This window comes from Camelus bactrianus, chromosome 4, assembly GCF_048773025.1.
Source record: "Camelus bactrianus isolate YW-2024 breed Bactrian camel chromosome 4, ASM4877302v1, whole genome shotgun sequence".
NCBI classification, from domain to species: domain Eukaryota; kingdom Metazoa; phylum Chordata; class Mammalia; order Artiodactyla; family Camelidae; genus Camelus; species Camelus bactrianus.
In genome coordinates, this window is record NC_133542.1 from 84,067,736 (window position 1) to 84,187,132 (window position 119,397).

A 119,397-nucleotide genomic window follows, 5' to 3' on the forward strand; every position below is an offset into this window, starting at 1 on the left:
TAGGACCCTGTGGGGCCTTCCCAGAACAGACTCCATCTCTCCTTCCCGCCCCAGCCATGTCCTCTGCCTGCCTCTTGTCTGTAGAAAAACTTTAGCCTCCTAGGTCTTCCCTGAGTTCGAAAGAGTAAATTTAATTAGAGAAATGAAAAAATGCAGGAAGAAAAGAAAACAGTCAAGCAAGACAAAAAAATAATAGTTTAGCCATTTGGACAAAGTCAGGGACCTTTAGTTCCTCCTCAGAGGCTATAGGTAATATTCTGAGCCATGTCCTTAGAGCTGTTTTGCAGACACTAATCCCTCACCAGGTGGAAGAAATTAATTACATGCTGCCCACAAAACCGTAAACCGCAGACTGGCTGGAACCAGAAGGTTGATGATACTGACTCCCGATGACCTCACCACCAACCAATCAGAAGAGAACGTCCACGAGCTGATCACACACCCCACAACCCCCTGCCCTCACTCTGTCTTTAAAAACCTTTCCCTGAAAGCCTTTGGGGAATCCAGGCCTTTTAAGCTCTAGCTGCCTGGATCCCTCACTTGGTGCCCTGCAATAAACACCGCACTTCTCTTCACCACAACCTGGTGTCAGTAAATTGACTTTACTGCACACAGGCAGGCAGACCCAAAGTTGATTCGGTAACACTTCCTCAACCTGATGGGAGGATCTCTGAACAGCCCACCAGGAAGATCATACTTACTGGTGACAGAGAGATGTTTTCCCCATCATCACAACACAGCAAGGAAGTCCATTCACTCCTCTTCTATTCAACATCTCAGTGGCCAGTCTAAGGCAATTAGGCAAGAAACAGATATGAAATATTTAAATGGGACAGAAAGAAATAAAATGATCTCGATTTGCAGGTCATATGGTCTTGTATATAGAAAATCCTGAGAAGTTTACAAAAAACCTTTTAGAACTAGTAAACACCATGGGTTTTGTAACCTCCTTCTCAGAAAACAAGCTTGCTAAGATCTGTTCTTCAGACTTTCCAATGTCCTTCCTCTTCCAGACTTTCCAGATGTTTCTACAACTTGGAATTTATAGGTATTCCAAAGGGAAGTTGACTGGGGCAGGGGCTGTGTGGGGTCCTTGGGTCTTAAAGCTTGGGGTTAGGACCTATGGTGCTAAGGGCTCGGTTCTGTGATCCCACAGAGGATTCTGAGAGCACAATCCATTTGGGGTCAATGGTCCTAACCAGTGGGTAGCTGAATGCTAGATCTGGGCACTTCAGTAAAACCTGTGTTCAGAGAATTTTCTCTTTCTATAAAGGTTAAGTCATGAGTCACACAGATATGAAATGAGTACGTGCCAAAGATGTGAGCTGAGAATCACAAAAACACTGCTGCCCTCTAGCCCAGGTACCATGCCACCCTCCACTCCCCAGAAATTTCCCAGCGGAAATGGTTCAACAGCTCCCTTTTGGGCAGTAAGGGAAGCCCAAGGGGAGGTACGGGTAGGGGCAGCGCCCTCAGGTCTGAGGGGGTTAAACCAGCTGCTTTCCACCCACATGCTTCGTTTGCATTTCTATGGAGAAGGATTATTTGCATTTTTTATTAGCTCTCTCCCCCTTTCGTGGTTCTTCAGTTTTCTTCAGTCTTTCCGCAAGTTTTCCTCACACTTGGTGAAAAAGATGATACAGCAGAGATTCTGAAGAAAAACTGTGTTGAACCGTCGTTTTAAATTATATTCCTAAATCTGAAAACTTTATACAGACTTTGCCGTGATTTCCATAATTTACAAAGTTGCATCACCCTTACCGTAGGCCCTGATCACTGGGTGCTGAGACATTTTATTCAATTGTTTTTTTTCTTTTTTTTTTCCTTTCTAAGGGTGCTACAAGGGTGGAGCTTGGCTGTTGTTTATTTCCACTGAGGAAGTCTCAGGGGTGCTGGGTTGCGGACGCCCAGGTCGGAGGGCAGGGCTGTCCTGTCCTTGGCCCATGTCGGTAGGCTGGACAGGTATGAAATGGGGACTGGATGTGAATTAGACGATTCTGGAAATCTCTTAAGAGTTCTGAGATCATTCCACAAATTCTTGAGTAGCTGCTCCGGGCTCAGCTCTTCGGGACCCTCCCTCCCCCAGGGTGCCTGCGGAGGACTTGTAAGCAGGCTCTGGGATCACTCAAAAAAGCAGCCCAGCCTCCACGGAAGGTGGGTTTTGTGCAGTTTTTGGCAACTGAAATTAGGCTGTTTTCACTTTGGGTTTATTCCTAAATGTGTCTGAATGTGAGCCTAGCAATGTTAAGAGTTACGTGGGGACATATATTTGCTCCAGGGTGCCTAGGATGTGCTGTGGTCTATTTAATTTCAGTCCCAGTTTCAAAGGAGCTGATGGTGGCCTGGGAAGATGCTGTGTTAGGAGCTGCCCACGCAGTCCTAGGGACACCAGCACCGAGGGGAGATGATGTCACAGTGGGACCGATGAGAGGCGCTGTGCTAAACCTTTGCCCGTGTTGCCTCTTTTAATCCTTTCAATAACCAGAAGAGGTTGGTACTCATTATTCTCATGAGGTTCAGAGAGGGTAAGTAACTTGCTCAAGGGCACACAGTCCCTCAGCTCTCCATCCTGCTGCCTCTGGAGATGAGATGCGGGGCCGAAGAACAGTTGAGGAGAGATGGTGACTGCCGTGGGTGTCCACCCGGTGCCCCAGGGCTCCGAAGACAAGGAGTCTTGCCCAGTGTGTGTGTGTGGTGGGGGTGAGAGGGGTGACACTGAGGACAGGCCTCTGAGCTGGGTGTGAAGTATCGGAGAGACAAGGTGCGGCCCTCAACCTTACTTTAATGGGTACAGCTTTCTTATTAAAGGCTGAACTAAATGCTCTGTTGCTAGAAAAAAGAAAATATATTTCTGGCCCCGGAGAAGGCTGGAGCCATGCTGAGGAGCCTTGAACACCAGGGTTTACAGAAAAGTTGCAAAACTAGTGCAGGGTTCCCAAGGACTCCTCACCCCGCTCCCCGGAATGTAAACTCTTGGTAACCACAGAACAATGATCAAAACAAGTAAATTTACCTTAGTATGATATTATTAGCTAAACGCCAGATCTTCTCCAAATTTTGCCAAACCCTACTCACGCACAGTTTTTCTATTCTAGAATCCCACCCTGCATTCTTTATTTCTCTGGAATCTCCCCCAGATTGTCACGATGCCTGGGTCTCTCTTTGTCATTCCTGATCTGGATGAAAGAGTACTGGCCGCTGTTTCTAGAGAATGTCCATCAGTTTGAGCTTTTCCTTCATTTCCTCATGGTTGGAGTGAGGTGATGCGTTTCGGTAAGAATATTACAGAAGCGATGCTGTGTCCTTCTCAGTGTGTCCCGTCAGCACACCTGTGACGTCAGCACATCCCTCCCTGGCGACGTTAAGCTTGATCGCTTGGTTGAGCTGGTAAATTTCTCCACTGTGATGTTCCTCCCTTTCCCTCCATAGTTGGTAAGTGTCTTGGGGGAGACGATGCAAATCCTGTTTCTCCTCACATTTTCACCCTTGCCTTTTGCCTCCGTCGGGACGTCTTGTCTACAGCGTTTACTCCTAGTGTTTGCCTGATGGGGATTCTCACATCCCTCTTCCCATCTTCATTTGTTGATTGAAATTTTGCAAGGAAGCACCATCTCTTCTCTTGCGTTTGTTTATTGACTTCAGTTGCTAACATCAGCACAGATTCATGGATATTTATTTTATTTGAGGGGTTAAAATCTGACGCCATCATTTATTTTGTTGCTAAAATTATTTCAGCTTTGGCAAACAGGAGCTCCTTCAGGTTGAGTCCTGAGCTCTATTGACAAGCCCCCATCTTGGTTTCTTTTGTGTGTGAGAGCATTTCCTTACTTTCTGGTGCCAACAGATGCTTCCTGCTCACCTTGTATTTTCAGGGGGTCCCTGTGGACAAGGAAGGTGTGGTCTGGGGGGTCCTCACTGGGCTGAGCTGCATTGGGCGGCAAGGGTGAAACGCTGGCAGCTGGAGGTCAGGTGAGATCGGCTGCCCTCAGGTTCAAGCCCCCAGACCCCTGCAGGTGCAAGATAGAATCTGAAGCTTGGGGACACCAGGACGAGGTCTAAATGACTTCTTTGTCCACCAATGTTACCTTCTTGGCTAAGTGAAGAAAGTCCAAAATTGAGATTTGGAATATGCTGTTTTTTCCAAGGGAGAGTTGGCCTGAGTTTTAAACACCATATTCTCCGAGTTTTGAAGTTCAGTGGCTGAAGTTGCACTTGCCATCATATAAGGCTGTGGTGAAAACATGTCAGCGGTGGTGGGAGAGGACCCCCAGCCTGGGGAAGCCTCTGTGCGTTCAGACAGTAATGGGAGGATGGGAGATCTGGGGTGCATCGTCCAAGGGCGCTGGAGCTGAGGCCGGAGCTGGGAAGGGAGCAGGTGGTGCCACTCAGATCTGAGCTTCACGAGCTCCTGTGAAGCTGTGCATGGCGTGCGTGGTGTTCCCACTGAGGAACCTTCTGGAGCAATACAGAGTATCAGTGCCTTCCCAAGTTATGGATCAGGCCCTGGCAAACATAACAGGCTTCCGTCATCTGGGCTGTGGCTGCCACTTCCATCCATCGTGCCGCATCCTCAAATCTCAGCACCATGCTCCATGGACCGCTGTCCCCAGATGGAGTGGGAGCGCATCTAGGGGAGTCCAGGCCACTAGGTGTGGGGGCGCTCCTGGGGCCACCTAGGGAAGGGCTTCTTACTGAGAGACCCTGGTGTCCCCAGGCTGATGGGGTGAGCGCTGGGACAGGGGTCTCACCAGGTCCTGCCCACTGGGGACTGTTCAGCCTTGAGTCATGTGGCCCAGGGCAGGCAGGGAGCGGAGCACTGGCCTCCACCAGCTGTACTGGGAGACTGGCTTCACGTAAGGGCTGCTCGGCTCAGATGGCACAGCACGTATCTGTCTTGCTGCTTTTAGAGAGGCTGTAACCGCCCCCCCCCCCGGGTGAAGTTTTCTGTATCAGTTTGGCTCGCAGCCACCTTCTGTGCCTAAATCAGGCCTGGCACAGTTGGTCCCCTATTTGTTTTTAGTTACCATCCTTTAGAGGATTCTAGATTTGTGATGGAGCCAAGACACTGAGGCATGTGCTATGGCGTGTGGGGTGGGAGCACGCGTGTGCATGGGTGCACATGTGTGGGCGTGTGTGTAGCTCCTGCCCACCTGCGGTCAGGGTAGGGCGCCCAGCTGGGCCAGTCTCAGCGCCCACCAGTGCCTGCGCCGAGGCTGGTGAGACGGGGAACTCAGGTTGGAGAGCCTGGGCTGCCCAGCTGGGAGGCACTCACTGCTCTCTTCTCACCCAGAACCGCTCTTCCTCATCTTAACAGCCTGTGTGTTGTCTTCAACTGTCAATAGAATTAATGATGCTCACCTTCCCCGGGGCAAGTGATAATACCCCTGTGTGAGGCCCTGGCACGCACCAAGTGTTTAGTATGTAAATATTTAGTAAAAGGTTCTTATTTAATTTATATGTAATGTATAATAGTTTATTCCGAGTTTGTGTGAGTCTGGTTGTTATCTGCAGGAGGAGATTTCTGGACTCTTGGCCCCAGCAGGTCTGACACACACTGATGCTAAAGGTGTGTGCTGTTCCAGCTCATCGCACCAGCGCAGGAGATGGGAACGCGTTGATTGCCACCACCGGATTTTTCTCCTCCAGGATCAGACCCGTGGGGTGGGGACTGGCGGGAGTGGGTACCGGACTGAGTCTGCTGAGTGATGGGAAGCTCTAACTGATGCTTCTACAAAATGTCAAAAGCTCACAAATGCTGCAAAGAAAAGAAAGCCTGTCCAGCTTTCTGAGGACAAAGCACGCCTGCCCTTTATGCTCCTGGAAGGCAAAGGAGAAACATCCCATCAATGGGACAACGGCTTGGATATTTTTAAACCCAGCAGATAAATGCTTGGAATTAAAGTATTTCTGTCATTTTTCTACAGGTCACAGGAAAATCACACTGCTTACACCTCACATAAGGACACCTTTTCTTTGCTGAGTTTTTAAGAAAAAAAAAAAAATAAGAAAATGTCAACCACGGGCCCAGGCCCATGGGGACTGAGCTATCTGGTGACACCTACAGGGTTTGCATGAGACCTGTCCCTCTTGGTGGTGTGGGGGGGCTCCTCTCAGGGAAAGACTTAGGGTTGAACCCCAGAAATGTTGCACTGCTGGCCCCTCAATATTTCAGACTGCGAGAGAGCCTTTTTCTGTGAAGCAATAGGGTTTTTGTCTTGGATGGAAGGACCTGGATTTGGACGATCAAATGAAGCCGCCTATGGAAAGTACATGAAACATACCTCACACTCAGAAAACAGAGGAAGCACCCTTCTGCCCTGTTTCTTGCTTATTACACAGTTCTCATCACAGCAACATAAGAAAAAAAAAAAAAGAACATTTTTGTACAGTCCCACCGTAGCTTGATCTCCTCCTCACTTGCAGAAGTTGTTCTTACAGAGTGGTAATCCAGCTGCCGTGACTCTGTCTTTATCCCATGTTGCTACACAACCCTCCTAACTGTTTAAGCAACCACACATTCGTGCATCAGCGCTCATGAGCAAATGAGCATTCAGTGAGACAGTGGCAGTTTCCTGAGCCCACAAGCCTGTGTTTTTATTTGTGGGTATTCCGGGCATAGGAAAGGCCACATCGGGACATTTGGAGCTGTCTCCAGGGGATGGGATGAGAGGAGCGATGTCACTTCCCATCCCTGACACTGCATGTATGTTGCTTACCATGTGGGCACGCGTGTATGTGCATGTCCCTCACTGACAGTGACAGTGGCTCCAGGAGGCTGGCACTCTGGGACCTAGGCACCATGGAATTGGAGCAAAGGATGCCTGCCATGAGGCCTGTTCTTTCCTTTCCAAACAGGAGACCTGAGAACACACCAGAAATGTGAGGGAGGACCAACCTGACAGGCCTAGACTGTGGGTGTGGGACAAACCTTGAGATCCAGAGGGGTTTAGGGCCATGAAGTCTGGGCAGCAAGCGGTATTCTGGGTCAGAGTAATTTCTCCATTCATGTGACGATGTAAAATGGGTCATTGTTCATGATGTTATGACAGCAATTAAGGCTGGGTGGGTTCTGTGGTTCAGTGATGGAGGAGACAGAGATGCCCATCAAAGAAGGGGAAATTACTTGATTGCTGGTTTCCACCCATTTTCACCCTGTGTTGGGATGAGGGGGCCGAGGATAGAGAAGCAGCAGGAGGGATGCCCTCCATCCCCCTCCACCAGCTCAGCCCAGGGGAAGCAGCACTGGCTGGGAGACAAAGAGTCCCATGGCTGTAAGGGACTGTTTACTAATAGCGGTAAGTTTGCAATATGTTGTAGGGGTGAGGGAACCACTTTCTAAAGCAACGTATGGAAGATTCAGGTTGGAAAATAAAAAGCACATGTAAACAGTGGCGTGCTGGCATTAATGGGGTCATTGCACTGAAGTGTGGGTGCAGCGTCACCCTACGGAACCCTCCGGCAACTCGAGAGTGGGCCCCAGTAGCCAGATCTCAACTTTACAGACAAGGAGATGGCCCAGCGGGTTCCATCTGCACTCAGGCATCTTTTCCCTTTAAAAGATTTCTCTTCATTGCATTCATTTTTAATTTTGTAAGTAACATACTAGCACAGTCTGTCTGCGAGGTGTTTTACTGGGGCCACAAGTGTACATGTATCTGTGAGTTCTGAAAGGGACAAGCGAGGACTTCGGGGTGTCCTCCCAGGCCCCTCACGGAGGGAACGGCAGCAGGCATTTCTAGGCCTGCGGACATTGAATTACAAAGACATTTAGTGACACCATGGCTGGGGGATGAAGGACACTGAGAGTCTGCAATGCAGACCTAGTGGGAAGCTGGGGCACTGCTGTTCAGGGTCTCGGGCTACCAGGCTGGGAAGGACGGCTGGCCTGGGCTGGTCTGGCAGAGCTGCCTGCTTCACACCCATGCCCTGTGTCTGCCAGGGCTCACGGGTCGTGGTTTGGGCACTTAAAATAGTGTGTGATATGGCCATTCGATCCAAGCTTGTCACTTATCGAGGGAATGGCCTCAGGGGGGCACTAATCTCCTTGGCCCCCTTGGGGGAAAACTTCCAGGATAACAGTACTCACCTTACAGGTGTGCGACAGGAAATAAACAAGTCTGTGTCAAGTTCACAGACAGGGGTTGGGAGAGCTGACATGTCCCAAGGATGCAAGTTTCCGTTAGCATCCCCCAAATTAAGGGGTACAAGCAAGTGTGAGGGTAAAACGTGGGTGTGGGAGTAAACCTGAGTGTGAGGGACATGCACCATCACACACACACACACACACATCCCCCAATAATCTCAAAACAAAAACCTCTAAGCAGTTGTGTATTCCCCGTATGCCCCCCTAAGCATGTAGTAACTGTTCACACACTACAAAACGGGGTTCGTTATGGAGATGGAGCATTTTAAATGCCTCGTTGCCTCAGAAACTTCTAAAAAGTGAGTGGCAGAAGTGTTCAGAGCAAGAAGTAACAGCCCTCCCAGCCTGCCCGGGTCCTCTCCTTAGCCTGTGGCTGGAGGGACTCCCTGGGCTCCAGGTCCCACCAGCCTGTCACCCACCCTCCCCGCTCCTCCTCGTTGCCGTGGTAACAGCCGGCATCCCGGGCTGCGAGCTGCACTCCCCTCGCCCCTCCTGCTGGCTCTGGAGGAGCAGGCGGGCTTTGTCAGGGCTCAGTGTCTCCCTGCAGCTGCGAGACAGAGAAGAAAAGGGGCTGCCTGTGGGTGCCACCGGGGCCCCTTGAGGGCCAGAAGGAGGCAGGGCCACGCCAGACCAGCAGCCCCGAGCTCGTGGGGTCCCTGCGGGCCTCACCCCGGGCCTGGTGGGAGGGGGCCTGCCCGGCCCCAGCTCTGGAGCCGGGGGCGGGGTCCTGCTCCTTGGGGACCTGCTTGGGGTCTCCTCCAGCAAGCTGTCCCAGGCAGGAGTGGCCGATGGGGAACCCCCGGCTCTGCTCGTTTGCCTGTTTCATGGTTTTCCTCCCCAAGGGAAGGCGGTGAGTAACTGGTGTCTGAAAAGGGGAGCTCTTTCCTCTTTTCAGGTGGTTGAAATCCTGGGTTCCTTGGGGGCTGCTTATTCTCCAGGGCGGTGGGCCCGGGGGATGGTGTGTGAGCATCACACTGTGCGACTTGAGGCGGGGTCCCCCTGCGTCACAGCACACCCGGGTCTAGGCTAACAACCTGCCATGGCTTTGCTGAGGGGCCCCGGCTCCTGAACAGAATTGCCCAGAATATTTTTTGAACAAATCTAGGATGCTGAACGCTGTGACAGGACCTGCCTTATTTCTAGACTTCCTTCACCCTCACCCGACTCTTCTCAGTTCTTTTTAAATGGATGGGAGGGGAATAGAGTGCATACTTCAGAAAGACATTGCCTGAGGTTGCCATGATAACGGGGACCCCATTTCAGACGTCAGGACTGTCTTTTGGAAAAAATAGACTATTTTTTAAGAGCAATTTTGGGGTCACAGCAAAATTGAGGGGAAGGTACAGAGATATTTCATACACCCCTCCCCCGCCCTGGCCCTCTGCTTCCCTTTCTGGATTAGCAACATCCCCCAGCAGAGTGGCGTATCTGTCACAACGCATGGACCTGCATGGACACGTCGTAATCACCCAGGGTCCGCAGTTTACATTAGGGCTCACTCTCAGTACTGTAGGTTCTGTGGGTTTGGACAAATGTACCCCAGCACGCATCCCCCTTTATAGCATGGTGCAGAGTGGTTTCACTGTCCTAAAACCCTCTGTGGTCCACTTACTCATCTCTCCTCCCTTAACCCCTGGCAAGTCCGGAACACCAGCAGTTTTTCCAGAATGTCATACGTTTGGAATTCTACAGAATGTAGCCTTTTCAGATTGGCTTCTGTCCCTTAGTAACATGCACTTAAGGTTCCAGGATTATCTTTTAAAAAATTCCTTTCTCTCTCTTTCTTACTTACTTTCTTTTTCATTAGGAAAACCAGCCCTTCAGATGAATGTGGGCGAGGGGTCTTTTTCTGTAAAGAGGCTGTAAAGGCTCATTCCCGGGTCCTTGGTGACGCCAGGCTGTCCCTGGCTTTTTGGCGGCGAGTTTCCCCACTGTTCGTCTGGGAACCAAGATAGTGAGAGCATCTTAGCTGTCACTGTGGACTCCTTGGGTGGCTGCGGAAGGTAGCGTCGCGGTCTAAGACGGCTTGAAGTGAGAGGAATGAGTATGTGTGTGGTGTCTGTGCACGTTACACTGTTGAAACGGCAGCCCAGCCCCAGACAGGTTGTTCGCAGGAGGTTCTGTTGTGCAGAAAAGTTAAACATGTCTCGGCAGGTGTGGTTTTTCCTTCCAGGTCCCTGTGTTGGGCCAGTTGGTCAACGCAGCTTTGGATGCAGGGCCTGCTCTGTGTAGGTGAGGGTCCCAGCCTTGCTCACCTGTTAGGGGCTAGGCTGGATCCTGCTGGCAGAGAGACCGCCTTCTGGGCTGGGGCCTCAGTTTCCTCATCTGTACTTCTCAGGGTTTTGACAGCTTGTCCTCAGGCCCTTAGTGGCTCACTTGGTGGGTGACCTCAGCCTGGCGCTGCTCTAGGCACCGGGAACTGACCAGTTCACACAGGCCGGGGGGTTCAGAGCAGGACACGTCTGCCTGTCACGCTGGTGGGAGGGCACACTCGGCTGGGGGATGATGGTGCTACTCCCACCGCATGACCTTGGGCCAGGGCATCAGCCTTCTCAGCCATCCAGTGGGGCTCACTATGTGTGAAAGGAGCCGAGGGGTGCAGTCTGTGGTGGGTGCAGGCTGTCTGCCTGAAGCACCTGCCTGGGCTGAGGGCACACCCAGCCCAAGCTCTCGGGTGTCAGTTTTGCCTCAGACCTGCAGCCTCAGGCCAGCATTAGGGCATCCACCTTCCCCAGGACACCCGGAGGAGGGGGTCCCCAGAGCCTTCAGGCTGCGTGGGGAGCCCTTGGGAACTGGCAGTTTTGGAGTGTGGCCACAGCCTCGCATTCCCAGCCCACCAGGGGCCACCAGGCATTGGATTTTGACCCGCAGGTGTCTGCATGGGCCAGCCGTGTCCAACAAGGGGCGAGGTGCCAGTGTTTGCAGCAGTCTGCCCGGGAAGAGCCAAGAAGCCATCCCTTCTGAGCCAGCACCTGCCCCGTGTGTGCACTGCTGCCCCCAGCCCTGCGTGTGCTGCCCAGGGATGTCGTTGACTTGTCCTCCCACCACGCTCCCTGAGAGGCTCCCAGCATCCGCTGCCCCAGGGCCACAGGCAGAGTCCTTGTTAGGGTTCGACTAACTGACCAGCCAGCCACCCCCCAACTGATAACCAGCTAGCCGACCTCCCTCCTTGTCTGTCCTCTCCCTCCCTCCCTTTCTCCCTTCTTTCCTTCCTATCTTGTTCCAGAAAAGATTTGGTTGAGCCTAAAGTATGCAGGATCAAGAGAAGCAGGTGCATACGACCTAAGAGCTGGTCGTATTTGCCAGAAAGAACTTGGGCGGGGGTGGGGGTTGGTGAAACCCTATGACGGGCCCCCCCTTCTGAGAGGAGAGAGCCCGGCAGGACAGGGGAGGGCTCTATACCCGTGTGTTCAGTGTTGGTTAGTTTAGCCTGAGTCCCCTCCCCACTTCCACATCAGACCCTTATGAACTACCAGAGCTTCTGATCACCTCGTGACCCTCAGTCTAAAGAAGGACCCCAGAAACAGACCTAGGGAGCCCACTCAGAGGGGGTCTGAGAAATGGGCGTCCCTAAATGACCACCCTCCCGGCTCTCCATCCCAGCTCTTTGTCCCCTGTCCCTTCCAGAAGCAAGGGAGAGGGGACAGCATGGGGGTGGACGAAGCCCCGCCCACCCTGCCTGGCTGGGAGGTGAGGGCTATGCCCTAAGGCCATGTCTAGTGCATTTAGGGGGAATGCCAACTGACTTTCTAGAGGTCCACCTGGGGCTTTTAAAATAAAAAGTTACTAGTGACAGATGCTTGAACGGATAAATGAGGAAGGCCTGTCTTTTCCTGGTACACAGTTTTGCATCTCAGAATATTCCACATGGACCAAGCTGGATGAGGCTGGAAGTTTTTGCTGAATGGCTCTTATGCCGAACTTAAAACATCCTAAACTGCCATCCCTTGCAGATGTGGGATTATATCTGTCTACTCCCGTGCTCTTAGTCCTTAAAACATTGTGCCTAAATGGTCCCTCATCGTGGCTGCAAATTGGATAAAACCGCTGGCCTCCGAGATATACGCTTGGGGCCCCCCTGGTCGGTAGGCTGTGACTTTCTGGCAGCCTGTGCTGCTTTCTCCAAAGACTGGGTCCAAGAGAGTGTGGCTGTTTCCTTGTCTCAGGGGATTGGTCAGGGAACCTGGTGTGGGCGGGGCCTGGCCTGAGTCCACCTGTGCGTGTGCAACGTGTGCAGGGAGTGTCTGCAGGAAACTGTTGGGACGGTGGCCTTGCTAATGCCAGGAGCGGCTGCAGAGAAGGTCTTCCCTCCCCATCCCCCACATGTATGGGATCTGGGGCAGGTGTGGTCGGAGTCTAAGATCTTCTGTGGCAAAGGGGGTATCTGTCATCTGATCTCATGATCCTTGGTCTTAAACCAAGTTCCAAAAAATTTTGTCTGCAAAATAAACTATCCTGCTTAAGAAATAATTAGTTGCAGGGGTGGGTGGACACTCCCATCCTGTTATTGCTTCCTGAGACGGTCCTTGGCTTTAGACCCCTGCTAAGGGACACTCAGGCCCCTCTCCCCTTCCCCTCCCCTTTCCCTCACCCCTCTCTTCCCTCCCGCCCCTCCCCTCCCTCCTTTCTCATGGGGACAGTGCTGCTGTGAGAGATTCCAGTTCCCTCCAGCCATCTTCTCCCAGAGCGCCCAGTGCAGCAGCGCCCTGAAAGGCAGCGCTCTCAATCAGCAGACTGGTTGAGTTCTGAATTGCCTTTGGTTAATCAGGAGTTGAGCCTGAGGATCCCAGTAGGAAAGGAAGGGTCTAGGTGACTGGGCAAATGCCATGTGGGTGGATCGAGCATGTGCAGGGGCAACCCCGAATCTCTCTGGGCTCAGCCGGGCTCCTGGCATTGCCCTGAATCCAGGCACCTGGACCTGAAGGGTGGGGCGAGGCCACCCTTACTGCCTTACTCCTTCGTACATCCCTCTATTTCCACAGTGATTTTTTTTTCTTACAGGGTTAAAAACAGCTCCAGACACAGCACTTTCCTTTCAGTGTAGCTCATCAGAGCTCTTTGTTAGAGATAAGAGGTTGCTTCCATTTCAGGCTTGAATGTCACTGCAGCCCACGCCAGGGCCTCTCTGTAATTATCCTGCTGTCTGGAAAGCTCTTAAATGCCACTTCATCTGAGGGTTTGAGGCCGCAATTGCTTCTCCAGTGCAATGCCAATGTCAAATGTTTTTATAGAGTGATTCTTTTTTTTTTTTAAATAAGAAAATAAAGCAAATGACGATTAATCAGCCCCTCACTGCTCACACCTTGGCATTTGATGTGCGTTTTCCTAGGGAGTCCCCATGGCCTGGTTTTGGGGTGAAGGGGCTCTCCCACTGTCACCTGGCCAGGATGTGGCCTCGTGAGCCCCAGGGTTCGCCCTCCTAGCTGCCCGACAATGGTGATGCGGGGTGAATTTCAAGGCAGTGGCCAAGTTTAGGAAATATTTTTCTGTCTTTGAAGAAAACGCAGTCTCAGTTTCGAGCAATCTAGAAACTTTTTCGCAAAAGCACGTTTTCAGAAGGCAAAATTCCACTCAGAGTCCCTTCTTTTTGGGTTTCTTAACCACAGTTTTCCTCAGCGAGTTTTAGGACAGCTAAGTAGAAATTAAAATTTCCATACGTAAACAGATGTGGAGACAGCTGGCTCTGACTGTGCAATTGCTGGAGCTTTGGCATCTCAAATGAGCAATGAAGAAGCTTTTATTTTCTTATTTTTAAATAAGTTGGCTTTTCTTCCGATTGCAAATATAATAAATGTTCTTTGTAGAAATTTAGATATTACCGAGAAGCATTGAGAGGAAAGTGAAACTTCCCAGAAGCTCACCACCCAGAGATGGCAGGGTTTGTGTGAGTCTAAAAAGATTTCCCCTTTCCTTTTCTGGGTCTTGTCTACTGATCTGTGGAATAATCATTAAGGTTTGTCTTGGGACCTGAAATCTAACAAGCTTGCCCCCATTCCAAAGTCCCTTAGATTCTCACCCCAGCCTCCCGCCCTGGCTAGTTTGGCATTTCCGTGGCTCTTGCCAGCCTCGTGGAAAGGAGAATGACAGCACTGGATACTCCGTCCCATCCTTGGGTCTGATGGGTGTCCCCAGTGCCCGGTGCATGTGTGGCCCATGTGACCAGTGAATGGCAGAGGCTCGAGCACAGGGCCCACTTGTGCCAGCGTTTTTCTCTGTTCAACTTATTTCACTTCGCATAATGCCCTCAAAGTCCAACCATGTTCAAAAGTGTCAAGATGTCATCTTTTTTATGGCTGAGTAGTATTCCACTGTACATGCATACCACATCTTTATCCAGTCGTCTGTCAATAGACACTTAGGTTGCTTCCATGTCTTGGCTATTGTAAGTAATGTTACAATGAACATAGGAGTGTTCAATGTAATGTTTTTGTGTTCTTCGGAAACATATCCAGAAATGGAATTGCTGGACTGTGTGGTGGTTCTATTTTTCATTTTTTGAGGAACCTCCATACTGTTTTCTATAGTAGCCAACTAACAGCCACGGTCCCACCCCAAAGCCCCAGAGATTACCACTGCTTCAACTTCACAGACTAGTTCTGCTTTTCCTTGAACTTCATCTAAAGTAGCCTTTTGTGCCTGGCTTCTTTGCAGATGCATTTTTTATCGTTGGTATCTCAGTAATTCATTCCTTTTTAGTCCATAGTATGGCTATACCACACTTTGCTTGTTCATTCTCCAGCTGGTGGACAATTAGGTTATTTCCAGTTTTGAATTGTGAATAGGACTGCTACAGACATTTGTGACCAGGTCTTTGTGTGGACAGGTGTTTTCTTTTCTCTTGGGTAGACCCTCCCTCCCCAGGAGTGGAATTGTTGGCTCACAGGACAAGTGCATGTTTACCTTCATGAGAAAAATGCCAAGCAGTTTTCCAAAGCAGTTTTCCAATTTTGTGCTTCCACCGGCACTGTGTGAGAGTTTTGTTTGCTTGGCATCCTCGTCAACACTTAGCATTATCAGCTTTTTTTACTGTACCCATTCTAGTGGGGCACGGTGATATCTCACTGTGAATTTAATTTCCATTTCCCTGATGGCAGGTGATGCTGAGCGCCTTCCCGTGTGCTCACTGTCTATTTCGATAAACTTTTCTTAGTCAAGTGCTTAGTCTAACCTTTTCCTCAGATTGTTTATTAGATCATTGATCTGTTTTCTTATTGATTTGTAGGCATTCTTTATGTATTCTAGACACAAGTCCTTTGTCAGAGAGATGTATTACAAATATTTTCTTTCAGTCTGTGTCTTGCCTTTTTATTTTCTTATTTGAGCCTTTAATGAGGTTTTTCATGTTGGTAAAAGTCAGTTTATCAAGTTTGTCTTTTATGGCTAGTGTCTTGTATAGTCTAAGAAATCTTTGCCTACCTTGAGTTCATGAATGTTTTCACCTATGTGTTTTCAGAAGCTTTATAATTTTAGAGCTCACAGTTAAGACGGTGATTCATTTCCAGTTGTTTGTGTGTGTGGTATGAGTGGTGGGTCAACGTTCATTTTCCATATAGGTATCCACTCATTCCAGCTTGTTGAGAAGGATTTCCTTCCCCATTGATGAGTATTGGCACCTTTACTGAAAGTCAACTATGTGAATGTGAGTCCATTTCTGGACTCTGTTCTGTTCCATCGATCTGTTGCCCTATCCCTATGCTAATACCATACTATATTGATTTTTTTAACTTAATTTAATCTTATTATTATAGCGTTATTGTGCTTAATAAATTAAATTATTTTACCTTTTGTAGTTAAGTCCTGTGCTGTGGTAATCTGTTGAACTGTCTCTCTGTTGTCAGACACCCGGAACGTCTCCAGTTTTCCCCCATTGCAAATATGTGTTGACTGTGTTGAATGTCCTTGCTCACCTGTGTGAGCGTGAAGAATTGACACCTGGAGGGGGCATGGCTGGGTGGGAGGGGGTGTGAGCTGTGTATTGTCATCATTGCTTAGGTCAAGGCTCCAGACTGCCTTCCACAATGGGGCAGGGGAACGGAGGGAGGGGTGCACCCCATCCACCACTCTGTCCCATTCCAGGCCTTCCTGTCTCTCTAGCATTGCTCCCTAGGGCTCCACCTACTTCCCCATGTTCCCTCCTGTCCTCATCCTCCCCTGTGTCCACTGTGCCTGTGCAGTGCTGTCTCACAGATGTGGCTCTGTGCTTTGTCATGAAGACAAGCCGTGAGAGGAAGCAGAATTTTTTTGTTTGTTTTCACTATTATCTTAGTCTTATAAAATGACTCAATTAAAAAAAATAGATAATATGGTTTTATGGCTAAAAAATCAAAAAGATACAAGAGAATTCTCACTCCCACCCCTGTCTCCATTCACCCCTTTCCTTCCTCTTCTTCTCTATAGATAATCATTTTAAACTGTTTTTAAGCATTTTCAGATGCACAGAAAATTTGTAAGAATTGATTCACCAAGAAAAAAAAAAGAATTGATTCGTTAAGGAACAATATTTTCCCATATTTGCACATTCTCTTTACATTTAGGCAGATGTTTTTTTTCTCAGAACCATTAAAAAAAAATAAACCTTTCAGAGCTCGCTCATGGCTGGAACATTTTGTGGGCAGGTACTTCCTATTGTGTCACCCAGGCTGTCATCATCCCATTTTAGTGACCGGCTGCATCATCCTTTGAGGAGGCTTTGCCAGATCCCTCCAGTGTGTAAATTGCGTTCGGCAGTTAGCAGGTGGCCATGTGGTTTGTCCACAAGTGCCCCCTAGGTGGATCTTGGTTGTTTTCAGTCTTGCTCTTAACAACCCTGATGCAGGGAACCACCTGGCACGCTGTTGCTGTGTATCTGTACAGAGCTGATTTCCAGAGAGGTGAATGCTGGGCCAAAGGGCAAACGTGCCCTTTCCCCCTCCCACTCACTACGTGGCAGGGGCCTCACCTCCCCACTGCCCCCATTCTTTGCCAGTCTGCCAGGAGAGAAGTTATCTCAGTGTGGTTGTAATCTGTGGTCCTCTCATTACAGGTAAGGGGGGGCCCTTCTGATTAAGAGCCACTGACATTTCCTTTTCTGTGAATTACCCATTCCTGACCTTTGCCCAGAGTTATTGGTTTCTGGATCATTCCACAGCTCCACTCACCCACCTGACACCCTCACCAGACTAAATGGTGGAGGGTGACTCATCTGATGGCAGATCAGCCATCTGAGTCTTAAAAAAAATTTTTTTTTAAAACAAAGCCATTTTGCAATAAAACCAAATTTTTGCAATAAAGTCAAATTAACTCATCTAAATCCACATATATAAATCAGACAAACATCAACCAAGCTGCTTTACATCTGGTAGTTGTTTTCATCACCCTTTTGTTCCTCATGCTGCCTCACTGACTGACGCATGAGCCAGGAAGTTGTTTAGAATGTGAAATGCCGTAAGACGCAAGATCTTGAGAGAAAGCTAACTCGCTCATGGCCCCACAACAGGATGGTTCCATCTCATTAAAATATTCAGTACTGAACTGACAATCCTTTCATTATGGAATAATTTTAGGTGTACCGACAAGCTGCAAAGATAATACAAGTTCCTGTAAACCCTTCAACCAGCTTGCCGCAGTGTGGGCGTCTACACAACCAGGCTCCATTGGTCAAGAAATTGTCATTGGCAGAATACCATAAACTACAGTCACCAGCATCCAGTCTGGGCTACCGTATTATATGTAGTATATTGGACTTTAATGTTATGTGTGCCCAGAATTCTACTAAAAGATAGAAGAGAGAATTAGATTCTTTTTGTATAAGTTTTTACACAAAGAAATAAAGCACCTTAATTCTTTTTTTTTTTATTAACATATAGTCAATTTACACTGTTGTGTCCATTTCTGGTGTACAGCATAATAGGTCAGTCATACACAGACATTTTTTCATATTCTTTTTTCATTATGGGTTCCTACAAGATACTGAATATAGTTCCCTGTGCTATGCAGTAGAAACTTGTTTATCTATTTTATATATAATAGTTAGTATCTGCAAGTCTCGAACTCCCAATGTATCCCTTTCCACCCCCTCCCCCCGCCATAACACCTTAATTCTTAATGTTTCTAATGTCTTAAGTCACAGTGTTGAATAAGCATTTGTTTTACTATTTTTCATCTCTCTCTATTAATGCAACAGGGAGAGACTTTTCAATGTCCTGACCAACATTTCTAAAGGCCCTGGAACAATGGTAGCTTGTCCCTTTGGTCAGGACCACTTTGCAGGTCACTCTCTTGGCTCAGTGCTGCTGTGCAGTGGGGCTGCCCGCTGCCTGGCCCCACTAGGAGGCTTGGCTGATGCCTGTGCTGGGTCATTGTGTTGGTGCAGGGGTGCCCCATCAGGGGTGCTCGGGTGGTGTTGGCCGTGCGGTTCTTCCCTGATCCCCAAGGCCACAGAGGGGGCCGTGAGAGGGGTGCGTGGGGGCAGGGGCTCTGCTGTGCTGAGGGACCCTGATGGGAGAGCAGTGGGGCTGACAGCACTCGGAGGATCCAGGAAAGCGGCGGCTCTGTGTGTCTCCCAAGCTGCCCTGCACTGAAGCAGCGATTGCCTGTGCCTGTGGTCCAGAACGTCCACCTGATGGCTCACAGAGTGCCCTGGGAGAGGATGCTGGCACCTGCTGCAGGAGAGCCAGAGATGGGGTAGCTCAGGCAAGAAGATGGGGCTACCCCAAGCCCTGCCACTTCCTGCTCACAGGGAAACTGAAGCCTCCGTTTTCCTACCCTGCCAGGGCCAGAGGATCCGATGACCTCTCTGAGCACCACTTAAAACTTATGGGGGTGGGTTCGACACCCCCTTTTCCAGCAGGGACTTTTACATCGCTGGCGCCTATAAGTAAAATCTGAGTTTGTCCCCGTGGGAAAGTGTCTTAAACATCTTCAGAATCTCGAGGGTGTCACCAGTAACAATCTCAGAGTTCAGTGCTGCACACAGTACAGGTGAGAGGTGACTTCCGCCCAGAGCTAAGTACTTTTGCTGTCCCCTGGCCTCCATGTCTGCAGAAGAACCTTGTTGTGGCCTGGCCGCACTCCTGATTCTGCACGTTCTGGGGCCATCAGACGGCCACTGCTAGGGACACCGCTCCATGACCAGAGGATGTACCCTGATTCTGTGCAGCATTTGTGGTGGGCCAGTGGGTGTCAAGTTACCCCGCAGATCCAGGCCAGGCAGGGCCTGGCTCAGGCATGTGCTTAGTAAATACCAGCGGGGAAGGCAGGGTCCCCTGGCACGCCTACCAGGAGACTGGGACCATGACAGAGGACTGCTGGAGATGCTCACAGAAGGCTGTGGCTCTGCTTCTGAGGCTGGGCCTGGGATGATGGTGGTGGTTTTGGGAGAGATGTGGATTGGACAGCAAGCCCAGAGGAATGGTGATGAGCTGGAACCTGCCAGCACTCCTGTTTGGGTCTTTCCCATCTAATCACAACGACCTTCAGAAAGGAAGGTGCCGCTTCAGTTTCAGTGCAAATTTCCCCTGTGACCAGCCCTAACTCGGGTTCCCAGGGAAGGGGTTCTGGGAGACACAGATCCAGCTTGGCTCATCAACAGTGTGGGGCCCAGTCCCCTCCACCTGGTGGCTCCTGGCCTGACTTCCATGCGTTTTCCTGGCAGATGTTGAGGAGGGAGCTGGAAGATTGCACAGGCATTTTTTGAGGGGCCAAGCCTGGAGGGAACATGTCACTCCCATTGCCCAGGGGTGGCAACATGGCCCACCAGGCAGCAGGGGAGGTCGGGAGTGATAAGATGTGGTCCCTTCACAGTCCAGAAGAAAGTGGAGGTGGTACAGTCCCATACTCCTCCAGCTCAAAGAAATGCAGAGAAAAAAACAACCCTGTGTGGCCATCTTATATTTAATATTTTGTACTATAAAAATACTCATTTTGGCCGATCTCTGTGTCTCTTGAGCTGGGACACAGCAGGTGCTGGACACACTCGGAGTGAACCAGGGAGTTCAGGCAGGAAGCAAATGTAAAGATGTACAGAGAGACAAACTAACGTGTAGAGAGACTCCATCAAGCCCGGACTTCACCACTTGGGGCATCTTTCTTCTCTCTTTCCATTGCTTTCCGTGCAGACCTGTTTTGTCAAAGGGCGCAGTGGTGAGGCAGGTGAAAAATCACAGGATCGGAGATAACACGAAACACAGCCAACATTCAATTCACAAATCACTGTTTACTGCATACAGTGTTACATAGCACAGGTCAGTCCAAATAGGGGGAAAATAAGAAAGGGGAGGAGTCTGGGAGGACGTGTCTCAACCAGCAGTAGACTCTGGTCGCCTCTCCTTTGACAGAGCCTCCGCAGGCTGGCCTGGAACATCTCTCAGCAGCATGGGTTCAGGTCCTCCAGCAAAGAGCCTTCAAGTTGCTGGGCTCAGTGGTCTCTTCATAAGCAGTCAGCTGGTAAAGTGCACGGGTGACACTCCAGGGGGTCTTGTCTCTATCAGTCACCCCTTCTGTTCCCGCAGTCTTTCTGAGGGTGTCACCAAACAAGTGCCTGATCTGTATTGACAGTCCTAGTATGTTACACTCAAACACTCGCAGTCCTATGTCGAACATCTCACAGCAACTAGTAGCGAAGTTCACATTGGCCACTGAGACTCCGTCTTATTTAACGTAGCTTAAATCCAATGATTTTCGCACAAGATGAGTGGGAATCATAACGCGAAAGGAATCAGATGACACCAAGACTTCCCTGGGTTCCTCGCTGGCCTGTCTCTTAGTCCAAGAGACTGCCCCGTACCCTCCTCTGTGAGGGCCGAGCCCCAGGCAGCAGCCTCTCCTGGGGATGTGGGGTTCTGCGCCATTTAACATCCTTGCACCAGCTTCTCTTGGCCGACCTGGGGCTCTCTCCTTTTGGATCACTTCCTGAGTAAAAGGAGTGGACATTCCTGCTGGCAGAAAAAGCTCTGTTCACGTGTTCTCTCCAGCATTTGGTCCCACACAGGTCCCTTTTGATGATGGCTGTCGGGGTTCTTTCCTTAGGTGTGCCTCCCCTATGTCATTGTCAGATGTCCTGGTAGGTGGTGCTGGGGGGGTCTCATGGGCAGAGCAGGGACTCTGGGGGGAGCCCTCCCAATCAGTGCTGCCCTCTGGGCATCGAGCCACTTGCGGGAGGACTGAGCAGCCCTCTTGGAGGACGGGTGGGCAGGGGGATGACGGCTGGAAGGCACTTGGCCTTCCTCTGAATAGCCTTTGACTCATGAAGTTATTCAGGGCCATCAAGAGTGAATAGTACCTTCAGGGCTGAGGTCACTGATGAAATAGTTGGATAGAGAAATAGGAATGTGTGCCGCTAATTCCCTGTTGACACCTCTCCACTGAGGGCTGGTGCCCCCCGCCCCCGACCTTAGGTTACCCTTTGTGCATTTCCTGATGACCATATTTTATCACTGCATAATGAATTGCCCAAAACTTAGTGGCTTAAAATGACAGTAAACACTTACCAACTCGGTTAGTTTTGGTGGGTCAGGAACTTGGGCTGTTTATCTCTGGCTTGGGATCTCAGATGTTAGCCAGGGCTGCAGTCTCACCCAAAGACCTGACTAAGGCAAAGGGTTCATGTCCAAGTGATTCGCTCCCTCCCGGCAGGTTGGTGCTGGCTGTGGGCTGGGGGCCCAGCTCCTCCCCACACGGGGCTCTCCTCAGAGCTGCTCGAGCATCCTCAGGACATGGCGGCTGGCTCCCTGCAAGCAAGTGACCCAGAATATGAAGGCAGAACCTGCCATGTGGTGGGTAACCTGGCCCCAGAAGTCACCCTCAATATTTTTGCAGTGTCCTGTTGGCTGCGTTACTGGGTCAGCCCTATTCAAAGGGGGCAGGGCTGCAGAAGAGTGGGATCACCAGGAGCCAACTTGGTGGCTGGCTGCCACAGGCATGTTTCTTGTTGGATGGTGTCACCTCCCACTGGAGACCTCTCCTCTCAGGATGAGAGGGCACTTGACCCCAATTCTGCTTTCCAACCATGAATCCCCCACCCCATGACCTCTCACTGTGCTATCAGTGTTCATCTCTGCCTTCTTAGGCCATTTTTGTATAGCGGGGGTCTGGGCTAGGGTTCCAGGTCCTGATGGGGTCCCCCTGCTGGTCTCCTGGCTTTGGGATGTCAGCAAGGGGAGGGGCTGTTCTGGGAGATGGTGGCAGGCACTGTCCTTCCCAGCTTGGGCTGGAAGCTTTCAGATGGTCAGTCTGCCACAGGCCAAGCTCTCGTTCCTCACAAAAAATCCAACCACGCATCCTATATCATCTCCATTTTATGGGAAGATTTGGGGCTCCTAAAGGTTTGGTGACATCTGGAGGTCTCACAGCCTGTGAGCCAAGATGTGAGACAGAGACCACTCTGTCCCTGTCACTTGCTGGCTGGGCTGCTCTGAGTCCTCAGTGATGGCTGGAGGCCAGATGGAACTCATCCTCAGCTTGGTCTTCAAATTCCCGGAGGGAGAAACACCTGTGTGTCCCAGAGCTGGGCCTGGGTCCAGGGTGGCCGCACCCCTAGGGTTTGACACGTGGTGGCTGTCAGTGCAATTAATCACGGAGGTGAGCAAGAACTCATCACCGTCTTAGCTGTAGAATTCTTCAAATCTTGGGTTGAAAGGAAGATTATCTAGAGGCGAAAGTAGATGGCAAATCTCCCAAACAACTGGTAAATATTTGGAAGAACCGAGGGCGAGAACAAGTCACTTCTCCAGGTGGTGTGGGCGTCACTTGGGAACTTGTGGAGAAACATGGCTGTGTGCTCTGCCAAGGGAGGTCAGTGGGGGCTGGAGAAATTATCTCATTAACCGGCCCCTTTGATGATTTCATTCATTTCATCCACAAGGTCCCTGTGTGTGACGTGCTGCCCCCGAGGGGGGCTTATAGTGAGCCCCATGCAACACCAAGGAAACCAAGGCCCAGAGAAATCACTTTGTTGTTTAAAAACCATGTAAGGCTGGATGAAGAATCCATTATTTAAACTGGGTCCGAATTCGTGATCTAAACCTTGTAGGAACACTGTTATCTTTATGGATTTACTTTCTCTCTAAAAGTCACAGAGCCCTCCCCGTGGGTGCTGGCGTTGGGGGTGGGGGCTGGACCTGGCTGGGGAAGCCCTTGAGGGACAGATCTCCTCAGGGAGTAGGGGGACCGGGTTCATCCCTGGGAGCACTTTGAAATAATCCATTTTCAGCGGACGTCTCAATTTCCCAATGGTCTGTGACCATTTTCATCATTCTCATCCAAGAAGACCTGGAAGCCTCTGCTGGCCCCTGGGCCCTTTCTCTGAGCCAGGGGCCACTGCCTGTATGGTCTGTGGCCAGTTCCACTGCCCAGGCACTGAACCCACCGGACGCCCCCCTCTCTGAGGGTCTGAGTGACAGGCACCCGGAGATCTGCTTAGAAAAACCCACGGAGGCATAGACAGGGTGGCTGCAGCCTCCACGCCCAGAACAGCTCACCCAGAGCAACCTGTTAAACTTTAACCGCTACAGGCCACGGTGGGGCAAGCGTGGTCTGGGCTTCAGATGGCATTCCAGCCGGTTAGGGCTGTATTTTCACAAATAAAGCAGAGGGAGGGCCAGTGAACTTGACTGTGTGATAGTGCGGAAATGCAAATGCACTGTTGTTGGGTGACCCGTATTGCAAAAACTAGCAAAAGGAAGTTGTGTTTTGCTGCTGCCTGAAGTCAGTCCTGGAGAGAAGCGTGTGTGCCCACAGGAGGCAGGTGAGTGGCACTGGCTCCCGGTCTTCTTCGCCAGCCCTTAGAGCCTGTGTCGGGTCCTATAAGGGACACTTTTGGGGTCGGGGGAAGTTCAGAGCAGGGGCCATTTGGGGTCAGATGTCTTTAAGGCAGGAAGCTGCTTTGGCGGTTGGTGGTGCCGAACGGTGTCTTGTTTGTGTCCCTTTGTCTTCCTGTGATGCCTCTGGCATGATTTGTAACAAGTCAGGTTCCTGTGGGCATCACTGAGCGGCAAGTGAGGAAGTCTGCCAGGGCAGTGTGGAGTGTCATCAGTGGAGGCTTAGGCTCTGGCAAAGATGGACCCAAGTCAGAGGGACCGGGGGCCGTGGCTGAGTCGGTTCAGGGTGACCCGCAAGCAGGCTGGGCTTACAGAGGAGGGATGAGTGGTCCCAAACTCTGTCCTCAGGGGCTAGACCTTTACACACAGTGGAAGATTCCTCTGCCGCCTGCATTTTAGATCCTGATTGACGGGGCCTGTCTATGGCGCTGCTACCTGGGGAGGAAGGCTGAGCCTACTAGGGCCTGCTCAGAACCCCACACTGTGCCGGGACGGTGTAGGGTGGTGGCCAGGTCACCTGTGAGAGACTTGCTGAGTGGGGGAGGGTCATGGACAGCCGTGGGTACCAGATGACACCGTGTTTGTGCCCATTGCACAGAAGGGGCATTGCCGTACCTGGAGCGCTTGGCTCCTGGGACCCTCTGGGGTTTGCGGTGTGGGGGTCCTCGTGATTGCAGACAGTCAACCTGTTTATAGCTTCCTGGGGTCTGGGAGGTGCTGTGGAGTCCCCTTGGAAAGATAGAAAGATGGGCCTGGGGTTTCCTGGAACTCCTATAAGGGGACAGCAGGTGGCTGATGCCCGGGTGATGTTCATGGCCCACTGGGATGTTTGGCTTGCGGCCCCTCCCCCAGCTCTGTGACTTGGGGCAGCTGCGGTGACCATCTAGCTTTCCTGTCTGTGAAGTAGGATCTAGGCAGTGCCAGGATCCCAGGGTGAGCAGTGCCTGGGGGGGGGGGGCTGGGTGTGCGCAGGGCAGCTCTGCTGTTACTTGGATCTGTCCTCAGATGAAGCCCAGGGGGACCTCACCCTTGCAGGAGAGGAAACTGACAACCACAGAGAAACTGAGGCCCAAGACTTGCCCCAGACCATGGCCTGCAAGCTACCAAGCTGGGCCCAAACCCAAACCTTTGGAGCCTGACAGCTTGATCGGCGAGGAGCCCTGGGGCCGGATGGGGCCGGGTGCAAAGAGAAGGAAGTGGTTTGTCCCTGGCTGGGTGGTTACGGGAGGCCAGAGGCCCTGGTTCCGCTCCTCCGGCTGTCTGTCTCTGCACAAAAACCAGCTCCTCCAAATGTGCAGTCCTCCCCCACCCCCAAACTGGACAGGACTTTGTGCTCAGCATTCACAGAGGCCTGGATCCACAGTTGGTCTGTCGAGGTTAGAGCTGAGCTGAGGTGCTGAGTGAGGCGGCAGAGGACGGCTGAGGCTTGCTGCCCTGAGCCCCTTGAGAGCCTGGGGTTGGGGGTGTCCCTGTACTCAGTGATCATGGAAGAGTCACTGGTCCTGTGCTGGGGGACCTGCCTCGCCACATCCTGTCCACCTTCCCGAGGTGGTCTCTGACAACTTCCCCTGACAGATGAGGAAACTGAGGCTCCATGGGAAAAGGGGTGAGCATAGGAGTAAACTGACCGTAGGACAGACATGAAACCAAAACCTCAATGGGATGTCACTCACCTGCATGACTCCCTGGCTGCCCAAGGCTGTGAGATCCATCCTGCCTCCCACCCTCAGGTCCCATCCCCTCCCTCTGGGCTCACCTGCCTGGGCACACTGCCAGCTCTTCAGATGGACTGGCTCACTCTTGTTTGCCTTTGTGCCCGTCCCTCTATCTGATGCTGTTCCCTTTGTCTGGGGTGCTGGTGTCTCTGCTTCAGACTCTGTTCTCTCTGTCTGAGATGATGTTCTCTCTGTCTAGGACACGGTTCCATCTGTCTGAGACTCTGTTTCCTCTGCCTGGGGTGCTGTTCCCTCTGTCTGAGCCCAAGTGTAGTGGTGATGACTGGTCACGTAGGTCCCAAGTGAGGTGGATGGTTACTGACCTTACAAGTCAGCTCTGCGGAGCCCCTCATTTCCCAGGACACAGAGCTCTTGCTGGTGCTCTGTAATAACCTGATAAGGTCACTGCACAGTTAGATGAGACAATGTGGGGCTATCAAACTTGATGACGAACTGTAGGAAGTAGGGTTTGACCTTCCATAACCTTTTTTTTTTTTAACATTTCCTTTTGTTCTCTTTTTATTTATTTATTTATTTATTTATTTATTTATTTATTTATTTATTTATTTGATTGAAGTATACTCAGTTACAATGTGTCAATTTCTGATGTACAACATAATGTTCCAAGTCATACATATACATACATACATATATTCGTTTTCAAATTCTTTTTCATTATAGGTTACTAGAAGATATCAAATATAGTTCTCTGTGCTATACAGAAGAAACTGGTTGTTTATATATTTTGTATATAGTAGTTAGTATTTGCAGATCTCAAACTCCCAATTTATCCCTTCCCAATCCCATAAGCTTGTGTTTACTATGTCTGTGAATGTCTGTGAATCTGTTTCTGTTTTGTAGATGAGTTCATTCGTGTCTTTTTTTTTCCCTTTAGATTCCACATATGAATGATATCACGTGGTATTTTTCTTTCTCTTTCTGGGTTACTTCAGTTAGAGTGACGATCTCCAGGCCAATCCGTGTTGCTGCAAATGGCATTATTTTATTTTATTTTTTATGGCTGAGTAGTATTCCATTGTATAAATATACCACAGCTGCTTTATCTTCTGTTGATGGACAATTGAGTTGTTTCCATGTGTTGGCTGTTGTATATAGTGCTGCTGTGAACATTGGGGTGCATATACCTTTTCGAATTAGAGTTCCCTCTGGATATATGCCCAGGAGTGGGATTGCCGGATCATACTGTAGGTCCATTTTCAGTTTTTTGAGAGGAATCTCCGTACTGTTTTCCATAATGGCTGCACCAAACTGCATTCCTACTAGCAGTGTAGGAGGATTCCCTTTTCTCCACACCCTCTCCAGCATTTATCATTTGTGGACTTTTGAATGATGGCCATTCTGACTGGTGTGAGGTGATACCTCGTTGAAGTTTTGATTTGCATTTCTCTTATAATTAGCAATATTGAGCATTTTTCCATTTTGCTATTCCTGAATTTCTGTCAATCCAGCATTGGGCACACAGCATCATTACTGGACTCACTGTGTAATTTCACAGACTCCTACTGTAGCTGAGTAGGCCATGTGACAGGGGACCTGGGAGCTTCAGGTGATGCTAACGGCCTGTCAGCCTGGTGAGGCGCCCTGGCCATGTCTGTCTGTTAGGGGCACTAAAAACATGACACGGCCAGTTGCGGGTAGAGTCATTGCCTCAGGCCTTAAGGAACTTTGCAGGACTCTTGTGTCAATTTTACAGACAAGGAAATTGAAGTTCCAGGGAACTGACCTTATCTCTGGTTGCCCAGCCAATTGGTGGTAGAAACCGATCACTTTAGATGCAAGGCCTCAGACCCACTGTGCTGCTGCCTCCCCAGATGCACGCAGGAGGGCCCAAGGCCTGGGGCCAAAGGAGGGGGGGGGGTCCAAGTAGGGCCTGTACAGAGCTGGAGCTGGCTGACCCTCCTGGGTGGGCAGGGAGCTCCAGCCCTCTCCTCTCCCAGCGAGGCATCCGTGGTCTCAGGAATGTAATTAACCAGGAAATCATCCTGCATTTTTCTCCCCCATCATTATTTGAGCCTCTGACAATAATACCCATGCTCTCTGCTGAGCCATGAATTGTCTCGGAACCTCACCTCATCAGGCAGGGACCCTAAGATGAGCTGGAGGCAGGAGACAGAGCCACACAGAGTGTGGGCCATAGTCCACCCACTCCTGGGTCTGTGCAAAGCCCTGCTTGGGCACTAAGTCTCCCGAGGGGCAGGGTGAGCAGTCCAGAGAGGTGATGCAGCAGCCTTGGGGTGAGAGGTGGACGGGCAGCTCTGGCTCCAGGCCAGGCCTGGCCACAACCTCACATCTCTTCAATGCTTCCCTGTAGGTGTGTGGAGAAAAAGCCCGGGTCAAGCCCTGGGCGACAGGAGTGCTCAGCAGGGAGTTTTAGGTGCTTTGAATCACTGTCATCTTGGCCCTAATTCATGGAACTTCTGATGAGAACCTTTCTGAAATGCATTCCCCCCCATTTTTTAAGCTTTTTTTTTGCTGGTAAAATATATATAACATAAAATTTACCAGTTCAACCACTTTTCAGTGTACAGTTGAGTGGCATTGAGTACATTCACATTGTTATGTGCTATCACCACCACGCCATCTCCAGAACTTTTTGATCATTTGAAACTGAAAATCCGTTCCATTAAACATTCCCCATCCCCTTCCTCCCCATTCCCGTCCCTCAGCCCTGACGCCCACCATTCTTTGTGTCACTATGATTTGACTCTAGGTACCTCCTGTAAGTGGAATCATACTTGTCCTTTGGTGTCCAGGGTGTTTCAATCCGCATGTCCTCAGGGTTCATCCATGTTGAAGTACGTGTCAGAATTTCCTTCCTCTTTAAGCCTGAATAATATTCCATTGTACATATTTGCCACATTTTGTGTATGTGTTCATCTGCCGATGGCCGCTTGCATGGTTCCACCTTTTGGCCATTGTGAGTAATGCTGCTGTGAACACGGGGGTGCAAACATCTGAGTCTCTGCTTTCAGTTCTTCGGGGAGGAATGTGTTCTTGAGGACATAGGGAATTCGTGTTGGAATTTGGTGTTGAAACAGATGTGGCGTCTCTAAGAAAGGCTGCAGCACACCTAGGAGCATTAGGACCCCCCCCACCTCACACCCTGCCACCCAGCCTGCAGACCCCTGCCCACTCACCAGCATCCCAGTGCTAGGGCTGATGGGTAACTCTTGCCTTTTTTGGTTTTTTTTGCATAATTTCTAAGTTTTCTTAAAAAAGGATCCATCACTCATATGGTTTAAAAAAGCAACAGTGATTTTTAAAAGTGATGGTGTGCTCTGTTTGGGGAAACATCTGTTCGGGGCATGCCAACAAGCAGGGACGGTGCTGTGTTGACCTGTCTCCTTTTCTCCCCACTCAGCTGGCCCTGGCGTCCCAGCCCACCCTGAGGTCCCATTGACTCCCACCGAATTCTGAAGCATGTGGCCCTCCATGGTGTCTGTGTCCATCTCCATGTTCTCAGCACACACGATGGAGACCTCAGACCACACCAGCTGCAGCCAGAGCGCTTCGCAGGCTGAGGCCCCAAGGCAAGTATTGTGCTTCTGGATCCTGGCGCTGGAGTGAAGGCAGCTCCGGGGCACAGGGCAGCTTCGCTGACATGCCATCCATTGCTGCATCCGCATGGCCAGGGCAGCCAGAGCTCTGTCACTGCTGATGCAGCCTTGTGGCTTCCTGCCGCCTCGTCTCCCAGCCTGCGACCTGCGTGCGGGTGTGTGCAATACAGCGGTTTCTGGTATCACCCCGCGGTGCGTCCCGTATTGTTCGGATGACCTCCTGTTTGTACCCAACCACCCAGACATGGCGGGGCAAAGAGCAACCCCACCGAGCAGTGTCATCTCTCCTGATTCTGGGGCTGGTGGGGTGCAGTCGGGTGGCTCTCACTCAGGGTTTCTTGGGGACTGTCGCCAGTTAGGGCTGGGACTGTTTCCAAGGCTTCTTCTGTGCTGGGGCACACGGCAGGGGCCATCGGGCCATGTCAGTGACAAGACAGTGGAGGTCCCTGACTACCTGGGGCCTCCAAGGTACCAGGTGACAGGCAGCAAGCGAAATGATGGCATAGTGGTGGCTTGTGGAGGCTCCTGTACTGCTTCCAAGGTGGGGACGTCTGGCAGCAGGTGGACTGGGCGGTGGGCAGACTTGTGGCTTGTCTACAGGGCTTTCCCTGCCTGTCTCAGGCAGGGACCACAGCCTTCGTGCTACTCTATCCACTGCCTGCTGAGGATGGAGCTGCTGAAGTGGCCCACCGCGCCCTGGAGAGTGGGGCACGTTTAATCCCTCTGTGCTTCTCCAGCCCCCACACCTCCCCCAGGCCCAGCTTTGGGGCCTTGGATGCTGAGTGGTGGCAGTGTCGGGTGTCAGGGGCCCTGGCTGCGTTCTGCGTTCCACCTGGGGTGGGCTCACTCAGCTCAGGGGGCTCAGGGCTTCTGAAAGGAGAGCTGAGTGGCTGGGAAGACAGAATTGACAAATGCTCCTTGACTCATGCGTGGTGACACATCCCTGGCCTTGGCAAGTCAGAATGAGCCCAGAGCTCAGTCCAAGGGGTTCAGAGCAATATGTTCGGTGGACCCAGCTCCAGGGTCCTGGGTATTGGTTCCCCCCAGGCTAGGATGGCAGCGTCAGCCTTGGAAACCTTGTCTGAAACAAAAAATGTCACCCATCTTGGTGACTGAGCAACCGTACAAAAGTACTCTGCACAGCTCCTGACATATGGCAGGTGTGTGTGTGTGTGTGTGTGTGTGTGTGTGTATAACTGTGTGCATGTTTATTTGTGTATGTGTGCTTGTGATCTGTGTGCACACGGGTCTACTATGGAGGTGTGTGTGTGTGTATATTGTGGGCACACTTGCACATGCGTCTTCCCCCACACCCCATCCCTCCCGCCCTCCCCCCGCTCCTCTGAGCAGTGTGGAAGGGAGGCTGGAATCGGACTGGCCTACCCTGCACTCACTTTGGTCTTGGAAAGGCAGCAGGGAGACCAGGGTAAGTGAGGCCGTGGGCTGGATCCCGCAGCTTCTTGGATCAGATCAGAGGGTGGTCTCAGCTGTTCCGCAACCAGGACCTCCCTCGGCCACATACTCCACTCCCTGGAGAACGTCTTTATGTTGAGCCCTGGGCTTTCCAGTCTGGCCGAGCGTGGTTCAGCTGCCCTCACACAAAAGCCCTTGGAAGATAAGACGATCATGTCTAATGGGCCTCCAGAGGAAGGGCCCACTCCCTCCTCTTGACGGGACACCCAGGCAGGCACCAGGCTGCTGCAGTCTCCCCAGGCTCTGGGTCTGCCACACCCCTCACCACCGTCCTCTGTGTGAGTCATTGTCCCTTCTGTAACAAGGCAAATGACCCTCGGTGAATATCAGCAACTCACAAGTTTGCTCAACTCAGAGGTGTCACCTTCTCTGGGGTACAGTCGACATCCAATTCACTGCATGTGTTTCAAATGTACAATCTGATGGTACAACATATGTATACATACCTGTGACAGTGTCACCGACTGTCAAGATGAAGGGCATGTCTGTCACCCCTTGAAGGTTTCCTTGTGTTCCATTGTAACCCCCACAGCACACCCACCCCTCCTTCCAGCAACACCCCGTCTGCTTTCTGGCACCAGAGAGTGAACATTTCATAGAATTCTATGTAAATGGGAAACAAACAGATACCTTTTCTTTTGCCTGCCTTCTTTCCCTCAGCATAATATTTCCAGATTCATCCATGTTGTGGAAAGGGTTCTTGTTTCCCTCCGTGGCCAAAAGGTTTGTGTAGAATTGTATCATTTCTCTCTCAAATGTTTGATAGAATTCACCATCTAAGCCTGGAGTTTTCTATGTGGAAAGTGTTTAAACATAAACATTTCTTGTGCTCGGTCTTTACTGAGCTTCGTAGATCTGTGGATTTATAGTTTCCATCAAATCTGGAAAACCTTTGGTCATTATTTTTCCCAAATATTTTTCAAGCTCACTCCCTTTTTGGGAACTCCAATTACATGCACACACACACACACTGGTTACACATATATTATGTGTAACCATTTATTATGTTGCTTAAAGTTTTCAGGCATCTCACAATTCATTCTCTCTTTCTCTCCTTCACTTTAGATAGCTTCTTTTGCCTCCCCAGATTTGCTCGTTTTTCTTCTACAAAGTCTAATCTGCCATCAGTCCCTTCCAGTGGGCCTTGATCTCACACTCTGTGGTTTTCATCTCTAGAAGTTGGTCCAGCACACCTTTTTACATTTTCCATGTATCTGCTGACTTTTTTTTAACATAACACGGGTACCGCTGCTGCCTTAGTGAACTTGTCTGCTAATTCTAACATCCGTGTCAGATGTGAGTGAGTTTCAACTCACTGACTCTTCCTCCTCACTGTGGGTTGTGTACGCCTGCCTTCTGTGTCTGATTATTTTTGGGTGGATGACAGCGCCTGTAAATCTCACCTCGCAGGATGCTGGATATGTTTGTGCTCCGATAATTGATCATGAGTACTGTTTAGGGAATGCACTTACGTTGCTTGTTCACAAATGGGCTTTCTTGTTAAAATTCATCAGCATTTGTTAGCTGGGACCTGAGCAGGGCTCACTGTGGGGCAAGACCTTCCAAGCTCTCTAACTGCCCGTGGATCTTGGGGTTTCCAGTCTGGCTGATAGAAACACGTGTATTCCCTGCCCTCTGAGCACCAGGTGATGGTTCCTCTGACCTCAGATACTTCTTTCTCCAGGCTTGGAGTTTGCTCACACGTGCATCAAGCCACGCTCAAGGGCCCTCTTCAGCAATCCACGCTCCCTGTGTGCAGCTCTGTCCTGTGGTCCATCCTGTGACCTCCAGCTGCCTTGGTCTCCCCGGACTGTCAGCTCCGTCTCCTCACTCAGGGATCTACCTGGGGTCCCCTCTCCGGGCAGGAAGCTGGGGCAACAGAAGGCTCACTTCCCTGGGTCCCACCTCTCAGAAGCACTGTGCTTTGCTGCCTGGTGTAGGGTGTCCTCAAGGTGCTGTTTCGTATGTTTTATCCATGACTTGGTTGTTTTCAGGAGAGAGTAACTCCAGTTTCTGTTATTCCATCTTGACCCGAAGCAGGAATCCCCGAGGTGGGGCTGCAGCAGGCTCCACCTGGCACCAGACGTAGGAAGCTGAGTGTGTGGCCTACATTCCATTTGGCATATTTTTACCACTGTGTCATGTCTCATTTCTGGAAACGAGTTTATCGCCTGTGCTATGAGAAGAATGCAGCAAAGCGTGTGTTTTCTGTTTAGAAATCTTGCTACTTCTCCGCATTAAGCTCTTTAAGAATGTGGCAGTGGCCAGTGATAAATGCGCACCCTGCACTGGTTTGGGTGTCACTTCGAGAAAGGTCCACTCAGAAGAAATTGGATTGCACTAGAAGGCGAGAGTGCGGGAGACCGTTGCAGAATTGCTGCTTGACTCGTGGGGCCTCCCGGGCCCGCGATGCCACACGCCTGTAAAGGTGCCTCCTGCTTCACTTCTGAGCACACTCTGCCCGGGGGCCCTTCTGCTGCGTGGGCAGCCAAGGGTCAGGCTCCAGGACACCTTTCTTGTTTTGTGTGTGTGTGTGTGTGTGTGTGTGTGTGTGTGTGTGTGTGTGTGTGTGTGATCTGTGTCTCCACTGATGAGTATTTTGTTTAGCAAGTGAGGAAAGGAGTGTGGCGAAGCCACTGGCAGCAGAGCTGAGTGTGAGTGTGAGCACAGGGAGGGTGCGTGGTGGCGCCTATCTCACACTCGAGGGGTCCCTGCCTCCTGGTGTCACTGCGTGGCTGGGGACAAGCTCAATTCTGGCCCTGGTTTTCAACCGGGCCCTAGTAGTTGCTTATGCCCCGGACATTGCCACAGGTGTCCCCTTGCACTGGGGGCCAGGGACTCAGCTGTGCTCCATCCACCCATGCCCCTGTGACCTGCCAGGGGTCCACTGCCCTGGGTGGTGGCATGGAGCTGCCCTTCCCATCCTCCCCCTTGAGAACTGGCCCTGTCACCCAGGCTGCTCCATGTGCCAGCGGAGAAGGTGATTTTCATTCTCCTTTCTTTTTTTTTTTTTTTTTTAGAACCTTCTGAACTGCTCCACTTCAAAACTGTGGGCAAGAAAAAGATTTGCAGCAAATCCCCCCAGCCCCATGCAAAGCCTGGACTGGCCAACCCCAGCGTCCCAGAACACAGCCAGCAGGGAGCCTCAGGAACCCACCCTTCCACCTCGGTGCCCCCTCGGAGTCCGACAGCCTCAGGTAACCCATCTGTCGCCCAGGGCTAAGTGACTGCCGCTCCTGGTCCCCGTCCTCCCCCAAAGCTCCACTGCAGATTCAAGCAGAAGAGTTCGGGGAACATCAGTCTCCCCTAGTCCTGTCTCACCTTTGACCCTCTCGGTGCACCTGGACCGACACTTTCCTCCGCAAGGGTTTCCAGGAGAGGCGCGATGTGAGAGCACGAAGTAGCCCCAGCACGTAGGAGGAGGAAGAATTTGGGACCAAGATCTGGCCTCCACAGCCCCCCGGGGTCCCTGGAAAGTGTCTGGTCACCTGTCAGACAGAACAGCAGCAGTGATGGGGAGGAGGGGTCTTGATGGGCGTCCTGCCTCACCTCAGAGCTGCACCGGAGGATAAAGGGTGCCGTGGATGCCAAGGCGCGGCGTAGACCACATCCACTGCGCTCACAACGGTTATTATTAACGTCACTGTTATTTCCTGCTTATGTTTCGAGTTCGTCGAGGAACAAGTAGCTTCATGCAACAGGATTCATTCCTGCCTCCTTTCCTTCCTTCCTTCCTCCCTCCCTCCCTCTCTTCTTTCTTCCTCCCTCCCTCCCTCTCTTTCTCTTTCTTTCTTTCTTTCTTTTCCTTTCTTTCTTTTCCTTTCTTTCTTTCTTTCTTTCTTTCTTTCTTTCTTTCTTTCTTTCTTTCTTTCTTTCTTTCTTTCTTTCTTTCTTTCTTTCTTTCTTTCTTTCTTTCTTTCTTTCTTTCTTTCTTTCTTTCTTTCTTTCTTTCTTTCTTTCTTTCTTTCTTCTCTCCCTCCTTCCCTATCTCTCTCTTCCTGCCATCTTTTTTTTTAGTATAAAAATTTATTTTAAAAGTAAAATGCCTTTCTTTTGCCATTGCCCGAATGCCTGCCTAGCCAGGATGCAGCTGAGGCTGACCGGGGTGCTCACTTCACATGCAGCCCCAGCCCACCGCCCCCCATGCTGACTTTCCCCAGGGGCCCCACTTGGGGGCCGGCCCACAGCTCAGCTGACACTGACTGTGTTCATTTCTCCCTGACAGGAAGCCCCCGGCCAGCCCCTCAAGGAGCTCAGAGAGATCAACTTGGAGGATGGAGTCAGAAGGGGGTTCCTCAACTTCCCCAGCCACCGTTGTCACCCTGAAGGAGCTAGATGCTGGGCTTAGCAGCTCCTCTCTAGACCTCCCAAGTGCAGACCCAGGGAAGCTCCAAGCACTGCCTGTTGGGCCTGAAGCCCACTGTGGGGACCCTGCCTCTGGGAGCCCTGGCAGCCAGGCCTCTGCGGGACACAACACCCAGGACACAGGCTCCGTGGGGGACCCCAGCAGCATCTCTAAGATCCCTAACCGGGACAGCGGGATCGACAGCCCCTCCTGCAGCGTGGTCGGCGAGCACTTCCCCTGCGAGGAGAGCGGCGAGGCGGGCCCAGGCCCCACCACCAAAGCGCTGCACCCAGACACAACCCCGGATGGCAAGGCGGATGGGAAGACGGATGGCAAGGCCCCACGGGAGGAGGTCGATAGCGATGTGGGTGAGGGCAGCAGCGAGGAACCAGACCCTGAGAACAACGCCCTGAGGGCCGATGTGGATCCAGCCAAGGTAGGCCACCCTGCCATCCCAGGGGTCAGGGGCTGCAGGGCTCCCCTCCGAGGGTACATGAGGTTTACAGTGGCACCACCCAGGCCTGGTGCCAGCGGCGGGGTGCACATTCAGACACCACACTCAGAGAGGCCCCTGTGATGGGTTGGTGGGCAGGCCCTGGGAAAGGACCACGCAGGCAGTGATTTCATCCCCAAGCCTCAGTTCCATGGCCACACAGCGGCGCAGGGACGCCACCCCAGGGTGGCTGTGCCGGTTGGTCTTAGTGGAAACAGTGTGGCCACCAGCACTCTCCGCCAGTGCTTGGGGCCCGCCTTGCAGAACCCCCTTGAGGAAGACAGCATGAGTGTCACGCTGTTTTATGAATGGGGAAACCCAGGGTTGCTCACGAGGTGTGACAGAGGCAGGAAGGAAGCCCAGGCATCTGAGTGGAGCCCTGAGCTTTAAGCAGATGGCTCCGGGTGCAGGTGTGCCCACGTGTTGTGGGTCGGCCTTGAGAGAAAGTTCGTCTGCGCCCCTTTGCATCTTGGGCTCTGGGCTCTACACTGTGACTCATGTGGGCATGGAAGTAAAGCTGACAGCCCCTGGCTTAGAGACCGCCTGTGCTGGGGGAGATCGGTGTGGATAAGCTGCAAGTGACGGGGTCAGACCTGCTGGCTCCCTGGAGGAGGTGGTATCGACTAACGTGGCTGCGTCAAGAGATAGACTTGGTGGGCAGAGGGCTGCCACTGGCCTGCACTGCTGTCAGCCAAGTTCTCAGGGGGTGGGCTGGGGCCGTGTTTTAATCCAGGTTTTATTATTGTTCAGGAATGGCGAAGCCAACAGATCAGGAGATGACTGCCACTGAAAGTCAGTTTATTACTCACAGTTCCCAAGAGGAGGGGCAACCCCACACCACGGAGGGTCAGGAGGGGAAGCACCAGGGTGGGTGGGAGGCAGAAGGAGTGGAAACTGTGAGCAAGACTCTTTTTTTAAAAATCATTTAATGATTTTTTTTTTTTATTGAAGTATAGTTGAGGTACAATATTATGTAAGTTACAGATGTAGCGAGAGTCTTTATTGTGGTTTCGAAGGAGAGGGATGGGCGAGATAGAATATGCAGGTTTAGGACTGGCCAGTTTGAATAATTTTAGTGGGTTTTGGGCACAGGGGCTGTCCCTGGATATCTGGCATCCGGCCCTGTGTGATTAGGGCAGGAAAGTAGGGGAACAGCAAATATAAAGGAGGTGGTTGCGTTATGGGCTCTGGATGGGCTGGTTTGCGTGTGAAAGACATTCTTGCAGGTGAGTCCTTTATACTTGTAGGAACCAGCGAACCCTGGGAGGGACAGCCCCTCCAGGATAAACAAGGCCCAGAGTTTTAGTAGCAGGATAATGCTGGCCTCATAGAATGAATTAGGAAGTGTCCCTTAGCCTTTAGTTTTTTGGAAAAATTTGAGAGTAAATGGTATTCGCTGTCCAGTGTAGCCACCTGGTCCTGAGGTTTTCGTTGTTGGGAAGTTTTTAATTGCTTATTCAACTTCCCTCCTTGTTATTGGTTTGTGCAGATTTTCCATTTCTCCATGATTCAGTCTTGGTCGGCTGTGTGTTTCTTGGAATTTGTCCATTTCTTCCAGGTTATCTGATTGTTGGCACATGATTGTTCAGAGCCATCTCTTAGGATCTCTCGTTTCTATAGTATCAGTTGTAGTGTCTCTTCTTTCATGTACCATTTTATTTATTTGAGTCCTCTCTCTCGCTCTCTCTCTCTCTCTCTTTTTTTTTTGGTAAATCTAGCTGAAGATTTGTCAATTTTGTTTATCTTTTCAAAAATCAACTCTTAGTTTTGTCAGATTTTTTCCATTGTTTTTCTTCTGTCTGTTTCTTTTATCTTCGTTATAATCTCTGTTACTTCCTTCCTCCTGACTGCTTTGGATCTAATGTGTTCTTTTTCTCATCTTGAGCTGTAAAGTTGGGTTGTTGATCTGAGCTGTTTCTTCCTTTTTCACGTAGGCATTTGCAGCTATAAACAGCTCTCTGAGCACCACTTTGGCTGCATTCCAGAAGGCTGATGTGTTGTTTTCATTTTCATTTGTTTTGAGCTACTTTCTAATTTCTTTTGTGACCTCTTTGACTCTTGTTTAAGAGTGTATTGTCTAATTTCCACACATCTGTGGATTTTCCAGTTTTCCCTGTGCTGCTGGTTTCTAGTTTCACTCTGTTTTGATTGGAAAAGATACTTTTACAATTTCAATCTTTTGGGATTTGGTAATACTTGTTTTGCGGCCTAACATGTAGTCTGTCCTGGAGAATGTTCCACGTGCTCTTGAGAAGAACGTATATTCTGCTGTTGATGGATGGAGAGTGATGCATTTGTCTGTTAGGTTCATTTGGTCTCTGGTGTAATTCAAACCCCTGTTTCCTTATTGATATTTTGCATGTCCTTTTCAATATTGAACGTGGAGTATTGAAGTCTCCTATGACCTTATTGCTATCTGTTTCTTTAATTTTGTCAAAGTTTGCTTCATATGCTTGGGAGCTCTGAGGTTTGGTGCATAAATATTTATAATTGTTATATCTTTTTAGTGAATCGGTCCTTTTACCATTATATAACGTCCTTCTTTTTATTGTGTAACTTGAAAAAAAGATTTAAAGTCTAATTTGCCTGATGTAAATATGGCCACTCCTGATCTCTTTTGTTTACCATTTGCAAGAAACATCTTTTTCCATCTTTCACTTTCAGCCTGTGTATATCCTTACATTTTTTAAATCTACTCAGTCAATCCATGTCTTTTGATTGAGGGTTTAATACATTTACATTGAAAGTAATTACTGATAGGGAAGGACTTATTATTGCCTTGTTCATTGCTTTCTGTATGTCTTTTGGCTTTTTTTGTCCATCTTTTACTGCTTTCCTTCTGTTTAATTGACTTTTTTGCAATAATATGCTTTGACTCCCTTCTCATTTCCTTTTGTATATATTCAAAATATATTTTCTATTGCAATTATATAAAACAACTTAAAGTTATAGTATTTTACTTTAAGCTGATAACAACTTAGCTTCAATGATACACCAAAACTACTCCTTTACAGCTCCCCTCCCCCACACTCGATGTTGTTGATACCACCAATATTGTATTTTATATACAGTATGCTCTTTAACATAGATTTCTAGTTTTCAAATGTTTTTGTCCTTTTTGTGTTATTTTGTGCCAAAATTACAATAGTACAGGTTACTATATTTGTTTGTGCATTTACCTTTACTGAAGGACTTTATATTTTTATACAGGTTCACGTTGCTGTCTACCATCTTTTCACAACTTGAAAGACTTCCAGTCGCATTTCTGGTAGAACAGGTCTAGTGGTAATGAACTCTTCATCTTTTATTTACTTGGCAAAGTCTTCATTTCCTCTTCATTTTTGAAGGCTGGCTTTGCTGGATACAGTATTCTTGTTGACAGTTTTGTTCTTTTAGCACATTAAATACATCATCCCACTTCCTTTTTTTATTATTCTAATGAGCCCCAGTGTTGTTCTTTGGATTTATCCTAGTTGGAGTTCCGCGAGCTTCTTGAACTTGTATGTCCAGTTCTTTCACCATATTTGGGAAGTTTTCAGCTGTTAATTATTTTTTTTAACCTGTGAATATTTTAATTTTATTTAACTCTAAGAATAACCTTGTTCTACAATCTCTATTTTACAAATGGCAAAACTGAAGCACAAAGAGGATAAGTAACATTTCCGAAGTTACATAGTTAGTAATCTGGGATTCAAACCCATGCCGTGTGATGCGAAAGTCCTTACTTCAAAGTCAGTGCTTGGCAAATAAGATCTCTTTAAACGTATGGTGATGGTGATAAGATTGCCTGGCGCCCAGCAGGTGCTCCATGTGTTACTCCTTTTGCCCTTGCCTTATGGTTAGGCTTCATGGGAGCCTACCCAGCTTCTTTCTTTCTTTCTTTTTTTTTTTTCCAGATACCAATTCTTTGAGTAAGCTCTCTGCTTCTTTCGCTCTCATCCTCTTCTTCTGGGACTCCTGTAATGCTTTTATCGGTCTATCTGACAGTGTCCCATGAATTCTTTAGGCTCTCTTTGCTTTTCTTCATTGTTTTTTCTTTTTGCTCCTCTGACTCGATAATTGCAAATGAGTTTTTCAGTCTAGTTATTGTATGTTTCAGCTCTAGAATTTCTGCTTGGCTCTTCTTTTATCATTTCTATTTCTCTATTGATATTCTCATTTAGTTCATCATAATTGTCTTGATTTCATTTAGCTGTCTGCGTTCATTTTTAGCTCATTGAGCATCTGTATGACCGGTATTTAAATTTTTTTGTAGGCAGCTCATAGATCTGTGTTTCTTTAGGGTTGGTTTCTGGGATTTTATTTTGTTTCTTTAATCGAGTCATGCCCCACCCCATTTTTTGGGGTAATTTTTTGCTGGAATTTGGGCATCTGAAAAACAACCACCTCTCAGTCTTAGTATGCTTGCTTTGTGCAGGGAAAGCCTTTGCTAGTCAGGCCGGATGTTCAAAGACCTGTTAAACTTTGTCTGATCTCTTGCTCCCCTCGCATCTGCCTGCAGAGCATCAGCTGTAACATCCTGCTTCTCTCTATTTCCAGCAGCTTTCAAACTTTGGCACTGGTCATGACAGCACTCCAAGTCAGGCAAGACAGAAACCAGAAACTAGTCCCTCAGGCAGCTTCCAGATAAGCCAGAGCATTGTGTGCACTGTTCACTCCTCTATTTCCATCCTGAGGGAGGAGCCCCAGAAGGGGAGGCTCCTCCCAATTGTGCTGCACAATGCTGCATGAGGGAGGAACACAAAGGGGTGTGCCAAACACTGCCAGTTTTTCTTCTCCATTTGCTAGCCTCTCTTTGTAGTTTTACAATGGCTTGGAAGCTGTAGCTTCTCAGCTGGTCTCCGGACTTTTCACAAAGCTATTCTGGTTTGTATATTGTGTTAACTCCATGTCTTCATGGGGGGAAGAGGGCCTTTAGATTTTTGATCTGTCTTCTTGTTGACATTACAATACATTTTAACGTGGCTACTGCGGCTGCTCTGTAGTCAAAGCCCCAAGAAGATAGACTTTTCTCTGGGCTTCAGAAGCTTTGTGGGGATTGGCAGAAACTGTTACACCTTTCCCAGAAACCTCCCTGGAAATTCCATCTGTGAGAACTGAGCCTTACATCCCAGTCCCAGCAGCCTCCTCTGGCTTTTCGGGGCCCCTGGTCATCCCCGGTGTGCAGCAGGTAGCCCTCATCAGATGCTGCCTCCCCAAAGATCATCTTCCCCAGGTGAGCTCTTCTCTTTGCAGCGCTCTGAGCCGCAGAAGCTGCTCCACATTGCCCAGGAGCTCCTGCACACCGAGGAGACCTACGTGAAGCGACTGCACCTGCTGGACCAGGTAGCCCTCCTGGCTAGGGGCTTGCCTTTGTCTACTTCCAGAGTTTCAATGGCGAGTTTGGGAGACAAACTTTCTATCCTAGCATTGGCTAGGCTTTGCAGTTGGAGTCCAACTGACATGAATACTAAAACTCGGGCAAATTTAAGTCTTCTGCAGAAATTCTTAGTTTTTACCTTCACAGCTTGTGGCTCTCAGGCAAAGCTCTTACCCAGTCATTTTGGGGTTTTTTCTTCCTGGTAGTTAAAATATCTGAGCATATAAATGACCTTTGGACATCCTTTTGCATAAATAGTTAAGATAGTGGGTGGCACTCTCCCTGTCCAGGTGACAACATGGGGTTTATGAGCACAGGAAGTAAAACTCCAGTAGAAAACTGGATTTTGACAGGTCCTGCTTCTGTCTGTAGCTTACAAAGCAGAGAAAGGAAATCAGTACCAATCATTTCTTATGAGAAATGGATGAAAGATGTCCTGTCCCTGTCTAGAGGGGACTGTCCCTGCCACACCCCAAATTCTTAGCCCTAAGTAAACTTGCTTTAAGACTATTAAAGTTCTCTTGATGAACTGGAAAGCTCATTAAGAAAACACAAGGCAGGGGAGGTGGGTGGGATGGGATAAACTGGGAGTTCGAGATTTGCAGATACTGACTGGTATATATAAAATAGATAAACAAGCTTATACTGTATAGCACAGGGAACTATATTCAATATCTTGTAGTAGCTTACGGTAAAAAAGAATATGAAAAGGAATATATGTACGTTCGTGTATGACGGAAGAATTGTGCTGTGCACCAGAAATTGACACAGCATCGTAAACTGACGATACGTCAATACAAAGGATTTTTTTAATTAAAAAAACTAAGAAAACGTAAGGCAGTGGCAGCTTCTGCTGAGCTCGCATACCTGCAGCGGAAGCACCGTCCCAACCATATGCAGTGACCCACACTCAGTGACCACCGCGTGGGCTTCTCTGTGCCCAGGTTTTCTGCACCCAGCTGACGGAAGCAGGGATCCCTTCGGAAGTCATCACGGGCATCTTCTCTAACATCTCCTCCATCTATCGCTTCCACGGACAGTTCCTCCTGCCTGAGCTGCAGACACGGATCACAAACGAGTGGCAAGTGCAGCTCATGGTGCCGGGAAGTGGTGGTGGTTGGGGGCGGGGGTGGGGGGTTGGCTCTAATGCCCTTGGCGGTTGAAAGTCATGGTGATCCTGTTGCAGCAGGTTTGTTGATTTCTCCCTGCCAAGCAGCCTCTAAATCTGGGGTTTGCATGCCCCAAAGCCAAGAGACACCTGGAGGGGAGTCCTGTCTCATAGGGCCCTGGACTCTCTTTCTGCAGGGTCCTGGGCCAACCCTGACCCCATGGCCTCTCAGAGTCCCCAAGCCTTAGCTTCTTCATCAGCAAATTAAAGGGACTTTAATACCTTCTCGGGGCTTTGTGGGATTTAAATGAGGTTTGACATCTGCAAACACCAAACAGTAGATAGACAGTGCCTGTCGGTTTATTTGCCCTCCTAGGATATATTGCACCTTTGCTTTAGAAAAATGAGATTTCTTTCCCTCTCAACAGTGTTCCCATGGGGCTATCCCTCTGTCCCTCTGCCATTTCTGTCACTCGTAGCAGAGGGACAGCTCAGCTGCGAGTCGTGATAATTAACCATCACAGGCTCGGCTCCCAACTTGCCATTGTCCACATTATGTGCTTCCCCCTCCATTCTGGGCGCTGCTGCAGCTTTGCTTTGTGGTCTCTGGTGACTCCTCTCTTCGCTGGCCTGCACTGAGCCGGTGTGCGGTTCTCCTGTGATGTCCCCAAGAGCCCGTTCGCCAAGCTGCAGCCAGGCCAGGGAGAGCACAGAGGCCAGGGGCTTGACTGCGGGGCGTCCCTGCACCTGCAAGGCTCAGCCAGAGTCCAGGTCCATTTGCAAATCTTTAGAAGGACACGCTCCTCCTTGCAGGGCAGGTTACACTGTGTCCCCAAGGCCGCTGGGTTAAAGTCAGGCCTGGACTGGCCTTCGGACCCACGCAGTCCACACCTGCTAGAAATGGGCTTTCTCCTCAAGGCCCTGGAGAGACTGACAGTGCGTGGCCTGCTAGGGGGCCTGTGAGCTAAATCCCCAAGTGCATGTTCCTAGTGATGCTGCAGAAGATGACTTTGTGCACGTGCTTTTTTTCTTTAGGATAAATCCCTCACAGTTCTAAGGTCAAAGATCGGCAATATATTTTATGCTTCTTGGGACTTATTTCCAAATCCCAATTTATATCCAAACTATCCATTATTACCCAGTACTGCTTCCTCATAACGTTGCCAATGTTGGATCGTCCCATTGTTCCTAATCTTTGCTCACATAAAAGGAGCATAATGCGGTTTTCTCCATTCTCTTTGACAACAGTGGCCCATCATTAGAGTGGTTCCATTGCTGCTAACATCTCCTGGTTTTCAGCAATGGTCCTGTGACTGCACTGTTGAAATGCTTTACACGAGCCTCTCATTTACGTCTAGGTAACACACTATTTTCCATCCCCCGTGAAACAGGGGAGGAAAGTAAGGCTCAGAGAGGGGGACCGGTTTGCCCACCATCACAGAGCCGGGAGTCAGGCCATTGCCCCGTGGCCCTCTGGTGAAGTCCCGTCCCACCCAGGCCCTTCACTGGAGTTGTTTGTCTGATGACCTCACTCCCCCATGAAGGGACACGAACCCCCGCCTTGGAGACATTCTGCAGAAGTTGGCCCCATTCCTCAAGATGTATGGCGAGTACGTGAAGAACTTCGACCGGGCCATGGAGCTGGTGAGCACCTGGACCCAGCGCTCACCGCTGTTTAAAGACATTGTCCAAGGCATCCAGGTAGGGCGGCCCCACCTCGGCTTTGCGGGCACAGGGCTGGGCTTGTGTTTCAACATGGAGAAATTGTGGGATGCATCCAGATGCTCTACTGATGCTTTGATCCTTAAAATAACTCCCAGAGACAAATCGTCATTCTCATTTCATGGATGAGGAAATCACGGCTCCAGGAGACTGTGCGATTTGTGTCGTCACCAGCTATTATCTGATGGAATCTGGGTCCAAGTGCTGGTCCCCCTCCACAGGGTCCCCAGTGGCTGTTGCACCAGTCTTTTCTTTCTCTTTTTCTGCAGCCTGTTCACATCTCTGCCTGTTGTTGTCTGCTGCGCGTTGATCTTTTCTCATTGATTCATGAGGTTTTTATATGTTAGGAACGTCAGCTGTTAACCGTCATCTGTATTGCAAATTATTTTTCCCCACTGATGTTTTATTTTTTAACTTTATCTATGATGTTGTTTCCCATGCAAAATTTTTGGTTTTTAATTAGCCACATTCACCAATTTTTTTTTTTACATTTTTTTGTTGAGTAATAGTCATTTTACAGTGTTGGGTCAAATTCCAGTGTAGAGCACAATGTTTCAGTTATACATGAACATACGTATATTCATTGTCACTTTTTTTTCGCTGTGAGCTACCACAAGATCTTGTATATATTTCTCTGTGCTACACAGTATAATCTTGTTTATCTATTCTACATTTTGAAATCCCAGTCTGTCCCTTCCCACCCCACATTCACCAATTTTTAAATAAAGTAATTCTTTAAAAAAAATCTTTTAAGTAATGCTTATAAATGCATTTCCCAGGGGGTAGAGGGAGTGCTTAGCGTGCATGAGGTCCGGGGTTCAGTCCCCAGTACCTCTGTTAAAAAAATAATTAAAAAAATGCATTTCCCACTCTACAGTTATATCAATGAGGTTTTCTTCTGATGTATGGCTTCATTTTAAAAATTAAAAACGCTATCTCAGAATAGCTTCTAGACGGATTGTGGGTAACGTACAAATCCAATAGGGTGTTGGGACAAGTGACCCCGATTGCTAAACACACACACTTACGCAGTGCATACACATGCACACACATGTGCATAGGCACTCGTGTGCCACATGCACGCCATGCACGCATGTAATACATACACGTGTGTTCACAATGCACACATGCATCGTGCACATGTATTCCTCACTGACCCTGGAGGGTTAATGGGCACTGAGCCCCTCTGTGCTGAGGGTTCGGAGGCCAGGGCCAGATTTGGGGTAGCTCTTTGATAACTTTCCGTGTTTCCCCAGATCCTGCTATAATCAGGTCACCCATGATTTATTCCTGTAAATCCTAGATCAACCCCCTGCATCTCTCAGCATCCCTGTCCCTCCCCAGAGAGTATAGCTCTAAGGCTGAATGTTTCCTTCTCCCCTTTTGCCTGAGCCCCTGCACCCTCACACCTTCATTTATGTCTGGGTCCCCCCAGCTGTCACCACAGAACAATCTCCAATGAGGATGTGTATAAAAGGGCCAGCACTGGATCTAGAGCCAGCCTTCCTGGGGGCCAGCTCCAATCGTTCCACCTCTCCAAGCCTCAGTTTCCTCTGCCGTTGAGATGCAGTCTGGTCAGCCAGGTGCAATACTCCAGGCAGCCTCCTGGGGGCTGCAGAGGCTGGAAGCAGAGGTGGGTCTGGGATCCAAGCGGGTGTCCATGGGTGCCCTACGCCACCTGTCTCCCCCGCAGAAGCAGGAGATGTGCGGAAACCTGACTCTGCAGCACCACATGCTGGAGCCCGTGCAGAGGGTGCCCCGCTACGAGCTGCTGCTCAAGGACTACCTGAAGAGGCTCCCGGAGGACGCCCCAGACTGGAAGGATGCAGAGAGTGAGCGGGGCCGGCCACAGGCTGAGGGGCTCCTGGGCAGTGGGGGCTGGGGCCCTTGCTGAAAACCCTCATTCAGAGAGAGAGAGACAGGCAGACAGAAAAAGAGAGACAGAGATGGGGAGACAGAGAGGGAGAGACTTCCAAGTGCCCCCTAAAACAAGGCACAGGAAGTGACTGACTCTGAGTGTCAGGGGAAACCACCCCTGTCCCCACTGAGGTGGTGATGGGTGGGTGGGGGTGCTGTGGAGGGGGCTGCTATGTGTTGGCAGAGCTTAGGCCTCGGGAAGGACCTCATGGGGCTGGCACAGCTGCTCCTGGTTTGTGGGCAGCAGCTGGCCGGCAGCATGGGGCAGGGTCTGTGCAGAGGAGTGGAATGCCAGCCTGGCAGACTCCCAGCAAATCGGATGTGTCTGCAGGGTGGCACTGCCACCCCACGTCCCAGGCCAGACCTCGTGAACAGCCCAGCACACCCGTGGGAAGCAGCAGGAGCAGGGCAGAGCCTGGCACTCAGCCTCGTGGGGCCAGGACCTGTGCAGAGCCACCAGGCGCCCTGCGGCTTGACCCTGTCTTCCTCTTGCAGGGTCCTTGGAGCTCATCTCCACAGCTGCCAACCACTCCAACGCTGCCATTCGGAAAATGGTGAGTGTGGGGCTCCTGGAAGCCACCTGAAGGACCAGCAGTTTGGGGCAGGGAGAGCACAGGGTGGTCCAGGCACCGTCGGCCTGCACACTCACCCACCTGACCCCCAGGGAGGACAGAGGATCCCCTGAGAGCTAGGCAGGCCTGCTCCTTACTGGCTTGGTGACTGATTGCTGGTAAGTCATTTAGCACTCTTATTTATATATATAATATATAATGTATATATGTAATAAGGTCTCTTATTTTGTCAGTCTCTGTTCACAACGCTCCTGGCCCGCCACTGCCTCCCAGGTACACACAAGCTCTTCGTCATACCAGCTGCACACCCAGCCCCCAAGTACACACCAGGTGCACGCCCAGCCCCCCCAGGACACGCAAGGCCCTTCGGCTCTGCCTTCCCCGCGCCTCCTCACTCTCCACACGGGCTCCCATGCCCACATCTGCCACTTGTGTGCATACCAGAGGCAGAAGGGCCAAATTAGCTTGCTTCTGGGTGTGCAGGCTAAGATTGGCCAGGTCTAAGGGCAGTGGCTGCTTTGGCATGGTGGATCCTGGCTGCCTGTTGCCGGGTTGAGGTTCCTGCAGGCTCAGCTCTACCTTCAGCTACATTCACTCTTTGCTCTTGTCTCAGGCCCCTGGTCATGGCAGTGACAGGTCAGGGCCAGTGGCCTCTTGGCTCAGAGCTAGAGCCATGAGCTGCCTACCCTCTCCCCTCACCCCCTAGGGGTGCTGGTTCACCATCCAACCAGTTTCGAGGCAGAGAGGGTGACCTGAGGCTAGGAGAGGTCTGATCTCATGATGGCCCTGGACCATCCGAGGGTAGAGCAGGAAGCCAGCTGCCACAAAGGGGAGGAATGTCCAGGGCAAAAGTTATAGCCGCCCAGCGTGTTTCCTCTGACCCGATGCCCCTTACTGCCTCCCATGGAAGGAGCTGGCGTACAGGGTGGAGGCTGAGAGGGCCAGTCCCAGTTCTCTGGAGGGAACATCTCCAGCAACTCATTTGATTTCTCTGTGCCTCAGTTTCTTTGTCTGTAAATTGAGGATAAAAGCGGCACCGGCATTACAGGATCGGTGCTAGAATTAAAGGAGTTAACACTCGTGTGCACAACAGGGCCATGTACTTAGCCATGGTGTTAGCTGTGGTTATTATTTATTTCTATCTGCAAGTGAACCTCTGTTATTCAATGCCCAACTTGGGTGTCACCCCGTGTTTTCCCTGCCACTTCATTGTTAGCAGGCTCGTGGTCTCATCTTGGTTCTGGACCACACCTATGGGTCAGGGTCTTCATCTCTGGGTCCCCAGCATCCCCAGCAGGTCTCCAGTCCCTGTGGGTGTGCAGCTGCCCGAGCCCCATGTGTCTCGCAGGAGAAAATGCACAAGCTCTTGGAGGTGTACGAGAGACTGGGTGGGGAGGAGGACATCGTCAACCCTGCCAACGAGCTGATCAAGGAGGGCCAGATCCTGAAGCTGTCGGCCAAGAATGGCACAGCCCAGGACCGTCACCTCTTCCTGGTGAGCGCCCATCCTCCCACACCCAGCCCTGCCCACCCCTGCCTCGCCACGCCCAGCCGCCCACTCCTGCCTCGCCCCGCCCCGCCCAGGTGCAGAGTCTGGCCCCGCCCAGCCACAGAGCCCCACCCTCACCCAGCCACAGCCCAACCGGCTGCAGAGCCGTGCCCAGCTGCTAAGCCACGCCCCTAGTCCAACCCTAGTCCCTCCCACACTCAGCCCAGCCCCACCCAGCTCTGTCCACTCCAGCCAGAGCCACGCCTTATGTCCTCCCTGGGATGCTCCTCTGTGGCGTCAACTACCCCTCACCCCGTGCCTGACCGTCCCTATCTCAGTTCAACAGCATGATCCTTTACTGTGTGCCCAAACTGCGGCTCATGGGCCAGAAGTTCAGTGTCCGGGAGAAGATGGACATTTCCGGCCTCCAGGTGGGTGAGCCCTTCCCACCCAATCTGCTGCCCTGGGGGAGCACAGAGCAGGTGGCAAAGCGCTCACTGCTGTGCACCTGGTCACCTGGCCTTCTCTAAGCCTTGGTTCTGTCTGTGACCCAGGTGTTGGCGGGACATCTCTTAGGGCCTTGCATCCTGGGCTGAGTGGACAGGATCCCCTGTCCCTCTGCTTGGCCTACCCACCAGGGCACTGCTGGCCTCATGTTCGCAGGGCAAAGGACAGTGCCAGGACCTGGGCCAACTCCTGTCCCCTGTGAAGTCAGTACTCAGGGCCCCACTTATAGACCCTCAGGGAAGCTTGGGGGAAATGCAGGCAGGGTGCCCCTCCTGCTGGAGCCCTGGTCCTCGGTCCCATGCTCTCTCCTCTCCTGCACCCATTTAGAGCCCAGATGAGGCTCCGCAGGCACCTATGTGCAAAGTCCAGACAACCCGCTGTCCTCGCTGTCTCTGTTCTCTGAGCCCATCAGTGTCTCATGCTGTGGGGCTGCTGGAGCCAGTATCAATCCCTCTTTCCCGTGGGGGAGGGATTTGAATTAATGGCGCTCCAAAAATTCTGGCTAAATAAAGTATTTAATCATTCTAAAAAGTGAAGATTTGCATTAGTGATAACCAAAAAAAAAAAAAAAAAAAGAAATCCCTTCTGACACTGGTCAGCCTGTGAGCCACATCCAGCCAAGGGCTGTGGGAGTAGGGTGTCGAGAGAATGAGGAATGGCTCCCTGTTGCTGAGGCCTGCAGATCCAAGGTACCTGCCCTGGGGCCTCAGAAACCCCTGCAGAGTGGTGGAGATCCCCCTGGCTCTTCTCCAAAGGTCCCCATCCCTCTGTCAGGAGTCTTGAGCGCCTGTGGGTACATTTGTGGGGAAAGGCATTAGCGGCTGACCTCCAGGCAGATTTGGCTGCACAGTTCCAAGAAAAGTGGATGAGTGGTCCTGGCCCTGCCTGGGCAGATCGGTGGTCCCTCCTTCCCAGTGGACTGACTCACACAGTTGCCCACAGCAACCTTGACCTTAAGATGAGCACCTTCCCTGCTGACCCACTCAGTCACCTCTGTTCCCTTCTCAGGCAAAGACTTCCAAGCCTGAGAACGTGACTCCACAGTTCAGGGCCTGCAAAGTGATCCACTGTTTTTGTTTTGTCCTTGATCATGTGCCTTTAGGTGCAGGACACCGTCAAGCCAAATGCAGCGCACACATTCCTCATAACTGGGAAGAAGAGGTCCCTGGAGCTACAAACTCGGTAGGCTCGGCTGTCCTGGTGTCTGTTACTCTGTGAGTGTGTTTTTCCTGAAATTTTAGCAGATGACTTCCTTTTCTTAACTGCATAATCTTTCCATGTGTTTTTATTTATTCATTTTAACTCATTTATACGTAGTTTAAAATGTAGCAGTCCTAAGCCAATGAAAATTAAGCCTCTGCGCACCTCCTGTTCCCCACCCCAGCAGATAGTCTTAACCATCTTGGCAGTATCCCTCCAGGATTTCTGTGCTCATATATATGTCTCTCTTTGTGAAATCACAGATGACCATTTTCTGTATAGCCTGTTCTGCATCTTGCTTATTTCACTTAAGTTACCAGAAATCATCCCATTTATGAGCACCGTTTTCTAAAGCAGTGTAATTTTCCATTATGATCATTGACTGGTTCCCATTGACGGACTCCTAGGCTGCGCAGGGTCTTGCTGTTACAAATGGTGCAGGAAGCAGTGTCCACAAACCAGGCTTTGTTCCTGTGTGTCGTTATGTCCATCCAATAGATTCCTGAGTAGAATTGCTGGCCAAAGGGCAGCATGTCTGCTTTAAATTTTGGTGGCTGTTGTCACAGTACCCTGTAAGGTGGTGCCAGGCTCTCACTCTGACTGGTGGCAGTGCGTGGGAGATCCCACCTCTCACTTCCACCAACGACGTGAGGTCTTTGCAATGACCCACTGTGGCCCAGGGAGGTGTTGGTTTACACCCACTGCAGAGGGCTCTGCACACCAAACTTGACCGCTCCTGGCCACGCCTCACTTCATCGGGCCACACTTGACCCCACTTGAAGCCATGGGGCCACACCTAACTCCTCGTGGCCACACCTGACCTCACCTGGCTGTATCTGGTGACCCTGGCCGCAGTGTTCCAAAGCCTTTGGGGCCAGTCTTCCAAGCCTTGAGTGGCACCTCCAGGTGGTGAGCAGCTCAGGCATGTGCTGCAGGGCAGAGAGGAGTCTGGCAGTTTATAGTCAGTACCCAAGACTAAATTAATAAAATACTGTTTTTGCTTTTACAGGACCGAAGAGGAGAAGAAAGAATGGATTCAGGTGAAGCTCCTAAAGTTTTAAAGTAACCAAATGACCAAATTCTTGAGCAGTGTGGCCATTTCGTGTTGGAACAAGGGATGGGATGGCCCTGTGTCCCCCTGTATTGCCCACCCATCTATCCACATTGAAGGGGTGATGTGACCGAGTTTATAAGCACCTTCAAGCACTATGAACCGCTCAATCGATTCTCTTATTTGGGGCTCCTCAGTAGATAAATAAACAGAAAGGCCTGGAGGTGGGCATGCAGGGAGGCGCCCTTACCTTGGGGGAAGATCGCCAATGTCTGGCAGCTTAAAAGGGGTCCATGTCACCCTCCTCCCCATGGCTGGCAGGAGCGGTGGTTCATGCGGGATGAGCAGTCTGACTTCCAGGAGCCTGTGCTTCCAGAGATGGACCAGGCAGCGTCCTGGGGCGGCCAGAGCAGCCTCCGCTCAGAACTAGCCATGGTAGGGACATGGGACAGAGACAAGCCTGAGTGGGTGAAGGTCAGGAGGGCCAAAGCAGAGCAGGAGCCAAGGCAATGAACAGGGTTGGCAGACCACCACCAGGCAAAATGCTAACCCTCAGTGGTTTGTGTCTCCCAAAAGTCTTTAAACAGAAATCTGCATGAGATGAGAAAAAGGAAATTCAAACAGATTAGATGTGAATGCTGATGCAAGAAATGGAAGCATGGCTTTGAATCTGTATAGAATGTCCCCAGAGAGCGGCTGCCTTTGGCTTGGAGCACTGCGTGTGGGGTGGCACTGGGACGCATGGGGGCTGGAGTGTGGAGACCTGGTCGGTGTTCACGTCCCTGAGCCTCATTTCCTCATCTCAGAATGCAGCTTTTGTCGACATGTGATGCTGTTGGTCAGGGGAAAACTCGGTGACCACAGGACCCTGTTCTCACCCTCCTGGAATGCTCTCTGAGGGCCTTTGTTCTTTGTGGTTTTTGTTTCAGGTCATTGAGGCCACGATTGAGAAGCACAAACAGAACAGCCAGACTTTTAAGACCTTCAGTGGCTCCTTCGGGCAGGATGAGGACTCCTCCCTCACTCCAGACTCGTCTGTGAGTGCCAGTGCCCCTGGGGCAGCCCAGACCCCTTGCACAAGGGCTGGTGTCTGGGAGGGAAGCTGGTCCCCATGCTCTCCTGGTGCCCACCTTTACTGAGCACCCATGTGGGGACCCCTGTACCTCACAGCCAGGCAGTCAGCACTCGGGAGGGAGGGCAGACAGGCCTGGATAAAGCTGCTGCATGACGCATTGTCCTGGCTTGTACACCTGTGATCTTGTCAGTGGGGGTAGCTTGCTCGTCCCCACGCAGAGCTATCCCAGGCCTGGGGGAGTCAGGTAGCAGGGTCCCCACCCAGGGCCAGGTGGGGAAAGTCAGGGCTGCAGCCATCCCTTGGGGATCACCCTGGGACTTGGCCATCTCTTCTGCCTGGGCACAACCAAACGTGACTTCAGAGTGAGGGTCACTCACTCCATGCCCCCCATCAGGGACATCCTTGGAGCTGCAGGATGCCCAGCCTGGCCTGGCCCAGCAGCCCTGAGTCCTAGACGCCAGGCCTGGTTGGCCTTTCTTGTGGCCTCACCAGTCTGTGGCCCACAGGTCACTTCGTTAACCATGAAATGTTTGCATCAAATCTCCATTTTGTTTATTTTCTGGCCTGTCTTGGGAGAAAACTTTGTGTCACCCCCAGGCAGAGAAAGTACTGTCCCCTACCTTGAACAGGGCTGAGCTGAAAACAGAACACCCTTCTTCCCATCCCTGCCGTTAAAGTCAGTGCAGAGCAGACCCGGACCGTAGAAGGCAGGGCATAGAGCTCTCCGCAGGATGCCTGAGGAAGGAGCTAGATTCCAGGGCCACCTCGCTGTGGTGTGATGTAGCCGGCCAGGTCCGGTGGGCCTCATGGAGCTTCACGCCTGCCCACCTCCCTACCCCCAGCTGGGAAATGTTAACTCTCCTGAGACACCTGCAGTTCCCAGCCAGGCCGGGCAGGAGCAGGTTCCCACAGCCACAGCAAACACTAGCCTTTCTCCTGACTCTGCTCAGACAGAAGGAATGGGGGTGTTCCCAACACTGCATGCGATGCCAGCATGTGGCCATGGAACCTCTGCTCATGCCAGCTGTCTCCGTTCCTTCCAGATGGTGAGCACCAACTCCGAAGCGCCCACAGCGGTACCCAACAGTGGAGGGGGGACTGCAGGGGTGAGTGACCCCCCAGTTGTTGGCAGGGGTGGGAGGTAGAAGGTGAGGTCAGACCAGGGTGATCCGGAGGGTGAGGTCTGACCAGGGTGATCCGGAGGGTGAGGTCAGAACAGGGTGACCCGGAGGGTGAGGTCTGACCAGGGTGACCCGGAGGGTGAGGGTTTGGGGGTCAGCTTCCTTGCTCTCCATGCGACATGGAGCATGACACCTGGAACCCAAATGTCCATTTCCTTGGGTGGGTGGAGGCCACACATCTGAGTTCTTCTGAAGGCTTGTGCGCTTTCCCACGGGTAGAATATGCCTGGATGAACCACGAATCAGAGCGGTGCCTGGCCCTCAGGAGGCTCAAAGAGGAAAGATTAGCCCCTTGGATTGGGGGGTCAGGTGGCCCTGCCAGGAGGGCCCTGCTACCAAGGAAGGCTTCTCAGAGGTGGCATCTGACCAGTCTGTCGGGCCCAGAAGGCTGGAGGGAGGGTCTTGCTACAAGCCCAGGTGGATGGGCCCAGGGATGGGGTGGCACCCAAGACCCTTTACCCTAAGCCTGCTCACCTTCCCTCTGCCTAGGGGCGGTGTGGGCGGGGAAGGCATGGCCCAGAGTCAGACAGACTGTGTCCACGTCCCCACCCTGCCAGGGCCAGGCCTTCGGACCATGCCTGAGTCCCTCCTGCTCTGTCCGTTGTTGGGGAGATTAATAGGAGGGCAAATGTGTGCGCCTCGCAAGCAGTGCGTATCCGGTACAACATCTTCACTAACCCCTGGGCCTTATCGCTGTGAAGTCTGAAGACAGTTCTAACCCTGGACTGCCAGGGAGCCGCTGTCCCCTGCATTCTGAGAGGGGATTCTCCGGGCACCCTTGCTTCACCCTAGCCCTCAGCTTTCCAGGCTCACAGACCCCTAGACAGGGGGTTTGCTCCTGAAGGGAAACTTCTCCCATGGGTAGATGCTGCTCCCATATTCTCTCCACTGTGCCCACCTCTCCCTCCCTCCGTCCCCCGCATTTCTCTCTCTCACATCCCACATCAGAGCCGGCACTCCCCAGCTGGACAGCAAAGTCTGCCTGAATTTAACATCAATTCTTAAAGCTCCCTTTTCCACCTACAGGGGCCACCCTGCTGGTTATCACAGCCATTCTGGGCTGGTGGTTGGTAAGGACAGCCCATCTTAGAAGAAGAAATGGGCTTGCTTGGTGAAGGAACCTGGCCTCTGACTCCAAACCTTGTGGTGGGACTTGGCATTCCTGGGGCAGCAGCAGAGGAAGGGGTGGCTGTCTTGCTGGTCATGGGGAGCAAGTGTTCTTGTCCTGACTTAGATTTTCAGTAAGAAAGCATTGGTCCCCTCCTCCCACACCATCCATGCTGGTGGACAGCATTGAGCCCCAGCTGAGGTCCCAGCACAGACGCGCTCAGATGCTCTGTTACAAGAGCCAGAATTTTACCAGGTCACCACACGATCCCTGACCCCACGTGTCTTGGACTGCCGAGTGCTGGGACAAGCTTGAGAAGCTCTTGGGGAAGGATGGAGTGTTTCTAGGGCGTGATGGGGTGCAAGGAACAAGTGAGAGGTGGGAAGCCCCTTATCCGAGTGTTCCTGCTACCACGCAGTGGTGCTGCGGGAGCAGAAGGTGGCCTGTGCTAATTGGTTTGAACTAAGAGTCAGGAAATCTGAAAGCGGTTTGGGCAGCAGGGAAGAGCCTGTCTTGTCACAGCTCCACAAACTCCCCGAGGGGCTTCCTGCATCAAGGCTCTGTCTGGCCTTATCTTCCTTCCAGCCCACCCTCCCTCTGCATGCCCTGGCCTCCCCTCACTTGGCCATGCCCCAGGGCCTTTGCACCTACTGTCCCCTCCGTGCAGATTGCCTCAATTAGGGCTACTCTGCCCCAAGACCTCATCTGTGAGGCCCTCACAGATTCCCTTGGGGTCGCTGACAAATATTTCCCACACGAAGCAGCCCATCAGCAGCTTTCTGAGTTGCCCAATCCTGCGTGTGAGGCTGGCAATGTACAATTGGGCTCCTTTCTGGAATGTCTAGGAGTGTCACGGAAAGCGGCTTGCACACTCAAGCTTCCTGCACACAATGACAAGTGGGGCCTCTGCAGCTCCCCAGTCAGCCCCACGGTCCCTTGGCCAGGGCTCTCTGACAACCTCTACGATGGCCTTCTGCACGAAGCACTGCCTCGCCTGTCTCTGCAGGGGAGCCAAGCTGTACCCCATGCAGGGCCATCTGCTGTCTGGCTCTCTTTCTGGGATGGGCCTGAAGGCATCAAGGGCCATGAGCAACCCCCATTCCTTGCTGGGTGCCACTCTCCCCAGGGCGACTCCACAGGCGGGTCTCAACCCCTGGGTGCAGGGAAAGTGGAAGTGGCTGTGGCGCATGGTCAGGGAGACAGGGCTGGGGAGGACCCACTGCCAAGGCAGGGAGACAGGAGCAGAGCAGTCAGTGCCCTATCAGGGACTGTTCCAGCTGGAAGGGACCTGAAGGTCACATTTCTAATGTTTTAACCTGCTGGGTGGGACCAGACTTGAGGCCTTGGGCAACTCTTCCCCGTGTACCCCCCACCTTCCCTTGTGTGGGGAGGAGCTGGAGAAGCTGTGTCGGATGCCTGCTGGCCGCTCGGGTGCCCCTCTGCTCGGTCACCCAACTCCTTTGACAGGTGAGAAGGTAACTGAGAGCCCCTTAGGCTCCGGGCCTAAGCCCAGTCCAGGGGTCTGCCCAGGCCAGACTGCAGTCAGCAGACCTGCTGGGCAGTGATGGTGACGCCTGGGCAGTGATGATGACGCCCGGCCAGTGGATGTGCAGGCCACCTCCCCTTCTCCCAGCTGGGGAATCAGCCTTCCGAGGGCTCTGTGGCGTCTTTGACTCGCCAGATGTTTGGGATCACAATTCAAGCTCAGGCCTCCTTGTCCCGGTCCTTTTACCCACCCTAAGCCAGGCCCAGGTCTTGCAACAGACAAACACAGCCACCGACTCGCAGCTCTGGCCCTGGCACACATGGCCCAGCCATGGTTTTTGTCATTTGTGTGTCCAGTGAGCACAGATTTTGGTGGACCCGGGGCAGCTCAGTGTGTGTCGAGCCCCGGCCACAGAGGGCAAGTCCGACACGTGCTTAGCGGACATTCGTGGAAAGTACCCCGAAGTGGGGCTTAATGCTGACACCAGAAAGAGTGATCTTTGCTACAAGATGCCAGATGTAAGCTTTCGGAGAGGAAAAGTAAACCCAGCCCTGGTGTGCTGGTTTGATTTCCTGTTGTCCTCAGCTGCACACTTCCCATAGGGCCCTCTTTCCTAAGAAAAGCTAAACCCAAACCAGGAAGTTTTGCAAGGGGGTCTTGCAGAATCCAAAGACTTCCCTGTTTTGCAAGTTTCCTCTCTCTTCACAGAAGCACAGAAATGTCAGAGTTCAAAGGCCTCGCAGGGCCCCAGGCCCACCATGGTGACACATGGACCCCTCTACAGTGCGGAGCGAGGCCCCGCTCCCACCCCCCTTCACTCAGTGCGCACAGACCTGGCGTGGCCCTTCCACCCCGAGCCCACCCGTGCAGGGCTCTGGGGCAGAGGCACTGGGCTGCACCCTCCGCAGGGCAGGGCCTGAGACCCAGGCCAGCGTCCACACCCCATAGGACTGATGGTAACTGTGTGGCTCCATCTTCAGGGCTGGGTGTCAGGGCCACTGTTTGGGACCCAATTCCTACCTGAATGTTCCTCCTACTCCCCTGCTTTGTAAGTGAATTTGCTGAAGAGAAAACACTGAGTGAAACAGGCCCCTGGCACAGACCTCTTCCCAGGTCCATCCTTGAGAGTCTGTGGCCCTCTGGGTGGGGTCACTTGGCCATTACTGGAGAAGTCACAGTTCTACACCTCCCTGCAAAGACTTGGCCCCGGCCTTTCCAGTGTTTTCACATCTGACAGAAAATCTGAGCCCCTCCCTTTGGTTGACTTATTCTATATCTTCATCCAAAAAGGAAATATGTCCCCAGGGACCTGGTCACCAGTCCTCAGTGTTGGGAACTGCCTAGGGAGCCATATCAAGGGTGGGCCATGGTGGATCACAGTCCTCAGCACCGAGGAAGCTGGTACCCAGCCGGGTCCCTGACTGAGCACTCAGCTCAGCTTGCCTAACAAAGGAAGCCAGGGTGGGTCGCTCTGCCAAGCCCCAGCCCTGAAATGCCCTGCTCTGGGAACTGCCTTCTGTCCCTCTGGCCAGGACAGGGTCCCTGCTGGCCTTCAGGGGCTGAGCTCTTGGCCACATGCCCCTGGCCCATCACAGCCTCTCCTCCATCTCATGGGTCAGCCCCACCCCTCCAGCCATGTGTCTGCCCCTGGCCCCTCAGAGATGCCCTGGTAGCCCCTGTGGCCTCCCTGTGCTCTCAGCAGCTGTGCAGTGCTGTTGAAAAGGCCCCAAGAGCCGGGGTTCTGCCCCTGGGCTCAAGTGCATGTCAGGGCTAGAAGGCAGGACGTGGTCCAGCCGCCTTACCACTGACCGCTCCCACCTCAAGCGCCCTTGGGGTCCTCACCTGGAAAACAGGACGGGTGGGGTCACCATGAAGGCAGGTGGAGGGCTGGGTCTGCTGGGCCATGGCAGACCCCGTGGATGGCCGAGTTCCGCTTGTCTCCCTGCTCCTCCCCTTCCCCACGCCCCTCCCCCCTCCCCCCTCCCCTCTCTCCTTGTGTCTGGTCCCCAGCAGTCCTGAGACGTGGAGCAGGAGCCCTGAGTGGGGGCGGAAAGCTGTGACTCAGGGCTGCAGTGTGGCTGGAGGCCAAGGCCAGGTAGCAGGGGTGGCCTTGGGTAGGACATGGGGCTGTGGAGAGCGTTGGTACTGCTTGTCCGGTCTGTGCCACCCATTCACCCACAGCGCTCTGTGGTCCTAAGCTGCGTGGAGCAAACTGAGAGGGGCCCAAGGCCATCTTACACCCAGTGTCCATGGGGCCAGGGGTCATGAGGTGGAGGAGGAGCGGGATGGCGGGGTGGGGTCTCGGGCAGAGCAAGTGTTCCCATCACCCTTGGGGGAGTCAGCTGGCCCCAGGGCCCCAGTGCCTCGCAGCGGTGGGGCCCAGAGCGGAGACGACGGGCAGAGGCAGCGCAGCTGGGAAGCACAGGCCAGGATCTGCGCTGAAACGTCGACATTAGTGCACGCGGGCTGCTGTGACAAGGTACCACAGACATTTACTCTCCCACAGTTCTGAAGGCTGGAAGTCCAGGATCAAGGTGTTGGCAGGGCTGGTTTCTCATGAGGCCTGTTGGATTAAAGAAAAGCACACAACGTAAGAGTTGTGAGTTAAAGTTTTATTCAAGGTCTTACTGAGAACTGCAGCCCGGGAGACAGCTCTGCTCCCCAGAGGTAGGGGAGGAGCCAGTATATATGTGAATTTTGGGGCTGGGAAATACATAGAGTTGAGCATACATCTTGGTAAAGATTATTGCTAATCACAAAGAACAGATGCCTCAAGTTAATGATTTTAGTGCTTTTCTATGTATGGGAAAATGCAAGAAGCTGCGGTCACTGAAATTCTCTCTGACAAACATCTAACTGTCTAGGCGCCTGTGTGTCCAACGCACAGAGTACCTCGTCTTAGGTTTTCATCCTGAATTCCCGTCAGGGTGCACTGTCGTGGGTCACTGCAGTGGTTGCGACCTAACCCTTTTGGGGGTAGTGTCTCCCCAACATTATTTATTCATTTATTTATGTATATATATATTTATTGAAGTCTAGTCAGTTCCAGTGTGTCAGTTTCTGGTGTACAGCATAATGTTCCAGTCACACATATACATACATATATTCCTTTTCATATTCTTTTTCACTATAAATTACTACAAGACATTGAATATAGTTCCCCATGCTATACAGTATGAACTTATCGTTTATTGGATTTTGTGAGAATCCCCCTGTATTTCAAAGCGAGAGACATTCTGCCAGAATTCAGTAGGTGTTCTGTGCGATTCAGTGGGTTTGTAGATGTAATTTTTTTTTCAAATTTTTAATTTATTTATTATTGTATTATTTAATTATTTTATTTTGCTTGGGGGTGGGTAATTAGGGTTTATTTTTAGCGGAGGTCCTGGGGACTCCGTGCATGCCAAGCACGTGCTGTACCACTGAGCTCTCCCCTCCCACTGCAGGTGTAATTCTTGGTGTATTTGTGGGAGAGGGCGGATCTGTGAGTTTCTCTGCTCCAACATCTTGGCACCTCCTCCACGACTTAACCCTTTCACAACTGGATGATGAGTGACACTCTTTGCTTTTTTGTTCACAGGCATCTCTCCTTGGCATGTAGATAGCCATCTCCCCGCTGTGTTCTCACAGTGTCTTCCCTCTGTGCGTCTGTGTCCTAATCTCCTCTTCTTATATGGACACCAGTTACACTGGATTAGGGCCCACCCTAGTGACCTCATTTTACCTTCATCACCTACTTAAAGGCCCTCTCTCCAAATACAGTCACATTCTGAGGTGCCGTTCTAGAACCACAACCTACAAATTTGGGGGACACAATTCAACCCATAACAACGTCCATTGCACAGGCCCCTCGTTTCTGCCCTCTTCACCCCCAACCAGTGCATATCTTTCTCCTTAAACTTGCAGAGTTTATGTTCAACATACTTTTAGCTGATTTTGTTCAAATTTTTATTATGGAAGTTTTGGACACAGGCAAAGAGCTATAACAGACAGCAAGCCCCCCACACCAGCCTGGAGCAACTTCAACTTTGTGCTGTTCGTGTTTTATCTGTCTTCTCTCCCCCAACGGACACACACTCTTGTTTCCTCTGAAATATTTTAAAACAAATCTCAGACCTCATTTTATTCTGCTCAGAAAACTTATTTTAAGTGTTTCTCTTTTAAACACAAAGTGTTTCTGGGCCTCAGTTTTCTCGTCTGTGCAGGGGGGAGGCTGGGACAAGCACTGCCATCGGGGGGAATCCCATACTCCGCTGTGGCATTTCTTAAAATCTTAAGTTTGTGGTGAATTGACTGCTTTCTGCTGGGACTCCAGCCCCTTACCCATCCAGAGAGGAAATGCTGGGGTTGGGGGGATGCTGGGTGGTTCAAGGCCAGGAAGCTATCTCATCAAACAATGGGGCATTTCCGGAGGGCATGGAAACATGCAAGAGCAATCATCAAAAAAATGGTCAGGACTTGTGCTGTGATGGGGCTTGGGGCCAGGAAGAGGTTCCTCACCCCGCTTTATAAATGAGGAAACTAGGCTTAGAGACAAGTGACGGGTGTAGGGTCTCACGCCTGATAAGGGGCGAGCAGGGGCCTGGGAGCTGTCCCTCACCGGTCACTGCTCCTAATCAGATGGAGAAACATAATCAGCCCCGCTGAGCCCCCACCCCAGCCTCACACCGCATGCTCCGTGCCCACTCCCACACTCGCTCCCCCCTCCTGCTTACTCCCCAAGCCCTTGCATTAGGTGGAGCTGGGGTCCTGGACACGACTGATGGCACTGTGGCCCGAGGTTACCTCACCCAGCTCTCAAACCTCTGTCCACAGGGCAGGGGGGACCCAGTCCCTGATGGGGGTATGAGGCGGGGTTGGGGTGGGGCTGGTCATCAAGTGGCTGGTTTGCTTTCTTTTATTGTTTGCTTGTTTTTGTTTTTTTAATTAATAGACTTTATTTTTTTAGAGCAGTTTCGGGTTCACAGCAGAATTGAGCAGAAAATACAGAGAGTTCGCACATAGCCCTCCCCACCCACACATATGTACTCCCCTACCCTCAGCATCCCTCATCAGTGTGGCATGTTTGGTACAATCGATGAACCAACATGGACACATGATTATCAACCAAAATCCATGGTTTACATGAGGGTTCATTCTTGATGTTGTACATTCTATGGGTTTTGACAAATGCATGACATGTAGCCACCACTATAGTATCATGCAGAATAATTTAATAGCTGTAAAAATCCCTTGCGCTCCATCTCTTCATTCCTCCCTCCCTCCCTCTCCCCAAACCCCTGGAAACCACGATCTTTTATTGTTTCTGTAGCTCTGCCTTTTCCAGAATGTCACTTGGTTGGAATCGTACAGTTTGTAGCCTTTTAAGACTGGCTTCTTTCATTTAGTAATGTGTCTTTGAAGTTTCTTTATGTCTTTCATGGCTTGATAGATCATTCTTTTTACTGCACATATATTTTTAAGCTTATGTATATGTACTGTTCATTGTTTCTAAGAACGTTTAGAGCTTTAGCTTTTTAAACCTACATAGTTATCAAAGGAATAAAGCCAACCACAAAATAAGAATTAATTCAAAAAGATACATACTTGTTCATTGGTTTTCTTCTTCTTTCATAAAATGTTCTTGTTGAACAATTGAGAAAATCCAGATAGGACAGTCAGATAAGAGTAACTCTACTCCAAACAGCCGATAGGACCATCTGGGTGGTCTCCAGTCTTTTTCCATGCACACACTCCTCTTTTTGGTGTAAATATTATATGCTACTACGCGTTACTTTGCAACTTGCTTGCTTTTCTTAGCAGTGTAACGCGACATTTTTAAATAGTCTTTTAACATGTTGCCTTGAAGTCTACCTCTCATGCATGATTTGCATACCTGTTCCTTAGCTTTGCATCAGATTTTTAAAAATTTTTGCTAACGTGTTTAACTATGAAAGGAATAAACACTTTTTTAAAAAAATGTAAAGTGTTAGAATAAAATGAAAAGCCCTCTTGCCCCGCTACCTGCCTTTCCCCAATTCCTCTTTGCTCTGAGCAGTTTAATGTAGTTCTTATAAATCTTTTCCAAACCTTACACCAAACAGCTTGTTTAAACTTAAAAATATTTAATAGTGTGTTCTTGTGACTTGTCTCAAAGATCTTTTAACTTCTGTAAACACAAACCATATTATGTTTTATGACTTTGTGCTATTTCTCTTGCCTTGCTGAAAGGTGTCAGCACTGCCTTGCTTTGTGGGAGGCAGAGGGGACTACAGCCCCTGACTCTGCTCCGCCACCCCCGGCGAGCGCTCTCACGTGTGTTTGGGTGGGTGAGTGCACACGCCTGAGTGCCTAACATGGAGCAGGCACCATGCTCTGGGGCCCAGTGAAGGACAGAGCATGGAAGGAAGGGCCACCTGGCCGGACACTGGCTGCAGACACCCAGTCCGTGGCATCTGGGCTTCTCTGCAGATCAGGGGCCGTTTCCTCCAGTGCCTTTTCCATTTCCGGTGTTTATCTTTGCAGACACGCCAGGTTAAGTCACTGACCTCTGTGTAGGGCCAAGTCATTCCAGGCATAAGGATTCTATTCCTGAGATAATTGGGATCCCCAAAGAATCTCACTCCGTGTGACAGCAGGGCAGCTTCTGGGGAGCGAGGCCGGGCAGGCGGCCATGGCCAACGGGGCTCCTGGTTAATTTCCTTCTGCACGTGAGGCTTTCTTGCCCTGCGTGTGTGTTGCCTGTGGATCATGCAGCTGCCGCTCTGCACATGCTGGGAAGCTGACTGCACCCGTTTGCCTCCCCACAGCTGGAGCCCAGGAGAGGGTCCTCTAAGACCAGGCGTGACAAGGAGAAGCAGGGCTGCAGGAGCTGCGGTGAGACCTTCAACTCCATCACCAAAAGGAAACACCACTGCAAGTTGTGCGGGGCGGTGAGTCCAGATGGGAGGAGGCCGGCTGCTGGGGTCTCCATGTGCGTAGTTCCTCCTCCCAGCCTCCTTGCCAGGAACACAGACCCCTGGCCCTGGCCCCTCCAGGCAAGAAGGCAGGTCCTGGAAGCCCAGCGGGGGCCAGCCTCGAGGTGTCTGCCCTTCCCCTCCATGTTCAGTTATGTCTCTTCTGGTCCTGCGGCCCTTCCAGCCTCCTTCTGGAGAGTCTTCTGTCCCTGGGGTGGGGGGGTCACAGATGTCCTCTGTCTTGCAGGTCATCTGCGGGAAGTGCTCCGAGTTCAAAGCCGAGCACGGCAGGCAGAGCCGTGTCTGCCGAGAGTGTTTCCTGATGCAGCCAGTGGCCTCCTCCCGCTCCGAGGAGCACGGGGAGCCCAAGCAGAGCACAGAGGTGGGTGGGCTGGGTCCTGTGAGCCTTCCGGACACAAGCCCCCAGTCCCAGCAGCCTGCGGAGACTGGGCTGCCAGAGCTGTCGGCTTCCCTGGAACCCGGAATGGTGGGGCTCAGTGGGGTCCATAGGGCGCTGAGAGCAGCCAGCAGCTGAATGCCAGATATCACGTGTGTGCACATTGGGCTTCTCAGCCCACCACAGCCGAGGGCTTGGGAACCATTTGCACCTAGGAGTTAGAGGTGTATCAGTCAGCTCCTGCTATGTAACAAATACCACATACTGGGCAATTCAAACATCAGAAACTTGTTTCCTCACAGGCCTGGAGATTGGAAGCTGGAGATCAAGGTGTCAGCAAGCTGGTTTCTCCTGGGGCCTCTCTCCTTGGCTTGTAGATGGTCGTATTCTCCCTGTGGCCTCACATGGTCTTCCCTCGGTGGGGGTCTGTGTCCTAATCTCCACCTCTTATAAGGACACCAGTCACATTGGATTGGGGCCCATACATATGACTTCATTTTAACTTAATTACCTCCTCAAAGGCCCCATCTCCAAACATGGTGCGGGGGAGGGTTAGGGCTTCAGCACATGGATTTGAGGGCAAACAGTTCAGCCCATAGCAGATGGGGACAAGTGTCATCTTCATTCATGGTCACTTTGATTGGAGGCCTGGAAGCCGCATGGAGGGGAGTGCTCCCGTGCTTTGGCCAAGCCATTCAGGGCCAAAGGGGAGTGAGGACCAGCCTCCTTCTCTCCTACGATCCTCCTGAGGGTGGCTGCTACCTTCCAGATCCTCTTTCAAGGGCACTGTCCCTTTTTGATGAGGTGACAGGGAAGCTGGAAAAGAGAGAATGTGCCTTTCCAAAAAAGCACATTTTTCCATTCTCTCCATGGCCAGCTACACATCGGGGTCTTCTAGGAGGCTATTAATAATGTCAGTTTCCCTCCTCAAAGGTCTCTGGGAGGGTCATCTAGGTGGGCCAGGGCTCTGGTGGAGCCTCAGTTAGGGTTTCTGTACACCTTAGAGGTCAAATGCATCAGTATGTTAGAACCGAGTGTAGGATTATCTCAATAGAGGAGAGAGGAGCCCGTTGCACGTGCCCTTGGCCCCCTCATCCCTGCACTTTAAACACTGTGTCTGGGAGACCAGGTCCTAGGTCCAAGCAGAGACCAGCTTCACCAGATGTGTCTGAGGGGCTTCCTGATGATGCAGGGGTTGTGTTCATGACTGCTCTAAACACATCCGCAGTGAGGGAGAGGTGTGTGAGTGTGTGTGTGTGTGTGCGTGTGTGTGTACAGCTGAATCATGAACCACATTCTGGTTCCTTGCTGTTCTATTTTTTCATATTTTATCTTTATTTCTGTCCTGACACTGCTGGTGGTCTCACTTCCTCAAGGGTCCAGCCCAACCCCAGGTGGCCTTGCGGTGACCCTGGAGAGGTCAGGCCGGCCCAGGCCCTTGTCCACTCTGTCTCCCCCTCCTGCTGTCTCCCCCCCAGAGCCTCGGCCCTGGTGCTCCCCCAGAAGAGTGCCGCTTGCAGGTGAGACTCCACCTGACTTGTCCTCTGTGTCCCCAGAAGCCAGTCTCTGAGGACGCCCCGCCCAGCCTGCTCTGCGGCCCCCTGCAGGTGTCGGATGGTAGCACAGCCTGGAGCAAGGTGTGGGCTGCAATCCCTGAGTCGGACCCCCTGGAGCTGGTGCTGCACCTGCAGGGAGGCAGCCAGGTGTGTCCTCTGTCCCGGGGGCCATGCTTGGGGTGGGGTTGCGGGGTGGTGGTGGGGGGTCCACTCTGCTCTGACAGCTCAGAGCCTCAAGCCCAGGGTGCCTAGGTAGGCCTGGGCCATGCTGCCTGGGACCAACCCCACTTGGAGGGTGGCTTATGTGACCGTAGTACCTCAGTTTCCCCGACTGCCCAGAATCACCCCTCTGCCGCCCACTCATGGGAGCTGTGTTTTTGCGATGCCAGAACTCCTCCCCTGGGATGCTGACCCTTCTCTCCTCTGCTGCAGGATGGCCAGCTGCTGCGTGCCATCCCCCTCTCCGGCTGCAGAGTGAGTGTGCCGGACCCCGCGGAGAGGCCGGGTGCTGGGCACGTGTGGCAGCTGCAGCAGGCCCGGGAGTCCTTGTACCTGAGCGCCTCGTCCGCCGAGCTGCAGCAGCAGTGGCTGGAGGCCCTGAGCACAGCAGCCCGTGGGCCCTCGGCCCAGGCCCCAGAGGGCCCGTGAGCTGAGTCTCTGCTGCATCTCTGGCTGTACACCCACCACGACAGGGTCGGTACTCACCTGAGAGGTGGCGTCGAGGCCACATGCAGGCATGAAGGGAGCCTGGACTGCTAAGGGGCCAAAAGGTCACATGGCACTTGGCCCTGGAGGGTCCCTCCAAGTCAGAGAGGAGAAAACTGAGGCCCAGAGAGGGGCAGCCACCTGCCTAGGGTCACCCAGCACATTCCTCGAAGAGCCAGGCCTCTGTCCGCAGGCCCAGCACTGCGACTCAGAGTGGGGTGTGGGGTGACTGTCAAGTAACCCTGTCTGAATGGGCCAGGCAGGGTCACCTGGCACCGGAAGACTGAAGGAGCCTCCTGGGTGGTGTCCAGGGACACTTGGTGGATGTCAGCAGTCACGCCACCCCTCCTGACGGTTGCTCATCCATCTATACCGTCTACATCCATGTGAGCTGAACTGTAACTGGCCCGCCAGACTCAGGCCCCCTCCTCTTTCGTCTCCAGGCCACTAGGCACAGCCCTGTGCTGCCCCGTAGCTCACCACCCCATTTGCAGATGCCCACGGGGGCAAGTGGTGGGTTCCTGAAAACTACAGGGCGACCACACCGGTGTCGTGTGGGGGCCTGAGATTTGTGCCTGCGTTCCCTGGAGGGCAGTGGACAGTGCTTATCTGCATAAGTAAATGCTGGCAGCCAACAGGTGGACACAGCTTTGGCGCAGTCTCCGCATGGTGGGCCTGCTGGTGGTTGGATGGGGAACAAGGGTGACAGGGGCACAGCCAGTAGTGGGGGCCTAGACCCCCACCCAGGCCTGCAAGTTGCAAGTCACTCCTCCTGTGGGGACCCCAGGGCTCAGTGGCATTAGACAGCGGGGCCTCAGACAAGGTGCCATGCCTGGAGACCGGCTCTGCATCCCTGGTCCTGCTAATGAGGTGGACAGGGCCATTTGCTCCTGTAGCAGGGGGAGCCAGGCTTAGATATGGGACCACGGAGTGCTGGGCCATCAGAAAGGGCTATTTGCACCAGAGCCCTGAGGGCCTTGGGATACAGCACAGGGATTTAGGCACTAACAACTGAGGGATGTCCAGTCTCTTGAGACCTTTATCCCTCTAACATCCACAAGGCACTCTGCAGGGGTGCCTGTCACTGCCCACCTATGGGCAGACTTTCAAGGCCCTACCTGGGGGCTGAGAGGCCCATCGTGGGAGCCAGAAATGGGTGACTAGTCACAGATGAGGCAGGGGTGGGGCCCAGGTGAGGAGTGACAGGGCATAGGTGAGGTGGGGCACAGGTGAGGTGGGTGGGGTCCAAGTGAGGTACTCAGGGCACAGGTGAATTGAAGGTGAGACCCAGTTGAAGTGGGCAGGGCTCAGGTGAGGTGGGCGGGGCCCAGGTGAGGTGGGCAGGGCCCAGGCGAGGTGGGCGGGGCCCAGGTGAGCTTATGCGTGAGCCAGCACCGTCCTCCACGTGCCTGGGTGCTGCTGCAGCTGCATGCCTGCTGTGTACCTGGGCCCGAGTCCTGCACTTGAGAGAGCTCTCCACCCTGCAGTGGGTGTTCTGACCCTGCTTGACACAAGCAACCTGTCCACTGGGAAGGGGAGGCCAGGCCCTTCCAACTGTGCTTTTGCTCAAGGAAATGCAGCAAAGTCCCTGCCTTTGTCCCTGCCCAAGGGCAGGGACAGTGTGTGTCAGAGGCAGTGAAGGGACTTGGGGCCCAGCTGGCTGCTTTCCGCTGGTCCTGCCCCTTACCCCTGCTCCACCCTCTCTGTCTCATGCATTGACTGAGCACCTACTACATATGGTCGGGCCTAGTGGGGCTCCTTCTTAGGGTCAACTCTGCAATACTTCAGTCTCACCACAACCCCAGGGTGTTCCCACTCACAGCTGAGGGAACTGAATCACAGAAAGGATGCCCGCGAGAGTCCCACAGTTCCAGACCAAGTGGGCAGCTGAAATGGACCCGCTGGGCATGGTGGCACCCTGCTGGGGTCTCAGGGGGCAAGACTGGCATCCACACCCAGGGTCCCCACTGTGGGTTCCTGCCCAGGGTCCCATGGCTGGTTCCCCAGGGAGCTCCCTGTGCACCAGGGCAGAGCTGAGCCCTCTCCTCTCCTACCCAACAGCTGGGGGGGCCAGGCACACAGGTTCCCACAGTCATCTCAGGAGGATCCTGCCCTCACTCGGCACAAGGGAAGGTGGGTGAGGCGGGCATCCTGCCCCTAGCAGCTCGGGGTCCACCAGGACGTCATATTCCATCTCATGGTCCATCAGAGAGTGTCCTGGGCCAGCTGCAAGGGTGAAAGCAGGAGGTGTCCCACAGGCTGTGGCTGCAGCAGGATCGTGAAAAATGTCCTTGCCGCCCGTTTTGGACAGTGCTAGCCCCTGAGGACACAGAGGAAAGGAAATCCCTCCATTTGGAGCCTCCGTTCCCATTGAGAAGAAAACGTGCGGCCACAGGGGAGGAAGGGGAGGGGCATGATGGCCGGGAGGGAGGTCCCTGGGCACCCCACCTCTGACCGACGCCCTGGAGGAGGGGTTGCAGGAAGTGCGTGGGCCAAGGGCAGGACCACTGAGGCCTGGAGGAGCCAGGGGTGCACGGTGAAGGGCAGAGAGAGCCTCGGGGAGACAAGGCCTGGCTGTGGGGTCTCCTTTTGAGATGCTCTGGGAGGCGGGAGCCGGGGGGCAGGCTTGGGGACCTAGATCCAGCTGGCTGCGATGAAAACGACCAGGGCAGAGATGGAGACGGGGCCCAGTGTCCCCAGCAGGTCTCAGAACAGACCCCTGTGATGGGCACACCGAAGGCCAGCAGTAAGATGGGGGAGCCTCTGCCCAGTCTCCACACAAGGCATGGACCTGCGTGGCCAGAGCATCCAGCTTTTCAGGAGATGAAAGACACTTGGATGTTCTTGTGACATATCCTGAAAAATGTTAACAATTACTGTGCAGTCTTAAGTCATAGGGTGGGTGGCCAGTGCCTGGCTCCAGAAGGCAGGTCTGTCCCCAGGGACCCTTCCGACTGAGGGCATCTGGCCTGCCTACCCCCTCTGGATGCCCCAGTAAGGACTGTGAGACATGGGCCGCCTGCCCAGTCTCCACACCATGTGTCTGGGTGATCCTTGGGCCTGGCTTCTTCCCACCCCGCCTCTGGCTGCCCTCATCTTGCCCCCATAGCCCGGGGCCTGGGCACACTATACTGCCCATCCTCAGAGGGTGGAGGCTGGATGCACCCTGGCTTTCAGCCTCTCCACCACCCTTCCTTTTAGATCTGCTCCTCCTCCTCAAGTCCAGCCCCCAACCCTGCAGGACAGGAGGGCCATCCCCTGGATGGAGGGAGAAGGGAGTGCAGTGGGCTGAGCAGGAGGTAGCTCCTGGGCTCTCTAGGGTCCTAGAGAATGCCAGATGGGGCAGGAAAGGGTCTGAAGTACCCAATCATCACAGGAGCCAGAGGCCTGAGCTGAGGGTCTCCTGTGCCCCCAGGGGCTGCTGCCTGCTCAGCCTGGGGAACACCCATCCCCACTAGGTCCAGAGGGGGATGCTGGCCGTGTCCCTCACAGTCCTGGGAAGAGGAAGGAGCCAGCGTACACAAGCACCTGCTGCAGGCAGGCACCCAGCCCAGCCACTTCCTGAAAAGAATTAAAACTCAGGGGGCATCTTAGAGGTAGTGAAACCAAGGCCCAGAGAGGGAAATACACTTGCCCAAGGTCACACTGTGAGTTAGGGACCCAGCTGGGAGGCACTCATTCACTCTTCATCAATTTCTTCATGCAGCAGCCACAGCTGGCATACCTCCTGTGTGCTGGGCACTGGGGTGCTGGCTACTCGGATTTCTAGGACTGGGGGATCAGACAACACCCTGTAGCCTCTGGCCCTACCACACTTCCAGCCTCATTTTCTCCTGCCCACCTCTCCCCTCTACTGCTTCTTCCCCACCCCAGATCACCAGGCTCCAGCCACTGGGCCTTCAGAACACACCAGTCTCCTTCCTACCTCGGGGCCTTTGCACATGCTCTTCCCTCTGCCTGGGGGCTTCCTGCAGGACTTTGCAAGACTCTGCTCAATGTACCTCTGCAGAGAGCCCTCATCGCAGTCTCTCTACTTTTTTGTTTGGGTATTTTCTCTCTGTTTAACCTCTGTCTCCTCATCTAGAACTGAAGCTCCGAGGGCAGGATGAAGCACCTACAATAGTGCCTGGCACATAGTAGGTACTCAGTTAATATCTGCCAACAGCTTTCGTGGAAGCTCAGGGACTTTGTTCTTGTCATGCACTTTGGGTCTGGAATCCTCCTTTAACAGACACAAAAATTGAGGCTGATAGAGTGGCAGTGGCTACCTAAGGCTATAAAGGCCCAGTGCTCTCCTGCCTCCTCTGAGGTCCCCAGGTCTCCGGACATAGAGCCAATTCCTCTTCAGACATCTGGTCCCATTGCAGAGACCTGCACACTCAGACCCAGAGGGGCTGCCACACCCCAGGAAATCAGCAGAGGGGCATTTGGACCCAGGTGGGTCCGACTCACACCGGTGCCCATCCTTCACCACCCTCCCAGGGGACAGCAGGACACCGTGCACGTGGAAGTGGCAGGATCGGCCCCCGAAGCCCCAGCTTACCCTAAACGTCAGAGCCCAAGCCTTGGGGGGCTCCAGCCCTCATCCCCCAGATGCTCAAAGGGCCATCCCACCTCCTGGGGTCTGACAGGGCTCTGGAACCCAAGTCCCTCTGAGCAGCCAGTCCAGGTGCTGAGCATCTAGGGAGGAAGGTGGGCTCACCTCCCCAAAAGCCACTTACAGTGTGTCTGCAGATGAACTCTGTCTGAACAATCCTTCCGGGAGGCCCAGCTGATAACTGAGGGTGGCTGTGTTGTGGACCTCAACCACCCATTCCTTTCAGTCACCCCATCTCCTTGTGGGGTCTCCCACAAGGTGGTCCTGGGAGGTTCCAGGTGGTCACAGGGGGTTCTAGGTGGTCCTGAGGGCCCCAGGTGGTCCCTGAGGGGCTCCAGGTGGTCCTGAGGGGTTCCGGATGGTCCTGAGGGGCTTCGGGTGTATCTGAGGGGCTTAAGCTATCCCCAATGGGTTCCAGTTTGTCTCAAGTGGTCCCAGGGGATCCCAGGTGCTCCCAAGGGGCTCCAGGTGTTCCTAGGTATGCCAGACCAGAGGGACTCCAGGTGGTCCCAAGGCAGCCAGCTGTGACAAGAGGCCAGGCTGCTTCCTGGTCACAAACCCTCCCACACCCACCACTGCTCCCCCGTTTATGAGAGAGGAAACCGAGGGCCAGAGAAGTGGGTGGGACCAAGGCAGCCATGGGGAGCAGCCAAGTGCCCACCCCACATTCTGCACATTCCATCCTAGAAAGCTGGCCTTGCCTGCCCTCCTGGCCACAAGGCCCACCAGGCCCAGCCCTGCTGACCCAACGGATTTCTGGGCTTGGTGCCCTGCTCACAGGTGCAAAGGTCCGATGGAGGCCCTTGCAGCCCCAGGAAGGCTTTGTCCCCGGCTCACTCACACTATCTCCCAGCCTGCAGTTTCCTTTCCCTCAAAACCTGGCTGTGCTCAAGCCCCTGCCTGCTGGGCTTCAGTGACCCCTGATGGGAGCATCCTGAGGGTCCCTGAGCATGGTGGCACACCCACATTGCTCTCTCACCCCTGTCCCACCCTCCTGATGGCCCCTCTGTGCTGTCCCCAAGCCGGACTCATTCCCCTCTGACCAGCAGGGTGACAAATACCAGATCGTGCCTAGGGAATTTTCTGCAGAGGAGAAGAGCTGCCAGCTTGGGTGGACCACCTGGCCCCCAGATCCTGGAAATGAAAGGTATATAGAGAAAGGACTCCATCTCGGCCTCCTGCAGCAGGGGCTCCCTGACCAGCTCTCCTGCTCCCTCAGCCAGGGTTGGTCCAGGATGGCCATGTGACCCAAGACAGCCCCCGACCTCAGGGGTGGAGGTGAGTCATCTTGGAATGGGACGTAAGGGCTTCCCGGGGAGCCCAAACCAGGATGGGAGACCAGGCAGGAAGGACCCCATCTCTGATATCACCTGACACAGCCATGAGAGAGGAAAGTTCATCTGGTGTCCAATTCCTACCACCCCGCAGCCCCCGTCTGCAGGGACCAGCCTGCATCCCTCTCCAGAATGTCCTGCCTTGACCCTATCTTCCCACCGGAGTCTAGGCTGGCAGTGTCCCTGGGAGGGACAGAACCCTCCCCTTTCCTGCAGGGCCGGGCGTCTGGCCTTCAGCTCTCCAGTTCTGCCCCCTGGAAATGCACAAGCCCCTGTCCTGTCAACGTTCATCCCGGAGACGGAGCTCTACTTCCCTGCGCCCTGTCAGAACTCAGGGAGCAGATCATAGCCTCTCGCAAACGGCATCTGAACCCCATAGGAGCACCGGAAACCTAGCAACGGAGCAGCCCACCCACCTCAAGGAAAATTATTGGGGTCATTCGCAAGGCATCCCACTTCCCAGAGGCAGGGAGTGGCCATTCCCCGAGTGCGGATCTAAGCCTAGAGCCCCACAGCATTCTTTCCTCTGTCCTCCCAAAACCTCTGAAGAAAGGGGCCATTATCATCCCCATTCACAGAGGGGTCACTGCAGCTCAGCACGGAGAGCCATGTCCTAAGTGGATTCCCGGTAGCTCAGAGAAGGGGGGCCGTGTCTTAGGTGGGGCCCCAGTAGCTCACAGCAGGGGGCCTGTGTCTTAGGTAGCTTTTTCCCCCGTAGCAGACCCTGCTATGCAGATTGAATGCAAGGAATTTACTTGGGAGGGAACTAGGAAAAATAGGGGGGGGGGGTGGAGAACGAGGCAGAGAAGGGAAGAAAGCAACACAAGTTGGCTTCCTGGGTTAAATGGTGCCCCCTCCCCCAAGTTCATGTCCACCTGGATCCTCAGAACATGATGTTATTTGGAAATAATTTCTTTGCAGATGTAGTTAATTAAAGTGAGGACAGAGCGGGCCCTAAATCCAATCAATGACTGGTGTCCTTAAAAGGCAGAGAGGACACACAGGGAGGGCCTCGTGATGGAGGCAGAGACTTGGCACTATGCAGCTGTGAGCCAAGGGACACCAGAGGCCACCAAGAGTGACCAGCAGCTGGAAGAGGCATGGGCGGATCCACTCCCAGAGCTTCTGGTGGGGAGCGCAGCCCTGCTGACACCTTGATTTCAGACTCCTGGCCCCCAGAACTTTGAGCGGATAAATTTTTGTTGTTTTAAGCCACCAAGTTTGTGGCCATTTGTACAACAGCTCTAGCAAACTAAAACAGGGTTTGCATCTGGAGGGGGTTCTCCTGTAACAGATACCTAAAAGTGTGGGTGTGGCTGTGGAACGGGGTCACATGTAGATGCTGGCAGAGTTTTGAGGCACATGATGAAAAAGGTCTAGATGTCCTTGAAGAGATTATTGGTAGAAAATGGACAATAAAGGAGATTCTGGTAAGAACTCAGAAAGAATTGAGAAAGAATGTAGAAAAAGGTTCTATTGTCTCAGAGAACGCATAGATGGTCATGAACATAATGCTAGTGTAAGTTTGAACATGTAAGGTGCTTCTGGTGAGGTTTCAGATGAAAATGGAGAACAGGTTACTGGAAACTGGAGGAAAGGCCATCCTTGCTGTGAAGCGGCATAAGCTTGGCTGAATTGTGTTCCAGGGTTGAGTGGAGAGTAGAAATTGTAACACTCAGACCTTACGGAATGAACTTGGATATTTAGCTGAGGAAATTTCTGAGCAAAATGTGGATGACATGGCCTGGTTTCTCCATGCTGTTTGTAGTAAACTCTGAGAGGAAAGAAAGAAATTGGGGAAGGAACTGTTAAGCAAAAAGGAACCAGCATTGATGATTTGGAAAGTCCTCAGCTTGTTAAAATTAGGAAATTCACTGTTTGGAAAGTTGTGGGCTAAAGAGAACACCAATGGTGCTGTGGGAGAACCTACCGTGGAAGAAGTTAGGTACATGACTTGTGGGTCCACTCGGCCATCTCAGTGGAATGCAGAAACAGAGATGGGGTTATTCAGGAAAGATCTGTGGCGCCTCTTATCTGACAGTGTGGCTCCCTGTGAATTACACAGAAGACCAACAAGGTTTTTGAGATTGTCACACCAGCAGAAACTCTGCCAGCCTGGAGTGAGAGGCCCAGAGGTGGAATGAAAGTAAAGGAAGGATGGCTTGGAGGGCAAAGCCACGAATGCAGAGGCAGAGACCAGAGAAGGCGGGGCCCAGAGAGCAGGGCCACCGTCATGCAGCCAAAGGACGGCGCTTCAAGCCACAAAGGAGTATTCTCAGGCCTTGAAATCTACTGGAACTTGCACCACTGGGCTTCAGACTTGCTTTGGACCAGTGACTCCTTCATTCCTTCCTTTTTCTCCCTTCAGCAATGGGTTAAGACTGTGAGAGATGTTGGGATGGAGTATTTTGAAAGTGGGACCAAAATAACTTTTGAGGGGGTCAGAGGGGGTCAGACTGTGATGGGTTGAAGAGTGCCCCCCCAAATTCATGTCCACCTGGAATGTCAGAATGTGACATTATTTGCAAGTAAGGTCTTTGCAGATGTAATTAGTAAAGAGGAGGTCATCCTGAACTAGGGTGGTCCCTAAATCCAGTGACTGGTCCTTGTAAGAAGAGGGAAAGGACACACAGAGATGTGATGGTGGAGGCAGGGATTGTAGTGGTGCAGCCACGAGCCAAGGAACACCAAGGAACACCAACATCTGTCTGTTGTCTTTAGCTTCCTGATTTGTGGTACTTTGTTGTGGTGGCCCCAGGACACGGATACACAGGGTGTGTTATCAAGCAACTTAGGTCTGGAGGAAACTGAAGCTTGGCTTCAGGGGAAGCCTGTGTGTCACTCACTCATCCCTCCCAGCAGAGACCCCAGGACAACACTGGCTTTTTAGACCTGCCACAGTGAGGGGAGGCGAAGCACTCACCACGGGAAACGGTGGGTCTTCTCAGTGCAAAGGTGTTAGGGAGGACTTGAGTAGGGTTTGGGCTCATGTAAGGCGATTTTGAAGAGGGCTCAGGGAAGCAGGGCTGGATTGGATGCTGTTAGGAAATGGGGCTTGGTCTATGCTTGAGTAGCAATGAATTTTATTAGAAAGTGGAAAGAATGAAGGGAAGCAAGAGATGTTGGTAACAGAGCAGTGGCCACTTATATGACCACGGTAGGGACAACTGACATTCTTATCATTTGCCCTGTGACTTTGTGTTTTTCATGCCTAGAGAAGGTTATGAAGTTGTACTGTTTCTTTGTCTCACAGAGTGACCTTGTCTGATGCTAATGTTCTGTGATTGTTTATATTCAACAGGAGAGCCCCCTGGCCCAGCTTCCTCACAATGCAGAACCATCACCTCAGAGCTGTCCTGCCTGCCGAGGGGCCAGGGGGCTGGGAGCACAGTGCACCACGCAGGGCCACACGGGGAAGCACCAGGGTTGCTCATGGGGCAGGGGGAGAGGGGGAGATGTGGCAAGGGCCTTTATTGTGGTTTCCACAGGAAGGAACAAGTGAGCAGGGTGAGCAGGCTTAGGATTGGCCAGTTTGAATAATTTCAGTGGGCTCCTGGCCCTGGGGTGACTAGGGTGGGTGGACAGTGGCCCAGGGTGCGAGGTGGTTGAGGTGTGGGCTCCGTGTGGGTTGGCTTGCATACGAAAGATGTGCTGAAGGTAAGTCCTTTACTGTCTCTAGGAACTGGAGGCCATTCCTCCAGGGTCAGCATGGCCTGTGTCAAAGCATCAGAACACAGGAAATAAAAGACATGACTAACACAAGACCCCAGAGGGAGCCTCAGGAAGCTGGGAGCTGGGCTTAGCTGAGGAGACACAGTGGGAACAGGCAGCATCTGCCACAGAGGACCTGCCCAAAGTCACCACGGCAGCATCAGGGTTTGAGCTCAAGGTCATTGATGCCAAATTCCACAATCTGAGCCATAGCTTGATTTGGTAAGTGGAGAGAAAAGAAGAGCAGGAGATTGCCCAAGGCGGCACCAACATTTCCTACCTGGACCACCTCTCATTCTCAGATTCCTCAAACCATTAGCAGGTCTGGCTCCTGCACTCCAGGTGCAGTCTGTCTACTGCAGGGGGAAGGGGTGGACACAAGCCCATGGCCTGCCCCAAGCCAGCCTGGGTAAGCAGGGCGTCCTTCCTGGAAGCAGTGGCACTTGAGTGACGTGTGGAAGCAACAGCAGAGCCACAGGGCTGAGTAGAATGGGAGGAAATTCAGTTTTACTGAGAGCTTTACCCCTGGGCCCTGAGAACCGAGAGATCACAGAGGCTGGCAGCACGGGGCACAGAGCCAGGCAGGAGCAGGTATTCAACGACTGCGTGGAATGAAATAGGGAATCAAGAAAGAGCTGGGCAGGGACCTTTTAACCCAACCACCCTTTGAGTCTGGCTTTGATAGATGGTGACCGTCAGCAAAGGACCCGTGATAAAGGGGCACATTCCCCACCGAGGACAGCAGTGTTCAGTTGACAGGTTGTCCACTGCACAGGGGCCCCAGTGAGCACAGAGATGCACAGAGATCCAGCCCAGGCACTATCCAACCTCAGGGTCTTGGCCTTCACTGAATGGGCCCTCCTTGAGCCTCTCAGAGGAGCGAGAACCAAGTGGTCTCCAGGAGGGCTTGGGACCATGGGGGTACTGGGGGCAGAGGATTAAAGAGTGCAGCCATATCCGAGAGCCACGTGAGGCTGGACGTACCTGGGCTGAGCCGGGCCTCAGTGAGCGGGAAAACCCATGTATACTGTCATTGGGACTCCACACATGGGCTCCTTGAGAGATGACCTCATCTCTGGTTATGGGCTCAGCCTACCTGCCCCTAGAGAGCATCGTTATGGCCCCGGGCCAGACAAATCAAGTGTACACTCCTCTGAACAGTTCAGAAAATGCAGACAAGCATCAAAAACACAGACATCACCCGTATCCCTCATCAGCACTTAGCATGATGCACCTGTGTTTGGGTCGGCTTGTCCATGTCTGTGTTTTATCAGAACTCAGCAAGTTCACACATATATTTGAGGTCTGGATCTGATCTTAGTTCTTCCATTTGGAATGGCTTTCTAGTGTGCAGGTACCCGTCAGACACCCAAGAAGAGTCTGGGACAATCTGGCCTAGTGCTTGTGCCCCCGTGGTGGCCCTCAAGTTTGTCGAGGAGAGTCTGTCTCAACCTTGAACCTGAGCCCCACAGCTGCTTGATGAGTAATGTACAATGGCAGAGACATTCCGGACCAAGGCCCGAATGAACAGGCAGTTTCCACTCACTGTCTTCAGGAACGCTTGCCCCTGGAAGACAGTACCAAGCTGCCCTGTGGAGAGGGGTCGACACCCAGGGGTGAGCCCTCTCCAGTGGAATCTCACTGTGGAGCAGAGCCAAGGTGCTGAGCCCTGCCTGGACTGCAGATTCATGAGCAGAAATGACTGTTGCTGTTGTAAACAGTATCTGTGGTTATGCAGACACAGGTTCCCGGAACCCAGACCCATAGAACGCCTCTGCCTGGCACAGTGATTGGCCCAGGGATGAGCACATGGTCCCATCCATCTCTGGCATGACGTGATGGGATGCTGGGAGAGTTGCTCCCCTGCTCTGGGATCCTGGGCCTCAAGGGCTTCCCTCAGTATGCTGAAGCTGCCAGCAGCCATCTCCTCTGGGTTGACATTGGGTTTCTATCCCTTGCAGCTGACTAAAGCAGCTACTAAGCAAATGTGTGACTCACAGGCCTGAGACTCAGTTTATAATCTGTAAAATGGGGACAGCAAAGCGCTGATGATGATTACTGGAAAAGCACAGATGTCAGCATAGGGAGTGAGGGGGCAAGGGCAGGTATGCAGCCTATGGAGCTCAGAGCAGCACCTTCCTTCCTGCTCTCTGCTGTCCCACCCCTCCTGCCAGCCCTGACTATGGTCACACATGGACTCGCACTGTACATCACATCCTTCCTTTGGCCTCAGTGGGAGGAGTGCTAACATGCCCATCTTGCAGGTGGGAAAACTGAGAGGCACAGAGAGCGAGAATGTCAGGCCCCAGAGGCTGGGCCTTGGGGAGAAGGTTTGAAACAAGCTGTGTTGCTCGGGGCAGACCCTTCCCCCAGGCCTCAGTTTTCCCATCTGTGAAACAGGAGCCCTCCAAGCAGCTGGCCCAGGTCAGGTCTCTCCAATCTGTCCATTTGGATGGCCTTGGCCAGCCTTCCAGGCCTTGTGAGAGGCCACCCCTAGGAGGCCCAGGGAATGCCTCCGCACAAGGCGTGTGCCGGGCCCCAAGCCTGGGCCTCTGAGGTGCCCCTGAGCCATAGTCTTGGCAGGTATGGCTTGGGGAAGCTGGGGAGGAGACTGGAGCCCACAGAGAGGGAGCGGCGTACCCAAAGTCAACCAGCAGGGTGCAGAGGTAGCTAAGATAACCTGAGAGGCCACAGGGTCCGTGTTAGGCAGGGGGAGGTGGGTAGGGGAAGCTGGCAGGGAGCAGTGGGGACAAGGAGAGGGCGGAGTGGAGACGCTCATTCTTCTGTGACTGGGGATTCCCTCCGTGCTGGCTGGGCAGGTGCGTGGTATCAAAGAAGCTTAACTGGCTCATAATCACTAAGCCTCCGGATTGCCCCAAACCTGCCTACGCACATCTTACTCCAGGCTCACCTAGGAACAGCTTCTGGCTGTGAAAACACACCCCTGTCTCCAGGGCAGGGGTGGGGAGGCTGCCCAAACCCTGTCATTATGACTGGGGCCTCAGGCCACAGTAACGAGGCACCATCCAATCAGGCAAACGGCCTTCTATGGGAAAGTTCTGCTCTTCTGAGCCTCAGTTTCCCCATCTGTAAATGAGGGGTCAGTCTATGTCATTTCTGCCAGGTAGAATTCAGAACTGTCCTGCAAATGTGTATAACCATTTCCATGTACCCCACCCTTAAACTCTTTTATTCATTTCCTGTTTTTTGATGAAAGAATGGATTCATGCTCATTGTAGAAAATTCAGGCAACACAGAGAAGAGTCAAGAGGCAGGAAAAAAATGATCCACAGTTTAGCTAACCAGAGGTGGAGGAGGAACTCTGGAAGCAGTGCATCAGGGTTTGTCCCTCCTGTGCCCACTGTCCTGACATCTGAGCAGGCCTGGCATGCAGGAGGGACTGATCCTATGTGTTCTGTGAATCCATCACCTGCTTTCATCCACCCTGGGAAGGTGCACAGCCTGTGGGCCTGCCCCCTCCCAGGTGCCTTGCTGCCCGTCTCCCAGCCATCACTGTGAACATGTGGGTGGCGGCTTGATGTCACCTGGGGTGACTCACCTGTCTCCCTCCGGAAAGCCAAGGAAAGACTCGCCTGTGCAGGCCTAAGGCCAGGGGGGACAGCCCAGCAGTCAGAGCCTGGGCCCTGACGGGGAGTGGGCTCCAGGCAAGGGCTCCCCTATAGAAGGGGACCGGCTCTTGCCTTCCTGTGGAGCAGACAGAGGACCGGTGTGCGCGAAGGATGCCAAACAGCCTGGCAGAAAACATTTTTGGGAAAATTCTTCTCTCCCGAAATACCCAGCTCATTGGAGCTACAAGTTTAGATTACTTTTAAAAATAATAGCTCTTAATTAAAAAGGGTAATTTTAAAAAAAAGAGGCAAAGTCCATGAGACTATCTTACTTCCTTGACTCTCATTTTGCGATGGAACTTTCTGGATTTGGTTGGTTATGAGAGATTTTAAGGATAAAAATCTCATTTTTCTATTGAGTGGGAGCAAAAGTGCAGAACATTTAAAGAAAAACAAGCATTTTACATTTCTACAGTTATTATCCGATTTGAGGAAAACACATCAATAAACACCCCTACCTCCAAACAGGCTTATGCACCGTACCCCTCAGGCTACCACGCCCTGTGGTCCCTGTGTCCAGCAAGTCAGGCTGAGGAAGGCTCTCTGGGACAGCCAATACTCCACCTAAGCCCTGAGGGAAGAGGAGACCCTCAGGCCAGATCATCATCATCCCCTCAAAATCTCTGGCAGCTTGCATGTAAGCCAATTTTACAGAGTGGAACACTGAGACCCAGAGCTTTCAGACCCCTCTCCCTTCACCAGCCTCTCTGGTTCCTTCCTGCCAGTTCATTCGTTCAACAAATGTTTGCTTGAGTATACTATGTGCTCCTAGCTGCAAAGTGAGATGGGGAGCAGGTAATGGGGTGAGGCCTGGACCACCAAATGCAGAGAGGCCAAGGCTTGGATCAGTTCCTCAGGTGTCTGCTGGGTTCTCCTTGCCTCTTCTCCAGCTGCCCACGCATTTCCTCCACCAGAGGAGCCATATGTCCTCTCTGCTTCATAGGCCTTGAAGTCACATGGCACAGAACAGCTCTGTCTGGGCAGGGCATCAGGGAGGGCTCCCTGGAGGAGGTGGCTGAGGCCTGAGGGCAAGGAGATAACAGCCAGACAGGCCAGGACTTGGAGAGCTGGGGGGAATGTGGGTGTGGCAGCAAGTCCAAATACTGGTGGGGTGGAGAATGTGTGGCCCAGTCGATGCTCTATCCTCAGTCACATCACTGTCTCCCTCACCTTGGGAGGGTGGGAGGATTTTTTTCATTCCTCAGATGAGACTATTAAGGCTCAGGCACAGGATGCCTGTCAGAACTGCCATCCCTAACATGGATGGGGGGCGAGGTGGCGGTCCAGTCAGTCTGCATCTGTGGTGGGCTGAGGGCCTTCTTCCCTCCCTGGCCTCAGTTTCCCTCCCTGCACGTGGTCGTGTTGCTGGTGCTCTCCAGGAGCATGCCATTCCCCAGAAGCCCCAGAAAAGGTGGATGGGGAGGCCTAGATCAAGGTTCACACTGGCTGAGTTTCCTCCAGAACCAAGCCCAGTGCCTCCCACTGCTTCTGAAGATGACTCTGATACAAGTGGGTGTTCTGAGGCATGACAGGCTGTATGGTTTCCTACAGGCCACCCCCAGTTCCCTAATAGCACAAATGGAGGCCAGCACCACATGCTTGAACACCCAGAACATGAAACCATGCCCCAGATGGCCAAGAAAACATGCTGTCTCCCTCTTGATATGTTATGGGCTGTTACAGGCTGGACTGTGTCCTCCTCAAAATTCAAGTGATTAAGTTCTAACCCCTAGTATCTCAGAACATGATCTTATCTTGAGACAGGGTCTTTATAGAGACAATCAAATTAAAGAGAGGTCTTTAGGGTGGTCCAATGGGACTGACATCCCTACAAAAAGGGGAAATTAAACAATCTTATGGTTACTGGGGAAAGGTGGTGGGAAGGGATAAATTTGGGAGTTTGAGATTTACACATGTTAGCCACTATATATAAAAATAAATTTTTAAAAAGTTTCTTCTGTATAGCACAGGGAACCATGTTCAATATCTTATAATAACCTTTAATGAAAAAGATATGAAAACGAATACATGAATGTATATGCGTGACTGGGACATGTGCTGTACACCAGAAATTGACACACTGTAATTGACTATAATTAAAAATAAAAGCAAATATTGAACCCTTCCAAGATAAAGAAGTAAGGGGGGATCAGACAAAGGGACAAAAGAGCTGTGTGAAAACTGGAATGATGCTACCACAAGCCAAGGAACATTCAGAAGCTGGGGAGAGGCCTGGAACAGACCCTTTCCAGCGCCTTCAGAGGGGGCACAGCCCTGCCAGCACCTTGATCTCAGACTTCTGGCCTCCAGAACCCTGAGACTACACATTTGTGTAGTCCTAAGGTACCCAGATACGAACATGCTTGGCTCATATAAAGGGAAATAAAGTCATCATGTGTGACAAGCCTAAAATGGGAATTAGATACTATGGGGTGAAACAACTCTGACCCAGGAAAGGGGAGGGCTCTTATGTATCATCAGCTTCTACCAACATTTAGCTTGGTCAGCATTCCTACTCTGATGATGGAACCACATGTCTATCTTGGTCACCACTACCCAGTCTAATGGGGAATAAACTCAGTGATCCATCATTAAATGAGTGCAGACCAAGATGGACCCAGGGATTCTCCGTTTTACTAGGTAGTGGAGATCAAGTTAGATCCAGGAATCCACCATTAGACTAGGTAGTGTAGACCAAGATGGACATGAAGGATCCATTATTAGACCAAGATACACCCAGGAACGCTCCACTCACTTTCCCCCGGCTCTGCCAGGCTGGTCACCTGATCAGAGCCGCCCACAGATACCACGGCTGGGTCGTCGGTGTCTCACAGCTCCCTGGGCGGTTGCCTGGGCTGGGCGGGGTCCTAGGAAGAGGAAGGGGCGGGCCGAAGCGCTGAGCCTAGATGGGGGCTGCTGCAGTGGGAACTGAGTAGGAGGCTGAGGGCAAGGAGAGGGCCGGTCTCCCTCACCGGGTGTGCTCGTGTGAGCCCCGGGCTGGATCCTGGGGGTCTGAATCCTGCCCCTACGACCCGGGGGTCCCTCACTGAGGACTTACAACATGACACTCACCACAGAGGGGCTGACTCACAGTGACACAGATGGGGTCCATACGTGCTGCTCACTGAGAACACCTGGTCTGGAGGATCCGGGCCGTCGGAGGGGCTGAGGCAGAGGGCAACGCCTGCGCAAGGCCTTGGAGCGAGACTTAGCGCTCCGCGGGCTTTGCCCCTTGGGGATTTGGGCTCCCCTGGGGCCGGCCCCGCCCCCAGTCCTGGGAGGGCGTGTCCGGGCCGCCCCGCCCCCGCTGGCCCCTGCCCGGCAGTCCGGCGAGCGCCTCGGAGCGCGCAGGGATGCGCGGGGTGGCGGTGACCCTCCGCCGCAAGGCTAGGCCCCGGGGGCGCATGGGGGACGCCACGGCCGCCCCCGGGAACGGCACAGGTGAGGGCCAAGGCCACAGGCCTTGAGCGGGGCTCTGCGCCCATTTCACGGACGGGGAAGCTGAGGGGCAGGGCGCACAGCCCTGGGGGTGGGGGTGGCGCACGGCCGCCGGGAGGCGTACAGCCCGAGGACGAAACTCCTCGACCCTCTCTCTCCGCCCAACGGGCGCCCCAGCGGAGCCGAAGCGCGGCGGCGAGTTGCCAGAAACCAGGCGGCGGCGTCCAGCCTCCCACCAAGCCAGGTGCGCGCCCTTTCCTGATCGGGGCCGCCTCGGTGCGGGGAAGTCTGTGCGGCAGACGTGGGGAAATCGAAACTGGTCTCACATTGCGGGGAGGTGCCCCGGTTCCTTGGTTAGCTCCCCAGCCCCACTTCGCAGGTGGGGAAACTGCTCCTGGGAGCGGGGAGCGACTGCTTGAGGTCCCAGGGCAGCCGGGCCTGGGGCTGAGGCTCCAGGGTCTCTGGAAGGAGGGGAGGGTTGGTTGGTATCTTGAGTGTTTGATTTCGAGCTTATTCTGTAGGGGGTTCACCTTCCTGCCCAGCTCGGGTCTACGGAACGCGCCTGAAGCCCTGGGTTCGAATGTCAGTTCTGCTCTGCTCTGCTCTATGAATGCGTCTAAAATCTAACCCTTTTAGAAACACAACCAAACCCAGACCTTGTGCCCCAGTTGTTCTTGGAGGCTCATTTCATTGCACGCTGCTCCCTGCCCCTTAAGCCTGAGGGTCTCTGCACACCTGTGCCCCAGGCCAGGCGCCGGATTGCACAGGTGCAAGCTGGGCCTGGAAGCAGGCTGGCCACGTCACATCCCACCTGGGGTGCAACCAGTCATGCTTAAAACAGTGACACTTGCCATACTGGGAGAGTGCCGGCTCCCTCTCCATTGGAGAAACTAGGCCCAGGGAAGTAAGTCGCAGAGCAGAGGCCTGTGGCTTGGTGGTGTGGGAGCTGAGACCTGAGACCTGCCCCTGACCTGGTGGGGTGGATTTATTTTCTTTGACTCCCTTGGCCAGCCTGATGCCCAGTCCTGAATTCGTGTTTTGCCCCTGTGTGTGAAGAGGACTGTTTGTGCTGGTTGTGCAGTAATGCCTGGGGAGGTGAGTGTCCACTGAGAGGTGGAGGGATTTGCCCAAGGTCAGCCAAGAATGGGGAGGGGCTGCATACAAAAGGCGGTTTGCAGAAGACTCTCCTGGGGAAAGAGGGTCTTAGAGTCCAGTTTGCATACAAAAGGCTGTTTGCAGAGGGCTCTACTGGGGGAAAGAAGGTCCAAGAGTCCAGTTCCTACCACCTGGCCTGCCCAGCTTGGCCTCAGCCCTGCATCTGACTGGCTGCGGCTCGGCCTCCTCCCAGACATGAGCCCTGGGGGTCCCAGCCCTTCAGCCCTTCCCAGGAATTTGGGGTTGGAGCCCCCCCCCCCGACCTGGGATACTTCTCTCTATCTCTGTGCCTCAGTTTCCCCATGTGCTAAGTGGTGGGCACTGAATACCTGCCCCAGGCTTGTGGACAGGCTAGGGGGAGCCAGGGAGGGCTCAGTGCACGCACGCTGGCCGTGGTTCTGCTCCAGGGTAAAGCTGTTGTTCGGACTCCTCCACTCCTCTGCCCCATGGCCCCAGTCTCTTGGACTGTGAAATGGGCACCCACATCTCCCTTTGGGGCTGTGAAGTGAAGGGATGGATGTGGGGGTCTTTGGAGACAGTTTGGCACTGTCTAAAACACAGCAATGGGATGGATGTTTCACCTACAATCTATAAAATGGGTACTTTAGTCTGCTGTTCCTAGAGGAGGTATGAAAGTCCAGCCAAACAGACACAGGGTCCTAGGATTCTCCCCTCATCTCCCGTGCACAGCCAGGGAAGGGCTGGTTGGGGGAGGCTGGCTCAGAGCAAGATCTTAAATCTTTATTGAATGGCTGACTGGGAGGCCACCCTCCCACTGCCCTCAGGCCCCTTTCCCAGGCAGCTCCAGCACTCCCTGATCGGGGAGAGTGTCCAGCAGCATGGTACTGCAGGAGGAGGAACTCAGGGTTCCAGTGGCCAGAGGCGACCCCCCTCCATACCCCTGAAAGGACTGTGAAGGAGGGGTCTGAAAAGGGGGCAGCAGAACTGCCGGGTGGGTGAGGACGTGCTCTGTGGGCATCCCCTTAGCTTCACCCCTGCAGCCCAGCCACACAGCCAGCCTGGGCCCATTTCATGGAGGAGCAAGCAAAGCCCAGAGGGTGTGGGTGGGAATCTAAACATGGCCTCTGTGCCCCTAAGGCCCAGCTCTGGTCTCCTCCCAGGGATACAGGCAGAGCTGCTGGATGAAGGAGGCTCCCTGGAGCCTCAGTGTCCTCCCCTGAGAGATTTGGGGGGTCGGGGGGTGCCCTCTTCTTGGAGCCATGGCCAGCATAAAAGGTAACTTATTTACCCCCGTGAGCGAGGTCAGGGTTTGGGGGCCATGTGGGCTCCAGGAAGGAGGACGGGAGGAATGGGCCTATGGTCCAAGGTTCCAGATAAAAGATTAACAAACAAGGATTTTTCTCACCCCCACTGGCCTGGCAGGCTGGGGGCGGGATGGGCTGGGAGGACAAGCTGTCCAGGTCAGGCCGAGCGCCCCTCTGTGTGATAGGGGGTGGGAGGGAGCATTGCCCAGGGTGAGGGGGTGATGGGGCTGTTGGGCGCACACCTGATGGGCAGGTCTGCCTCTCCACTGTCCAGTGAGCCTGTTTTTGGTTTGTATCCTGTTTGTATCATATCCATTTCCTTTGTTTTTTTCTGTTGTTTTTCCTCTCCTTTGAGATTTATTTGTACATAGTTAAAAAGGTGGGGTCATCATCAAGGGTACAGAGAAAAAAATGCATCAAAGGTCGAGGGGTGCAGGGGTCCAGCCAAAGGAGGGCTGGGGGACACGCAGCATCCAGTGTCTGACCGGGGCTACAAGTGGGCGGGGTCAGGCACCAGGGCTGGACGGGGCTGGAAGCAAAGGACAGCTGGGGGTGTGGGGTGGTCCGCCGCAGGCACCAGGCCTAGGAAGGGGTATAGAGGCAGCTGGGTGTCTGTGCGGGTTTTCAGCAGGGAAGGGGGGATTTGCTTCTTAGACACCAAGTGTGGGGAGGGGCTACTGGGGGGCTGGCTAAGGAGTCCGGGGGTCCCCAGGCTGCGGAGGGGTCAGTGAGGAGTGTGAGCAGAGGCTCAATTTGCAGTGGTAGGGGAATGTGGTGTCTGGAGCCAGCTGGCCCACCTGCCAGACCTTGGTGCCTTCTCAGACTATCCTTGGAAGGTGGGTAGACTGAAGCCCTCGTAGCCCCCTGGCACCGGTCCACCTTCCTGCCCCATGTGGGGCACGTGTCACCAGTCCCGTAGAAAGGTCTGGTGGGGGCCCTGTTAATATATATGGAGCCTTCATGTGGAAAATGGGCCCAGCCCAGAGAAGTGTTCGCTGGTCTTCCAGGCCCAGAGAAGGGGTGCAGGAGATATTGGAGTTGGGGGGGTGGGTGGGGCAGGGGAATGGGTGGCAGGTAGAGGTGTCCTGGGTGTTGTGGACTTGGGGTGGGGGGCTCCTCTTAGGGGGTGTTCCTGAGTTCCCATCATGGCTTTAAGGTCTCCACCAGGTGATCCCACTCCTCCTGTGAGCCTGGGGGGCAGCTCGTCCTGATCTGCATGTTGGGGAATTGAGTCTGAGCAAGATGAGGACCAGGTCCAGGACCTGAGGCTGGGAGGTGATGCAGCAGGGTCAGACCCCTGGATGGGGGCTGTGGGGGGGGGTGTTCCTAGCAGAGCAGGCCCACCTGGCTTCTCTCCCTTCGCCTTTGAGCCCAGCCGGGCTCTGGGATCACTGGAGGTTGAGCTCCCCGCCTCCCGGGTAGGGGAAGGTTCTGTGAGGTACTCACTGCAGGGGGGCCATGGGCAAGGCTCCTCCTCCCCTTACCCTCCCTTACCAGAGTTATTTCCTCAGACCTTTCATTTTCATTTTTGAAAGAAGACCCATTCAAAAAAAAAAAGAAAAAGAAAACAAAAAAGACACATTCAAACAACACACTTAGGCTGGGAGAAGGGGCTCCCTACCTCTGATGGGCACGAGACCCCTGTATCGGCTGGCGGGCAATGCAGAATGTAAGGCCACAGGTCTGGGGAGGGATGCCACAATTGCATTTAAGGCCCCCCATTCTGAGTCTCTTGGGGGCCCCTCCCACCCACAGCCCGCAGCCTGCATGGTTATGGGGCAACGGCGTTCTCACTGGGCCTGCGCTCCAAGTTCTCTTGTACCTTTCTCTTAAGTCTTCAGTTTGACGCCCACCGTGGGGGCATCTGTAGGTCAGGCCCGGTCCCTTTCTGTGGGACACCCCTCCCCCTCCCACCGTGATGAGGCTCCGGGAGGCAGGACAGGCTCTGGGCATCTTAGGGGGAGAGGTTACTTCTGCCCTTTAAGATGTGTGACATTCTTGGATGGTGAAACGGCCTTCAGTGCTGTCTCAGGACGGGCACCCTCGCTGCAGCGGAACCCAGCAACAGCACAGGATGTGGCTGTTGACAGCCAGGCCCTCTCCCCACGACAGTAGTGGTTTCCTCGCTGGGGCCGCGGCTAGGGCGGGGGCTGCACGTCATCTGTCAGCCCCCGCCCTGTCCTGCTCACTGCAGAGTTTACAGGTGGGTCACAGGGCTGGATGGGTGACCTGGTCACCCAGCTGGTAAGTGTGGCTTATACCCAGACACGTATGGCTGCAGGGCTGGCCTGCTGCCTCGGTTCCTGGAGCCTCTGCTCCCGTCTGTGACTCCCCACGCCAGGGCCATCGGAGCTAGTAATGCAGGGTCTGGGCTGGGCCCTGGGTACGGAGCTGGGCAGCCACCCATGGGGCCTGGCAGGCCAGCCGGGGCCCATCAGGCAGTCAGTTAAATTCAGCAGGGGTGCTTGAGCCTTTCTCCCCACATTTAAAATCTTTCCAAACATACCACAGAGTTGAAAGAATGTATAACCCCCTCTCTCCCAGCTCTAGCCTACCCTTAACATTTCACTAGGCCTGCTTCATCGCATCTCTTTGTCCATCCTTCAAGGCATCTGACTTTTTTTGATGAAGTTCTACTTGTATCTTTAAAGGATGAATACAAGTTTCTCCCTTCCGCCTTTCATTCCCCAGGCGCTGGTGCGGGTGCTGGGCCGGCAGCCACAAACCCCCAAAGCTCTTATCCTTTGCCAATCTCCCACCACAGGGGCCTCCCTTCCCTGAGGGTCACATGGGGCTGGGCAGAAAGAAGGTGCTTGGCCACAGAAGAATAGAGAAGTCACAGCTCTAAATTGGGGACTGGGAAGTGCTGGCTGCCCGGTGGCCCTGGGGAGGGGGCCACATGGCCAGCCCGTGGCTGCCCTGTTGCAGCTACCCGGTTCAAAAGCCCCAGTCCACTTCCCGGGCTGGAGGATAGCACGTGTCCAAGTCCACGGATCCCGAAAAAGAAAAGAGGTTCTTCCTGGGGGAGTGCTGGTCATAGCCCTCAGCTGTTAGGTCGTTCATTTATTCATTCTTGTATTCATGCATGCATGTGTTCATTCATTCATTCATTCCTGGTTTGGTGCCTGTGGAGACAGAGCTTGGTGATTAATGAAGGGCCGTACTCTGGAGTCAGAGTGACATCCCACTGTACCACCCGCTAAGTACTGGGTGACCCATGGCCAGTGAGGGTAGTCAGGAAATGTCCAGACTGAGGGCACAGGGTAGGTGCTGTGTCCTCCTCACCCTGCCTCCCTGGGGCTCCCCACTCCTTCCTGCCTGCAAGCACCTGCCTGTCCCCTGCTGCAGGGTGGGACAGCCTCCCAGGTCCTCCCTGCTGCGCCCTCTGTCGCAGGGGTTATGGATCCCTTCCCGCACACCCTCACCAACCTGGTGGGCTGGTCTTTTTCATCTTGACCAAGCTAAGAAACCAAAAGTATATCTTAGGCTGCAAATTTGCATTTCTTTGATTGACATAAATATTTCCGCTGAATTTTTCTAACAGCTTTATTGAGATACAACTCATGTGCCACATAATTCACACAGTCAAATTGTACATTTATGGTGTACAGCTTGATGGCTTTCAGTACATTCACAGATATGTGCAGCCATCGCCACAGTCAATTTTAGGACATTTTCATCACCCCAAAAGGAAGGCCCCCAGCCCTTAGAAGTTACCTCCCAACCCCCTCTCCCCCCAGCCTCAGATAGCCGCTGACCTATTTCTGTCTCTATGGATTTGCCTGTCCTAGACATTTCATACAATATCTGGGTTCTTGTGACTGGCTTCATGCACTGAGCATAATTTTTTGAAAGTTCATCCACCTTGTAGAATGTGTCAGTGCTTCATTCCTTTTTACTTCCGGATGATATTCCACTGCATTGATGGACCACATTTTCTTTATCCATTCGACAGTTGATGGACACCTAGGTAGGTTCTGCTTTTTGGCTATTATGAATAATGCTGCTGTGAACATTTGTGTACAAGTTTTCACATGGATGTGTTTTCCTTTTCCTTCGGTATGCTGCTTGGAGGGGCATCGCGGCATCTTATGTATGCATATACATACTCTGTGTAACTGTCGAAGAAACTGCAAAGCACCTGCCCCGTTTACACTTCTCAGCTGCGGTGTGTGAGGGCACCAGTTTCTCCTCGTTCTTGGTACACCCGTTATCACCCGTCTATTTCATGTGTGATTTTCACGGTAGATGCGGCGTGCCTCCCTAAGGATTTGATTTGTATTCCCCTGAAGCTAATGATGTTGAGCATCTTTTCATGTGCTTGTTGGTGGCCATTGGTGTATCTCTTTAGAAAAATGTCTGTTCATATCTTTTACCTGTTTATAAGTTGAGTTGTCTTTTTATAATTCATTATAATAATTTATACATTACTGAATACAGTCTCTTATCAGATAGATGATGCAAATATTTACTCCCACTCCACAGGCTGTCTTTTCACTGTCTTGATAGTATCTGTTGAAGCATAAATTTTTTTCATTTTAATGAAGCCCAGGTTCTCTGTTTCTTTTGTTGTTCTTCTTGGTATCATTGAGGAATCATTGCCTAATCCAAGGTCAGAAAGATTTACCCCTATGTTTTCTTCTAAGAGTTTTATGTCTTATATTGAGGTCTTTGATTCATTTTAGGTTAATTATTGTATATGATGTGAGGAGAGATCCAACTTTCTTCTTTTGCATGTAGATATTGTCCCAGCGCCAATTGTTGAAAAACCATTCCCACTGAATTATATTGGCACCCTTGTCGAAAATCAATTGACTGTAAATATACGTTTATTCCTGGACTCTCAGCTCTTGCATTGGCCTATATGTCTGCCTTTTATGCCAGTACTGTTCTGTTTTGATCACTGTAGATTTGTGGTAAATTTTGAAATAGGGAAGTATGAGTCCTCCAACTTTGTTCTTCTTTTTCAAGGTTGTTTTCTATTCTGTTGGGCTATTCTGGGTCTTTGGCGTTTCCTTATGAATTTTAGGACCAGCTTGTGAATTTCTGCAAAGGTGGCAGCTGGGACCCTGATAGGGGTCACGTTGAACCTGTACATGAGCAAAATTGGACTATTGCCGTCTTAACTGTGTTAAGTCTTCTTCCCCATGAGCGAGTGAAGGATTTCCATTTATTTAGGTCTTCTTTAATTCCTCTCAACAATGCTTTGTAGTTTTCAGAGCTGAAGTTTTGCACTTCTTTTGTTAGATGTATTCCTAAATAATGTATTCTTTTTGATGCTTTTGTGAATGGAATTGTTTTCTTAATTGCATTTTCAGTCTTCTCATTGCCACTGTACTGAAATACAGTGGGGTTTTTTGTGTGTTTATCTTGTATCCTGCAACCTTGCTGGACTCCTTTATTAGTTCCCATCGATTTTTAGCAGATGCTTAGGGATTTTCTAGATGCAAGATCGTGTCATATAATAGAGAAGTTTTGCGTCTTCCTTTCTGATGCAGATACCGTTTAATTTTCTTAATTAATTGCTCGGCCCCCTGATTTGAGGCCATTTTTTTTTCCTTTCCTAACTTACCATTTTTTTCTCCTATGATTTTTATCATGTCTTATTAATATGTAAGTGCTGTTTATGTAGGAAAGATGCTCTGTTACATGTATGTTGCAAATACCCACATTCCCTCATTCTGCTGTTAAGTGAGGTATCTTAAGCCCTGCCTCAGTCCTGTCTCTGGGTGCCCACTCTAGCTGTGGGTGCTGGGCAGGTCAGCCACCTCTCTAGGCTTGGTTCTTCGTGTTAAAATGAGGATAATAATGATTTCTTCCCTGCCGTCCTCTGCAGATGGCTGAGTGCTGCACAAGGTCAGGAATCGGGCCCCTTCTTGACCAGAAGATTCTATCAGACCTTCATTGCTGTTGTTAATGTGACACTAATGATGGACGTCTGGGGACTGGGAGGCCCGAACCCTCCCAGACGTGCAGTTCACATGGCGGCCACGGCCCAGCACAGCTCCACCCCTGCCACCCCAGCATGTCATCCAGCTTGCTGTGCTTGAGTTTCCCCGTCTGTGAGGTGGAGATGGACGGCCTTCCTCATGGCTGTAACTCTGTGGAGCAGCCGTTAGGTGCTCACTGTTGTTTGTGCTGATCCAGAAGTCAGTGCCCCCCTCCCTGCTAAGTGCACAAACCACAAGGGCCCCAGGCTCACGCTTCCCTTACCCAGCATTTCAGCCTGGTGAGGCCCCCCTAGGTTCTCCCTGGGGGCAGAGCTAGGGGGTGGACTAAATGCAGCTTGGCCACCCACAGCCAAACACTGTCCCTCGCTGTCCCTGCCCACAGAGAGGGTCTTAGGCAACCTTGGCCTCCCTGAGGACAGAGTGCAGGACTGAGGCTGAAGCCTGGCTCTGCCACCTTAACACCCTAACCCTAAGCGGGGCAGAGCCAGTGCGGCCGTGTGGTTGTGCCTTGCCCTCTGTGAGCCTCGGTTTCCACTCTGGATGGGGCTGGTTATGCACAAACGTGTGAGGTGCTATCTCGGGGCACGTGAGTGCACTTGTGGCCCTCCGAGTGACAGCCACTGTCCTTGGGCAGTCCTAGGCGTGCTCTGTGCCCACAGCCTATGTGAGTGGGGTACTGTGCATTCCATGTGGCTGCTTCCAGGCGGATGAAGATTTTGGAGGGCTCTCCAGCCCTCTGCAGGTGTTCTGGGTATGTATTTTGAAAACAGAACCTACAGGGTTTGTTGGGGAATTGGTTGTGGATTGAGAAAAAGAGTCCAGGCAGGTTCCAAGTTTTGGGGCTGGAGCAAGTAAAGGGTAGAGGGCCTGGTGGCTAACATCAAAGTTAGAATGGAGGTGGTCAAGTGATGAGCAGGTTGGCCAGTGCAGGAGCTAAGCTGGGTGCGGCAGGCCGAGTGGCCGCAGGACATGTGTGTGTGGTGCCCGGGGCAAGGTCCTGGCTGGAGGCATTGCGTGGCGGGCAGGGGGAAGGCTGTCTTGGGTGGTGTGGAATAAAGGGGTCCTCAGCCTGGGCAGTGCTGGCCTCTGTCCCAGCCCCCACCATTGCTCCCAGCTAGGCCCCTGTCTCTGTGGAGGGAGTTGGGCACGGATGCTGCCTCTGGTCAGTACTGCCCCAGGCACAGGCCAGACAAGCACCACAACCAGTCTCCCTGTTGTCTGCTACTGGCCATTCTATGTTGTACACAGTGCACAAAACCAGAAATTTCCAGAAAAGCAGAAGGAAGAGCCTCTTGCACTCAGGCACCGGGAGGCATGCTCCAGAGCATTGGAAGTAGCTTCATTCTGTATTCTGAACACCGGAGACAACTCACATGCCCATCAGCAGGGAACAGGGAAGCCAGCAGGGCCATTCATACAGCAGGACTCAGCTCCACCGGAAGCACGGACAGCTGCCGACACACGCAGCAGGGCACCTCTCCTGTCACTGTGCTGAGCACGGGGAGCCAGACACGACGGGCACGTTGTGTATCACACGTGTGTGTTGAGAAAGTAGGCCCAGAGCCTCCTGGCCTGGTTCTGAATCTCTGCCCTACAACATAGCTGCTGGGTGACTTCAGGAAGTGACTTAACCACCCTGTGCCTCAGTTTGCTCTCCTGTCAAAAGGGGGAAATCATGGTTCTCCCTCAGAAAGTGCTTTGTGGATTGATGAGCTGTTGTGTTTGGAACAGTGTCCAGCGCACAGTAAATTCTATATATGTGCCAGCTGTTGTCACAGTTACTACTGTATAAAACCACCTGTGATCGCCACTTTATCTGAGTGCCCCTCTGTGTCTTTGTATAAGGACATCATTGTCACACTTGGGGACAGCATTGCTGGCCTTTGCGTCAGATGTGCTTTGATTAACGGCACTGATCCCCACAGCTGGAGATGGAGGTGGTTTCCAGCTTCTAACTATTCGGCACAGCTCGGAAACAAACATCCTGGTGTAGAAATCCTGCCGGCAGATACCTATTTCCGTTGGCTAAATTCTCAGATGTATGCACAACAGAAATCTCTTAATGCACTTTACCAAACTGCACAGAAAGGTTTGGATCTGCGCCACCATCAGGGGAGTCGCTCCTGGCCCCTTAGTAACTTCACACGTGGTCTTTTTGCTTTTCCTTTCTGCCAAGTGGAGGAATGAAAGATGAGCTCCCACTTGAATTAGCATGTCTTAAGTTACCGTGAGGGCGAGCATTTTTTCATGTCTGCTGGCTACTTGTATCTCGTGATTTGCTTGTTCACACAGTCATCCATACTCTGCTTTACTTGGATGTTCAGCTTTTATTGATATGTAAAACCCCTTTATAAATTAAGGGTGTTGGACCTTTGTCCTATGTTTTCCAAATATCTTTTCCTAATTTTTTTCACCTGAATTTGTTTGTTTTTCAATTATTAGGGAGGGAGTAACAAAAGTTTTTGTTTTTTTACTTCCCATGAAATCACATCTGTAGATCTCTCTGCCTCCTCCCCCCCCACCCCCGATTCTGCCTTTGGAGCTACACTTGGGTAATAATTGTCTTTTTGCTTTTGTTGTGCTCAGATGTGTATTTTATCAATCGCATGGTCTTCAGAACATCCAGAGTTCACTTAAAGTAGGGATCAGCTCCACTTTTGGGTCCAGGCCACTGGCCATATGGACACCACTCCCAGTTGCCTGGGTAGCTGTGTGACATTCTCCAGAGCATCGCGTGGTCACAGGGGCAGTGTTGCCCGTCCCAGGTGAGGGCTCCTGCCCAGCCCCTGCCCTGAAGGGTGGGGTCTTCATGCTGTCTCTCCTCTTTTCTCTCCTAGGCCTGTGTGTACAAGTGCAGCCACCCCCGCAGGGCACCTTCCAAGTGCTTCGTGGAGACGGCACTTCAGTGGGGACTGTCATTGTGTTCCACTGCCCCTCAGGCCACCAGATGGTGGGGTCAGGCCTCCTCACCTGTGCCTGGAAGGGGAGCGTCGCTCAGTGGTCTTCGGGAACCCCCATGTGCAAGAGTGAGGCCCACTCCCCGAGCTGCCCCCGGCTCAGCAGTGGCCCCTGGTTGGGGTGGGGGTTGCTGATCTTGTCACATGGATGACATGAGTGTCCATGGAGAAGGTGTCATGGGTGCCAAGTCTCAGTCGGGTTTCTGTGTAGGGTCCTGCTTCCGGTGCTGGTGGTCCCTCAGGGCTCCACGTTAGCAGTATAGACTCACGTCCTAGCAGCTGCTCCAGGTTCTAGCTTTGCCAACGACTTGGTCTGTCATCTGCAAGAGGTTCCTTGTGCTGTCTGAACTAGCACTTTATCTGTTAAGCAGAAAACTATGTTCATTCATTCATTTATTCATTCTTTCTTTTGTACATGGCACGAGGCAAACCTTAATGGGAAATTCTATGCACTAAGAATTCTAGAACTGGGGATACCAAAGGCTAGGATGTGCCTGGCCATAGCGCCCCACTCTCAGGGAGGAGATGGTTTTCTAGTTGGATTTGTTATACAAGGTGTTGAAGGCGAACACCCAGCACATCCTTTAGAACCTGGTAGAATTAGTTCTCAGCACTTGGCACACAGCTGATATGTGCCAAAGGCCCTTTGTTTTGACCCCAAAACTGGCATTTTCATGGCTTTTGTTCCTTCCTGGGAACTGACCTGTGACAGTACATAGGCCCCAGAAGGGTTTTGCCAGCTCAGAGCATTGTAAAAACAGACCATGGTGGATTGTCTGCTGTCCTCTGGTCTCGGGCCCAGGCTGCAGTGGGTGAGACCCAGGGGGACCACCACTGAACTCCCTGTCAGAGCTTCCCCCAGTGTGCCACCAAAAATTCCTGAACACCCTCCAAAACCCTGCTCAAACACCCCTTTTTGGGGGGTGGCAGGCTTACCTGATAGTCCCTCCCTTACACCAGTTTGCACAGACCTTCACCTCAGCTGCCAGCACCTCCCAGCCTCCCCCACGGAACAGGGCTTGCCAAGGGCGGGCTGGCCCACGGGTCTGGGTGAGCTAGCCGTGTCTCCCTCACAGCTGTGCCGCCCTACGAGACCTTCGGCTTCAAGGTGGCCGTGATCTCCTCCATCGTCAGCTGCGCCATCATCCTGCTCATGTCCGTGGGCTTCCTCACCTGCTGCCTCATGAAATGCGTGAAGAGGAGTAAGCAGCGGCAATCCGACAGGTACAGGGGCCCCGGCACGGCTGTGGGGCACCTGCTGCGGCCACTCCTGGCCTCCTGGGCGGCGGGGGGAGGGGGGGCGGTCAGGGAGCGGGGCTGCTGGGGGCTTCGCATCTTGCTGTCCACAGAGCACTGAGGCCGTGGAGGGCACATGGCGCACTCTCATGGTCTTTCCTAAGACGTGCTGCAGGTGTGGGTGTGGGTGTGGGTGTGGTGGGGGTGGTTTCAGGCTGTTGTCCGTGCGCATGCGCGGCTGGCTACTTGATGGTTAACTATGGCCTGCAGTGGGAGTCCCGCCTGCCTCTACTTTTCCTCCCTGAAACGTGTCCTTTTATTTTATTTTATTTTATTTTATTTTATTTTATTTTATTTTATTTTATTTTATTTTATTTTATTTTATTTTATATGTTTTAAATTGTGGTAAAATATTTACAACGTAAAAGTTACCATTTTTAAAAATTTACTTATTTTTTGGAGGGAGGGGACAGGAGGTAATTAGGTTTATTTATTTATTGAGGAGGTACCGGGGATTGAACCCAGGACCTTGTGCCCATCTTTAAATGCACAGTTCAGGGGCATTAGTTACATCCACAATGTCATGCCCCCCTCAGCTCGATTCATCTCTGGAACTGTCCACACAGCCTATCTTTGTGAGGGGAGTTTTCCTGGCACTTACTCCTCGTCCACGACTGCTTTCCCCCAACAGCAGCAGAGCTGAGAAGCTGCGACGGGAACCGTGTGGCCCTTAAATACTGACTGTTGGCCTTACAGAGACTTGCATGCAGTGTCCCGGACACGCGGACACCTGAATATCTTTCTCCCCGTCTCCCCTTAGGGCAGCCCAGCTGTGGCTCCAGCTGAGAGGCGAGGACTTGGAGACTGTGCAGGCCGCCTACCTCGGCCTCAAGGGCCTCAACAGCAGCGGCGTCGGCGGGGAGCCCAGGATCCAGCCCATCCAGGCGCATGACAACCACAGCTTCACCACGTGGGCATGGGCAGGGCGAGGGGGCAAGGGAGCAGCCTCGAGGGCGGGGGCCCTGGCTTGGTCAGAACACTGGGCCAGAGAACCTAGACCCTCACTGTCCCCACATACTGGGAGCCCAGGCTCTCCAGGGCCTCAACTCCCATCCCTAAGACAGGGGCTGGGGGTTCTTGTTGCATCCATGCCTGACCCTGCACCCTAGTGCGTAGGGCTGCCCCTCCACCCCATGTCTTGTCTCCCCATGACCAGAGAAGGAAGCTTCCAGGCACGAGTATTTCCCTTCTCCAGGACCCAGCAGGGTTCCACTGCTCTGTCAACTTGCTGTCCCCTGGTATTTCCCTCCCAGTTCCTCTGTCTCTCAGTCTCTTCTCTCCTTGTCTCTCTCTTTCAACACACACGCACGTGCGCACGCGCACGCGCGCGCGCACACACACACACACACACACACACAAGCACTTTTTTCTGAACCAATACAAGGACGTTCCCTTATGTACCTTTTTTTGACTCAAGGAGTCTAATCTTGGCTGAAGATGGACTACAGATAGAACATTTCCCAGTGTTGTTTCTAGCTTTGAGTGAGCACCCCTGACCCAAGATCACGCGGCTGCCTGGTCTCTGGGCTCCTTAAATGGGGTGACTATTTGTCTTTGGTGGCATTGCCTTTTGCAGGTTCCAGACCAGTCATCTCCTACAGACACTGTGTTCTGGACTCTGGTGTTCCCGCATGACTGCATTTGGGCAGCATTTCTGGTGCAGGTGCCCCGTGGGTGGTGCTGGTGTGAATTATAGAGGCGGGTCACGCTGTCACCTTGCAGACGCGAGGACTGGGCCCTCTTGGCTGAGAGGAGCCCACGTCAGGTGATGAAGAAGGGCCTCTGCTAAGGGTTGCTCTGCTCCCCCTGTGACCTCTGACTTTAGCATCCTGGGATGATCCAGCCAGAACCAGTTTGCGCCCTGGGGGTTACAGAATAATGATTTTAATTCTGTTGTGATTCTGTTAGTTTTTCTGTGAGGAATGAGGATGAGCTCTGTTTTTTTCTTCCTTTCCTTTTCATTTTGTTGTTGTCTTTGTATCAACTATGAACTCATGAGTATTCTTTTATAAAACTTTATTATGGGGAAATTCCACAAATATGCAGAAGCAGAATAGTGTAATGGGTCTCCTGTCCCCACCTGCCACCCTCAGTGGTCACCATCCCCCTGTATCACGTGGACGCGTGTTTCCCGTGGGCTCCAGTCCATCCTTGGTGGGAGCCCTGCTCTGCTGCCTCCTGCTCGTGCCCTCTGTTCTCCGAGTGCGTCCTTTCTCACACAAGATGTTTCAGCCCATTTAGTGCTTTCTCTGCCCTACCCTGGGATCGACTGCCCCTCCAGGGAGCGGAGTGGACAGCCAGCATCGCAGATGCAGTCTGCCCATTTCCTCAGCCCCTCCCCACAGGAAGCTCCCCGGGAGCCAAGCATTTGCCCCAAGCCTGATGGCCTCACTGTGTGATGACTGTTCATGCCTCAGTTTCCTTGTTTGTGCGGTGATGATCATGGCAGTGCTCACCTCCTGGCCCTGTTGAGTTGTGAGTCAGTAACCTTGGCTGGGCTGGGAGCGCAGGCTCAGTGAGCACCTGTTGTAGTTAATTTCACTCTTGACCCTGTTGCACACTGGAGGAAACAGGCGAAGGAGGTGGCGGCCTGTGCAGTCTTGGCCAGGGTCTGTCTGGTCCCACGTCCACACTCATCACGCTGGGTCTGGCTGCCTCCTGGAATGGCCAGGCCTGCAAGAAGGAGTTGAGTCTCGGCCTCCTTCCCTTGAGCTTTGAACACAAGTAGGCTTACGTCATGGCAATTGTGGCCAATGGACATGCCCCCTTGCACCCTTCCCACCTAACCTGACATGTTGTCATGTTGCCATGGTAGTCCGAGGTCCCCAGAGCTTTGCTCCAAATAGTTCAACTACTATGCTCAGGTTTGAGTATGTCTAGAGCTGTTTTTCTTTCTCGAGATGACATTTTGGGGCGATCCTAGGAACAGACTGTCTAGGCCAAATAGACCAAGTATTTTTATTACCAAGTTCTTTCTCCAGGAACCCGGCACTAGCTGAGCCGTTTTTACAGCTGTACCATCACGTACCTTCGCTGAGTGTTTAGCGATTCGTTTTCCACCTGCTTACTCAGCTGGTGTGAGTTACATAGGTGGTTTTCATCGGCATTTCTTAAGAGTAACGTTGAGAAAGGATGTTTTCTCCGTATCTTTGCTTACCAGTTGCATTGCTGGTTTTAGCCATTTTCCATTTGCTCTGCTGAATCGCTTGCTGGTGTGTTTTCTCATAAACACTGGGAGCTCTGTGTACACTGGGGAAGAGATCCCTACCTGTCGGCTGGCCGCAAGTGCCTTCCTTTTTGTTTCAGTTATGTTGGAGTTGTCTTGCTAGTGCATCTCCTATTCATACGGTCATATTTCCTTGGCAGGTTTCAGGGCTTCTCCATCGCTCCCTGCCCTGTGGCACCCCCTCCCCAGTATAGACCTGTGTCAGTCACATTGTCTTGTGTCTCAGTTGGGAAAAGCCCCAGTGGGATAGGGGAAGGAGTTTCTGCCTCTTAGGATGTGCCATCCGAGGCAAGTCCCAGATGCCCTGGTTCTCCCACTGATGGGTGGTGAAATCATCTTCAGTAGGGTGAGGTTTGCCCCCTGACCTTACTTTTATTTCATAAGCGCTTCCCAGCACACACATTGTGCCAGGCACTGTTCTAAGCTCTTCCAAGTATTGCCTGTTCTAATCTTAGGAGTGGGCACTATTTTATCCCATTTTAAGAAACTTGTCTGGAATCAGACGTAACTACTAAGCATGAAGTTAGGTTTAAACTCAGGCTGTCTGGCTTCAAAATCCACACACATGCTCACTAAGCTGACTTTCCATTCCAGTAATTAATTAATCAATTCATTCACTTATTCACCAAACCAACAGATAACTTCTTAGTTTCTACTGCTTCCTAGAGCTTTTCTGAGAATTAAATGCAGGTGGGAACAGAGATCCGGGAAGGCTTCCCGGAAGAGGTGATGTCTGAAGTGAATAGACTGGGAAAGCCTGTGTTGCAGGGGAAGGATAGAGATGGCATCTCAGGGAGAGGGAAAAGCCAGGCAGCCTCAGGGAGCAGAGGCCAGTGTGAGTGGGAGGTGGGAGTGGGGCCAAGTGGACAAGGGTGGGGCCAGGGTCTGCTCAACCTGGAGAAGGGGTTGGTTTGTCGTTTGGAGGTTAGGGAAGGCCACAAGGGAACTGAAGAGATAGAAGTTGGGGGATCTGGTCCCAGACTGCCAGAGAAGAGCCTGGCAAGAGTGAAGGTGTCTTCCAGAATGTTCCTGGGGCCCCTGTGTCCCTTCTTTACGTAGGACATCCTGGTCCCCAAAGTTTTATGCACATTCTTAAAAAACTTCCTTTCTCTACAAAGCCCCAGGAAGCCCCTTCCCACCCTTGGAAGGTGGGTGTGCTGTTCCTCGGGTCACCCTTCTCATACAAGTGAGGGGCCTGAGGCCCAGGGAGGGACACTGATGGAGGGGACTCCTTGGGTGCATGGCAGCTCGAGCAGGAGGAAATGGGGTCCCCAACCTCAGGGCAGCAGTCTATCCCAGGCCCACTGAAGGCTGGGGCCTGGGTACTTAGCATAGGGGCAGAGTTGGGATTAAACAGGGTCCCCAGTCTTCCCCGAGCTCACACCTCCTCTCCTTGCAGAGACCTTGGCGAGGGCACCAGAGAGCTGGCCAGCATGGCCCGAGGCATGGACAAGGACCCCTGGGCACCCAGTGGCCCCACCAGCTCATCCCACACCCAGGTGATGGTGCATACAGCGATGCCAGGGCAGAGCCTGCCTGCCTCCAGGCCGACTGTGAGAATGCTCAGACAGCCTGCAGCCTATGTCCCAGGGTGACTAAGGCGGAGGCCAGGGCCCACCTTCCACACTGGGAAGGCCGGGCCAACCCCACCAGCCGGCCGCCTGCATCGCGACCTGTGTCCAGCTCAAGACTGGTCAGTGAAATCAACTTCCAGGTTTAGGGATCCCTCAGGGCATTGATCTGGGGACCCTCGCTGGGGTGTCCTGTCCCAGGGGAGCCCAGCTGTAGCAGTTTTTGTAGGTAGGCTTCCTTGAAACCACTGCTGAGGTTCACAGAACCAGCTGCAGCCTCCCTCAAGCCAGGCTCCCTTAAAAAGACTGGGGGACTTTTTAAGCATATCTAGTTTTGCATAACAGAGTCGAAAGATGGCAGCAGACTTCTCCACAACTGCAGCTGGCTGCCTTGTATCTTCCCCCATCGGACGTGCTGCCTGCCAGCAGGGAGCCAGCTGGGTGCTGCATCCATTAACTGTAAAGTTGCGGTAAGGGGTGTGAAATAAACATTCTTTGAAAAATAGCAAAGGTAAAAATCACTGCCTCACTTTTCAATCGCTGCGTAACAAAACCTCAAGCATAGTGACGTAAAACTACAGTCCCCTTAACATTCCAGCTCAGGGTTCCAGGCTCGCCAGGGCTCTGCTGGGCAGCGCTCACTGGGGCCCCTCCTGTGTGCTTGTGGTCGGATGGTGGCACACACTGGGTCATATTGAAGGCTGGCTGGGTTGTTGCCAGCTGTCAGCAGAGACCTCGTGAAGTGGTGGCCACCTCTAGTGCCTGGGCCTCCTCACATCATGGCAGCTGCATTCCATCCAATGAAGGGAGGCAGTCTGACCCCTTGTCTCTCCTGGGCCAGTGGAAATCCACCTTCCAGCCTTTTGAAATTTGACGTGTGACCTGTTGGCCATTGAGGAACCTCACTGAGGTTTGCCCTTTGACCCTTCCTGCTTCCTGGAGGCCCTGCAGCCTCTTGCAGCTGGGGTCATTGGGAGGACACCCTGACGAAGAAGAGCCGGTGGTCCTGAAGGAGCCTGTGCTGCCCCCTGAAGCCACGTCTGTCATGTTTTCCACCACTAACAAATACATCTTGGTACAGGCTACACAGGGCAGTCCATCTGTCCTCTGATTCACGTGGGAAGCCCCCAGCGAGGGACGCCTGGGTAGCCCCACGTTTTCAGCTGCCACACTGCTGCTGACGTCCTTTCTGTTCTGGGGTGCTGTTCCATCAGGTGAGTTCCAGAATGGAGTTGTGAGGCCCGAAGGTGTGTGCATTGCTCACTTTGGTATGTAGTGGTTTTTACATTGTGCCCCTCCTTGGGTTCAGTTAATTTGCTAGAGTAGCTCACAGAACTCATAGGAACACTGTACTTACTAGTTTACTGATTCATTATAAAAGGACGTAATTCAGGAACAGCCAGGTGGAAGAGATACACAGGGCAGGGTAATGAGAAAGGGGTGTGGAGTTTCCTCCAGGTGCACCAACCTGGAAGCTTTCTGAACCCTGTCCTTTTTGTGTTTTTATGAGGCTTTGTTATGTAGACAAGATGGATTAAATCATCGGCTATTGGTGATTGATTTCTACCTCCAGCCCCTCTGCCAGCACAGGTCAGAGGGTGGGACTAAAAATTCCAACCCTCTAATCACAGGGTTGGTTCCCATGGCAACCAGCCTCCATCCTTAGGTGACCTAGGGGCTTTCCCAAATTTACCTAATTAACATAACAAAGATACCTTTTTCTCTCTTACCACTTCGGAAATTCCTAGGGTTTTAGAAGCACTGTCCTAGAAACCAAGATGAAGAACAATATACACGTTTCTCCTTATAAATCATAATATCACACTTAGCTTAAGGTCTTTGAGGTTCATCCATGTTGTATCATGTGTCAGAATTTCTGCTCTTTCTAAAGGTGAATAATATTCCACTTTATGTATGTACGCCAAATTTGCTTATCTATTCATCCCTCGATGAACAGTCAGGTTGCTTCTACCTCTTGGCTACAGTGAATAAGGCTGTAGTAAATATGGGTGTGTGAACATCTCTTTGAGACCCTGCTTCCAATTCTGTGTGTTCAGTAGTTATTTTAAAAACATATAAATCAAAGCAGATCTCCATGCCCTCCCCTCAGCTCAAAACCCTCAGATCGTCAGCCTTCAGCTGCCTGTCCTGCAGGACCCTACGTGACCTGCCTGTCATCACCTGACCTCACCCGTCTGTTCGAAACAATCATCATCGTTTATTATCTCTCAGAGTTTCAGGTGAGGCTTGCCAGGTGGCTCTGGCTCTGGGTCTCTCTCAAGGCTGCAATCAGATGTTGGTCAGGGCTGCAGTCTCACCTGAAGGCTTGACTGGGGCAGGAGATCCACTTCCAAGGTGATTCACTCCCTCCTGGCAAGCTGGTGCCGGCTGTTGTCTGGGAGCCCAGCTCCTGCCCACACAGGGCTCTCCTCAGCACTGTTTGGGCATCCTCACGACATGGCAGCTGGCTCCCCCTGAGAGAGTGGTCTGGGAAAGGCAGAAACCAAAGGGCACTTTATGACCCAGCCACAGAAGTTAAACTCATCACCTCTGCCCATTTCACCAGTCGCAAAGAGTAGCCTGATTTGCCGGAGAGGAGACAGGAGAGGGGTGTGACCCAGGATGTGAGGGACCATCTTGGAGGCTGGCAACCTCCCAGGTAGCCTCTAGCCACCAGCTCTTCTCCACGCTGAGCATCTGCACTCAGATGTGTGTTTTGTTGCCCTTAGTGGATGCTCTGTGGAAGCTGGGCCCTTCTGCCTTCCCATTAATAATCTACCTTTGTCTTGGGCTCCTGGCAGGTGTTTAGGAGACATTTATTGTATAAATTAATGAGTGAATGAATGAATCGTGGCCCTTGGCCATGTGAGAACGTGAGAGGAGAGGGTCCTTTCGCCTCAGTGTTCAGGCCCCTTATCACCCACCCCATCCCTTCACATGGTCACCTCTGACCAGGCAGGCTGCCTGTTAGCCCACAGGCATGCCTTGTTCCTTCTGCCTCTGGCCTGTACCCTCTTCTTTTTTTTTTTTTTTCATCTAGTTAGGCTCTAAGTGCATTTACAGAAGCACCTGCTGTATGTCTGGCACTGTGACCAAAGTAGACATGGCCTTGTCCTCAGGAACTGACATTCTAGTAGGGAGATGGGTAGCAGGAAGTGCCTGAGAGGCAGGACTGCGAGCCTGTGGTGGTGTTACCAAAGCGCAGGTCTGGTGAAAGCCAATACAAAGATAGGCACATGTTGGTAGAAAGGAAAATTTGCTTTATTCCCAGAGGCCAGCAAACGTGTGGGGCAGACTCCTGTCCAGAGGCCAACCCCCACACCAGCCCCCTTCCCCCACTGACAATCAATGGACAAGTTTTTACAGGGCAGTTTCAGGGGTGTATAGACAGAGGGAGGGGCTACATGCAGAACAGCACAGTCAGTTGAGTATGTGGTGGTCTGATCAGTATCATCTTGATTGGTTTCTTCTTTTTTTGTGTGCCTATATATAGTCAGTTTACAATATTGTGTCAATTTTTGATTGTTCCAAGTACAGGTAATCTTCGGTTCCAGGGTTGGTGTGTTCCCAATTCTTTGAGGCCACTTCTGGGAATTGTGGCAGCTTCTGTAATGGCTACAGTCTGGTCATCATGTAGTTAACTTCTTGCACCTGGTGGGGGTTTCAGGATCTACAAAACAGCTCAAAGGATGTGGCTCAGAATATTATCTATAGCTCTTAAGGAGGAACTAAAGGTCCTTGGCTTTGTTTAATGACTGAATTATTGTTATTTTGTTTTGCTTGATTATTTTCCTTTGTTTCTGCAGTTTCTTATTTCTCTGATTAAACTTATTCTTTGACTAAAGTTTGTAGACAAGAGGCAGGTGGAGGACACGATGGGGGAGGAGTCTGTCCTGGGGAGGCCTCATTGGGTCCTGCTCTGTTTCAGTGGTGCCCTGTTGTGGGGTATTCCCACGGCCAGGCCCACAGAAAGCCTGACCAGGATCTTAAATTTGTGCTAGTTGGACCCATAAAACATGACATTCTGACTGTGAATGAAATTGAGCAGCTCCTTAGGCGTGTCTCCTATTTCTCTGAATATAGGAGTGGTGAACTCTTTTTTTCCAATTTCTCTGAGCTCTTTATTAATTAGGGAGATGAGCCCTTAGTGAAGTGAGCTGCCAGCATTTCCCAGTTTCTTGTTTGCTTTTTGATTTTGCCGACCTGTTGGAGGGGCGGGCCTCCCAGAGAGGATCAGGGGAGTGGCAAGTACAGACCCTGTGGAATGAGCTCTCCCTGCCTAATTTAAACTTGTATTTACTTTCTGATCAGATAAAGCATTGCCAGGATTACAAAAGTCAAAGGAAGCAAAAGTCAGAAGTGGAAGTGGTGGGGGTGAGGGTCAGGGCCAGTGCATCCTGGATGTTTAGGGACAGGTGGGGAGCGATGTCATTTTGCCACAAGGAGTCCACACAGCGCAATCTGTTTCCCTCTATGTGTGAGACCCACCGTGTTTGGCAGATCAGGTGACGGTCCCCAGGAGGCCTGCTCTCCCGTTACTGATGGCCCGGCCTCCTGCCCAAGTGCTCACCTTCAGTCCACATCGTGCAGTGGCAGTGGGGGCAGTGGGCAAGGAGGGAGACACTGCACCCCTAATCTGGGGAGAGGAGCGCTGAGGGCCTACCCTTTGATCATCCACCTGCCACTTGTAGGGTAGGGATCAGGCTGGTAGCCCCCAGCCCAGGCCACGGGCTTCCTCCCTTGCTGGCCTAGAGTACACAGCCTGAGGGAGACAGGGTCTATTCTGCCAGGGGGTGAGACCTTGTAGCAAATCCGGCACCTGGGAGGCCCTGTCCTGGCTGCTGGACTTTGGGTGAAGTCCAGAAGTCTGCTACTCTTGAGCCTGTTTCCCCATCTGTCCCTGGGTAGGAGTGGCCTGGAATGCTGGAAGGATTTGGGCCTCAGAGCACCCCCTTCCCCACTGTGTCCCTCGTCCATCCAGACCCCACCCTATGGTACTTCTAGAGAGTGAAAGGAACTGGGGGAAGCAAATGCTAGGAGCTGTTGTCTTTAAAAAAAAAAAAAAACACAGCCTGAAAGTTGCCAGTTATGTTTTATTCAAGGACCTTGCTAAGAACTATAGCTGGGGAGACAGTCTCTTAGGTAGCTCTAAGGAACTGTTCCAAAGAGGTAAAGGAGGAGCCAGGATATATAGGAGCTTTTGCTGGGAAAAAAAAGTATTCAAATACCAAAAGGTTATGCTAATCACAAAAGCAGTTATCTAAAATTAATGATCTTAGTGCTTTTCCACATTCGGTAAGATGCAAAAATCTGGGCTCACTGAAATTACTCTTTAGATACGCATCTTAACTAAGGCCAAAATCCTGTTTCTCCATCCTGAATTCCCCTCAAGGAAGGTGCTGCAGTGGCTGATGGCTTGATGGTGGGCAACATTTTTTTAACTGCAGAGACGTGACACAGCATGAAGGATGCTGAGTAATGGGCGTCAGACCATGATCCACTGGTGGGCTGGAGGAGACTCCCCCACCCCTCCAGAAAGGTCCTGTGTGGCCTGTGCACAGCTCCCAGAGGAGAGAGCCTCGGGGATCTACAGCTGACTTGGACTTGCCCTAGTGCACCCCCAGGTCAGGCTACACAGCCCTACTGTCCTAGGGAGGGAGGCCCTGCCTGTTGTTATCCTAAGACTTGGTGAAGGCCCGTGCTGGGCCTCCCAGGCAAGCCAGTGCAGGCTCACTCTCAGTATCTGGGGAGGGGATGGCTTCCGTGTAGTGACCACTATGACTCGGCCCGAAAATTTTAGGATTTCCAGCCAACAACTGCACCCATTCTCCAGTTCCCTCATTCCGAGAAGTGGGCTCAATGGCAAGATGGACTGTGCCCGGAAGCGCTCAGCAGGATGAGGCCAAGACAGGGAGGGGTCGGCGAGGAGCCGGTAGACTACAGCGGAGGGTGCACCGGGAGCTGGGCGTGAGGCTCGAGTGAGGGGCGGGGCTCAGGGCGGCGGCGGCGACGTAGCGGGAGCTGAAAGGGGAGGGCCTAGGATGGGAGCGGTGTTTAGAGCCGTCTCGGAGACGCAGGAAACGCCGGCGGGGGCGGGGCCGCGTGGGAGAGGGCGGGACTCAGAGCCTTGGTGGTGACGGCAGGGGCGGGACTCAGTGAGGGGCGGAGCTCCGGGCTCCCCAAGCCTGCGGGAGCGAGGCTCAAGGCTACTGGAGGCCGGGTAGCTGAGGAGGGCGGGGCTCAGCGAGGGGCGGGTCCAGGGCTGCGGCCGTGACTTAGCGGAGGTCAGCGGGGGGCGGGGCTAAGGGCTCTCGGCGCCGTCCGTAGCCCACGCATTAGGAAGTGGGCCTCGAGTGAGGGATGAAACCCTCGCGGCTACGCCGCCTACGCCTCGGGCGGGGCCTAACGGGAAGGGGTGGGCCCCGTGAGGGCGGGGTTAGAGCTTAGTAGCGCCGATGCCGGGGGCGGGGCCCGCCGGGAGAAAGCTCGTCGTAGCGGGTGGCGGTCGCTGGGGCCGACCGGCAGCGGACGGACAACCGGACAGAGGGACGGCTGCAGGGGGACGGGCCGGGCCGGCTCGGTGCACGCCGTGCCGCCGCCATGACAGGTGAGCGCGGTCCAGCGTCGTGCCTGCCCTACGGGACGGGCGCGCGGCCACGGTGGCCCATGGTGTACGGGTGCCCCAGTGCCACCCCGGGGGCCCCTCCTCGATGCAGTGCGAGTGACCTTGCCCGTGACTGCGTGTCCTGTCGGCGGCACGATGGCAGAGCGGCGCGCGGCCGGGGCCGGGTTCTTGAGGGGCGAGGCCAGGCCAGGTCCTGGAAAGTTCTGGGGGGCGGGGGTCATGGGCAGGCCCTGGAGGGTGCTGGGGGTTGAGGCCAGGTCAGACCATGGGAGGTTCTAGTGGCTGGGGGGCAGATCTTGGAGGGTTCTTGGAGGGCAGGGGCCAATGCACGTCTGTAGGTGGGGAGATGCTGGAGTGGGGATGCAGCCTGACAGCGGGAGGTGAAAGTAAAGATGGCCCCAGGAATACTCTCTGAGGTTCTACTATGCTTCTATCAGGAGATACAGACACTCCATTCTCACAGCCACCCTAATAGAATGTCCAACAGGTGGTGCATTCCTGGGCAGTCTGTGGTACCCATGGGACTCTGCGGCACCTCTCACGGTGCACCGCCTGCCCAGGGACAGACTCGGGGGAATCATGGACACAGAGTCAGTTCTCAAGGCATTGTGTCCCATACTGGACTACTCCAGCCCCTCCATCCTCTTTTCCCGGGATGGGATCTCCAGCTAAGCCATCCCACCCAGGGCCTCTCTGGAATGGGGACCTGCCTGCCACCTTCCTGATTCTAACTGAGCCTAAGGGTGGCCTTTCTCTGTGGACCTTCCGTTGTAGGAGATGCTCCATGAGGGTGGTAGGCTGGTGACGACCCGCATGATAGCATGGTCAGGGAATGTGGTGGCTTCCAGAAGCCATAGCTCATTTAAAGGGCCACACTCTTCTGTTTCATGAGGCATAAGTCACCTAGGAGGGGACCACGGAGGCCCCAGAAGTCCCAGTTCTCTCCCCAGCCCTCACTGGAGTCCCAGCCTGAGTCCTGCACACAAATAGGGTTTCATGGGCAGGAACCTGGTGATTTCCAAGACACCAGTGTCCCAGCCTAAGCCAGAAGAGACCCCAGCTGCCACCCACTCCCCTGTCATCGCTCTGAACCCTTTTTATCTGTGGCTGCTGTTTCTGAGCACAGTTGACCGTTGAACAACTGGGGTTGCAACTGTGAGGGTCCACTTATATCCAGATTGGGTTTTTTTTGATACTTAAAGATACCATAGTACTACAAAGTCCGAGGTTGGTGGAATCCCCGCATGCAGAATCATGGATACGGAGAGCCGACTGTAAAGTTACGTGCGGCTTTTCAACTGCTCAGGGGTTCGTGCCCCAACCCCCGACATTGTTCAGGCGTCTCTTGTACCTACTATGCACCTGGCCCTATGTCGGGCATCTCCCACTCAGAACTGCTGTATGGGGGAAACGTGGAATATCCTTCCTATACGTGGATGAGGAAGCAAAGTTTGGGCAAGTGCCAAGCCCCAGGCCGCTTGGGCAGGCAGTGGCAGAGCCAGGACCAGACCCTGTCCAGGTCCACGTCTCTGTTTCTCCCTGCTGTCTCTGTGTCCTGGGCCTCTGGAGAGCTCTCCCCTCAGAGCCCTTCAGTTTTGGGATGGGGAACCAGGACCCAGAGAGTGCAGGGGTAGGAGGGTCAAATGGGCAGGCCTGCAAGGCTGCAAGCCCCAAGTTCCTGGCTCACCATCTCCATGCACCAGGAGGCGCCTGCCTCGTGTTGGTTCTGGGGCCTCTGTGGTGGGTTGCAGGGTGAGTGTGTGGGGCCCGATGTGGGCTCACAGGGTTAACGCTGGCCAGGTGTCACTGCAGCAATTGCTGTAGCTGCAGAACCAGGCCCTGCCTTGTGGTGTGCTGGGGACGGAGGCTTCTCAGCCCCGTGCCTGAGGCCAGGTTGGGCACTGGGACAGGAGGGGATTCAATTCTGGAAGGGAGGTTGAGGCCCAAGCACCTGGACTTTGGTGGGGCGGGGGCCAGGGAACTCAGGAAGGGCTCTTGTGGTGAGGACAGTGAACTGAGCACGAGTTAGCCAGGCGGGAACCACAGGGACAGGTGTTCTTGTCCCAAGGGTGGGGGTCCTGGGCAGTATGACACAGTTGGGGGCTGCTGTGCAGGGATGGCTCTGGGGGCCTGGGAGGGCAAATGGAGCCAGCTCCCCCAGGGCCTCGAGTGCCAGGCCGGGGTAACAGGTTGGGGGCGTCCATGGTTGTGGTGCCAGCTGGGCAAGAAGATAGGGGAGGTAGGGCTTAGCAAAGGTTGCTGGCCAAGGTCTGCTGAGTTTTGTGCCAGAGCATTCCTCTTCTTTGTTGCATTGAAAACTGTCTGGGACTGTTTATCAGCACCTGGGACCAAAGTGGTTTCCTTTCCTGTACTTTCTCCCGCCTCTGGGTGGCCACCGGGGTGTGGTTTGCGAGCACAGCTCACAACCACCGCAGGAAGCACAGGGCATGGCAGAGCCCGGAGCTTCGGCCCCCCAGGCTATGCCATCGTGCCAAGTGACTCACAGCTCGAGGCAATGGAGGCCCCACCTGGCTAGCAGCCTGCAGTGTAGGAGGAGCCACTGCAAGGTGCTAGCCACTGTCTCCTGACAGCCCTCACCCTTGAGCCTTGGACCTATATCCATGCATTTCAAAACTCCGCAGTAAGTGCTTACTGTGTGCCCGCCCTGTGCACAGGTGCACACACGGGCAGTGCTGGGCAAGACTATGGCTTGACCAGGAGCAGACATGATACAGCTAACTGCATAGTTAATTAGCATGCCAATTAGAGAGGCAGAAAATCTGGATGTCCCATGCCTGGGTCCTGACCTCGATCCATCACTCCCTAGCAGGTTGAGGTGTTAGGCAGGTGAGTACCTTATCAACTTGCCGTGCCTCAGTGTCCCCTTCTGAAAATGGGGGTGGTTGCAAAGCTGATGAAATTATCTATATGCACAGAATGCCCAAGCTGGGGGCACACACCATGAACTATGGCCAGTATTCTTAACTCTTTAATCACAGAGTCTGTAGGCGCTGAAGTCAGAGGCCAGGAGGGTCCTGCCATGTGGTGATGGCAGGTCTTTCTGCATCGCTGTCTGTGGCTTCCTCACCATGTTGGGGCTGTTGGCGACTCTGACTTCAAGGTAGACTTTCAGAGGCTGGGAGAATCAGAAATTAGAAATTCACATTCTGGGGGGAAAAACCATCCAGGACGAGGTGGCATCAGGAAAGAGCGATGAGGAAGACAAATGGCCTGTTGAGTTGGGCCCATGGAAGAAATTGGGGGGAGACCCCTCTTGTTCCAACACAATGACCTCGTTTAAAAAAATCAGTTTTATTGTGGTATTATTTACTTCAAGTACACTTATTTTTAGTGAATAATTCTGTAAGTTTTGACACATGTCTGCACCCATGAAACAACCAGTCCAGGCCCAAGTGACACAGAACATTTCTGTCACTTCAGAAAGTTTCTTATTGCTCCTTCCTGGGGAACCCCACCCAGCCCAACAATTCATCTGCTTCCTGTAACTACCATTTTTTTTTCCCTAAAAATTCAACAGTGGAATTTCCAAATAGGATTTCTTTTTAATTAGTAGATTTTATTTTTAGAGCCTTTTTAGTTTACAGAAAATTGAGTAGGTAGCCCGGAGGGTCCCTCCATCCTGTTTCCTCTATTATTAATACCTTGCATTAGTTTGGTGTGTTTGTTTGCACTTGATGAACCAATGTTGATACATTATTACTAACTGAAGTCCATAGTTTACATGATGCTTCACTCCTTGTGCTGTGTATTGTATGAGTTTTGAAAGATGCATAATGTGTTGTGTGCACCGTTAGAGTATCATTAGAGTAGTTGCCCTGGGCTCCACCTGTTCATCCCTCCCTCTTCCCTAACCCTTGGAAACCACTGATTTTTTTTTTTTTTTTTTTACTGTCTCCATAGTTTTGCATTTTCTGGAGTACTTGGAATCATTTAATTTGTAGCCTTTTCAAACCAACTTCTTTAACCTTTAGCAAAATGCATTCGTTTCCTCCATGTCTTTTTGTGACTTCATAGGTCTTTTTATCACTGAATTATATTCCATTATAATTTACTAAACTGAACCACAGTTTAATTATCCATTCACTTTTATGTGTATAGTAAAAATATATAGCCATAAAATTTACCATTATAACCATTTCAGTGGCATTAAATACATCCACAGTGTTGTGAAACTGTCACCACCATGCACTTTCCATCACTGTCCCAAACAGAAACTGTCTCCATTAGACAATCACTTCTCTTTCTCCCCTGTCCCCAGCTCCTGGTGATCACTCTTCTGTTTTCTGTCTTTAGAATTTGCCTACTCTAGATAGTTCGTGTAAGTGGAATCATAAAATGTTTGTCCTTTTGTATCAGATGTATTTCACTGAGCATAATGTTTTCAAGGTCCGTCCGTGTTGTCAAATCCACGCATTAAACTTCCATTCCTTTTTATGGCTGTATAATATCCCATTGTATGTGTATACCACATTTTGTTTATCTGTTCATCTGACCGTGGACACTTAGGTTGTTTCTACCTTTGAGCTTTTGTGAATACTTCTACTCTGAACTTGATGTGCATGTATCTGTTTGAGTCTCTGCTTTCAATTCTTTTGGGTGTGTATGCAGGAGTGGAACGGCTGAATCTTATGGTAAGTATGTGTTTAACTTTTTGAGGACCTAGGGTACTGTTTTCCATAGTGGTTGCACCATTTTACATGCCCACCAGTAATGCATGAGAGTTCCAGTTTCTCCTCATCATCATATTCATCTTCCTCTCTCTCCATATATTTATTTCACCTCAATAAGTATGAAGTGGTATCTCATTGTAGTTTGATTTGCATTCCTTAATGAGTAGTGATGTTGAGCATCCTTTCACATGCTTAGCTGTCATTTATACATCTTCTTTGGAGAAATACCTATTTCAGTCTTTTGCTCATTTTTGTATGGGTTGTTTTATGGGATTTTTGTTGTTGTTGAGTTGTAGGACTTTTTATATTTTCTCTATATATATATTAATCCCTAATCAGATATATGCTTTGCAAATATTTTCTCCCATTCTGTGGGTTGTCTTTTTGCTCTTTTTTTCCCCCTGCTCAAATTAGGGTTTATTTCTGGACTCTCTAGTCTATTACATTGGTCTGTATGTCTGTCCTTAATGTCAGTACCACAGTTTTGATTCCTGTAGCTTTGTAGTAAGATTTAAATCAGGAAGTGTGAGTCATCCACCTTTGTTCTTCCTTTTCAGGACTGTTTTGGCTATAAAAGTCTCTTGAGATTCTATATGAATTTTTAGGATGAAAAACAAACAAAAAACATTTAATAAGTTTTGGATTGGGATTCCATTGAATTCCTAGATCACTTTGGGTAGTACTGTCATCTTCACAATGTTAAGTCTCAACCCATGAACATGGGATGTCTTTCCATTTGTTTGTGTCTTTTAAAGTTTCTCTCAGTAATGTTTTATAGATTCAGTGTACAAATCCTCCACCTCCTTGGTTAAATTTATTTCTAAGTATTTTATTCTTTTTTGATGCCATTGTAAATGGAATAATTTTCTTATTTTCCTTTTCAGTTTGTTTATTGTTAGTGTATAAAAATGCAACTGATTTTTGTGTGTTGATTTTATATCCTGCAGCTTTTTGAATTTGTTGGTTATTTCTAACAGTTTTTTTAATCTTTAGAATTTTCTGTGTATAAGATCATGTCATCTGCAGAGATATTTTTACTTCTTCCTTTCCATTGAAATGCCTTTTATTTCCTTTTTTCCCCCCCTAATTGTTCTGGCTAGAACTTTCAGTGCTGTGTTGAATAGACATGGTGAGAGTGGACATACTTGCCTTGTTTCTGACCTCAGGGGAAAAGCTCTCAGCCTTTCACCATCGAGTATGACGTTTGCTGTGGGCTTCATCGTGTTGAGGAGGTTTCCTTCTATTCCTAATTTATTGATTTTTTTTTTTTAATTAGGAAAGGGTGTTGAATTTTGTTGACTGCTTTTTCTGCATCACTTGAAATGATCATGTGGGTTTTCTTTTTCACTTCATGCTATGAATGTAATATTTGATGGATTTTCATATGTTAAACTATACTTGCATTCCAGGAATAAATCCCACTTGGCCATGGTGTCTAGTCCTTTTACTACGCTGCTGAATTCAGTTTACTGGTATTTTGTTGATGATTTTTACATCAGTATTCATGATGAATATTGGTCTCTAGTTTCCTTGTAGCATCCTTGTCTGGTTTTGGTATCAGGGTAATGTTGGCCTCATAGAATGCGTTAGGAAGTTTTCCCTCCTCTCCTAGAGTTTGAGAAGGGTTTGTATTAGTTCTTTAAATGTTTGGTAGAATCCACCAGTGAAACCATCTGGTTCTGGGCTTTATTTTTTGGGACAGTCTTGATTACTGATTGAATCTCCTTACGGGCTATAGGTCTATTCATATTTTCTACTTCTTCATGATTCAGTTTTGGGAGATTGTGCGTTTTTAGGTTTTTGTCCATTTCATCTAGATTGTCCAGTTTGTTGACATGCAAATGTCATAGTATTCTTTCATAATCCTTTTTATTTCTGTAAAACTTTTAGTAATATTCCTGATACTAGTAATTTGATAGAAAAAAAATTTTGTCAGTCTAGCTAAAGATTTGCTAATTTTGTCGATCTTTCCAAAGAACCAATTTTTGGTTTTGTTTTTCTAGTTTTTTTCTGTTTTTCTATTGTTTTTCTATTTCATTTATCTTCATTCTAATCTTCATCATTTCCTTCCTTCTGTAAGCTTTGGGTTTAGTTTGCGCTTCCTTTTCTAGTTCCTCAAGATGTAACGTTACGTTATTGATTTGAAATCTTTCTTTTATTTTACTGTGTGCATTTACAGCTGTAAAATTCCCTCTTGGTACAGCTTTTACTGCATCCCTTAGATTTTGATGGGCTATATTTTTATTTTTCTCAAGATATTTTCTGACTTCCCGTGTGATTTCCCCTTTGATGCATTGGTTGTTTAATTTCCACATAATTGTGAATTTTCCAGTTTTTTGTTTTTTACTGTTACTGATTTCTAGCTTTATTCCATGTGATCAGAAAAGATCTTTTTATGATTTCAGTCTTTTTAAATATATTAAAACTTATTTTGTAGCCAAATGTGTTTTGTGATCTATTTTGGAAAATGTTCCCTGTGCACTTGAGAAGAATGTGTGTCCTGCTCTGTTGGATGGAGCATTGTGTCTGTGTCTGTGTCTGTTAGGTATCATCAGTTTCAGGCTGTTCCCCTCCTCTATTTCCTTCCTGATCTTCTGTCTCGTTATTCTATTACTGAAAGTGGTCTATTGAAGCCTCCAACTATTATTATAAAGCTTTCTCTTCCTCCCTTCAGTTCTGCCAACATTTGCTTCATATATTTTGGGGCTCTGATACTTGGTGCATATATGTTATTACTTCTTGGTGAATTGATCCCTTTGTTGATATACAGTGTACTTTTTTTGTCTCATAACAGCTTTTGACTTAAAGTCTATTTTTTTCTCATATTAATATAGCCACCTAAGTTCTCTTTTGGTTACTGTTTGCATGGGATATCTTTTTCCATTCTTCTTCCTTCAACCTGTTTCTGTCTTTAGATCTGAAGTGAGTCTTTTGAAGACGGCATATTGTTGAATCATATCTTACTTTAATTCTGAGAGGAAAAAAGCTCTGTTTCTCTTCTACTCCTACACACAATGCTCATATTTCCCAGTACTTCTGACACTTCTGGTCACCAAATGTTTGGATTTTCCCTGCCAAGCAATTCTTCAGTTCTTTGGTGGACACCAACGGGGTGTCCTAAAATTTAACTCAGCTCTGACACCAGCTGTCCATGGACAGTGTCAGACCCCACAGGTTCGGTTTAGGCTGAGTCCCACAAGGTTGCCCCTGCTTGAGATGCCAGTCACAGGTCCAGGTTGTTGTCACCTGTGCTTCTAACAGGCTGGCTATAAATTGAACACAACCCTCTCCTAAGTTTGATCATTTGCTGAAACAGGTCATAGAACCCAGGAAAACACTTACTACTGCCAGTTTATCACAAAGGATATTTCAAAAGCTAGAGATGAACATCCAGATGGAAGAGATGCATAGAACAAAGCGTGTGACAAGGGACATAAAGCTTCCGTGCCTCTCCCAGGCAGACCACCCTCCCAGCTCCTACACTTGTTCAGTAACTTGCAAGTGCTCCAAACCCTGTCCTTTGGGGGTTTTTGGAGGCTTCATTAGGCGGACATGATTGATTAAATCAGTGGCCATCAGTGATTGATTCAGCCTCCAGCCCCTCTCCCCTCCCCAGATGTTTCGGGGGCAAGGGGAATGGGGAGGGCTGAAAGTTCCATCCCTCTAATTTTGTGGTTTGGCCTCCCTGGCAGTCAGCTCCCACCCTGTGGTTAATTTAGGGGCTTTCCCAAAATCACCTCGTTAACACAAAGTCAGATGAGGTGGAAAGAGGCTTGTTATTGTAACAAAAGATATCCTTTCACTTTTCATGGCTCTCATCACTTAGGAAATTCCCTGGGTTTAAGGCACCATGTGCCAGGAATTGGGACAAAGACCAAACACATATTTCTTATCATAAGTCATCATATCACAAATCCATTTTGCCAATCTGTGTCTTTTGATTAGAGAGTTTAATCCATTTACATTTAAACTGATTACCTGTAAGGGACAACTTGTTTCTGCCTTTTTGTTATTTTTTTCTGTATGTCTTAAAGCTTTTTTGGTCCTTCATATCTTCCATCACTGCCTTCTTTTGCGTTGATTTTTCTGTAGTAACACATTTTGACTTCCTTTTGTGTATTTTCTATGGACATTTTCTCTGTGGTCACCGTGAGGCTTATACATAACATCCTAAAGTTAAAACTGTCTGATTTGAATTGATACCAACTTAACTTCAGTCACATACAGCAACTCTCCCCCTGCACAGCTCCGCCTGCCCCCCATCCCCTGGGTCCACCAGGAGACGAGACAAGCCGCCGCAGGTGGGTAGGGTGGTACACCTGGTCAGGCAGCTGGTGCTGCAGAGACTCGGGACCCTCCCTCAGAGATCCCTTGGCCCCGGCCCACCAACCTCTCCCCACCCCTTGTCTTTAAAGGCTTGCCATTCTAAGGGATGCTCTTAATGGGAAAGATAGTGCAACAGTGATGCTTTAATGCGGATTCTGAAAGAAAGACAAAAGGCTGTCCCCAGCCTCCTGGGAAGCAGGATGCTGGTCTCCCTTGATGGCAGCTTCTCAAGGCCTATTTCTGGCAGCCATGCCAGCACAGGCCACCCCAAACCCTGTGTTCCTGTCTGCGCATCTCCTGTCCCCGTGACAACAGCGGCCGTGGGAGCTTGGGGCTCAGGCCTTCTCCAGGCTGCCTGTGCCCTTCCTCAGGCCTGGCTGTTTCCCGAGGGTGCTGGGAGGCCCCACAAACAGCAGACTCTTCGCCCTTCTGAGTTTTTTGCCCGAGTTTTTCAGGCACAGAAGAGAGGAGCCAGAGGCTCTGTTCTGCTTTTGAGCACTCTGTACCTTTCTCACTGCGCCCACCCACTCCATTTTCTGGCAAGGGTGCTGGCAGGACACGAGGGGAGCTCTGGGCTGTGCACGAGCTGGGATGTTGGCAGCGGTCCAGATCCTTACAGCTCGTGCACCTCCCAGCGGGCGTGGGGACCTTGCCGTGAAGGGTTCCTGCCATGGCTGCGTCGTGGTGTGTGGGACTCACCACCCCCTCCTCAGGCCACGCAGGCTCACATGTTCTCTGCTTCTGTTTCAGAGCAGACCTACTGCGACCGCCTGGTCCAGGACACACCCTTCCTCACAGGTCTCGGGCGCCTGAGTGAGCAGCAAGTGGACAGGATTATCCTCCAGCTGAATCGCTACTACCCCCAAATCCTCAGCAACAAGGACGCGGAAAAGGTGCCGGGGGCCTGAGGGTGCGCGCCCATCCCTTCCTTTGTGGGCTGGGAGAAGCGGGAACAGGACAGCTTGGAGGTGAAAACCTGTATCCTTGGGGTGACCTTGGGTCCAGAACATCAGCTCTTTGTGCCTTAGTCTCTTTATATGTCATCAGGCCTGCTGGCCCCTTCCAGAGGTGCTGGGAGGATCACAGGAGATGTGTGACAACGTGCCACAACATGAGACAGGCCTGGGAAAGGGGGGGGCCTAGGGGAGAGGGGGGCACCGGGACACCAGACAGGCGCTACCCCGTGCCATAGGGCTCTTCACTCTGCACCTTCCAGAAGCTCAAGATGGCAAGCAGTTTGGGTGTAATCTGGCCCGTCCTGTTCAGGAACACTGGGTGAGAGCTGGCGCACCTTGCCCACCACACCCACTTCTCTGGTTCCCCCATGGGGCTGGGGGTGGGTACCAGAGACCAGCCTGGTCTTTGGGGTGCAGGACCTGCCTCCCATCTGGATAGCTGCTTGAGCCCTTCTCTTGGAGCTGCAGCGCCCTGCCTTGGTGCAGGGCTGTCTGGAGGATCGGGCCTCTCCTGGGGACAGGTGAGATTGATTCCCCGACGGAACTAGAATCCACATGGACCCTGCTAATGGCCCAGATGCTTCTTAAGTTACGAAAGTTGTACAGTGAGTTACAAAGTAGGGGCTCAAATTTATATCTCGTAATTAAAAGTCTAATAAACATTCATTGTGAAGAAAAATTTGAAAAGCTTAATACATTTGTACAAGGAAAAGGAAAGTCCCCTGCAGCCCCCCCACCCCCTGGGTCCTTTCCTCATAGGCCGGGGCTGCGCACTTGTCTTCGTTTTGCAGTTTCTGTACTTTCAAGGTTCAACTCTTGTTCTTTGTAGGATGGTACACTGCCACCAGGTGGCAGCACCGGGCCATAGCCTCCAGGTGCTGGGGGTTCTCCATGCTAAGTACTCTGCCCACCGATCTTTAGAACCACACATTTCTCCATCAGCCACACCAAAAAGCCAACTTCTTCTCCTTAACCCTCTATTTATTTTCTAAAACTTGAATCATATTCCTCGAAATTATCACTTACGCTATCATCAAGCCACTGAATTCCCTCACTTGGGGTAATGTCGCCCCATCTTTCGTGGTGACCTGTCCCGGCCCCCACTGGGAGTGTAAGGATTAGCGGCTGTGCCGCATAGCCTTAGGTGCCACGTGGGGATGGATGAGGCTGTGGTGGCGATTGCTACCTCTCCATGGGTGTTCTGAGCACCTAGGTGCGGAAGCTGGGGCTGGGGGCTGAGCCCGGGCTCCTCCAGCCTGACCTTCTCTTGTGTGCCTTCCACCCCTAGTTCCGGAACCCCAAAGTATCTCTGCGAGTGCGGCTCTGTGACCTCTTGGGCCACCTGCAGCGGAGCGGTGAGCGGGACTGCCAGGAGTTCTACCGGGCCCTGTACATCCACGCCCAGACGCTGCACAGCTGCCTGCCTAGCCGCCACGCCCTGCGTAAGTGTGTGTCCCGGTCCCCAGGCCTTGGCGTCTCCCTGCTCAGCCCTTTGCCAGAGATCGCCCTCTGGCTGCATCTCGTACGGCCCCTGGAGAGAGGAGAGATACTATTTCAGGCAATACGGATATCTATGTCTCCCCTTCTCCCTCTCTTTGTCTCTCCATGTCTCTGCATGTCTCTGTCCTTCTGTCCCTCTGTAGCCCTTTTTCCTGTGCCAATTTTTACACATAAGGTAGCACCTCATGCACACAGCTCTGCCCCTTCCCTCCGTAATCTAATGAATCTGGGAATCCTTACGCTTCTGATCAGAAGTAGCTGGTGGCCGTGGGCGGTACCAGCCTTGAGTGAAGTGACCCCTGCGGCAGACGCTGAGCCCGTGTCAGCAGGTGGATCCCCGTGGCGTGGGCATTTCTGTAGAACAGTGTCCAGCACAGATAGCTGGTCAGAGACACGTGTGTTTCGGTTTCAAGGGTCCTGCCTATGGGCCCAGGAGGCTTGTGAGCCCAGAGGGATGCTCTGAGCTGCCAGGATGGGTACAGTGGAGGCACAGGTGTGGATGGCAGCTTCGTCCTGAGGCATCTGCACCTGGGTCTCCAGGACGAGTGGCTGGGGAGGCCCGGAGGAAGAAGGTATCTCCCCTCAGGCCGCTCAGCTGGACCTGGGACGGTGTCTCTGGCCGCAAGGACAGGCTGGCAGGACTGGGCCCTGAGCTTCAGCATGGGATGGTTCTGTCACCCCAGCCGTCCGGGGCCCACAGCCCTGCGTGGAGTCAGGCAACCTTCCAGGGGGCCCTGCCAGGGCTGTCTGGCACCTGGCTGGCTGGGGAGCCACACGGAGGTCTGGGGAAAGAGAAAGCGCCCTCCCCTCATGTCAGCATCATCAGACTTGGGACAGGCAGGTGTTCATGCTGCCTTTGGTGCCTTGTGTTTACCCAGGAACCATGACCCCCCACCCCAGGGTCCTCAAGGTCCGTGAAGGAGAAGACCCCAAACCGTGGCGCTGACTCCCCTGAACACAGCCTGGAGGGCTCAGTGCCCTCAAGCCTGAGGGCCCTGGGTGGTCGGGGGGCGGGGCCTCGGCAAGCCCCTCGGCTCCCCAGGGGCAGGGCGGTCACCTTCCCCTCCAGTCCACCCACACCCACGACTAACTGTGCCCTGTGATTTTGTTTCCAGAGAACTCAGATTGCACAGAGCTAGACTCGGGCACCGCAAGCCGTGAGCTCAGTGACAGGGGTAACCGCCTCCCATGTCCCTTCTCTCTGTCCCCCTACCCAGGGCTCCATCTCTGCCTCGGGGGCTTCTCCATTCCAAGTCGGGTTCCGTTCCTGGCTTCTCACTGGACAGAACCCCCCCCCCAGGGTGCTCACTGAGGGCGTCCCTGCCCGGCTGACCCTGGCACAGGGCGTAAGCCTGTCCCTTAGGCCTCTGGACCCCTCCCCACCCTCCGGGGCTCGGGGAGCTGCTCATGTGCGTTTCTCCCCAGGACCCATGGCCTTCTTGACCTGCCTCGGCCTGGCCGCAGGGCTGGCCCTCCTGCTCTACTGCTGCCCTCCAGGTGGGTGCTGCCTGGCCGGGCCTCGGCCAGTCCTCTCCAGACCCTGGGGCAGAGCCCTGACGGATGGGCGGAGGCTCCCTCCTTGTGGCCAGCTTGGCGGCCCCGCTGTCCCTTTCCTGCCATGCTGAGCTTGGCGAGGTCACATGGGGGGAGCCAGTGCCAGGCAGGCCCCCTGGGCAGGGGGACCGCACATCACTCAGGTGTGGGGCTGGTGAGATGCTGTGAGGTTTCGGGCAGGTGCCCTCTCGTTGAGTTCTGAGATCCCTCGTCTTGCAGACCCCAAGGTGCTGCCAGGGGCCCGGCGCGTCCTGGGCTTCTCCCCCGTCATCGTTGACAGACACGTCAGCCGCTTCCTGCTGGCCTTCCTCACAGACGACCTGGGGGGGCTCTGACGCACCCCAGCCCTGCCACTTGCCCGCTTGCCGCCCCGGGGACTTCCTTCTTTTCTAAGTGTTTCTTTCTCACTATTTATAATTTCTGTAACAAGCACTTTACCTTCACTGTACAAAGGTGCTCAGCAATATTAAATGTTTGAGTCTCAACCCTTCTCTTAAGAGTGTTTTCTAGATGATTCCAACTCAAGCCATAATAGCATCTCTATCTGGGGCTGACCCTGGGAGCTCTCGGCTTCCTGAGTCCAACCCGAAGCTCAGGTCCTGCGCGGGCCGCCTTCCCGGACCCCTGTGGGCCTGGGCCTCTCCCCTCCACAGGAGCCACCTGCCCCACATGTCCCCCTGCCTCACTGTCTCTCCCAGTTGTCCCC

General features: G+C 52.1%; 3 protein-coding genes and 1 long non-coding RNA gene across 11 annotated transcripts; 3 read left to right on the forward strand and 1 right to left on the reverse strand.

The window, feature by feature from the left end:
* The first annotated feature begins 8,731 nt into the window (after positions 1–8,731).
* On the forward strand, positions 8,732–65,556 carry FGD3 (FYVE, RhoGEF and PH domain containing 3). 4 transcript variants are annotated; one of them, XM_074362997.1, is made up of 19 exons: positions 8,732–8,993; positions 29,035–29,203; positions 33,724–33,900; positions 34,929–35,484; positions 40,777–40,866; positions 41,845–41,981; positions 43,553–43,709; positions 45,424–45,562; positions 46,143–46,201; positions 47,568–47,714; positions 48,047–48,139; positions 49,318–49,397; positions 50,425–50,455; positions 51,396–51,503; positions 52,585–52,647; positions 62,105–62,227; positions 62,499–62,633; positions 64,205–64,351; positions 64,637–65,556. In XM_074362997.1, exons 4-19 carry the CDS (start codon positions 34,978–34,980, stop codon positions 64,850–64,852), a joined length of 2,232 nt encoding a protein of 743 aa, XP_074219098.1. In that variant the 5' UTR covers positions 8,732–8,993; positions 29,035–29,203; positions 33,724–33,900; positions 34,929–34,977; the 3' UTR covers positions 64,853–65,556. The 4 variants fall into 4 exon arrangements, with proteins under 4 accessions (XP_074219098.1, XP_074219099.1, XP_074219097.1 ...); XM_074362998.1 differs by lacking the exon at positions 8,732–8,993 and adding an exon at positions 23,671–23,864 and having other exon boundaries at positions 64,208–64,351; XM_074362996.1 differs by lacking the exon at positions 8,732–8,993 and adding an exon at positions 23,676–23,864.
* On the reverse strand, positions 57,792–81,387 carry LOC141577540 (uncharacterized). 2 transcript variants are annotated; one of them, XR_012506707.1, is made up of 3 exons: positions 81,253–81,386; positions 78,639–78,751; positions 57,792–57,879 (listed from the first exon to the last, which is right to left on the reverse strand). It is a non-coding gene; the product is annotated as an uncharacterized LOC141577540 (long non-coding RNA). The 2 variants fall into 2 exon arrangements; XR_012506708.1 differs by lacking the exon at positions 78,639–78,751 and having other exon boundaries at positions 81,253–81,387.
* A 76-nt stretch (positions 81,388–81,463) lies between these two features.
* Positions 81,464–99,557, forward strand: SUSD3 (sushi domain containing 3). 3 transcript variants are annotated; one of them, XM_010967476.3, is made up of 5 exons: positions 81,464–81,621; positions 92,827–93,015; positions 94,023–94,170; positions 95,003–95,152; positions 98,868–99,557. In XM_010967476.3, exons 1-5 carry the CDS (start codon positions 81,534–81,536, stop codon positions 99,061–99,063), a joined length of 771 nt encoding a protein of 256 aa, XP_010965778.2. In that variant the 5' UTR covers positions 81,464–81,533; the 3' UTR covers positions 99,064–99,557. The 3 variants fall into 3 exon arrangements, with proteins under 3 accessions (XP_010965778.2, XP_074219100.1, XP_074219101.1); XM_074362999.1 differs by lacking the exon at positions 81,464–81,621 and adding an exon at positions 81,730–81,862; XM_074363000.1 differs by lacking the exon at positions 81,464–81,621 and adding an exon at positions 82,644–82,713.
* A 5,773-nt stretch (positions 99,558–105,330) lies between these two features.
* CARD19 (caspase recruitment domain family member 19) lies at positions 105,331–119,176 on the forward strand. Of its 2 annotated transcripts, XM_010967474.3 has the most exons (6): positions 105,331–105,646; positions 115,432–115,574; positions 116,926–117,079; positions 118,253–118,312; positions 118,563–118,634; positions 118,911–119,176. In XM_010967474.3, exons 1-6 carry the CDS (start codon positions 105,640–105,642, stop codon positions 119,024–119,026), a joined length of 552 nt encoding a protein of 183 aa, XP_010965776.2. In that variant the 5' UTR covers positions 105,331–105,639; the 3' UTR covers positions 119,027–119,176. The 2 variants fall into 2 exon arrangements, with proteins under 2 accessions (XP_010965776.2, XP_010965777.2); XM_010967475.3 differs by lacking the exon at positions 118,253–118,312.
* The last annotated feature ends 221 nt before the right edge of the window (positions 119,177–119,397 follow it).

Bases quoted from the DNA above. Each gene is read 5' to 3' on its own strand.
- FGD3 (XM_074362997.1), top strand. From the start codon at position 34,978: ATGGAGTCAGAAGGGGGTTCCTCAACTTCCCCAGCCACCGTTGTCACC. The intron at 35,485-40,776 runs GTAGGCCACCCT...TTCTCTTTGCAG, and splicing joins CCGATGTGGATCCAGCCAAG to CGCTCTGAGCCGCAGAAGCT. The intron at 52,648-62,104 runs GTGAGTGACCCC...GCCTCCCCACAG, and splicing joins GTGGAGGGGGGACTGCAGGG to CTGGAGCCCAGGAGAGGGTC.
- SUSD3 (XM_010967476.3), top strand. From the start codon at position 81,534: ATGCGCGGGGTGGCGGTGACCCTCCGCCGCAAGGCTAGGCCCCGGGGG. The intron at 81,622-92,826 runs GTGAGGGCCAAG...TTTCTCTCCTAG, and splicing joins CGCCCCCGGGAACGGCACAG to GCCTGTGTGTACAAGTGCAG. The intron at 93,016-94,022 runs GTGAGGCCCACT...TCTCCCTCACAG, and splicing joins GGGAACCCCCATGTGCAAGA to CTGTGCCGCCCTACGAGACC.
- CARD19 (XM_010967474.3), top strand. The intron at 117,080-118,252 runs GTAAGTGTGTGT...TTTTGTTTCCAG, and splicing joins GCCTAGCCGCCACGCCCTGC to AGAACTCAGATTGCACAGAG. The intron at 118,635-118,910 runs GTGGGTGCTGCC...CTCGTCTTGCAG, and splicing joins GCTCTACTGCTGCCCTCCAG to ACCCCAAGGTGCTGCCAGGG.